The sequence below is a fragment of the Nicotiana tabacum genome, chromosome 22 (genome assembly GCF_000715075.1).
Source record: "Nicotiana tabacum cultivar K326 chromosome 22, ASM71507v2, whole genome shotgun sequence".
Lineage (NCBI taxonomy): Eukaryota > Viridiplantae > Streptophyta > Magnoliopsida > Solanales > Solanaceae > Nicotiana > Nicotiana tabacum.
The window spans coordinates 162930177-163074355 of NC_134101.1; the positions used below are offsets into that span (position 1 = coordinate 162930177).

Sequence of the window (144179 nt, forward strand, 5' to 3'; positions counted from 1 at the left end):
GAAATCGCCCTATGCAGATTTCGAAAGGCGTCTAATACGTTAATTTTTTATTTAATTTGAACCCTTTTTAACTACAATATCTTTTATGTTAATTTTTTAATATTTAGTATTTTAAATTAATAAAATTTTGCCTATTAAATTATTATTATTTCAAAATATGCATGAAGGTTTAATAACTAATTCTGTAAGAATCTCCCATATTGGCGATACATTACCACTTCATAATGTCCAATATCAAGAAAAAATAAAAGTAATATTAAATAGACTGCATAAAGAGTTGAAATTGAGAAAAAAAATCTCCATGATAATTTATTTATATTATTTGAACTGATTTTCTACTCAAATAATATTTTTTATTATTAAATATAAAGTAAGAACAGATCCAGTATTCAGTGTCTTCTTGTTTCATGTCGGAAACAAAGAAGAGCATCTAATAAAAGATGATTTTTGTTCTTCCTGAATACTTGGTGATCAATCCCAAATGGTAATAGTAGTGTATTTAATAAGAGAAATATTTTTAATAATAGAAATATTTCTATCGTTAGATTAAAACACAATTTTTGCAAATCACATGATAGAATTAAAAAGATATTTAGCTAGCAGAAATGAATATGTTGATCAACTTGTTTGCAACTAATTTTCAACATATGAAAATAAAGTGCAATCACAAAATAAGAGAAAAATATTTTTACTAATCAATTGTGAGTACAATTCTGTTTCTCCCTTGATTTTTCTCTCCTGATTATCTTCGTGATTCTAGGGCTGAAGCCGTGTATTTCTCGGATGCAGGATGATGCAGACCTCCTGGGGATGTATTTGATCTCCAGCTTCTTGAACTATTTGATTGTCAAGAAGTATCTGGCCATATTTTTGATCTCTTTGTAAATATCCCAAGAGTTTATGAAATTTTGAGACACCTCTTCAAGGGAATATGTATCCCTTTATATAGGTGTGAGTTAGGGTTTAGGGTAGAGTAACCTTCAAGAAACCCTAATAGATTCCTAGGATTTCAAGAGTCCTGTAGTATCGTTAATTTAGGATTTGGCTTGATCCCTTAAAATTTTGATGTCTACAAATGCCTCCTACTTCAAGGTTTGTCGGGGTGTAGGCTTGCCGAAAATTTAAGACGAGACTTGAAGTAGTTGACCATCGCAACAAATGGTTTTGAAACTTGGAGTGTTCGATTTACTAGAGGAAGAGATGAAGGGCAGGACAAGTCCCACTAGGTGTGCCAATTTGTTTGCAACAAATTTATTTATGATACAAAAATAAATTGCAACGACAATATAAATATGAAGAAACATAATTTTATTGATAAAATGATGCGGGTACAATTCTGTTTATTCCCTTGATTCTTCTCTCTAGATTTTTCTCCGTGATTCGAGGGCTTAACCAGCGTATTTCTCGAATGAAGGATGATGCGAACTTTCTTAGGATATATTTGATCTCCAGGAAAAGGAAGAACATCCGTTAATCACTTCGGTGGCTTTGAGAAAGACAATATTTGATGTCTTTGATCTCTTTATGAATATTCCATAAATTTTTATGGAATTTCGAGATGCTTTAAAAAGGAATATGTGGCCTCCTTTTATAGGTGTAGCTAGGGTTTTGGGTAGAGTACCCTCCAAGCTAGGACTTCAGGTAGAGTAGCCTCCAAGTTAGGGTTTCAGATAGAGTAGCCTCCAAGAAACCTCGATGGACTCTACTTGTAGTATCTTAAATTTAGAATCAAACCCAAATTTCATATAGATTTGATCCGATAAAATTTTGATGTCTACACAACTAAATAAAGGGGTGATTGCAAAATTTTATAGTAAAATAAAATATTTTTCTGTTTTTGACTCAGCAGAAAATGATACCAATAATTACTACCAAGAAGAATACTTAAATACTTTAATACCAATGGTCTCTACCATACATGTTTGTTGTCAAGTTTATTGTTTCTTACATATGTTAGTGTCACTGTATATATAATAGACTAAGTTAAAATTGATCCTCCATTGTATATATGTTGATTTTGAATAAAAATATGTATGAATACTATTGAAAAACTTAGATACGCCGAATAGTTTATGTGATAGCACACAAATGGTATATATAGAAGTTTTGACAATAACGTCATACATGCAAAAATTATGATACTGGTCAATGTGCTTCTAAGTATATTCTTATCCTAAAGTTCAACTTTCGTCTTTCGAAACTAAGGAATATCCTTTTAAATTTGTGTGAAAATAATTTTTAGTATTTTATGTTTTGCGAATATAATAAATAAAGCACAAGGACAAATATCTTAAATATTGGACTATATTTACCGCAATATGTTTTCTTGTATGAACAACTGTATGTTGCACTTTTAAGAGGGGTATCAAGATCGAAAACAAGAATTCTGATTAAGGCAGAGCAACCAAAGCATTAGGAAGAAAAGAAAAAAATATTGTCCACAAAGAAGTGTTCGCTAAGATACTTGTAGACTGGCCGTTTTGAGCTTTTGCAGTTTGCTCGCCAGTTCACGGGTATGAATAGCCCCATGTGATGTATTATGACTTATGCAAATCGTCGGTTTTGGTTTTCAGGATAATCGGAATGGATTTGGAAGAACAGTTCTCAGTTTGAAGCTTAAAATTTGAAAGGTTTGACCAAGTTTTGGCTTTTTAGTATTTGACCTCGGATTGAGATTTTTATGATTTGATTAGCTCCGTTAGGTAATTTTGGTCTTGGGAGCGCGTCGGAAATGTATTTTAGAGGTCCGTGGTAGATTTAGGCTTGAATTGATGAAATTAGAATTTTGGCACTTTCCGGTTGGTAGCGGAGATTTTGATAAAAGGGTCGGAATGAAATTTTGGAAATTGGAGTAGGACCATTGTGTCATTTGTGACGTGTTTATAAAATTTTAGGTCATTCGGACGAGGTTTGATAGACTTTTTGATCGAATTCAGAATTCGGAAGTTTTTGAAATTCTTAGGCTTGAATCCGTTGATGATTTGATGTTGGTTTGAGCATTCCGAAGGTTGGAACAAGTTTAAATGATGTTATGGGATATGTTGGCATGTTTGATTGAGGTCACGACGGCCTCGGGTGCGTTTCGGGTGGTTAACAGATCAATTTTTGGACTTTGGACTTGGCAGATTTTCTGGTGTTGTTGCAGAAAAAATTTTGTTCATCGCATTCGCGGTAGGGTCCCACATTCGCAAAGAGTAAATGGGGAAGCTGAGGAATTTGTTCTACACGTTCACGAGGAGGAGTATACAAACGTGGAGGTTGAGTAAAATGTTCTATGCGTTCCCGCTCAATGGGCCGCTTTCACGAAGGGTAGTGGCAGCTGGGGACCCCAGGTCCCTTTGGACTTTGTGTTCGCGAGTCGGGGAACGCGTTCGCGAAGGAGTGAGTTGGTAAAGCTTCGCGTTCGCGAAGCTGTGGACGTGTTCGCGAAGGGCATTTTTGGAGGCAGGCGAGATTAGCCTACGCGAACGCGAGAGGACCGCCGCGTTCGCGTAGAAGGAATAACTGGCCAGTCAGATTATATTCAAAAATCGAGGGTTTAAGTCCAATATCACAAAAACCATTAGAGAGATCGGGAGATGGTGAAATTTGAGGAGGTTTTCAGTGGAATAATTGAGGTAAGTATTCTTCACTCATATTTGATTTAATTCCATGATTTAGTCTTGAATTTCATCATTTAATTTGAGAAATTAGAGTAAAAATTAGGGAAAATGGAAGAAAAGTTTGAGAATTCTTTTGGGGATTTGAATGGGAATTGTGGTCGAATTTTGATGTATTTGATATGTATGAACTCCTGAGAGGATAAGGATTCTATTGATGTGATTTTTATTGGATTCCAAGACATGGGCCCGGCGGGTCGGGTTTGGTTAATTTCAGGATTTTTGATATAAATTGGTTATTTTCGAGTGTGCTTCGTTCAGTTAGCATAATTTGATGGTATAAATCTGTTTTTGGTTAGATTTGGAGCATCCGGAGGCCGATTCGAGGGGCAAAGGCATCGCGAGCTAGAGTTTGGACCGGATAGAGGTAAGTAATGATTGTAAATGTTATCCTGAGGGTATGAAACCCCGAATTTCACATCGTTGTGCTACTTTGAGGTGACACACACGCTAGATGACGAGCATGAGGTCGTGCACTGTTGGGTATTGTGACTTAGTCCGTCCCATATGACTGTTAAGTCGCGTATTTGATTAAAACTGGTTTGATATCATTGTGTTTTGGAAATTATTACTATGTTTTGGGCTGAATGCCATATTTGGGCCTCGTGCCAACTGTTTTAGACCCTTAGGGGATTTTTACTACTATTCTTCACTGTTTTGACTTCATATTGGTACTCAGTCATGCTGTATTGTGTTGTTTTCATAACTCAGCCATATTTACTCGTTTCTGATATTTTAAATGATATTTTGGGTTGAGCATCATGTTTTACTATCGCCCGAGTGGCTTGAGAGATTTCTGACTGAGTGAGGACGAGGGCCTGTGTTGTGAGGATATTATGGGATCGGGCTGCGCGCCGCAACAGTGTTGTACTAATTCATGATTTGGAGGCCAAGGGCCTGATTTGTTATGCCACGAGGTGGCTTGTCATGAGGCTGAGGGCCTGTTTGATTATGCCACGAGATGGTTTGTTATTGCGCTTGGGTTGTAGGAGCCCCTCTAGGAGTCTGTACACCCCCAGTGAGCGCGGGTACCCAATGTGAGTGATATGATATAGCCCGAGGGGCTGTTGTTGTTTCATATTGTTGCCCGAGGAGCTGTTCTTAATCCATGTTTTGCCCGAGGGGCGTTTCTTGATTCATGGTATGCCCGAGGGGTTGATTACGAGTGATTGTAAGGTAGCCCGAGGGGCTTGTTCTGTTGATATTATGCCCGAGGGGCGATTTATGGTGCATGTTTTGCCCGCGGAGCTGTTTACACTTTTATCATTTTTACTCACTATTTTATCACTCGTTTGAAACTATTGAAAATTATTTTAAAAGGTTTTACTGAAACTGAGCTTGATTTACGAAGTAAATGATTTCTGTACTGTTTTGGAAATGTACTGCATTGGCTGTAGCATTATGACGTGGTTTACGTGTTTTCTTACTGCTCAACTTTCATTTACTTTTATTACTTAATGAGTTGGCGTACTCACATTACTCCCTACACCTTGTGTGCAGATCCAGGTATTTCTGAACCCGGTAGCGGGTGTTGATTGCTTAGTGGCAGAGTCATCGGAGTTAGCAAGGTAGTTGCCCGGCGTTCGCAACCGTGCTCTCTCCCTCTTACCTTCCTTATTCTGATATAGTTTATTTTCAGACTTTTCGTTATATTCAGACCTTAGTAGATGCTCGTGACTTGTGATACCCCGATGTTGGGCTTGCGTATTTATTCCGCACTATTCATTTAGACTTACATTATAAGATATTTGATTAATTAAAGGCTCAAAAATGACTTTTTATTGATAAAAGGGTAATTCGGGAGTTGTGTCGGCTGGCCTAGTTTCACGATAGACATCATCACGACCGGGTCGGTTTTAGGGTCGTGACAATACTATCACATTATATACTCTTAAACTATAATACATAATTATCTAACTAACATGGCAAAATTGATTATTTGTGTAAGTATTGATGGTGTCCTTTTATTTTAAGTTCATGTATTATACTAATGTAATAATATTTTTCGGTATTTAGATGATTGTTGTATTATTATACATAAAATTCTTTCATTAATTAAATTGTATTGTTCCTTCATATAAATAAATGTTTAAATCATCATGTGCTATTATTAACGTACAACGCACATTCATAAATACTAGTTAATATATATAATATATGAATAATTGTGTATAATTAATGTATAATCTATGTAGACCGGTTAAAAAAGTAAATATTGAATCTGGCCGACTATTTATGTAACAATCCGGAAATATTAAAGGGATTGTTACCCAAATAGTCGCCAGAGAAGTAGTCTACAAAAACCATACGACTGCTTTTGAAATATAATTTTAGCGCATCTAGGATACCATTTTCGCAACGGTTAAATTCCACTTAGTCAGTGCAACTAATATTTAGAAATGTTCGTTTACTTGTTACACGCGGAGATTAACACGTTGATGAACTAATACTCTTGGTTGGAAATGTTAGCATAATCTAATAATTTATGTGCGTTCAATCGGTAATGGCTATTCTTTTACTAAACTAAATAAAAGCAGACGAATATACACAAGACCTATTGAGGATGCAATTAGTGCCGTTAAAATGGGCTTAGCCCCGGGGCAGCCCAATCCAACCCTCTACTTGAGTAGGGTCGGGTTACAATTTTTCGAGCCCATTTAAAATTATAGCTTATAAATCGGGGCGAACGGCACAAATAGCCACTAAAAGTTGTGGCTTTTATTTTAAAGCCACTGTTTTCAATGTATTTAGACTTTAGCCACTCCTTTTAAAAAACTTATACCTGACTGGACGAAAATACCCTTCTGGTATAACTTATACCTACGCTATCAACACAAGCAGCAGTTACACAAAGAGAAGAAGCGAGCAACAGCAGCAGCGGCGATCAACTGAGGACGAACCACCATTTCTCTTCCCGATTTCAAAAATTCAGCAATCTAATCCAAAAAAACAACATAGATAAACAGTAAGTTGTAATTTCATGTGTTTCTATCAATTTTTATTTCGCTATAGTTAGACTTTTTTAGATCTGTATTGATTTGATTATATATTAGATAAGAATTTGAATTTTTTTGAATTTCTGGATTGATAAATTTATAGACACCGCCTCCTATGATAATTCTGTATTGAATTTCTGGATTGTTAAGGACTAGCAGTCCTTAACTTTTAATTCCATGTTTAAATGTTAAAGGACAGACAGTCGTTAGCTTTTAATTTCTGGTTCAAAAGTTAAGGACTAGCAATCCTTAAGTTTTAATTCCATGTTTAAATGTTAAGGACTGACAGTCCTTAACTTTTAATTCCATGTTTAAATATTAAAGGACAGACAGTCCTTAGCTTTTAATTTCTGGTTCAAAAGTTAAGGACTAGAAATCCTTAAGTTTTAATTCCATGTTTAAATGTTAAGGACTGACAGTCCTTAACTTTTAATTCCATGTTTAAATATTAAAATACAGACAGTCCTTAGCTTTTAATTTCTGGTTCAAAAGTTAAGGACTAGCAATCCTTAAGTTTTAATTCCATGTTTAAATGTTAAGGACTGACAGTCCTTAACTTTTAATTCCATGTTTAAATGTTAAAGTACACACAGTCCTTAGCTTTTAATTTCTGGTTCAAAAGTTAAGGACTAACAATCCTTAAGTTTTAATTCCATGTTTAAATGTTAAGGACTGACAGTCCTTAACTTTTAATTCCATGTTTAAATATTAAAGTACAGACAGTCCTTAGCTTTTAATTTCTGGTCAAAAGTTAAGGACTAGCAATCCTTAAGTTTTAATTCCATGTTTAAATGTTAAGGACTGACAGTCCTTAACTTTTAATTCCATGTTTAAATATTAAAGGACAGACAGTCCTTAGCTTTTAATTTCTGGTTCAAAAGTTAAGGACTAGAAATCCTTAAGTTTTAATTTCATGTTTAAATGTTAAGGACTGACAGTCCTTAACTTTTAATTCCATGTTTAAATATTAAAGTACAGACAGTCCTTAGCTTTTAATTTCTGGTCAAAAGTTAAGGACTAGCAATCCTTAAGTTTTAATTCCATGTTTAAATGTTAAGGACTGACAATCCTTAACTTTTAATTCCATGTTTAAATGTTAAAGGACAGACAGTCCTTAGCTTTTAATTTCTGGTTCAAAAGTTAAGGACTGACAGTCCTTAACTTTTAATTCCATCTTTAAAAGTTAAGGACTGGCAGTCCTTAACTTTTAATTCCATGTTTAAATGTTAAGGACTTGTAGTCCTTAGCTTTTCATTTCTTGTTCAAAAGTTAAGGACTGACAGTCCTTAACTTTTAATTCCATGTTTAAATGTTAAAGGACAGACAGTCCTTAGCTTTTAATTTCTGGTTCAAAAGTTAAGGACTGACAGTCCTTAACTTTTAATTCCATCTTTAAAAGTTAAGGACTGGCAGTCCTTAACTTTTAATTCCATGTTTAAATGTTAAGGACTTGTAGTCCTTAGCTTTTCATTTCTTGTTCAAAAGTTAAGGACTGACAGTCCTTAACTTTTAATTCCATGTTTAAAACTTAAGGACTGACAGTCCTTAACTTTTAATTCCATGTTTAAAACTTAAGGACTGGCAGTCCTTAACATTTAATTCCATGTTTAAATGTTAAGGACTGACAGTTCAGTCCTTATCTTGGTCTTGCACTTACAGTACACCTGTTCTTAATTCTACAAGGATTGCTTTATAACGTATGTCCTTTGTTTCCCATTCTCTTGACTTGTAGGATGGAAACAATATGCATAATAGTTGCTTTTAATGGTAGATGGACTGAAGACTATAAATATCTTGATCATCAAACAAAGCTTTTCCTAGCACCTGAGTCAATTCAGTTTGAAGATTTCGTTAAACAGATTTTTGAGCTTATTGAATTGGATAGTGAAAAGTTTGAAATATTGATATTGGTTTGATATCAACCTTGGAACAAGCAAAGGAATGCTTGTATCCAAAGATTTAGATCTTCACACATGTATAGAGTTGCTAAAAACTCATTCACTCTTCAAGAGCTGTCGTTTCATAGTTGATATTTCGGAAAGAGTTTTTGCATCAACAAGCAATGAACATGGCAACACAAAAACTCAACATGACAATCAAGAGCGATGCCAACAGATAGTTGAAGTAGATATGGTTGAAGCTCAACCATTAAATGAAGAGGTGCATCAAACATTTGATTCTATTCAAGTAGAAGGACAAAGTATTATAGAGATTGACAACGAACAAGCTTTGGGTATTCAAGTCTTAGAGAGTGCACCGGTGATCGAAGTAGTTGCTGACAAAACCTGCACTCAAATAACTAAACGAAGATCAAATTTGAAACAAAAAGAATCCCCAACTACGATATTAAGAGAAAATGCTTCTTTGGATCAAATAAAAGTCGGATCAGTATTTGACAAGAAGAAGAGCATAATTAATTGTTTTTCTAATGTAGCAATCAAAGGACATTTTGAATTCAAAGTTGTTAGATCAATCTCAACAAGATATTCGTTGACATGCAATGATGAAAGGTGTCGTTGGTGTGTGCGTGCTTTCAGAATTAAAGACTCAACATTATTCAAGATAGTAAAGCTTGAGAAAAAGCATGACTGCTCTGTTAACACTAGGAAAGCAGATCAAAGGCATGCTACTCCAAAGTTGATTAGTGGTTACATTATCGATAATCTTCGGGACCCAAGATTTGAAGTTACACCAGCTTTTGTCATGGCAGAGATGCAAAAATTGCATGGACTAGACATTGTATATCACAATGCGTGGCATGCTATTCAACATGCTTCCGCTTTAATAAGAGGAAGTCCCGAAGAAAATTATGAATTATTGTGTTCATACTTGTATATGATGACAAGTAAAAACCCGGGAACTTATACTAACATAAAGATAGACGACAACAATAGGTAAACAATTTAGGACATGCTGTCTTTAGCCTTGTTAACTTTTGAGTTATAACCAGAAGTTGAGGACTGCCTATCCTTAAGTTTTGAACTTGTAATTAAAAGTTAAGGACTTCCAGTCCTTAAGTTTTGAACTTTGAAATAAAAGTTAAGGACAGCATGTCCTTAACTTTATAACTTGTAAATGTAAGTTAAGGACTGACTGTCCTAAACTTCGGGTATTTTAACCTTGTTTTATATTGTATTTTCAGGTTTCTTTATATGTTTTACGCACATGGATCATCGATAGCTGGTTGGAATCATTGTAGACCAGTGATTGCTATTGATGCGACTTTTTTGAAGTCAAAATATCGTGGTGTTTTAATGATTTCAGTTTCAAAAGATGCAAATAACCAAATTTTCCCATTAGCCTTTGGAATAGCAGAATCTGAAAACAACAATTCCTATGAGTGGTACTTTAGTCAGCTTCGCAATGCAATTGGGAGCCGTGAGAATTTGATTTTTTTATCAGACAGGCATCAAGCTATTGCAAATGGCATTGTAAAGGTATATCCTGAAAGCCATCATGGGATTTGCATCTATCATTTGGAGCAGAACCTAAAGCGAAGAAAGGTGAAAAGTGAGGTCATAAAAATTTTCCAAAGTGCTGCAAGAGTATACAAGCGTAAAGAATTTGACATATACATGTCAGATATTGCAAATGTAGATAAGAAAACTTATGACTACTTGATGGAAGAACCACCGGAAAGATAGGCACGTTCTTGTAGTTCACAACGAAGATATGACATGCTCACAACAAATATAGTTGAGTCGATAAATTCAGTGCTATTAGAAGCAAGGGAGCTGCCTATACTAAGAATGATGGATTTCATTCAAGTGAAGCTACAACATTGGTTTTATGAAAGAAGAAATAAAGCAGAAGGAACATTTTATGATGTTTCTTGTTGGGTAGAGGAGGAATTGAAGAACAAAATAGATTTAGCATTTACTTTGAACGTAAGTATTATGTTTTATGTTTATATTATGATTTTGACATTTTTTAACATAATGTACTCACTTATAATTTTTCAACATTGAAGGTCTTCCCTGTTGATTCATGGCGTTCTAGAGTTGAAGAAGAAGGAATAACTTTCTTGGTGGACTTAAACAAAAGAACATGTGATTGTTTTTAATTTCAACTTGATGAATTACCATGCATACATGCAATTGCAACTATCGAGAAGAGAAACATCAAGAAGTCTGACTTTTGTTCGCACTGGTACTTAAAGGAATCTTGGCTGAAAACATATGAAAGACAAATACATCTTGTAGGACATACTGATTCATGGATTGTACCAGAGAGTGTTAAGTCACAAATTGTTAAACCTCCAGATTTCAAAGTGCCACCAGGTAGAAAGCAAAAGAAAAGGCATATTCCTGCTACCGAGCCATCAAAAATAACATTCAAATGTGGTCGTTGCAGAAGAATTGGTCATAATAGAACAACTTGTATATATTCTCCGGCACTCCATCCATTTTCAAGAAAGCATAGAGAAGAGTAGAAATATACACTTATGTTTATCGACTCTTTTAAGTTTTTGTTATAGATTGTATTCATTATTATTCTAATTTGAGCGGATGCCTAGATTTTCAATATTTATATCTTGTTACCTTCTTTTAATTTCTTTTGAGTTCAACAATTAAAAGTTATTAACAGGAGTCTGTAAGTTCAACTTGCAATTTTGAAAACGTAATGACTGTCTGTCCTTAACTTTGAATTTCAAGTTCAAAAGTTAAGGACATGAGGTCCTTAAGTTATAGTTTCATGTTAAAATCTTAAGGACTGTCTGTCCTTAACTTTGAATTTTAAGTTCAAACGTTAAGGACATGAGGTCCTTAAGTTATAGTCCCATATTAAAAACGTAATGACTGTCTGTCCTTAACTTTGAATTTCAAGTTCAAAAGTTAAGGACATGAGGTCCTTAAGTTATAGTCTCATGTTAAAAACTTAAGGACTGTCTGTCCTTAACTTTAAATTTTAAGTTCAAACGTTAAGGACATGAGGTCCTTAAGTTATAGTCCCATATTAAAAACGTAATGACTGTCTGTCCTTAACTTTGAATTTCAAGTTCAAAAGTTAAGGACATGAGGTCCTTAAGTTATAGTCTCATGTTAAAAACTTAAGGACTGTCTGTCCTTAACTTTGAATTTTAAGTTCAAACGTTAAGGACATGAGGTCCTTAAGTTATAGTCCCATGTTAAAAACTTGAGGACTGTCTGTCCTTAACTTTGAATTTTAAGTTCAAACGTTAAGGACATGAGGTCCTTAAGTTATAGTCCCATATTAAAAACGTAATGACTGTCTGTCCTTAACTTTGAATTTCAAGTTCAAAAGTTAAGGACATGAGGTCCTTAAGTTATAGTCCCATGTTAAAAACTTAAGGACTGTCTATCCTTAACTTTGAATTTTAAGTTCAAACGTTAAGGACATGAGGTCCTTAAGTTATAGTCTCATGTTAAAAACTTGAGGATTGTTTGTCATTAACTTGAGGTCCTTAAGTTATAGTCCCATGTTTAAAACTTAAGGACTTTCGGTCCTTAACTTTGAATTTCAAGTTCAAAAGTTAAGGACATTTGGTCATTAACTTTGAATTTGAAGTTCACTTACACTTAGTCATGAACAAATACTAACAAACTCAATGGACAAATCAACAGTTGAGAGAAACAACGAAATAAATAACAAAATGCCTTGACATAACTTTTGAAATTGTAATTTTGCATAGCTGTTACAAAAAATTACGCTATGCCAACAAAACAAAATATAAGTGCCTTTTCACAAATTTACAGAATATTTCAGAACTATCCTAAACTGGCATAATTCAGATGTCACATTTACAGCAATTTTATACAAAAATAACACCACAATTTCTTTACAACTCCTTTGGACAGAATGTTTCATTTTCACTCTCATAATCATCACCAACATTTTCTGGTGGAGTATCATAACCAAAATTTCTTTTCCATTCACCATGTGCCCAAAGATTTGCAGCAAGTTCTTTTCGAAAATCTTTTATGTCTTCGGGTTGGAATTGCTGCACGTCCTTTCCAATCATCAGCAACTCGGCAAATTTGATCAGGAATGCACCACAATCAGTCCTAAGAGAAATGTAAGATATGCAGTGAATTAAACAATAAATCTTAAGTACATATAAATAATATAACAAATAATAACACGTACGATCCAGTTTGGTGTGGTGATCTTTGCCACTGTATATCAAATTTGTTGAAGACATTCCCAAAAGACTTGTGATTTTTGTCAAACTGTGAGAACTTTAGCAAATGGGGGATCATGCGTGCATACATTTGCATGTAGTTCATTCCTGCTTCATATGGCTCACTGTATATGGAATCATATACATCAATCTTTTTTTGATTCAAGTCCAATACTCCTAACAAAAAGTGTGTCACAGCCTCATCATCTTCTGAAGGAAGCCGGCATGGAAAAAAGATTTTGTCAACCTCAGTCCATGCAATTCCACATCTACGACTGTCCCCCCACACATATGGTGTCAGAAATAACTAATAATCACCAGCACACCAAAACTCATCACTAGCATCTTCACTGAAATCTTTATACACAAGTGCCATATAATTATCAAAAAGAACATCAGTAGTTGTGCATCGAAAAGGATGATCGCGAGGGTGGTAGCATTCCTTCTTTCTCATATAATAGAGAGCAATGTCAATATGCTTCATAAAAAGGCAAAAAATAAAACAAATCAATAACAAATCAGTCATAAAATAATGAAAAAATAACAAATTAATAATAGAAAAAATAAATGCCTTGTGAATTATCTAACCTTATCATCAAGAACAAATTTGCTATCTGAAAGCTCAAGGAAAAACATTTTGCTACTGATTTTTTGATGATACAATTTGTATGGTTTTTTCCTCAAACTATTATCATCAGCATATAAATCAATTTGTCCCCTGAAAATTTTGAAAATGTCAAGTTAGAATTTTGAAAACTTTAATCTATAACTTAAGGACCAAGTGTCCTTAGCTTTTGAATTTGATACTCAAACTTAAGGACTGCATGTCCTTATCTTATGAATTTTGAATTCAAACTTAAGGACAAGAAGTCCTTAAGTTTTAAACTTGAATCTATAAGTTAAGGACAGTTATCCTAAAATTAGTCTTGCAATCACAGATGTTAAGGATGTAGTGAAACACATTAAGAGACTTACTCTTTTTTGCGACCTCTCCTTTTCTCCTTGCCCAACCACACAATGAATTTCTTCACTAATTTTTCATCTTCTTTGGCATAATGAAATATACACCTACGAGTATAGGTTGATTTTATCCAACCTGAACTCTTCAGAGTATTTTGATTGTCTGCCTTGGAACTTACTGCTTTTCCTTCCATATCAAAAGGAGATTTCAACTGCCAGCTTAACTTCTTGTTCCTTTTACCTCGACCAAGTTCTTCTTCAACATTTCCTTCACCCTCCATAGTCAAAGTCGCATCAATGTCCATTTGTATACTTCGAGGAGTAGGAGTAAGAAGAGAAAATGACGGACCATCATAACCAATATTGTCTCTCTTTCTTTTCCTTGTATATTGGTTAAGATTGTCATCATTGGTGTCCTCTTTGTTTTCCTCTGCTGGCGACACTATATATATATATATATATATATATATATATATATATATATATATATATATATATATATATACATATTCATATTAGTTTTCTGCAACAGGTCAAATGAAGAGACAAAATTTCAATTGTACATATAATAATTAGGGCACAATCAGTACCTGTCTTCTCCGCAGTACCTTCTTGTGTTTTTTCAAGAGACAACTCAGCTAAAATATTGCGTGCAACATTTTCTTTTTCTTGCAATTCCACATTTTCTTTATCTTGCAGTTGTTCACCATGATCTTTAGATGCTTGTTGACAAGATTCTGCAAAAATATTTACAACAGCTAACATGTTAATAATCTTTAATTAAAACAAACATATATAAAATTAAAAAAGCACTGCCTAACCATTTGCAATATCCAAGATCATTCCAGCTACATCATCATCATCACATATTGCATCTATAGATTTGGAACCAATCTCACTTCTGCCTATGTCTTGAGATTGTAGTCCAGTTTTCTCTTGATACTGCACTCCAGCTTCTTTGCTTGCTGCTTCAAAAGATACAATATATAATGAAATAAAGATACAATATATAATGAAAATTTTATCTAACCTTGACTGGCACAAGTTTGAACTCCAAATTTTTCTTTGTATGACAGCGGTGTAGAGAGATCATACGTTCCTTCTAAGCATTTGCATACAATCTCGCTGACACTTGTCCCCAATGGACTTGTTAAATCCTCCTGTGATTGCAATCCACAAACTCTACAAATTTTCTCCGGCACTCCACAAACTTCTGCATGCACATGCATAGTTTATATGTATTAATCTATTGAATATACATTTCAACGAAAATAAAAATAAAAATCTATAACTAACCTTTCCCAATATCAGTAACATTTTCAGTTTCATCATCTAGATGTGCATCTCTAAATTCTCTTTCATACTGACCCTCTGCATGCACATCCATATAATCACGTTCAACACCACCTGCATCTTGGTTGAATATGCCAGTACGCTCAGTAGCACGACAATGATCATCAACTCCATATTTTCTAATTGGAACACTAGATTCTCTATCTGTGTTCATCTGATCAGCTTTCCCAAACATGTTCATCAAAGTATCAAGCTTTGATCCTAGAGTTTTCTTTAAATCCTGAGAAAGCAACTAAGTTACAAAGAGAAGAACATGTTTAAAACTTAAGGATAGGCTGTCCTTAAGTTTGAACTTAAAGTTCAAAACTTAAGGAAATACAATCCTTAAGTTTGAACTCCAAGTTCAAAAGTTAAGGACAAGAAGTCCTTAACTTTGAATTCCAAGTTCAAAACTTAAGGACATGATGTCCTTAAGTTTCATTTCAAAGTTCAAAAGTTAAGGACAAGAAGTCCTTATCTTTCAATTCCAAGTTCAAAATTTAAGGACACAAAATCCTAAAGTTGGACTAACTGAAATTACCTTGATTTCATTCTCAATCTTTTTTTTCTGATACATCAATTTTCTGATTAACTCTGGTAACTTCTGCTTGCAAATCCTTCTTAAAACTCTCTGATAATCTCTGAATCAAAAAACATAATATAAAAAGAAGGTGTTCGCAAGCAAGAAATAATCAAATAAAAAACTAATACTATTCAAAGGCAGAAACACATACTCTAACAATTTCCTTAAGTACGTCTTCGTCAAATTGTGTGGAAGAAGACCTTGAGCCTTGATCTTGTGAAACTGGCTGCTCCACACAAAGAGGCTGTGTATCTTCTTCTTCCACGGGAATAAAGGGTAACACCTCAATCAACTTAAACACCTATTATATAAGAAAAACTAAACATAAGTATACATAACTAAAACAAATAAACAAAAAAGAGATAGTAATTACATTAACTTACTTTTTTATTATGGAAATATTTTCTACAAAAAGCATCAAATTGTGGAGACTTCATTTCAGAATAACATAACATTCGAGGATAACCAACTTCTTTGAAGTTCACAAATTGTTTCTCTTGGAAAATAGGAAGTACTTCCATAATCCAGACACAAAACGCAAAAGGAAAGCCAACTAAAGTGTAGCTATCAATATCTTTTTCTTTCTCTTTCTCCTTCTGAACATCATTCTCATTTGATTTCAAGCAACTCTTCAATGATTTTAATAGCGTTTCATAAGCAAGAGAGACCCAGTTGAAGGAAGCGCAAAGTGCATCATCGTCCACAATTTTCATTATTTGCTCCGACACATTCCTATTTTTCCTCTTGCCCATCAAAACCGACTCAACAAAATAGAGTGTTGCCAACTTCAAAGCATCATCATCACTGCCAGCAAATGATGAAGTTGTACCATGTGGGCGACTAGAAATAAAACTATACAAATCAGCCAACTCAATTTTGTCCTTTCCAGGGAAATAGACTCTTAAAAGCCTATTCTCTTTCTCATTTAAACCTTTCATGTCAATCGATGAATAAGACTTCAAACCAATAGTAATATGGAATGCATCACGAGTAAACTTAATATCGCGGTCAAATACCTTGAAGGTCATCGAATCAGGTTCATTACTAACAATTTCAGAAAGCAATACACAGTGCATAAGTTTACCCGAGAACTTCACACTTTGTAATCTGAAGAAGTTGCCAAAAATATTTTCCCTCAATTTCTTCCATTGGCCATTCGACAGAAAACTTTTAATTGTTTCCTTATATTGAAAATCTCCTTTCCAATATACCAGAAAATTACGCCAATCGTCAAAATCAAAAAAATGATCGCCTTCCATTATAACACTAGAAAAGAAGGAAAAACAAACAAAGATTAGGACTTAACTTAAAATTTCAAGTTTAAAAGTTAAGCAAATACAATCCTTAACTTTAAATTTTAAGTGCAAACGTTAAAGAAATACAGTCCTTAACTTATACTTTCAACTTCCAAAGTTAAGGACACTTAGTCCTTAACTTCAAGTTTCATGTGCAAAAGTTAAGGACAATAAGTCCTTAACTTTAAATTGTAAATGCAAAGGTTAAGGAAATACAGTCCTTAACTTATACTTTCAACATCCAAAGTTAAGGACACTTAGTCCTTAACTTCAAGTTTCATGTGCAAAAGTTAAGGACAATCAGTCCTTAACTTTAAATTGTAAGTGCATAGGTTAAGGAAATACAGTCCTTAACATATACTTTCAACATCCAAAGTTAAGGACACTTTGTCCTTAACTTCAAGTTTCATGTGCAAAAGTTAAGGACAATCAGTCCTTAACTTTAAATTGTAAATGCAAAGGTTAAGGAAATACAGTCCTTAACTTATACTTTCAACATCCAAAGTTAAGGACACTTAGTCCTTAACTTCAAGTTTCATGTGCAAAAGTTAAGGACAATCAGTCCTTAACTTTAAATTGTAAGTGCATAGGTTAAGGAAATACAGTCCTTAACATATACTTTCAACATCCAAAGTTAAGGACACTTTGTCCTTAACTTCAAGTTTCATGTGCAAAAGTTAAGGACAATCAGTCCTTAACTTTAAATTGTAAATGCAAAGGTTAAGGAAATACAGTCCTTAACTTATACTTTCAACATCCAAAGTTAAGGACACTTAGTCCTTAACTTCAAGTTTCATGTGCAAAAGTTAAGGACAATCAGTCCTTAACTTTAAATTGTAAGTGCATAGGTTAAGGAAATACAGTCCTTAACATATACTTTCAACATCCAAAGTTAAGGACACTTTGTACTTAACTTCAAGTTTCATGTGCAAAAGTTAAGGACAATCAGTCCTTAACTTTGAATTCCAACTACAAAATTTAATGTCGTTTCTTCTTTACATTTAAAGAACACAGTTAACTGAAAATTCATAATTAGTAAGCTTATGAATTTCTACGACTATTTTTATGAAATATACCTACATAATCAAATATATTGAATCAACTTACAAATAAAGAAAAACGAAGATGACGGAGAAGATGACGGAGAAGATGAAGGACAGAAGATGACGGAGAAGATGAAGATGACGGAGAAGATGACGGAGAAGATGAAGATGAAGATGACGGAAGATGACGGAGAAGATGAAGGAATGAAATAAGGGTTTTCGTCGATTTTGGGATTATACAAGAAATAAAGAAAGGGTAATTATGTCTTTTCCCCCTTAGTAGTGTCTATTTTTGATAAGCATTTTAAATAGTGGATAAAAATTAAATACACCCTTATTTAGTGGCTACTACACGCCATTTTCACTATAAATCGACCTAAATCAGTCCACATATCGTTGTGGTTTGACCGAGGCTAGGCATGGGCCGGCCCGTAAGTTAAAAAAGAATAAGATTTAAATTTAAATATTTAATATTTATAAGAAAAAATATGTTATGAAACAATAAAAGAAGAAGAAGAGTATTGCATAGAAAAGTAGAGAGGGGAACTCTTATTAATTTGGGATGAATTACAATAGAATAGGACCCCTCTATTTATAGGGAAAGAGTGACTTAGCCACCAAGTAAAATCCCTAAAATCTCTCTGAAATATAGACATTCACGTTGAATAAAATTCTATTTATAACAAATACTAAGTTATCCCATTTCCCAACTGTCATGACCCAAGTTCTCCCTCTGTGAATTGTCGTGACGGCACATAGTCTCTACGACTAGGTAAGCCTAACATTTTGCGAAAAAAGAACGAAACATAAAATTTATCAACTAACAGGTAGATTTAAACAAGGAAATGAGATACCGCTCAGCATATACCATAATCTCTTTCGAAAAGTACATAAACTTTCCCAAAATCCGGAATGTCATAAGTCACAAGCTACAGAAAGAAACAATACTTCTATACTCCACAGTATAACAAAAGAAGAAAAATACAAGAAGTGTTTGACATGGGGAGGAGTAGATAGGGACTCTGAGGTTTGCGGACGCGACAGATAAATCTTGAAGTCTCTACAGCTGGCTCGCCTCACTAGTAATGCGGCTGATAAGCGGTACCTGGATCTGCACATGAAAAATATGTGCAGGGAAGGGCATGAATACACAACAACGGTACCTAGTAAGTGCCAAACTTAACCTCGATCGAGTAGTGACAAGATTAGGTCAGGGCCCTACTGGTGTAAATACAATTAAATAAGACAGAATAAACTATCGCAGTAAAAATAGATACGAAAATCTAACACGAATAGAATCAATGAAAGACAACAACTTAGAACACAGTGATAACAACAAGGGATCTCCCGAGATACCGTCGCATAGTCCCAAACTTAAATGTGCAGGAGGATCTCTCGAAATACCGTTCCATAGTCCTAAAGTAAATATACAGAACATGGGGATCTCCCAAAATATCGTTCTGTAGTCCCAAAGTAAATATGCAGTACTGGGGGATCTCTCGGAAGACCGTTCTGTATTTCCAAAGTAAATATGCAGCTCAACCAATAGAAATAACAGTTACAGCAAGAAAATCTACAGTTTAGACTAAATGCAAGTCAAGGAAAGCAGGAAATTTCACTAAACATGCTGCACAGAGTTCAAATAGGCAGTTAAAACACATAGGCATGTTATTCTAAACTAAACAGGATAGTTACATATGCTAGTGTAGTTCAAATAAGGAGAAACAAGTTATGACTTAGTGAAAAATGAAGTTTTACAACAATTAACCCGTGTACGTACTCGTCACCTCACGTACACGATGCTTATATATCAAAACAGTACCAAATCCTAAGGGGATTCCCCCCCCCCCCCACAAGGTTAGGCAAGCCACTTACCTTGAACCAAGCTCAATTCAATCCGTCACAATGCTCTTTTTACAAATATCCGATTCCGGATGGCCCAAATCTAGCCAAAACCAATTAGATACCATAAATATAACTACAAGAAACTAATCGCTATTAAAATCAAAGCTAAGATAAGAAATTGGAAAATCGCCCAAAAAGCCTTCCCGTGCCCATGTTTCAGAATCGGGTAAAAGTCACAAAATACGAACACTCATTCACTCACGAGTCTAACCATACTAAATTTACTCAAATTCGATACCAAAATCTCGACCAAAATTCCAAAATTTTGTCTAAGAACTCTTCTTAATTTTTTTTTTTAATTTTTCACCCCAAATTCGAAATTAAATGATAACATTAATGATAGATTAGTGGGATATAATCAAAATCAAGTTAAGAAACATTACCCAATTGATATCTCTGAAAATCCCTCAAAATCTCGTCCAAATCTGAGCTCCCAAAATCAAGTTTTGATAAAAATGGCAAGCCCTCGTTTTTGAAATGTTTAAGTACTGCCCAGTGATTCCTTCCTCGCGAACACGGAAAGTCCCTCGCATTTGCGAAACATAACTTGCCATGGCCTTGAATTTCTTTATCGCGAACGCGATGACCCTGTCATGAACGCAGAAGCAACTCAGCTCAACCCTACGCGAACGCGGAACCAACCTTGAAAACGCGTAGGCAAAAGGCCTGGGGACCCGGCAACCAAACTTTTTTACGCAAACGCGGGACCCTATTCGCAAACGCGTAGGCATATGACCTTTGAGCTTCGCGAATACAGGACGAATATCGCAAACGCAAAGCATTAAATTTCCACGTGCCCCAAATCCCTTACGAGAACGCGAGACTCCCCTCGCGAACGCGATGAAGGAAATCTCTGCAACCAAAAACCATAAAAAAATAACTACTTCCCTAAGTCCAAAAATGACCCGTTGAGCATCTGAAACACACCTGAGGCCACCGGACCTAAACCAAACATACAAACTAATCCTAAAGCACCATAGAAACTTAGTCGAGCCCTCAATTCACATCAAACAATGCTAAAATCACGAATCACCCTCCAATTCAAACTTAAAGAACTTGAAACTTCAAAATTCTACAACTGATGCCGAAACTTATCAAACCACGTCCGATTGACCCAAAATTTTGTACACAAGTCATAAACAACACTGCAGACCTACTCTAACTTTCGAAATTGGAATCCGACCCTGATATCAAATATTTCACTACCGATCCAAAACTCCAAAATTCGACTTTCGTCATTTCAAGCCTAAATGAGCTACGGACCTCCAAAACACAATCCAAACACGCCCCTAAGTCCAAAATTACCTGACGAAGCTAACAGAACCGACAGAACTCCATTCCGGAGTTATCTTCATACAGTTCTGACTAGGGTCCAAATTCTAAGACTTGAGACTCTATTTAGGGACTAAGTGCCCCAAAACGCTCCAAAAAACAAAATGAAACCTCTCGGCAAGTCACAATTTCAGAAATAGACACGGGGGAAGTAGTTAATAGGGGATCGGGCTCTAACTCTCAAAACGACCAGCCGGTCGTTACATCCTCCCCCTCTTAAAACAATCGTTCGTCCTCGAAGGAGCATAGAAACATACCTGAAGTGGTGAAAAAATGAGGATAACGGCTGCGCATATCCTGCTCGGTCTCCCAAGTCACCTGCTCAACCGGCTAACCCCGCCAATGAACCTTTACTGATGTAATGTTCTTTGACCTCAACTTTTGAATCTGCCTATCCAAAATAGCCACTGGCTCCTCAACATAGGATATATCCTTGTCCAATTAGACTGAGCTGAAATCCAACACATGAGATAGATCGCCGTGATACGTCCGGAGCATCGAAACATGAAATACCAGATGAACTCCTGCTAGGCTGGGAGGTAAGGCAAGCTCATACAACCTACCTAACTCGCCGCAACACCTCAAAAGGACCAATAAACTTTGAGCTCAACTTGTCCTTCTTTCCGAACCTCATAATGCCTTTCATAGGCGAAACCCGGAGCAAGACCCACTCTCCGACCATAAATGCCACATCGTGAACCTTCCAGTCTGCATAACTCTTCTGTGTGGACTGGGCCATGCGAAGTCTATCCTGAATCACTTTAACCTTCTCCAAGGCATCTCGAACTAGGTCTATACCCAATAACCTGGCCTCTCCCGGCTCGAACCAACTCATCTGGGACCGACACCGCCTATCATATAGAGCCTCATACGATGCCATCTGAATGCTGGTCTAGTAACTGATGTTGTAGGAAAACTCTGCAAGTGTCAAGAACTGATCACAAGAACCTCCAAACTCCATCACACATGCCCGGAACATATCCTTGAGAATCTGAAAGCGCTCGGACTGTCCATCCATTTGAGGGTGAAATGCTGTGCTCAACTCCACCAAGTACCCAACTCATGCTATACGGTTCTCCAGAACCGTGATATGAATTGCGTACCCCGGTCAGAGATGATAGATACCGCCACGCCATCAAGTCTGACAATCTCACAGATATAAACTCGAGCCAGCTTTTTGGAAGAATAGGTAGCCATTACAGGAAGGAAATGAGCTGACTTGGTCAGTCTATCCACAATCACCCAAGCTACATCAAATTTCCGCTGAGTCCGTGGGAGTCCAACAATGAAATCCATAGTGATCTGCTCTCATTTCCACTCCGGAATTTCTAACTTCTGAAGCAATCCACCCGGTCGCTGATGCTCATACTTCACCTGCTGTCAATTTAGATACCGAGCAACATACTCTACTATGTCCTTCTTCATCCTCCTCCACCAGTAATGCTGCCTCAAGTCCTGGTGCATCTTTGCGGCACCCGGATGAATAAAGTACCTATGAGCCTCCTGAAGAATCAACTCATGCAAACCATCTACATTAGGCACACATAGTCTGCCCTACATTCTCAATGCACCATCATCCCCAATAGTGACCTCCTTAGCATTATCGTGCAGGACCGTGTCCCTAAGGATAAGCAGATATGGGTCATTATACTGATGCTCCCTAATACGATCATAAAGAGAAGACTGAGAGACCACACAGGCCAATATTCGACTAGGCTCAGAAATATCCAATCTCACAAACTAGCTGGCTAAGTCCTGAACATCGAACGCCATGGGCCTCTCTACTGCTAGTAGATATGCTAAACTCCCTAAACTCTCTGCCCAACGACTCAAAGCATCGGCCACCAAATTGGCCTTCCCAGGTTGGTACAAAATGGTGATATCATAATCCTTAAGTAGCTCTTACCACCTCTTTTGACGCAAATTAAGATCCTTCTGCTTGAACAGATGCTGCAAACTCTGGTGATTAGTGTAGATCTCACAAGGGACACTGTACAAATAGTGCCTCCAAATCTTCAAAGCATGAACAATAGCTGCTAACTCAAGGTCGTGGACAGGATAGTTCTTTCCGTGCACCTTCAGTTATCTAGACGCGCAATCACCCTACGGTCCTGCATCAACACCGCACCGAGGCCAACTTGCGATGCATCATAATAAACTGTATAAGGCCCCGAACCTGAAGGCAATACCAATACTGGGGCTGTAGTAAAAACTGTCTTGAGATTCTGAAAGCTCTACTCCCACTCCTCTGTCCATCTGAACGGAGTACCCTTCTAGGTTAGCCTGGTCATAGGCACTACAATAGATGAGAATCCCTCAACAAACTAACGGTAATACCCTACCAAACCAAGGAAGCTCCGGATCTCTGTATCTAAGGACGGTCTAGGCCAACTCTGCACTACTTCCACCTTCTTCAGATCCATCTTGATCCCTTCACTCGATACCACACGGCCCAAGAATGCCATAGAATCTAACCAGAACTCACATTTAGAGAACTTTGCATATAACTTCTTTTCTCTCAAGGTCTGAAGCACTATCCTCAGGTGCTGCTCATGATCTTCCCGACTCAGGGAGTACACCAGAATGTCGTCAATAAAGAGAATGATAAATAAGTCAACATAAGGCCAAAATACACCGTGCATCAAATGTATAAAAGTTGCTGGGGCATTGGTCAGCCCAAATGACATCATAAGGAACTCGTAATAACCATACCGAGTCCTGAAAGCAATCTTCGGGATATCTGGCTCCCGAATCTTCAACTGATGATAACCTGAACATAAGTCAATCTTGGAAAACACCCTGGCACCCTATAACTGATCAAATAGGTCATCAATACGAGGCAAATGATACATGTTCTTCACTGTGACTTTGTTCAACTGGTGATAATAAATGTACATACGGATAGAACCATCCTTTTTCTTCACAAACAAGATATGAGCACCCCAAGGTAATACATTGGGCCGAATGAAACCCTTATCAAGTAGTTCCTGTAACTACTCCTTCAATTCCTTCAACTCAGGAGGGGCCATACGATAAGGAGGAATAGAGATGGGCTGAGTGTCCGACAACAAATCAATGCCAAAATCAATATCTTTGTCGGGCGACATACCCGGAAGATCAGCTGGAAATACATCAGGAAAATCCCTCACTACTGGGACTGAATCGACTATAGGGATATCAATACTGACATCTCTCACATAAGCTAGATACGTGTCACACCCCTTCTCAACCATTCCCTGAGCTTTAATAAATGAAATAACTCTGCTGGGAGTGTAATCTAAGGTGCCCCCCACTCTTATCACGGTAAACCTGGCATAGCTAGCATCACGGTCTTGGCGTGACAATCAAGAATAGCATAATGGGGTGACAACCAGTCCATGCCCAAGATGACATCAAATTCTACCATGCTGAGCAATAATAAGTTGGCTCTGGTCTCAAAACCACTAAGAGTAATCAAACACGACCGATACACGCGGTCCGCAATAAGAGAATCTTCCACATGAGTAGACGTATAAGAAGGGGAACTCAAAGAATTCGAGATACGCCCAAATGTGGGGCAAAATAATATGACACATAAGAATAAGTGGAGCCTGGATCGAATAGAACCGATGCATCTCTATGACAGACTGGAACAATACCTGTAATGATAGAATTGAAAGCAACGACCTCTGTACGAGCAGAAAGGGCATAGTATCTGGCCTGTCCTCCTCCTCTAGGGCGACCTCTACCTCCCCGACTTCTACCTCGAGCTGGCTGAGCAGGTGGGGTGGCAACTGGTGCCGTAATCATAGCCTGAGAATCCTGTGGAGCACGCTGTGGCTGAGAAGTCTATGGAGGTGCATCCCTACTAATCCTGGGGCAATCCCTCCCCATATGACGAGTGTCGCCACACTCAAAACAAGCTTTGGGAGGACGTAGCGGCTATGGGTGGCTCGAGCCAGGTCTGCTAGACTGACCGCTGAAAGCACCCCGTGTTGGAGGTGCACTAGATACTGGCGGTATAGCTCCCGAGGACTACGAGGAGCTAGAATACCACTGGCGGCTGGAAAAGCTGAATGGATGGGGCGACTCACATAGACCCTACTATGACGAACTGCAGCTGGGGCATGAGCAATAGAATAATGGCTAGACTCTCGAGACCTCTTGGCCTCTCTCTCTCCTCCCTATCCCGAGAAAGCATGCCCTCCACTCTCTTAGCAATACTCACCACCTGCTATTACAAGATATCCATCTTCAACTCCCGGGCCATGCTAGTCCTGATGTTGTGAATGAGTCCCTTAATAAACCGATGGACCATCTCTCGAACTGTAAAAGCCAAGGTCGGTGCATGTCTAGCCAAGTCACTGAAACGGACGGTATGCTCTAAAACAGTCATAAAACTATGGCGCAACTACTCAAACTCCACACGACATGTGTCCCTAAGACTCTGAGGGACATACTCTCTCAAAAATATGTTCGAGAACCGAGTCCGTGTAAGGGAAGCTACCTTAGCTGGACTGTCCAACTCATTAGTACGCCACCACTGATAGGCTGTTCCTCGAAGCTGAAAGACAGTGAAACAAACCCCACTCGACTTTGCTATGCCCGTAGTATGGAGGATGGGGTGGCGCTCCTCTAGAAATCCCTGAGCATCCTCTAATGCTAGACCACTGAATGTAGGAGGATCGTTCTTCTTGTACCTCTCAAGCCTACGCTGCTCCTCCTCTGAAACTACTACCCTACCCTCGGGCTGAGCTGGGGCTATATGTGGTATCGGTATAACCTCTAGAATCTGATCAACCTGAACCTGCTACTCTGGGGTGCAGGCTTCGGGTATTTGTGCTTCTCCCCCAACCTGAGATGTGGCTGGAGCAAGGAGAATCAACCCTGCCTGAGCTAGAATGTTGTACATGCTCATAAACTGTGCAATGGTCTCCAAAAGAGCTAGAGTAGTAGTAGTAGGCATCTTAGGTGCCTGTGCTCCGATTGGAACAACTGGTGTCTCCTCGGTAGCCGCTCACTCGGGTGCTCTGGCTTCACCATGGGGACATCCTCGGCCTCTACCTTGGGCCTGGCCTCGGGCAGCTCTAGCAGGGGGCGCGAGTTCCTGGTCATCTCCGGTTGTATGTGTCCTCACCATCTGTGAGAGAATAGAAGACAGAAGTTTAGAATTTCGAAGTCAGTAATCTCGAATGACAAGGAATCAAATGAAGTGGAATTTTCCTAATAGTTCCATAGCCTCCCGAAGATAAGTACAGACATCTTCGTACCAATCCATGAGACTCTAATAAACCAGCTTGTGACTCATGACTCCTATGAACCTAGAGCTCTGTTACCAACTTGTCATGATCTAAGTTCTCCCTCCGTGAACTGTCATGACGGCACCTAGTCTCTACGACTAGGTAATCCTAACATTTTGCGAAAAAAGGAACGAAACGTAAAAGTTATCAACTAACAGGTAAATTTAAACAAGGAAATGAGATGCCGCTAGACACATACAATAATCTCTTTCAAAAAGTACATAAACTCTCCCAAAACCCGGAATGTCATAAGTCACAAGTTACAGAAAGAAACAGTACTTCTACACTTCAGAGTCTAACAAAAGAAGAAAAATACAAGAAGTGTTTGACATGGGGGAGGAGTAGATAGGGACTCCGAGGTATGCGGACGTGGCAGATATACTTTGAATTCTCTACAGCTGGCTCGCCTCACTAGTAATGCGGTTGATAAGCGGTACCTAGATTTGCACACGAAAAACATATGCAAGGAAAGGTATGAATACACCACAACGGTACCTAGTAAATGCCAAGCCTAACCTCGGTCGAGTAGTAACGAGATCAGGTCAAGGCCCTACTAGTGTAAATATAATAAAATAAGATAGAATGAAATATCGTAGTAAAAGTAGGTACGGAAATCTAACAGGAATAGAATCAATGAAAGACAATAGCTTAGAACATAAGGATAACAACAGGGAATTTCCTGAGATACCATCTCGTAGTCCCAAAAAAAATATGCAGGGGGATCTCTCGGAATATCGTTCCGTAGTCCCAAACTAAATATGCAGTATAGGAGGATCTCCCAGAATACCGTTCTGCAGTCCCAAAGTAAATATGCAGCTTAACCAATAGAAATAACAGTTAAAGCAAGAAAACCTACAGTTTAGACTAAGTGCAAGTCAAGGAAAGCAGGAAATTTCACTAAACATGCTGCACAGAGTTCAAATAGTCAGTTAAAATACGTAGGTATGCTATTCTAAACTAAATAAGATAGTTATATATGCTAGTGTAGTTCAAATAAGGAGAAACAAGTTATGACTTAGTGAAAAATAGAGTGTTACAATAATTAGCCCGTGTACGTACTCGTCACCTTACGTACACGGCGTTCACATATCAAAACAATACCAAATCCTAAAGAGAGTTCCCCTATACAAGGTTAGGCAAGCCATTTACCTCGAATCAAGCTCAATTCAATCCGTCACAATGCTCTTTCCACGAATATCCAACTCCTGATGGCCTAAATCTATCCAAAACCAATTACATAACATAAATACAACTACAAGAAACTAATCTAGCAATTGAAATCAAAGCTAAGGCAAGAAATTGGATAATTGCCCAAAAAGCCTTCTCGGGCCCACGTATCAAAATCGGGTAAAAGTCACAAAATACAAGCACCCATTCACTCACGAGTCTAACCATACCAAATTTACTCAAATCCGATACCACAATCTCGATAAAAAATCTCAAAATTTGGTCTAAGAACTCTTCTCAAATTTTCTCGATTTTCACCCCCAAATTCGAAATTAAATGATAGAATTAATGATAGATTAGTGGGATATAACCAAAATCAAGTTAAGAATCATTACCCAATTGATATCTCTGAAAATCACTCAAAATCTCGTCCAAATCCGAGCTCCCAAACTCAAGTTTTGATAAAAATGGCCAATCCTCATTTTTGAAATGTTTAAGTACTACCCAGTGATTCATTCTTCGTGGACGCGGAAAGTCCCTCGCGTTCGCGAAGCACAACTTGCCTTGGCCTAGAATTTCTTCATCGCGAACGCGATGACCCTATCACGAACGCGGAAGTCACTCAGCTCAACCCTACGCGAACGTGGAACCGACCTCGCGAATGCGTAGGCAAAATGCTTGGGGACCTAGCAACCAAACTCTTTTATGTGAATGGAGACCCTCTTCGCGAATGCGTAGGCATATGACCTCAGAGCTTCGCGAACGCGGGACCAACATAGCAAATGTGAAGAATTAAATTTCCACCTGCCCCAGATGCCTTACGTGAACGCAAGATTCCCCTCGTGAACGCGATGAAGGAAATCTCTGCAACAAAAAGCCAGAAAAATCTGTTACTTCCCTAAGTCAAAAAATGACCAGTTGAGCAACCGAAACACACCCGAAGCTCCCGGGACCTCAACCAAATATACCATCCAATCCTAAAATACCATATAAACTTAGCCGAGCCCTCAATTCACATCAAACAATGCTAAAATCACGAATCACCCTCCAATTCAACTTAAAGGACTTGAAACTTCAAATTCTACAACCGATGCCAAAACCTATCAAACCACGTCCGATTGACCTCAAATTTTGCACACAAGTCATAAACAACACTGCAGACCTACTCTAACTTCCGGAATCGAAATCTGACCTCGATATCAAAATTCTACTACCGGTCCAAAACTCCAAAATTCGACTTTCGCCATTTTAAGCCTAAATGAGCTATGGACCTCCAAAACACAATTCGGACACTCCCCTAAGTCCAAAATTACCTAACGGGGCTAACGGAACTGACAGAACTCCATTCCTGAGTCATCTTCATACAGTTCCGACTGCGGTCTAAATTCTAAGACTTAAGCCTCCGTTTAGGGACTAAGTGTCCCAAAACGCTCCAAAAACCAAAACGAAACCTCCCGGCAAGTCACAATAGTATAAATAGATACGGGGGAAGCAGTAATAAGAGATCGAGGCTCTAACTCTCAAAACGACCGGCCAGGTCGTTACACCAATCCTATGTCCAAAGTTAATTGCAAATGTAGTTCCAAACACTCTGTATTACTCTAGCAACATAGATTATAAATTAATCATGTATGACTATATTTGTAAGATCAAGGAAAAATTAGACTTTTGACATTTCTGTAGTATGATAAAATTAGTTATTCTTTTACTTAATTAATAACGAAATAGAAAAGTTTTAAGTGGTAAATAATAATTCTTTTTTTTTTAAAAAAAAATATTATTATTGATCATTTTGGATAATATATTATTAACAATTTAGCTGCTCTTCGGTATGGGAAAAGATCAATTTTCAACACCCACAAAAATATTAACGACACTAGCAAATTTCATGAATTTTAGAATTTATATGCACTACTATGATAAAATCAACAAATTATCTTAAACAAAAATTAAAATATCTAATCATATAAAGTTACTGGAGCAGTCAATGAACTAAAGGAAGTTGAAACGAAAAGTACAAAAAAATTATTCATCTAACATTAAAAAAAAGGTAGAAATATAGAGAAATTGTAATTTAATTTACGAGATTTCCTGTCAAATATCAAGTTTCTTATATGGCTACATGCAAACAAAAGTTATTCACATAATTATGGGACTATGTCGTGTAGAAATCCTTAAAGATTTGAAAAAAAAGAAGGAAAAATTGTCCTAGCCCGTGACGCTCTTAGGATTGGATTGGGTTGATCATTTTAAATCCCATCCAGATAGCGGGTTGTCCTGTCCTAGCCCACCAAATTCAAGGGCCCGAGAGGTTTAGGTTGGATTGGGTTGGACTGGCCCTTTGATGGGTTTAGATGTAATTAGAGTTCACTTATTAATTAGGGATCTTTTATACAATTGTCGGTCGAATTTATTGTTTACTTTTTCTAGCTAGTATACATAAATTATACAATAATTATATACGATTGTACACATATTATACATGAACTATACATATATTATACATTCATCAACTATTTTAAGCTTAAACGCTTAGATAGACGGCTATTTAAATTAATTTTTCTGTTAATGAAGGTGATTTATACAATATGGAATTGGACATCTATAACACTGAATAGTGTAGGCCTTAACTCATAGGCCCATAATATATGACACTAGAGTTATGCTAATTTATTTGATTTGGGTTAAGTTATCCTGCTACATCTTCGTTTTTAGCTGGGTTCTCTCTATGGTCATCTGAATTTATAAAGTATAATAAAGTATATATTCCGCAATCTACCCATTGAGAGTTTTAGGTTGTGAATTGGATTACACAGATGCAAGTTGATTCAACAACAACCATTTTTCTGGGAATTTAACTTAATTTATTGATCATTACATATAATTTAATTAAGACTAAACCGGGTACTTGAAATGCTAAATGTACTTCTTATGGTCCTGCTTCTTTTCCAAAAAATAATATTTGAACTATCTTTGCCGCTATGAACTACAGATGGATACAAAAGATAACATATATACGAAAAAAAAAATATTTTTCCCTATTTGAGGAAATACGATTTTCTAATGAATGGGATTGAATGGAACTCTTTTCCCTTATTGTGCCCCCGCTAAAACGCAGAGGAATTCTCTTTGCGCGAGATAGGATTCCTCATCGAGCAAGTTTAGAATACTGTGGACACACTTCGCATCCTTCACAAATGCTCCAAAATCAGCAGAGAAGAATCAAATATTTCAGGTTTGTCTTCTTGGTAAAATGGTATCTCAGATTCATGCAATCAATAGTTTATACATAAATAGTTCTTACCTGAGACTAAGCTTATGACAGCATTTAAAGGAATAAAAGCCTACAGCAGCATTGAGTGCAAGCATGTTGTTTACCCTTAAAAAAACGGATAACAATTAAACTTATAAGTAGTTTTAAGGATATGTGATTTCACTTTGCACAAAATGATAAATAATTAATGACAGAAATTATAGTAAAATAAAATAAACCAATGTGATGAACAATTATGACCAACTGAACAAACTATTGAAAGTATGAACCAGACAAGAGAGCTTGCAGAGATGAAAATGTGATATATTGCTTTGATATACGTGAATGTAAGGTGATTACAAATGGTTAAGACCCTCTTTATATAGTAGAGGAATTCTATTTACGGTATAATTCTAATTACAGAAGAAAATCCCATTGTGAACACCTAATTTTTGCCCTACATGAAAATAACTCTTAAAAATAAATCAAAAATAATTTTTAAGGAATTTTAGAAGTTTTTCTTTATTTAGTTACATTTCATGTATTTTTAATATTTTAAAATTATAGAAAAATGATAAAAAATATCACGTTTGAATTTCATGTCATCTTAGGTCCAATTTACATGTAGGAATTATTTTTATTAAGAAAAATCACAAAAAATGGTCATTTTTACATATATAGCTTTTAGTCTTTGGAAAGTAGTGTTTTTATTTAGTTTTAAGTTAATTAGTTGTTTTAATAGATAAATAATTTTAATTTTTACAAATTAGATTGATTTAGGATTTTATTAGATTTTAAAATCAAAGAAAAAGAAAAATGAAAAAAAAGGATTTTGATTTAGTCTTCCTACCCCAAAGTTAATTAGCCCAAATTCATGACCCAAATCCTTTCAAGCCCAAAACATTGAGCTCATACCCATTTTCCATTTGACCTAACCTAATTCCTACCCCTATAAAATAATGCTAACTCCTAAAATTAAAAAAAAAAAAAGACCTAGACTTGAACTCTAAAAAAGAAAATGGCGCAACAGCTAAGAAAAGGACCTACACAAAAGCAAAAAGAAGGCAGCCATTTCTTGAAAGAAAAAGACTCAATCTCCATTTTTTCCTAATTCCTAAAAGTGATGAGAAACAGAAGGAAAAGGGAACAAAAAAGAGCATGGAAACGAGATAGAAAAGAAGCAAAAAACGGAAAGAATAGATTTGGGGAAGGCATAAAAAAAAATGAAAAAAGCTTCATAGCAAAAGCTGAGAATCGACCATTAAAATATCTCACTCAAGCTCCATAGCTCCCCTATCCATAAACCTCATCCTTTGTCCCTTTTCTCCACCAAAGTTTAGCTTCTTTCTGCTCTGAAGTACTATGAAAAATCAGTCTGGAAAACACCCCAAACCACCTCCGAAACTGCTGGAGCTTGATCGATTTTTTTGAGTCGGGTTCGAGTTCGGCGCGACAAGTGGGTCTCGCTAGAGCTTTGATTGATCGCCTGAGGTTTCCGCGATTCGAAAGGCTCCGTCTGAAAGATGTCCGACAATTGAGCTGCTATAATTTAAAGTTCACAATCGTCAATAAAGGTCCCATTCTTTCATGCTCTATCTCTTTACTTTGCTCTTATCTAATGCTGGAATTAAGTTGGAACACTGTTTCATATTTAGTGATAATGTATTGATTATATATATATATATATTTTACGGGGCTCATAATTTGTTTTCGCATCTTTGGTGTTTCTTTAACGCCTAAAGCTATGAACCTTTCTGTTTTGACAATCCAACTTAGGTTGTATGTATATTATATTGATAAGAAATGCATTACTCTACTTGGATGAATTAATGTGTGCTTAAGATAGATGTTGTTTAATGCCAAGATTGTCATCATGCACGAAAGATTAATGTTGTTTGCTAATGATGCGGGAATCATATTTGAGCAATGTACAAAATGAAGATGTGAATGGGATTTGATGCTGATTCTTTTCCAATTAAATTTTATAGATTTGGTGCTTGTTTAAGTTGAACCATGTCGGGCCCAATTGATAAGAGCTATAGGTATCCCAATCCCATTAGGCGCATTTAACCGGCCCATTTACACCCTTCTCCACGAATAACTCCATAAGTCATGACCCCACAACAATCTCAAAGTAGTTCAAAAAAAAATAACTCATGAACATCGTAGCTTGCTTTAGGCGCGATTAATAAATCATTGTGACTATGGGTACGGTTCCCGTGACATAGTTATGTTAACTATTCCCCAAAATCGGGTGTGCATTTCATGTAACCCGATCATAACAACTTCAAGTATTAATAAAATAAACATGTCGCGAATCGCAGGTGCATTTCATGTAGCGTGATTTACGGTGTGTCCCAAAACAACAAGTGTACGATAATCGTAACTTGTTCAAGAAATAATTCCATAAATCCTAAAGGCGGTTTAAAATAGTTAAAAGCGGTTATAAAGTTAAAAAAAATGCACAATAGGTTTAAAATGTGTAGTAAATCAGATAATAGGCCAATTGATAATAGTTAAAACGACTGTGCTAGAATCACGGAACTCGGGAATGCCTAACACCTTCTTCCAGGTTAACAGAATTCCTTACTTAGAATTTCTGGTTCACAGACTTTTAAATAAAGTCGATTTCCTCGAGTTGGGATTTTAAAATAAATCGGTGACTTGGGACACCAAATAAATTATTCCATGTGGCGAATCTGAAAAATAAATAAATAATCTCATTTCGAATAATGTCACTTTAATTGGAAAAACTCCCTATAGGCCCTCGGGTGTAAAAAGGAGGTGTGACAGCTCTGACGACTCTACTGGGGATAAAAAACCCAGAACTTTTGGTTCAGGGTTCAAGAATTCGAGCTTAGAATAACTGTTATAGTTGGTTTTATTTATTATCTGATTTTATATGTTTGAGCCTAATATGCTAAATGCCGCTTTTTATCGCTTTGATATTGTTTGGACTGTATATAAATTGTTACGAAACCTTCTTCTCTCTAAGTCTTCTAAATCATCTGGGAAGTGTGCACCTCGTGTGACTTTTTTTCTGTTAGAGTCATTATCCCAATTTTAGAACGAGGTTCGGACAAGTTGCAAAGTCGGTGAAGCTTCTGTATTCCCGGCACGCTGCCCCCCCCTCGGCTCGAGCTGTTCGCTCGGGTAAGCCAAGTTTAGAACAATACTCCTAGGCTTTTAAACCTAGAATAATATAGCCTCATGCCGGATCCCTAGTAGGTATGTTTGTTTGCATCACGTGCATCTGACTTTGGAGACTCAACACAGGGGTTGGGTCCATCTGGGACTGGTGTACCCAAATTAAAAAGACCATCCTGATGCATTTTACGCGGGTCTGATTCTCACCGGATATGAGATACGTATGCAAACCTCATCGGTTCCGATCCCAATTTTCAAAAAATCCAAAAATATTTTCCCTTAGTTCCTTCTTTAGAAATCTTTCCTTAGAAAATTCAAAAAAAATGAAGAAGTTTTTAAACTCAAAAAAAAAAAAGTTTCTTTCTTTCTTAAGTCTTTCATATGGAAAAAAAGAAATAAAATAAAAAATCAATCAAAAATCAAAATCCAAAATATGAGTTTTCTTTATTTTGAAGTATTTTTCCCAAAAATTCAAAAAAAAGAATTAAAAAAAAATCTTTTCCTTGTTTAAAAATGCCTTTCTTTCAAAAAAAATTGAAAAAATTGAAATCCAAAAATATTTTCGCTTTTCTTTAGAAGTGCTTTCGTAAATAAATAAAAACTCAGAAATCCAAAATATTTTCTTAAAAGTCTCTCTTTCGAAAATTAAGAGACAACATCCAAAATCCAAAAATATTTTCTTTCTTCTTTAGAAAAATAGAAAACAAATAAAAATTCAAACAAAATATTTTCTTCTTACTTTTAAAATTCCTAAAGTTCCAATCAAAAGCAAATAAATTTTTAGAAGTCTTTCTTTCAAAAACCAAACAAAAATCAAAATTAAAAAATCAAAAAAAAAATTCTTTGATCTTAAAGCTTTCTTGGTCTGAGTTTTTTAAAAAGTAAATAAAAAAGTTAGTTTATTTACTCCATTTTCGATCTTCCCGAACTACGCAAGATCTGATTCATGCGGCGTCATGATACGTAGGCAACCCCATCGGATTCGATCATAGCCATAAATAAATTAAGTGAAAAATAAACTGAAAAAAAAGAAGAAAAAAACTGAGTGAAAAAAAGGGGAAAGAAAAGAGTGAAAAGAAGAGAGTGAAAAAAATAAAAGAGTGACAAAAACAAAAAAGAAAAGAGAGTGCCAAAAAATAAAAATAAAATCAAGAGTGATTAAAAAGAAGCAGATATAAAAGAAAAGAGATATTGAGTGAAAAAGAGAGTTAGTTAAGGCCGAGATGAAACATGCAACCGTTCAAACACATGGTAGAAACGTTTAACTATTTAGGTGCATTGCATCCAAACGTGCGATTTCCTATCTGTTAAGCGTCTCAAAACTAACAAGGTTGTTGGGTGTGCAAATTAGCCAGATTTTGGTGGTTGGTTTTGTTGGTAGTCTAGCCTCCCCTCCTTCACAAGATCCAAAGGCACAGATGGCCTCTGCAAGCAATCTACCAATCATCGGTCCTGAGAATAGCTCGACATCGGCTATTCTGCAACTAGAATCAGCAGCTACTGAAGAGAATAAGATGTTACGTCGCCACATATTGGAAATGTGGGACGCTTGGTCTAATGGCGGGGAACCGCCAAGTGTTATCCCTGGGTTCCCTGAGTTGATTCCCATGTTAGGCGAGGTTACCAACGCCCCTGTGCCCAACCTGCCCATCCTATGCGGGCACCCTCCAATGCCCTCCAATGATCCTGTCATGCCTTCTGTGGTTCGCCCCCAGGAACCTACTTTAACGGCACCACCTCCAATGTTCATCTTTCAGGGTCCACAACTTCAACCAGAAATAATATATGTGACCCCGTACTCCTTCACTCAACCTCCGCAATATGATATCTCGGTGGAGCAAGAAAAGCTGGTTAAAAATCTCGAGTAAGAGGAAATGGCTGTGAAGATGAAGAGCCTGGAACAAAGCCTGAAAAACATGCAAGGTCTGAGTGGTCAAATGTAACAGCCCAGCTCGCTAGTGATATTGTCCGCTCTGGGCCTAGGCCCTCACAGATTTAAAATGCGTCACTAGGGTCTAAGGATTGTTAACTTATATACACAACATCCCTCTTGTGTTTTGCCGATGTGGGACTCTGTCTAAAGCCTGAGGTGTTACATACACCCCCTCTTATGGACTCAGCGTCCTCGCTGAGGTTTGCCCCACTGCATGGGATTTGCCTAGACTCAGCACTGAGGTTTGCCTCGCCTAACCGGGATTTGCCTAGACTCAGTTAAACTCTGACCCACCATCGGCATGGCTGACACAAACTTTGATACCATCTGTAATGACCTAGGTCCACACTGTGCATATATTGTCCGCTTTGGGTCCCACCCTCACGGTTTTGTTCTCCCCAGTCCCACTGGGGAAAAGGCCTATGCACATGTAAGTCCAAGTCTAACTAATATAGCCAACTTCCCATCAAAAGTTGGCTCAAGATGCCTCATACTCTGACCTCTGTATGTTTCCCCATGTCCACTTCCCAGCTTGCTTCAAGATTCCAAAATTTGAAAAGTACGACGGGCACGGAGACCCGGTCGCTCATCTGAAACGATATTGTAATCAGTTGAGGGGTGCTGGTAGAAAAGATGAGCTGTTAATGGCCTATTCTGGGGATAACCTCACCGAAATTGCTTCTGAGTGGTATACTGATAAAGAAATTACTCATTCGCACGTGTGGGACGATATGGCCCGAGATTTTGTCCACCAGTTCCAGTATAATGTGGACATCGCTCCCGACAGAAACTCCTTGTCCAATTTGAAAAAGAAAACCGCGGAATGCTTCCGTGAATATGCTGTCAAATGGCGGGAGCAAGCTGCCAGGGTAAAGCCTCAAATGGACGAAATTGAATTGATCACAGTCTTTCTACAGTCCCAAGAGGTGGACTACTTCCAGAAAATGATGTTCGGTATGGGAAGCCGTTTGCTGAGGCTATCAAAATTGGGGAGATGGTAGAAAGTGGGCTAAAACGGGTCGAATCGTGAGTCATGTTGTTTTTAAAGCCACATCACCAGATGTTCAAAATGGTTTAGAGGATTTGATAAATGGAAACGAGAGAGAAGAAGGAGCCATGATGGTTTCCATCTCGAGAGGGGCTCGCAGGTCATTCAGCCAATCATATATGCTTCATGAGTTCCCTTAACACTATTATCCCCTTCAAGATATTGCTTATGCCGTGGCACCGCCTCCCTATGCGGTGGTGAACGCGCAACCTTACCCGCAGCCACAACATTATCCACAAAATCGAGCTCCTCATCCCAGAAATGCCCATCCTTACCAAGCTCCATATAATCCTCAACCAAATAATCCCCAATACAATCCTCGCCCAAGAGAGCTTTTCAGAAAGAATCAATTCATCCATATTGGTGAATCGTAAACAAGCTTGTTTCAAAAGTTAATCAGGCTAAATCTATTGTAGCCAGTCGCCCCGAACCAGACACCACCCCGAGTCCCTCTCGCACCGAGCTGATGCTAGATGTCAATACCACTCTGGAGCAGTGGGACACAGTACGGATGACTGTTGGACCCTCAAAAGGGCAGTTGAAGATTTGATTGAAGCTGAAAGAATTGTTTTTCGGGATGAAGAAGCTCCTAATATGACGAACAATCTGTTGCCTGCCCACAACATAGGGCCAATGGTCGGAATGATTTGTGAAGATGAGGAATTTGATCCGGCACTGAAGGCCATTGCCGAGACAGAAGAAAAGCCGAATGACGGTCGCCAAGCCTGAAAGCTCTAAATCAGATGGGAGTCTCGGTAGCCAGTCTTGCTATCTTTTCTGCATCCGTATTATCTCAGGGTATCATCCAGATGTTTTACTTTATTGCCTTACTTTCCGATGTTAACCCTTTTATCTTTAGTAATTCAAAAAAAAATTAAAAATCAAAAATCAAATGAAATTAATATTTCATTGTCCAAGAATGTCTCTTTTCTTAATCTTGTCATTTTTCTCATTCTTTTTTTAGTTCTGTTAAATGCAGATTTCAATAATATGACATGCTTACGGACTTCATGCTCAGATCCTAAAACGATGTCAGACTTCGAAATAATAAATCAAGAATTAGATCGCAATGAGGATAAGTTTAATGAAATAAAACAAAGAGTTGGAATAACTGAAGGAAAATTGGTTCCCGGATTGGAAAGGTCCATACATTGCAACAAGAGTACTGCCAAAAGAGTGCGTTGTACATGGGATACATTGAAGGAAATGTTCCTAAAATAACTGTCAATGCAAATGCATTCAAAAGGTACTATGTTGGATCCTCCATATAGTACTAATATTCTCCGGTTGGGATGACGAAGGCTTTCATTCTCGCTACCCAAACTCTATCAACCCTTTGCAAACCCTTTGAGCCGACTCCCATTCTCTGATTACCCTATTTGGAACCTGAAAGTGTTATTGAAAAAAGAAATGAAAAAAGAAAAAAAAAGAAGAAAAAGAAAAAAAATACAAAAAAAGTGGAAGAAAAGACAAAGAAAATGAAATGAAAAAAAATGATGAAAAAAAGAGAGAAGAAAAGGAAAGGAAAAAGAAAGAGAACAAAACAAAACAGAAAAACAAAAGAAAAATCAAAAACAAAGTTTCCCTGAACTACGTTCGACTTGATTCCGAAAGGATACGTAGGCAGCCTCTCTCTGGGATTCAGTCACACCAAAATAAAAATCCAAATTCCCCCAAAAGTGAAACTAGGGTAAATGTTATAATGGTTTGGTGATGGTTTCGCCCGAAAGGTTCCAAAGTTATAACTCAATCCCAAATCCTTTTTACCCCAAAACCCTGTTTAAGTCCTTCTGATCAATCGACAAAGAGGTTCGAAATGGGAGGATCGAGTTACTTGGATCTGATACAAAAAAATGAAAGAAATAAAATGAGAGAATCTTATTGGTGAAAACCCACACGGGCACCGTAAGGCGATGGTAAGCACAGAAATGAAATGAGAGAGTCTTATTGGTGAAAACCCACACGGGCACCGTAAGGCGATGGTAAACAGAGAAATTAAAAATGAGAAAGTCTTGTTAGTGAAAACTCGCAAAGAGCACTATAAGGTGATGGCGAGAAGAGAAATAAGAGAGGTCAGCTCGTGAAAACCCACAATGGGCGCCCCTGATCGAAAAGAGGATCTTCACAGCCATCGGCATTGATAGAGTCATGGCAAGGTTTCTCGATTTTGAGGCACAAGTTGTGATAAATTTCTGAGAGTCGGACGGTTTACACAGATCATGCATCTAATCCAAAAGGCATGTCGTGTTTATTGAAGTCCGTATGTACTCCAGATAAGTCCTTCTTTCCTTTCCCCGAAAGGGACACTTTTTGTTTTAAACTCATTCTCCATTCCATTGTTTGTTTTCTTTGAATCCCTTTCGGTCTAACTCTGTTCCAAAACTGAGGCAAAGAAGAGATAACAAGACTGATTTACAGGGCTTTCGTTTGATACAAGCTAATATGCAAAAAGGCACCCAGCCTCGTCAGGGTGCATCAAGTCGACTTTGACCGGCCATGGTAGCTGATGTTTTGAAATTGAAAACTCTTGGAAGGAGAAAATCAAATTGAAGTGCCTATAAAGGCAAATGAAGGTGAAAAGGTTGAGTCCCACGTGGCTAACCGTCTCGGCAAAGATTTTGAAAAGCCAAGGTACCCCAAATGCTTTAAAATTGAAGTTGGAAGAGAGAAGCCAGAAATGAAAGGCCTATAAAGGCGAAATAAAGTTGGAAAAGGTTAAGTCCCACATGACTAGCCGTTGCGACAAAGTATGAGGAGAAAAAAGTTCCCCAATGCTCCGAAGTTAAAAAAAAAAGAGAAAAAGAAAAGGCAACAAGTCAGCAAGGAAAGGCCCACAAAGGCGAAATAAAGTTGAAAGCTGAAGTCCCACGTGACCAACCGTCATGGCAAAGTCAGGAAAAGCCAGAGTTTTCTTCAAGGTCGGAAATGCATTCGGTATTCAAAAAACAACCAGTTGTAGATGAAATAGGCCGAGATCAAGTGGTTGAAATAATCAAGGCCACAAAACCAACCACCATTTCAAACTGACAATTTTTTCTTTGTTGAAAAAAAAAAACACAGGTGCAATCCAGAAGCAACCTTGCAAGAAGCAGGTGCTGCCAAGAAGAAACTGTGCAAGGGCTAGAAATAGCGTTGCAGCAACAACCCAAAAAGGGAAGTCTCCTCCAAAATTCTTTCCCACATTTACTCATTCGATGATAAAAATGAAAAAAAAGAGAAGAAAAATGATGGAAATGAAAAAAGAGAAGAAGAAAAATTCAAAACCATAGTAGTATAGGGTATCCACTCCCTAGTCGCTTTTCCAACATAGGGTCTCCACTCCCTAGTTGATTTAATTTTAGACATGGGGTCTCCACTCCCTAGTCGCTTTTTCAAAATAGGTTCTCCACTTCCTAGTTGATTTTATTTTAGACATAGGGTCTCCACTCCCCAGTCGATTTTTCCAACATAGGGTCTCCCCTCCCTAGTTGATTTTATTTTTGACATAGGGTCTCCACTCCCTAGTCGTTTTTCCAACATAGGGTCTCCACTCCCTAGTTGAAGTTATTTTAGACATAGAGTCTCCACTCTCTAGTCGCTTTTCCAACATAGGGTCTCCACTCCTTAGTTGATTTTATTTTAGACATAGGGTCTCCACTCCTTAGTTGACTTTATTTTAAACATAGGGTCTCCACTCCCAAGTCGCCTTTCCAACATAGGATCTCCACTCCCTAGTTGAAGTTATTTTTGACATAGGGTCTCCACTCCCTAGTCGCTTTTCCCACACAGGGTCTTCACTCCCTAGTTGATTTTATTTTTAGATATAAGGTCTCCACCCCTAGTCTGCTTTTCCAACATATGCTCTCCATTCCCTAGTTGAAGTTATTTAGACATAGGGTCTCGACTCTCTAGTTTACTTTTCCAATATAGGGTCTCCACTCCCTAGTTGATTTTATTTTAGACATAGGGTCTTCACTCCCTAGTCGCTTTTCCAACATAGGGTCTTCACTTCCAAGTTGATTTTATTTTAGGCATATGGTCTCCACTCTCTCGTCTACTTTTCCAACATAGGGTCTCCACTCCCTAGTTGATTTTATTTTAGACATAGGGTCTCCACTCCCTAGTCTGCTTTTCCAACATTGGGTCTCTACTCCCTAGTTGAAGTTATTTTTGACATAGGGTCTCCACTCCCTAGTTCCTTTTCCAACATAGCATCTCCACTCCCTAGTTGAAGTTATTTTAGACATAGGGTCTCCACTCCCTAGTCTGCTTTTCCAACATAGGGTCTCCACTCCCTACTTGATTTTATTTTTAGATATAGGGTCTCCACTCCCTAGTCTGCTTTTCCAACATAGGGTCTCCACCCCCTAGTTGATTTTATTTTTAGATGTAGGGTCTCCACTCCCTAGTCTCTTTTCCAACATAGGGTCTTCACTCCCTAGTTGAAGTTATTTTAGACATAGGGTCTCCACTCCCTAGTCTGCTTTTCCAACATAGGGTCTCCACTCCCTAGTCATTTTTCCAACATAGGGTCTCTACTCCCTAGCTGATTTTATTTTAGGCATAGGGTCTCCACTCCCTAGTCGGCTTTTCCAACATAGGGTCTCCACTCCCTAGTTGATTTTATTTTAGGCATAAGGTCTCCACTCCTTAGTCTACTTTTCCAACATAGGGTCTCCACTCCTAATTGATTTTATTTTAGGCATAGGGTCTCCACTCCCTAGTTGAAGCTATTTTAGACATAGGGTCTCCACTCCCTAATCACTTTTCCAACATATGGTATCCACTCCCTAGTTGATTTTAATTTAGGCATAGGGTCTCCACTCCCTAGTCCCTTTTTCCCAAGGATACACAATCCTGATTTTATTGCTTTTAATAAAGAAATAGTTTATATTTTTGTTACAAAAAACTTATAAAATTTTCTTAGTGAAAACTGGGGCAGAAAAATTTCGTTTGTTTGTTTGTTTAGGTGTCTGAGCAGGTTATACCTCGAGACACAGGGTTCGAGACGACCAAAAGATGAAGTCATAATCCAGAATAAAAGAAAAGAAGAAAAAGAAAAAAAGTGAACTCTAAGTGCAGAAGCGGAGAAAAGATGCGGACTGCCCAAGATATGATTGAATTCACAAGCTTTGCATGTCCCACCTTGATCCGAAGAGCTAAAGAAAAATGAACCAGCGTTCGCAGCTAACGAGCATTAAGATTCAGATAAGAGTCTGCAGGAAAAACCAGCCAAGACTCAAGATCAAGCTTCAGAAGATTTATAGATAGGAATCATATAACTCGTAGCTGATAGGTTTAGTTAGTCTTTTTCATTTTTGATTTTGATGTAATAACAGGATCGCGGACTGGAGCCTCGACAGAACCTCACTCGACTCTTGAACTCATCACTCCATCATCCTTCCAGAACTACCCGACCTGATTCCTTTATAGCTAAGGATATGTAGGCAACTTACGAAGCAAGGTTCGGTCAAACCTTTTCAAAATGCTGCCAAATGGAGTTTCAAACGGGAAAAAATTACTCGTAATTGCTCACTTTATCTTTGCCCAAAAACTCTTCATGTTTTCGAGCAAAGATGGGCAGCTGTGACCACCTAATTTTTGCCATACATGAAAATAACTCCTAAAAATAAACCAAAAATAATTTTTAAAGGATTTTAGAAGTTTTTCTTTATTTAGTTACATTTCATGCATTTTTAATATTTTAAAATTATAACAAAAATGATAAAAAAATATCACATTTGAATTTCATGTCTTCTTAGGTCCAATTTGTATGTAGGAATTATTTTTATTAAGAAAAATCACAAAATGGTCATTTTTACATATTTAGCTTTTAGTCTTTGGAAAGTAGTACTTTTATTTAGTTTTAAGTTAATTAGTTGTTTTAATAGATAAATAATTTTATTTTTACAAATTAGATTGATTTAGGATTTATTAGATTTTAAAATCAAAGAAAAAAAATAAAAAAATAAATTTTGATTTAGTCTTCCTACCCCAAAGTTAATTAGCCCAAATTCATAACCCAAATCCCTTCATGCCCAAAACATTGAGCTCATACCCATTTCTCATTTGACCTAACATAATTCCTACCCATATAAAATAATGCTAACTCCTAAAGTTAAAAAAAAAAACTAGACTTGAACTCTAAAAAAGAAAATGGCGCAACAGCTAAGAAAAGGACCTACACAAAAGCAAAAAGACGGCAGTCATTTCTTGAAAGAAAAAGATTCAATCTCCATTTTTTCCTAATTCCTAAAAGTGATGAGAAACAGAAGGAAAAGGGAACAAAAAAGAGCATGGAAACGAGATAGAAAAGAAGCAAAAAACAGAAAGAATAGATCTGGGGGAGGCATAAGAAAATGAAAAAAGCTTCATAGCAAAAGCTGAGAATCGGCCATTAAAATATCTCACTCAAGCTCCATAGCTCCCCTATCCATAAACCTCATCTTTTCTCCCTTTTCTCCACCAAAGTTTAGCATCTTTCTGCTCTGAAGTACTGTGAAATATCAGTCCGGAAAACACCCCAAACCACCTCCGAAACTGCTGGAGCTTGATCGATTTTCTTGAGTCAGGTTCGAGTTCGGTGCGACAAGTGGGTCTCGCTAGAGCTTTGATTGATCGCCTGAGGTTTCCGCAATTCGAAAGGCTCCGTCTGAAAGCTGTCCAACAATTGAGTTGCTGTAATTTAAAGTTCACAGTCGTCAATAAAGGTCCCATTCTTTCATGCTCTATCTCTTTACTTTGCTCTTATCTAATGCTGGAATTAAGTTGGAACACTGTTTCATATTTAGTGATAATGTATTGATTATATATATATATATATTTTACGGGGCTCATAATTTGTTTTCGCATCTTTGGTGTTTCTTTAACGCCTAAAGCTATGAACCTTTCTGTTTTGACAATCCAACTTAGGTTGTATGTATATTATATTTATAAGAAATGCATTACTCCACTTGGATGAATAATTGTGTGCTTAAGATAGATGTTGTTTAATGCCGAGATTGTCATCATGCATGAAAGATTAATGTTGTTTGCTAATGATGCGGGAATCATATTTGAGCAATGTACAAAATGAAGATGTGAATGGGATTTGATGCTGGTTCTTTTCCAATTAAATTTTATAGATTTGGTGCTCGGTTAAGGTGAACCATGTCGGGCCCAATTGATAAGAGCTATAGGTATCCCAATCCTAGTAGGCGCATTTAACCGGCCCATTTACACCCTTCTCCACGAATAATTCCATATGTCATGACCCCACAACAATCTCAAAGTAGTTCAAAGAAAATAACTCATGAACATCGTAGCTTGTTTTAGGCGCGATTAATAAATCATCGTGACTATGGGTACGGTTCCTGTGACATAGTTATGATACCTAATTCCCAAAATCGGGTGTGCATTTCATGTAACCCGATCATAACAACTTCAAATATTAATAATATAAATATATCGCAAATCGCGGGTGCATTTCATGTAGCGTGATTTGCGGTGTGTCCCAAAACAATAAGTGTACGACAATCATAATTTGTTCAAGAAATAATTCCATAAATCCTAACGGCGGTTTAAAATAATTAAAAGCGGTTATAAAGTTAAAAAAAATGCACAATAAGTTTAAAATGTGTAGTAAATCAGATAATAGGCCAATTGATAATAGTTAAAGCGACCGTGCTAGAACCACAGAACCCGGGAATGCCTAACACCTTCTCCCGAGTTAACAAAATTCCTTACTTAGAATTTTTGGTTCGCAGACTTTTAAATAAAATGGATTTCCTTGATTTGGAATTTTAAAATAAATCGGTGACTTGGGACGAAAAATAAATTATTCCAAGTGGCGACTCTGAAAAATAAATAAATAATCTTATTTCGAATAATGCCACTTTAATTGGAAAAACTCCCTATATACCTTCGGGTGTAAAAAGGAGGTGCGACACCCATGATTAGCTAAACAACCACCCTTGATTTGATTTGTTCCTAGATTTTGGCCTTTGTCCTCGACCAGTCACGAATATCTCGCATTTCCATTATTATACTGTCTTCGGTCTTGCTCGATGTCTATCCCGTTCGATCTCGATCATTACTGGTCTCAATCTCGACAAGTACCTACCTTATATTCGCATCCGGTCTGATAAAATCGGATAGGCCCGATTTTAACCGTATACAGATAGTCCCCTCGTTTCTTGGAGTGTAATGACAAGAAACTAAGTGAGTCTTTGAATTTACCCTCGGTTAAGCATCGTGATGTAAGAGGTAGAGGTGATCGAATCGTCCCATCGTTTCAGTTACCGGTCGGCCACTACCAGTATTGAACTGTCGTCTTCAACCTTTAAATGCATCTTTCTTCATCTTTTAAACTTTACTTTCAATCTTTTCTGCTCTAATCTTCAAAGCTCTCTGCGTTCTTCAAGCTTCATTGCTAACCTCCTTTAAAAACACCAAATACCCTAATCCCCGTTCTTCCTTGTTCACAAAAAATGGCCAAAACATATAAAACTGTTCCGCAAAAGAAAAGCTTCCTCGTCCCAACCGGCCGGCGAACAACCAATGACAGATCCACGTGCTGAAGAAATAGTTTCCGGGGGTGTGTCCTTGATGATGACTTCAAGGTCAAAAAGACCCCTTCGGTTCCAGGCTGATGCGAGCCCATGTTGAGGTACATATGCACGATTACCGGTGACCAACTCGACCAAGTCAAAAATTACTACAACTGGGTCGACAAGCACGTGGTAGTACCCTCGCCTGAGGAGTCAATCACTACTTACGTGGAAGAGTTTCTAAGTGTTTCTACTTACCTTTTTACATTGGGTCCCTTGGACTCGGTCATCGTGGACTTCTGCAAGAAATATAAAGTCACCCTTGGCCAAATACACCCCTCCTTCTGGAGGATAGTGATATTGCTCCCTTTTTTGTTAACCAAGTAGACGAGATTCCTTTCACCCTCGACCATCTCATACGATTATATAGCCCCCGACTTTATCGAGGGGGGCTAAATAAACTTCAACGTCGGGCCTCCAAGGAGGCTTTCTCGAGCATAGATGAAGACAAAGACCATGGCTGGATGGGCCGATTTGTCTGAGTGAAGACTCCGGACCTGATCCCGGCCGAAAATATACCATTTTTGGAGATATGGAATATGAGGCGTAAGTATAACTCCCCTTTTAACTTCTACTTTATTAGATTCATTTTTTCATCCTTTCTTATTGGCGTTTTATTTGATGCAGCCGTTGCTTGGATGCCGAGTGCGATTCCCCAGCTCGAGAACTAGGTCAGGAGCTTAGTGTCGAAATTGACACACAGTGAGTACACATGGCGCGAACTGACAAGAGGCCGATGGGAGAATCAAAACCACGGTAAGTTTTTGTATAACTCGATAACTTTGACCACTTCCCCAATTTCTTCTTGATCTCATTTATCCTTCTTTTGCAGGTCTGGGGAAGGGCGTACCGATGAGGCCCCATCTAATGATGATGAAAACTTTCCCCAACCATCTGCTCCGAAATAGAAGAAAGAGCGGAAAAAGAGAGAGGCACAGAAAAAGAGAGAGGCTTCGAGCTCCACGAAGCTGGACGAACAAAATCCCAAAAAGAGGCAGACCCACAAGGGGAATGTCATCCCTGTAACGATGGACTCAGTCCTCAGGCTACGAGACGAGCCAGAAGAGGATGAACAAAAAGAAGAAAATGAAGACGATTTTAGGCTGGTAGCCCATTCACGAGCTAGCACGGGGGCTCGGAAAGCTTTGGAACCAGTCCCCGATGAGGTCGAGGAGGAGGCATCGGCCCAAGTCCCCGAGCGGAAAGGAACCGAATTTTGCCTTGGGGCAAAGAGGCCATTGAAGAGGCGATGGATGCCGGCGCAGAAACCGAGCTTGAGAGTTGTCACATGTTGAAACCTGATTTCGCGAGAAAAAGGGGCGCGACAACGACCAATGGTTGCCTCGTTAAAAACCTTGCCGGAAAACCCTTTTTGGGACAAAACCAATCTAAGGGAAAAAAAGTGCAACGCGTGCCTACAGACCTAAATTCTTCATGCCGAGGAGTCCATTATTATCTCTAGTCGATCACCTACAGGAGTTAGTTTAAAATATAAATGAAAATGGAGAAGGTCGTACCTTAGCAGTAGTACCGTTTTAAGTGCGATATGTTCCAATTGTTTGGTAGTTGTTTGCCGTTCATTGTACCGATCTTGTAGGACCCTTTTCTGATAATTTTAAAAATCTGGTACGGTCCTTCCCAATTTGGACCCAGCTTCCCTTCATTTGGATTTCGAGTTTTGAGGGTGACATTTCTTAGCACCAAGTCTTCGATGGTAAAATGTCGAAGATTGGCTCTTCGATTGTAGTACCTTTCGATCTGCTGTTTTTGAGCGGCCAATCGGATGAGGGCAGCTTCGCGTCTTTCGTCTAACAATTCTAAACTCGTATTCATGGCCTCGTTATTAGACTCTTCTATTGCGTATCGAAACCTGATGCTGGTGTTACAACCCATATTCACGTACGTTAGTTCATACCGTAAGTTAGTCAACATAAATCCGAGAAGAGATTATCTTTGAGATGATAAAAAGTTAATCATATTGGTCTTAAATGATACAAGGGTGTATAAGGGGGGTTAACAAGTATTAGAAGTTAAACGAATCAAGGATGTTGCAACCCGTATTTTCGGGTAAACCTAGAGGTTCTTAATATACTCAAGAGGTCATGTTTTAAGGTATTTGAATCATACAATATCCTTATCATAAGTCTTGAAATCAAACGAGTTATGAAACAAAAGTCGTCAAAAGTTGTCGCAACTTAGGTTAATAATTTTACTTAAACTTTAGGTCAAATGTTACTAAGATTTTCTCCCCATTTACTGGTAATTATAGGGTGATCTACCCACAAAATTGAAGATCTATGAGTCTAGTTTCCAACACATTAAACCGCTCATCTATACGATCTCGAAGTAAAGAGATATTTGCATTTTCGCAAGACTGCGCCAAGCACCTCTCTATGGGGCCCACATAGAATATATATATATATATATATATATATATATATATATATATATATATATATATATATATAAGAGGACTCAACCCAGTTTTAAGTCATTTTTTTCAGTGTATTCCGACCTTAGAATTCTAAAAACATCCCCTCAAGTTTCTCTCATGATCCAAGACCCAAACAAAGGGCAAACAACACAAATCAAGTGTCGGGAATCCCGTGGTGCTAGTACGTTTCTTGTTCTTCTTGTTGTTGCTCATTTTTGTGTTGTTCTAGATCGTGTGGAAGGTGGTTTTAAGTGGTTTATGTTCTGTAAATGCTCCCTCAAGTTTTTAATATCAACCCTAGGTGATTTCAAGTCTTCTAAAGTGATTCTAGTGCCGAAAACCCCTAATTGATTGCTAGTTTCGCTTCCTTGTTCTTGTGACAACATTGGAGGGATATTTCGTGGAAAATTAAGGTCAAATTGGAGTTTTTCTTTTATATTTAAAGGTAAGGAACCTCTTACTATACATGTATTTAAGATTATCCAAGTTGCGGCTAAGTCGTTGAAGCTAGAACTTATGAAATATATATCGAAAGGCTTGGTAGTTGTGTTGTTGGTTGGTGGACTATTTTGGGAGGCTCAATATGATTATTATTGATGTTATTTGGGATATTTGGTGATTGTTTTGACTTGTGGGAAGTCATATAAATAGGGGAGGTGCTGTCCGTTTCCTCGTAAATTAGGTTGTGGTAGATACATAATAGTTACGACACCTAAACGATAACAATAGTGTCATTTCTCTTATTGTAGACTAAAGAGTCGTGAAATTTGCATAGCTTGAGGTTGGGCAGTATATACAAGATATGTGAGGCTATCCCTTTCCTTCTTTTGCACGACTCCGATTGTACATAACGTAAGAACGAGCTTCCAACGATACTCTACTCTTAGAAGCTAGCAGTACTTACATTGTTTCCCTTCTTATATCGCGATTGATGCTGATGTTGCTTCTCTTATCCTTATGTTATCAATGTTGTTGGTACTTACTGATTCTTATATGTTTCATGATGAAGAGTTAGTCCTAATAATGTGTATAGAGGATGCTGACCTTAGGCCAATCCAAAATGTTCAGAATATTATTTCAATGAGTCTAGCATGCATTATATATATGTATCTATTTTTCTCTATGAGCCGCGCTATAGACGGATGGGTATGGCACCTATTGCGCAACCACTGATAAGTTAGGTTTTACCGAGCTCCACGTGGTCGGGTCCAATTCTACCGAGCTTTATAATGGCCATGTACATTTTTACCTAGCCTATTACGACTGGGTACGACATGATGATGATGCCCACAGAGGTGTATGTTTTAAAAGTTTATGTATATATATGTATGTATCATGCATTTCATGTTAGTAGCCCTTAGAGGTACCCAGATGTTACAGGTTGTATAATCTCTATCCCTATTTACATTACTGCTCGTACTTATGCTTTCCTGCCTTACATACTCAGTACTTTATTCGTACTGACGTCCTTTTTATTGTGGACGCTACATGTCGTGCTGTAGATCCTGATAGACTGGTAGACGTAGCTCCCCCACCATAGTAGGCTGCCCAGTTCAGTGGTTATTGGCGAGATCCCTTCTCCGGACTTGCCATGGTCTTGGTATGCATTTTTGTTATTGATATTATGGGTATGTCGGGGCCCTGTTCCGGCAATGTTACAACACTTATGTTCCTTTAGAGGCTCATAGATAGGTGTCAACTCATGTATAGTTTGGTATGCCTTGTCAGCTGATTTTTGTTGTATAGTTTTTCATGAGAACGTGGTAGGTCGTACCTTATATACAGTTTCTTGGTTGTCTAGCCATCCCATGTTATGTATGTTCATGCTATTATCTTTCATTGTTTGTTGTTCATGATCCATGTCTACCATTTACATTGATCACGTTGGCCCTTAAAGATAATAAGGAAGGTTAGATAAAATGTACGTTGGTTCTTAGCAAATATGGCCCGGGTGCTAGTATTGACCCTCTAGTCTGGGTCATGACAAACTTGGTATCAGAGCAAGTCTGTCCTAGGGGTTGTCTATGAGCCGTGTCTAGTAGAGTCTTGATTATGGATGTGAAGTGCGCCACATTTATAATCAGGAGGCTACATGACATCTAGGGTGGTTACCTTCTTCCTGAATTTAGATCGTGCATAGAGTTGAGTCGTAAGTGTTCGTCTCTAATATTCACCTTGTTTTCTTTCAGTGATGCCTTTGACTAGGAAGCAAATGATTAGTAGACGACTTGATACAGCTGCGGGAGAGGGTACCAGTCAGGTGCCCCAAGCCAGAGCATGCCAAAGTAAGGCTCAGAGTGAAATATCGTCTCATACCTCATCAACTCTGTCTCCTCTAAAGGATATTAAGAGGCACCTAGCACCACCAGTTCCTCCGTCTGGCACTACAGACCAGGATATGTAGAATGCGGTGCAGTTGTTGACTAGCTTGGTAGCTGCTCATGCTCAGTGGCAGAATACCAGTGCTGTTGATAAAACGGTTAGTATGAGAGTTCATGATTTTATTAATCTAGACCTTCCAATGTTTACCGGATCAGACCCCAAGGAGGACCCGCAGACTTTTATTGATCAGGTTCATCGTACACTGTGGGTTATGCATGCTAGTGATACAGAGGCAGTAGAGTTGGCTTCTTATCGGCTATGGGATTTAGCGGTTTTCTGGTATGATAGTTCGGAGAGATCAAGGGTCCGAACGCTCCTCCATCTGTACGGAAGGAATTTTCTAAGGCCTTTCTTCATCACTACTTGCCAGTTGAGATACGACGAGCTAGAGCTGATAAGTTCTTGAACCTTCGACAAGGTAATATGAGTGTGCGAGAGTATAGTATGCAATTTGATTCTTTAGCAAGGTATGCTCCCCATATGGTGGCCGAGATGAGTGATAGGGTGCATTTGTTCGTGAACAGATTGGGACCACATCTGATAAATGAGTGCACGATAGCCTCCTTGGTGGAGGGCATGGATATTTCCCATATTTAGGCTTATGCCTAGACCCTAGAGGATCGTAAGAGCCAGCAAAGGACAGATAGGGAGCAGGATAGGGGCCAACATAATAGGGCGAGATTTGCAGGGTATTCTAATAACTTCAGAGGCAGTGTCAGGCCCCAGTCTTCTAGGAGTTTGACACCACCTGTAACTAGTGCTCCTCCACAGTTTTAGAGGCCTCATGTGATCGATTTACCTATTCTGGTCCAGGTTAGAGTTCCCGAGCATCAGGCTTGCCATATCATAGGAAAACTAGTCAGACGAGACCCCCAATGCCACGTTGTGATCAATGCGGCAAGGCCCACTTTGGACTGTGCCGTCGAGGTTCTGATGCGTGCTATTCTTGCGGACAACCTGGACATATGATGCAGGATTGTCCTAACAAAGAAGGTGGTGGTATGGCTTAGCCGACTGGATCTATGTCTAGTTCTTCCTCATCAGTCTGACCTCTATCACGGGGTTTTAAGCAGTAGACAGATCGTGGTAGAGGTAGAGGTGCAGTGCCGAGTTCGAGTGGTGCTCAAAATCGAATCTATGCTTTAGTAGGTTGACAAGATCTCAAGTTGTCTCCGGATGTTATTACAGGTATATTGTCTGTGTTTTCTTACGATGTATATGCGCTGATTGATCTGGGATCTACATTATCATATGTTACACCTTTTGTGGCTAATAAGTTTGGCGTCGAACCTGAATTGATAAGTAAACCACGTGCGGTATCTACTCCGATAGGAGATTCTATGATTGCTAGAAGGGTATATAGAGGTTGCACAATGATGATTTGTAGTCGTCAAACCTCGGCAAATTTATTTGAGTTAGAAATGGTTGATTTTGATGTGATAATGGGAATGGACTGGTTAGCCTCATGCTATGCAAATGTTGACTGTCGTACGAAGATGGTTAGGTTTCAGTTTCCTGGTGAACCTATCATTGAATAGAAAGGGAACATTGCTACGCCAAAAGGTAGGTTTATTTCCTAAGGCTAGGAAGATGATCTCAAAAGGTTACATTTATCATCTTGTTCGTGTTAGGGATGCGGAGGCAAAGCCTCCTACTCTACAATCAATCCCTGTGGTCAATGAATTTCCAGATGTTTTCTCAGATGAACTCCCAGGCCTTCCTTCTAAAAGGGAGATTGAGTTTAGCATTGGTGTTGCCTGACACTCAACTAATCTCTATCCCTCCATATAGGATGGCCCCGACAGAGTTGCGAGAGTTGAAGGCACAGTTGAAGGACTTGCTGGATAAGGGCTTCATTAGGCCTAACACTTCACCTTAGGGTGGGCCAGTTTTGTTCGTACAGAAGAAAGGCGGGTCGTTAAGGATGTGTATCGATTATCGACATTTGAATAAGTTTACTATAAAGAACAAGTATCCACTTCTAAGGATTGACTTACGTTCAAGGTATCATCAGGTGAGGAATAGGGAGAAGGATATTCCAAAAATGGTCTTTCGGACAAGATATGGGCACTTTGAGTTCTTGGTGATGTCGTTCGGGCTAACAAATTCCCCAGAAGCTTTTATGGATCTTATGAATAGTGTATTCAGGACCTATTTTGATGTGTTCATGATCGTATTCATTGATGACATTATGGTGTATTCTCGTTCGAAGCGAAACATGCGGGCCACTTGCGGATAATATTACCGACGCTTCAGGATCATAAGTTATATGCTAAGCTCTTCAAATGTGAATTCTGGCTGAACTCAGTAGCATTCCTTGGCCATGTAATATCTGACGAGGGTATTAGTGTCGACACTTAGAAGATCGATGCAGTAAAGAATTGGCCGAGACCTACAACACCATGAGAAGTCCGTAGCTTCCTAGGGCTAACAGGTTATTATATGCAATTTGTAGAAGGGATTTTCCTCTATATCAGCACCATTGACTAAGTTAACACAGAAAGCTACTAAGTTCCAGTGGTCTGACACTTGTGAACAAAGTTTTCAGGAGCTAAAGAATCGATTGACATCTGTGCGAGTGCTCACTCTTCCAGAAGGAACAAAAGGCTATGTGGTATATTGTAATGCCTCAGGTATAGGTTTGGGGTGCGTATTGATGCAATGTGGGAAGGTGATTGCTTATGCATCAAGATAATTGAAGAAGCATGAAAAGAATTACTCGACCCATGATTTGGAATTGGCTACAGTAATATATGCTTTGACGATGGCGACACTACTTATACGACATCCATGTTAACATCTACACAGATCACAAGAGTTTACAATGCATCTTCAAGCAGAAGGAGTTGAATTTGAGGCTGCGTAGGTGGCTTGAATTACTGAAAGATTATGATGTCGAGATATTGTACAATCCCAGTAAAGCCAATATTGTGACAGACGCTCTCAGTCGTAAGTCAATGGGAAGCTTAGTACACATTGAGGCAGGTAGACAAGGGTTGACTAAAGAGCTTCATTAGCTAGCCAATATGATAATCAGATTGTTAGACTCTGATGACGGAGGTGTTACTGTACATAATACATCGGAATCATCTTTGGTAGCCAAAGTAAAAGCACAGCAATATGAAGATCCTATCTTAGTAAGATTGAGAGAGAGCATTCAACAGTGTAAAATTACGGCTTCTGAGATCGGAGGAGATGGGGAACTAAGATACCATAGCCAATTATGTGTGCATAATATGGCAGGGTTGCGAGAGAAGATTATGAATGAGATTCATCAATCCCCACATTCCATCCATCCTGGCTTGACAAAGATGTATCATGATGTCAATGAGCAGTATTGGTGGGATAATATGAGGAAATCTATTGCAGAATTTGTAGCCCAGTGTCCTAATTGTCAATAAGTAAAGATCGAACATCAGAAACCAGGTGGATTGCTTCAGAATATAGAGATTCCGACCTAGAAATGGGAGGTGATTAATATAGATTTCATTATTGGATTACCTTGCTCTTATCATAAGTTTGACTCCATCTGGGTGATAGTTGATCGACTTACAAAATGTGCCCGTATTTTTCTAGTTAAAACAACTTACACAATTGAAGATTATGTGAAGTTGTATATCAAGGAGATTGTTAGGCTTCATGATGTTCCGGTATCTATTATATCAGACCGAGGAGATCAATTTTCATCTAACTTTTGGAGGTCTTTTCAGAAGTGTTTAGGCACACAAGTGAATCTCAGCACTGCATTCTATCCGCAAACTGACGGACAGGCTGAACGTACCATTCAGACACTTGAAGATATGCTACGAGCATGTGTCCTAGATTTCAAGGGGAATTGGGATGATCATCTACCACTCACAGAATTTTCCTACAATAATAGCTACCATTCTAGTATTAAAATGGCTCCGTACGAGGCACTGTACGAGAGAAGATGTAGATCACCAGTTGGATGGTTTGAAGTCGGTAAAATAGAATTATATGGCCCAGATTTGATTTACCAAGCCATTGAGAAGGTGAAAATGATACAAGAACGACTGAGGATGGCGCAAAGCAGGCAAAAGTCTTATTCTGAAGTACGATGTCGTGATCTGGAGTTTGATGTTGGTGATTGGGTTTTCCTGAGGATATTGCCGATGAAGGGTGTTATGCTTTTTGGGAAGAAGGGTAAGCTGAGTTCGCGGTATATCGGTCCATATAAAATTCTTCGACGAATTGGACAGGTTGCTTATGAGTTAGAATTACCATCCGAATTGGAATTTGTCCACCCGGTATTCCATATATCTATATTGAGGAAATGTATTGGAGACCCTTCTCGAGTCGTCCCTATTAAAGATGTACAAGTTACAGGGGATCTATCATATGAAGAAGTGTCAGTGGCTATATTAGATCGACAAGTCCGCAAGTTGAGAACAAAAGATGTAGCTTCAATCAAAGTATTGTGAAGGAACAAGAATATGGAAGAAATGACATGGGAAGCAGAAGAGGAGATAAGGTCTAAATACCCTTACCTATTCCAGAATGAAGATAACGAGGATGCCAGGGGAATGAAGGACGCATTAGAAGGTGAAACAACTCTATAAGGTAAGCAATAGCTTGAGAATACTCTTCCTTAATACAAAATGGTGATATGCAGATAATATACATATCTGTAATGCTTTGTGCAGCCTTATGAGGCAATACGTTGGGTTTAACATCTTGCGAGTTTGGCTAGTGTCCATTTCGTAGGAGAAACTTGGCCAAAAATTTCCGTTGAAATCCACGATGAGTTAGACTCCCCATAAACCCTTACATTCGAGGACGAATGTTCCTAGGGGGGAGGGTGTCGTAAGTTAGTCAACATAAATCCTAGAAGAGATTATCTTTGAGATGATAAAAAGTTAATCCTATTGGTATTAAATGATACAAGGGTGTATAAGGGGGGTTAACAAGTACTAGAAGTTAAACGAATCAAGGATGTTGCAACTCGTATTTTTGAGTAAACCTAGAGGTGCTTAATATAATCAATAGGTCATGTTATAAGGTATTTGAATCATATAATTTCCGTACCATAATTCTTGAAATCAAACGAGTTATGAAACAACAGTCGTCAAAAGTTGTCGCAACTTAGGTTCATAATTTTACTTAAACTTTAGGTCAACTGTTACTAAGCTTTTCTCCCAAATTATTGGTAATTATAGGGTGATCTACCCATAAAATTGAATATCTATGAGTCTAGTTTCCAACGCATTAAACCATTCGTCCATACAATCTTGGAGTAAAGAGATATTCACATTTTCGCAAGACTACGCCAAACACCTCTCTATGGGGCCCGCATAGGCGATTTTAGACATATGGATATATAAAAAAGAGGCCTCAACCCTGTTTTAAGTCATTTTTTCAGTGTATTAAGACCTTAGAACCCTAAAAACATCCTCTCAAGTTTCTCTCATGATCCAGGACCCAAACAAAAGGAAAACAACACAAATCAAGTGTCGGAAATCCCGTGGCGCTAGTAAGTTTCTTGTTCTTCTTGTTGTTGCTCATTTTTGTGTTGTTCCAGTTTGTGTGGGAGGTGGTTTTAAGTGGTTTATGTTCTGTAAATACTCCCTCAAGTTTTTAATATCAACCCTAGGTGATTTCAAGTCTTCTAAAGTGATTCTAGTGCCAAATACCCCTAATTGATTGCTAGTTTCGCTTCCTTGTTCTTGTGGCAGCATTAGAGAGATATTTTGTGGTAAATTAAGGTCAAATTGGAGTTTTTCTTTCTTTTTAAAGGTAAGGAACCTCTTACCCTACATGTATTTAAGATTATCCAAGTTGCGGCTAAGTCGTTGAAGCTAGAACTTGTGAACTATATATCGAAAGGCTTAGTAGTATTGTTATTGGTTGGTGGACCATTTTGAGAGGCTCAATATGATTATTATTGATGTTGTTTGTGCTTTTTGTTGATTTTTTTGACATGTGGGAAGTCATACAAATAGGGGAGGTGCTGTCCGTTTCCTCGTAAAATAGGTTGTGGTAGATACATAATAGTTACGACGCCTAAACGATAACGATAATGTCATTTCTCTTATTGTAGACTAAGGAGTCATGAAATTTTCATAGCTTGAAGTTGGGAAGTATATACAAGGTATGTGAGGCTATCTCTTTCCTTCTTTTGCACGACTCCGATTGTACATAATGTAATGAACGAGCTTCCAACGATACTCTACTCTTAGAAGCTAGTAGTACTTACATTGTTTACCCTCTTATGGAGTGATTGATGTTGATGTTGCTTCTCTTATTCTTATGTTATAAATGTTGTTGGTACTTCCTGATTCTTATAAGATTCATGATGAAGAGTTAGTCCTAATAACGTGTACAGAGGATGCCGACCTTACATCACTCCGAAAGGTTCAGAATATTATTCCAATAAGTCTAGCATGCATTATATATATGTATCTATTTTACTCTACCGAGCTGCGCGATAGATGGTTGGGTACGGAACCTATTGTGCAACCATAGATCATTTGGGTTTTACCGAGCTCCACGTGGCCGGGTACGATTCTATCGAGCCTTATGATGGCCGGGTACATTTTTTACCGAGCCTATTATGGTCGGGTAGGACATGATGATGATGATGCCCATAGAGGCATATGTTTTAAAATTTTATGTATACATATATATATGTATACATACATATATATATATATACACACACACACATATATATATATATATGTATCTATCATACATTTCATGTCAGTAGCCCTCAGAGGTACCCAGATGTTACAGGTTGTATATTCTCTATCCCTGTTTACATTACTGCTCGTACTTATGCTTTCCTGCCTTACATACTCAGTACTTTATTCGTACTGATGTCCTTTTTATTTGTGGATGCTGCATGTCGTGCTGTAGGTCTTGATAGACATATAGATGCAGCTCGCTCACCACAGTAGGCTGCCCAGTTTAGCGGTTATTGACGAGATCCCTTCTCTGGACTTGCCGTGGTCTTGGTATGCATTTTTTATAGATATTATGGGTATGTCAGGACCCTGTTCCGGTAATGTTGCAGCACTTATGTTCCTTTAGAGGCTCATAGACATGTGTCAACTCATGTATAGTTTGGTATGCCTTGTCGGCTAATTTCTGTTGTATAGTCTTTCATGGTAGCGTGGTAGCTCGTACCTTATATATAGTTTCTTGGTTGTCTAGTCATCCCATGTTATGTATGTTCATGCCATTATCTTTCATTGTTGGTTGTTCATGCTCCATGTATACAATTTACATCGTTCTCGTCGGCCCTTAAAGATAATAAGGAAGGTTTGATAAAATGTACATTGGCGCTCGGCAACTATGGCCCGGGTGCTAGTCATGACCCTCCAGTCTGGGTCGTGACAGCTGGGTTCCCCGACTTCGACAAGGATTAAAGCTTCGGTGCCATAGACTAATGAGAATGGTGTTGCTATGGTACTGGAATTCGACATTGTGCGGTACGCCCATAGAACCTCGGGCAATATCTGTTTCCACTTTCTTTTGGAATCAGTCAATCTCTTCTTAAGGTTTTGAACGATGGTTTTGTTGGTCAATTTGGCCTATCCGTTTCGCTGGGATGATAAGGTGTCAATAGGATTCTTTTGATCTTGTGATCCTCAAAAAATTTAGTTATTTTGCTGCCGATGAATTACTTTCCATTATCGCACACGATCTCGGAGGGCATCCCAAATCTACATATGATGTAATCCCATGTGAAGTCTATGACTTTTTTTCTTTGAATTTCTCGAAAGCCTGTACTTCAACCCACTTAGAAAAATAATCAGTCATAAATAAAATAAACTGAGATTTACCTGGGGTCGATGGAAGGGGGCAGACGATGTCCATTACCCTCCATGAACGACCATGGGGATAAGACCGAGTAAAGATGCTCCCCGGGATGGAAAATCATCAGCGCATACCTTTGACATTTGTCGCACTTTTAGACGAACTCTCTTGTACCCTTTTCCATATCAGCCCAATAATATCCCGCTCTCATAACTTTGTGAACTAGTGATTCGGCACTGGAGTGGTTCCCACAAGTGCCTTCGTGAATCTCCCGTAGGATGTAGTCGGTGTGCTCTGGTCCCAAACATATCGCCAATGGCCCATCGAACATCCTCCTGAATAGCTTCTATCCTCGGCCAAAGGGAACCATGCTGCCTTTGTGCGCAGAGCTCTCGACTCCTTTGGATTCGATGGGAAATTTCCATTCTTTAAGTACTCTATGTACTTATTTTTCCAATCCCAAGTCAAACTTGTTGAGTTTGTTTTAGCATGGCCTTCTTTGATTACTGACCTCAAGAGTTATACGACAGTCCCCGAGTGAAGTTCGTCAACTTCAACCGATGACCCCAAGTTTGCAAGGGCATCAACCTCGCTGTTCTTCTCCCGAGGTATGTGTTATAAGATCCATTCTTTAAATCGATGCAAAATTACCTACAGCTTGTCCAAGTACCTCTACAGTCATTATTCTCGAACTTCGAAAGTTCTGTTGACATGGTTTACCACAAGTGGGGAATCACATTTGGCCTCGATGAACTCTGCTCCCAAATGTTTAGCTAGCTCGAGACCTACAATCATGGCCTCATACTCGGCCTCATTGTTAGTTAACTTAGAAGTTTTGATAGATTGTCTAATTACGTCACCCGTGGGTGGCTTTAGAATGATGCCCAGCCCGAACCCTTTCACATTCGAAGCGCAGTCTATGAAAAGGGTCCACACCTTCGATATTGTATCTGATTTAAATAATAGTTCCTTTTCAACCTCGGGCACGAGGCTGGCGTGAAAAGTCATCCACGAAGTCTTCCAAGATTTAAGACTTGATGGTCGTTCGGGGTTAATATTCGATATCGTTCCCGCTAATCTCGACGACCCATTGGACCAGTCAACCTGAAACTTCGGGTTTTTGCAAAATATTGTGAAGGGGATAGGTAGTTACAATACAAATGAGGTGACAGTGGAAATATGGTTTTAATTTCCTAAAGGCACTTATTAAAGCAAGCACTAATTTTTCTAAGTGTGGGTATCGAGTATCGGCCTCACCTAAGGTCCTACTAACATAGTAAACAAGGAATTGCGTACCTTGCTCTTCTAGAACTAGGACCCCACTTACCACTATTTCTAAGACTACTAAGTATAAGTAGAGTTGCTCGTCCACTTTTGGGGTGTAAAGTAGTGGAGGGCTCGACAGGTATCGTTTTAGTTCTTCCAAGGCCTGCTGACATCCCGGGGTTCATGCGAAATTGTTCTTCTTCTTAAGCAGCAAGAAGAATCGTTGAATCCAATCTGAGGACCTCGAAAAGAATCACCCCAGGGCGGCTATGCACGCGGTTAGCCTCTGCACAACCTTTACATTATCTACGACCTTGATATCCTTGATAGCTTTGATTTTATTGGGGTTGATCTCGATCCCCCGGTTGGACAACATAAAGCAGAGAAACTTGTCCGAGCCGACCCCGAATGCGCATTTTTCTGGGTTGAGCTTCATGTTGTATTTTCTTAATATGTCGAAAGTCTCCTACAAATGTTTCAAATGGTCCTCTTGCTCACATGGACTTAAATAACATGTCATCAATATAAACTTCCATTTATTTTCCTATTTGTTCTTCGAACATTCGATTTACTAGGTGTTGATAAGTTGCACCAACATTTTTTAGTCCGAACGGCATTACGTTGTAACAATAGGTGCCGTACTTAGTGATAAACGAGGTCTTTTCCTAATCCTCCAATTTCATTTGTATTTGATTGTACCCGGAGTAGGCATCGAGAAAACTGAAAATCTTGTGGCCGACCGTGCCATCGATCATGTGATTGATATTTGGCAAAGGAAAACAATCCTTGGGGTAGGCCTTGTTCAAGTCGTTATGGTCTATGCATATTATAAGTTTATTTCCCTTCTTAGGGACCACCACTACGTTTGCTAACCATTCGGGATATTTTACTTCCCGAATGGACCCTATTTTGAGTACTCGAGTTGCGGGCACAATTTGATCTTGTAGGCCAAGCTGTTCTAAGACCCTCGATCGAATAATGTTGATCGAGCTACCTGGATCAACCAAAACACGTTTATCTTAAATTTTATTTATAAGTACAAATATTACTAGTGCATCATTATGAGGTTATTCGATTCCTTCCGCATCCTCATCGTTGAAAGACAAGGTCTATTTCGGTAAGTAGTCCCGTGTTCGTTTTCCCCTTATGATCGTCACCTTGGTGCGCTTAAATACCGGTCCTTAGGGAATGTCGACCCCTCCAACGATCATGTGAATCACATGTTGTGGCTCCTCTTGCTCGTTCTGCCTATTTGAATCTCTGTTTTTGAAGTGGTTCTTGGAACGCTCACTTAAGAATTCTCGAAGGTGACCCTCGTTGAACAATCGGGCTACTTCCTCCCTTAGATACCTGCAATCTTCTGTTTTATGGCCATGGGTACAATAGTACTTATATATTTGGTTTGGATTTCTCTGGGCTGGATCGGTCTGCATAGGTCGAGGCCACTTGGTATCTTTGATACATCCAATGGCTAATACTATGGCGAAGCATCCACGCTGAAGTTTTATTCCGACAATCGAGGTGATTCTTTGGTCGCGACATCCTTATCGAAACCACTTTTGCTCATGAGCCCTCTGGAGCTCTATCCCCGATCATTCCTTCTGTCATTCCGAACGAGGTTGCGCCCAGGCCCATTATTTCTCTGGTCTCTACCGTATGGCTGGTATCGGTCTTTGTTCGACTGTAGTTCTCGGTCGACGCCCCTTTTAACTCTGTCCACGAGCCTATTAGGATAAATCGAACTGATCAAAGCCCCAGTTGATCATCCTCGACCCTGATCTTTGACTGATACCGATTATGTACATTGGCCCAAATAACGACTGGATATTCAATCAAATTCTGTTTTAATTAGTGTAAAGCTACGAAACTTCGAGCGTTGAGACCTTGAGTAAAAGCTTGAATTGCCCAATCATCGGTGACCGGTTGCAAATCCATTCGCTCCATTTGGAATCGAGATACGAATTCCCTGAGCATTTCGTTGTCCTTCTATCTTACCTTGAAGACGTCCGACTTTCTAGTAGCAGTATTAATGGCTCCGGCGTATGCCTTTATGAAAGCATCTGCAAGCATATCAAAATAATCTATAGAGTTAGGTGGTAAGTTATGGTACCATATCATAGCACCCTTTGATAGAGTCTCCTCGAATTTCTTCAGCACCACGAATTCAATCTCGTCATCTTTCAAGTCATTTCCCTTGAAGGCACACGTATATGAGGTGACATGTTCATTTGGATCCATCATCCTGTTATACCTCGGAATCTCGGACATACGGAACTTCTTTGGGATTGACTTCAGAGCCGCACTCGGGGGTAAAGGCTTTTAGACAAACTATTTGGAATCAAGTCCCTTCAATAATGGTGGTGCCCCCGGGATTTGACCGACCCTAGAGTTATAAATTTCCACTTTCTTATAATTTTCCTCGATCTTTTTCCCCCTATCTCGATTCACTTTGTCAGTTCCTCGAGCATTTTTACGAAAGTAGGATTGGTCTCTGATTCTCCTCCATTCGATCTCTTCACCACCAATTCGGCTCTATTAGCAATTTCTTGTGATGGATCGAGCTCGATCATGCTCGGTGCACGGTTCTGATTTTGGAGTTGTGCTATTGCGGCTTGCTGGGTCTGCAACATTTTGAATTTCATTCGAAGGCTAATCCCGCCTTCTTTTCTGCCCTATGTATTCTAATCAGCTGTTCGATCATCCCTTTGGAAGCTATTTTCAAGATCGACACCCAAATTTTGATTAATGGCAATATAGGAACTGACGTCAATTGGATCCATAGCCGGAGCTCCATCGGGGTTGACTGGAGGTACTCCATTCCCTGGGGTGGCTATGTTATCGTTCTCTCTATGGAGACCAAGGCCATCATTTGTGTGTGCGGGTGCTACTTGAGAGTTTGACATGTTGATCCTGGAATCAAAGACACTTCAAAGAACAAGCGTAAAATTATGTGTGTTACGAAAATTGTACAAGGCAATCACTATTATCCTTAGCCCCGCGGTGGGCACGAAACTATTTATCCTTACAAACGGATAACAATTAAACTTATAAGTGGTTTTAAGGATATGTGATTTCACTTGGAACTAAATGATAAATATAAGAATTAATGACAAAAATTATAGTAAAATAAAGCAAACCAATGTGATGAACAATTATGGCCGTCGGGCAGATTACCCTCGGACCAACTGAACAAACTATTGAAAGTGAGAACTGCACAATAGAGCTTGCAAAAGATGAAAATATGATATATTTCTTTGATATGCGTGAATGTAAGGTGATTACAAATGGTTAAGACACTCTTTATATAGTAGAGGAATCCTATTTATGATATAATTTTAATTACAGAAGGAAATCCCATGTTTAGATAAACAATTGCCCTTGATTTGTTCTGTACCAAAATTTCTGCCATTATTCTCGACCAGTCACAGATATCTTGCCTTTCCGTGATTATGCTATCTTCGGCCTTGCTCGATGTCTATACCGTTCGATCTCGATCATTACTGGTCTCGATCTCGACATATACCTCGAACCCCGAACTCGGTACCTTATCCTCGTATCTCGGTCTGATATGCCATGAGACTGATCCCCGATCCATCCCCCTAGTCTTATTTAATCAGTAAAATCGTGTGGGCCTAGTTTTAATCGTATACACATATAATGTAAGCCAATCTATTGCATGCAGAAATCTCGATCTTACAATGAAATCCTTTGAATACTGTAAATGGAATATATATATATAAGAGTGTCTTGAGCTTGATAGTTGTATTGGTCAAAATCTGACCGTCGCGACCAAGCTGACCGACGTCCCGCCTAAGTAACCGATCAGCGAAAGTTTTTATATCCCACTCTATATATCCTCCTTGACATCCGGCGAGTCGGTAAGAGAGGCGTCTAAAAGCATGACTAAGACACATTGGAGGCAAGAGGACGTCGAGCCGAGTAAAGGACAAAGGTGCCACGACTATATATAGTCAGGGAAAGATTTCAACAAAGGAGGCTGCTCCTGCTGCCTCTCTAAAAAGTCAAAAATAGCTCTCTTCTAGGATTCTTGAGAGAGAAAATGAATCTATAGAAAAACATGTAAAGTAGTCTCATCATCGATTGATGGGAGACACAATATTGAATCTCAATAAGATCATTTACATTCCCCTCATCCTTCGTATGATCCATACTGTTAGTTCTTTGATCTGGAATTTATTATGTCTAACTAAGATTTACCCCTTCATCTTTGATTGATTTGTTCCGAAGGATTTCGATATCTTTTGAGTCAAACAATTTGGCACCGTCTGTGGGGATTTCTTTGTAAAATTTCCTAGTCTCTCCTAGATCAAAGACAAGAAATACAATCACTCACCAAAAGGAGCGCGAAGGGAAAATCCAACCCACACGAGACAAAGGAGCAGCGCAACAGGGGAAGGAGAGCCGAGCAAAATTATCAAGCTTAGAAACCTTCGCCCCATCTACCATCAATACGCCAAACAAGGCGAACGATTTTACCAATCAGTTCTCTCCCATCGGACCACCGGACGGGGGCAAGAAAAGTTTCATTCTAACTCACCTCCTAATCTCTGCTCAAGTAGGAACACAACGGCCGCGCAGGCGAACGAATAAAGAAACACCTCAATTAAAGAACGAAAAACCACTGCAAAACAACTGTGATATCTCCCACCAGCGATACCTTCGAGCTGCATGACATGGGCCAGACAAGGGAACTACAATCCGTGCACAGAGCGAACCTAAGCAAAATAGCAATGTTCCACATTCTCCAACGTTGCACCCTCCGTTGCGACCAATGCCAAACGAACTGGGACTCTCCCAGAAGATATCTGGCTCTCCAAAAACTGGGACTGACGATGGGTTACTATTTCGATAAGATCGAAATAAAACCCTTTATGTCCAGGGGCCTTCGCCAAAAAGAGAAGAGTTCAACCTCGATCGAACGATGACGGGTTACTATTTCGATAAGTTCGAAATAACACCCTTTAAGGCTAGGTGCCTTTTCCAAAAAAAGAAGAGTTCGACCTCGATCGAACGACGATGGGTTACTATTTCAATAAGTTCAAAATAACACCCTTTAAGGCCAGGGGCCTTCGCCAGAAAGAAGAGTTCGTCCTCGATCAAATGACGATAGGTTACTATTTCGATAAGTTCGAAATAACACCTTTTAAGGCCAGGGGCTTCGCCAAAAAGAAGAGTTCGACCTCGATCGAGCCACGAAGGGTCACTATTTTGATAAGTTCGAAATAACACCCTTTAAGGCCAAGGGCCTTCGCCAAAAAGAAGGGTTTGACCTCGATCGAACGACGACAGGTTACTATTTCGATAAGTTTGAAATAACACCCTTTAAGGCCAGGGGCCTTCGCCAAAAAAAGAGTTCAACCTCGATCGAACGATGACGGGTTACTATTTCGATAAGTTCAAATTAATACCCTTTAAGTCCAGGGCCTGTGCCAAAAAAAAAAAAAGAGTTCGACCTCGATTGAACGACGACGGGTTACTATATTGATAAGTTCAAAATAACACTCTTTAAGGACAGGGGCCTTCGCCAAAAAGAAGAGTTCGACCTGGATCGAACGATGATGGGTTACTATTTGGATAAGTTCGAAATAACACCCTTTAAGGCCAGGGGCCTTCACTAAAAAGAAGAGTTCGACCTCGATCGAACGACGACGGGTTACTATTTCGATAAGGTCGAAATAACACCCTTTAAGGCTAGGTGCCTTCGCAAAAAAAAAAAAGAAGAGCTCGACCTCGATCGAACAACGACGGGTCACTATTTCGATAAGTACGAACTAATACCCTTTAAGGCCAGGGGCCTTTGCCAAAAAAAGAAGATTTCGACCTCGATCGCACGACGACGAGTTACTATTTCAATAAGTTGAAAATAACACCCTTTAAGGCCAGAGACCTTCGCCAAAAAGAAGAGTTCGAACTCGATCGAACGACGACGGGTTACTTTTTCAATAAGTTCAAAATAACACCCTTTAAAGTCAGGGTCCTTCTCCAAAAAGAAGAGTTTGACCTAGATCGAGCGACGATGGGTTACTATTTCGATAAGTTCGAAATAACACCCTTTAAGGCCAGGGGCCTTCGCCAAAAAAAAAAGAAGAGTTCGACCTCGATCGAACGACGACGGGTTACTATTTTGATAAGTTAGAAATAACACCCTTTAAGGCCAGGGACCTTCGCCTAATAGAAGAGTTCGACCTTCATCGAACAACGATGGGTTGCTATTTCGATAAGTTCAAACTAACACCCTTTAAGGCCAGGTGCTTTCGCCAAAAAAAGAAGAGTTCGACCTCGATCGAATGACGGCGGGTTACTATTTTGATAAGTTCGAAATAACACCCTTTAAGGCCAGGGGCCTTCGCCACAAAGAAGAGTTCGACCTCGATCGAACGACAACGGGTTACTATTTCGATAAGTTCGAAATAACACCCTTTAAGGCAAGGTGCCTTCGCCAAAAGAGAAAAGTTCGATCTCGATCGAACAACGACGGGTTACTATTTCGATAAGTTCGAAATAACACCCTTTAAGGCCAGGGGACTTCGCCAAAAAGAAAAGTTCGACCTCGATCGAACGACGACGGGTTACTATTTCGATAAGTTCAAAATAACACCCTTTAAGGCCAGGGGCCTTCGCCAAAAAGAGAAAAGTTCGACCTCGATCCAACGATGAAAGGTTACTATTTCGATAAGTTCGAAATAACACCCTTTAAGGCTAGGGGCCTTCACCAAAAAGTGAAGAGTTCGACTCTATCGAATGATGACGGGTTACTATTTCGATAAGTTCGAAATAACACCCTTTAAGGACAAGTGCCTCCGCCAATAAAAGAAGATTTCGACCTCGATCGAATAATGACGAGGCACTATTTTGATTAGGTTGAAATACTTCTAAGGCCAAAAACCATTAGAAGGAAAAAGAAACTGGGACTCGCCATACAGGCGTCTATCTCGCACCAAAAGCCATAAACAGATGGAATAAAGGTGAAGTACAAGGCAAATTACGAAGAAAAGACTCTCCTTTATACAAAGTCATTGTGCAGACTACCGCTGCTTACATATGGCCCAAGCTAAATATAGATAGAAAAAACTACAACGACAATCAACAAACAACTGAAAGTAAGAATAGGCAAGGATAACATTCTTCATTCGGCGTCATCCCCATCACCATCACCATCTCCAAGAAGCCTGCCATTACCATCATCCGCATCCCCATTAGCTTCAGGCGTCGCCGCATCATACCCACAATTGATGCGAGCCTCCCGCTCTTTAACTCGCGCTTCTTCATAGGCAGCCTCAGTCACAATACCCTCCTCCCATAAACTCTTATATATATCCCATGGGCTTCGGCATAAACCCAAAGCTCGTGTATATGGGGGAACGGCAGTGGAGGAAGACTCAATCTGCATCAATAGTTGCTCATTTTCTACCTCCAGTGCTGCGACCCGGTCTTCCAGAACCGATGCCTCTTGATCGACCTCGCTGATGCGCTCCTCGAGCCTTGCCTCCATGAGGGTAGTTTTCGCTCTCTCCGACTCTTGTTCGGATTGAAAGACACTAATGATGTTCTCCAGGGCCGCCGCCCTCGCCGAATCCTCTGACCAAGCACTCTTGATGCTCTCCAACCCAGCAACCTTGTTCTCCAGCGCGGTCAATTTCCCCATCCATTCAACGCTCATCGCCTCGACCTTGGTCAGGTTCTGATCCATCTCCAACTACATCGACCTCAACCTCTCCTGCAAATGCTTATATTCTGTGGCGACTTCCTTGCCCATCTCGAGCTCCTCATCCTTAATTCGAAGTTGCTCCTCGGGCGCACTTTTGCTGCAGATAGCTTGCATCAACTCCTGGTCCCTTTTCTCCAATTCCTCACTAAGAGCTCGATTACCGGGGTTTGTCCTCAGCCGCTCATGAATCTCGCGACACCTGTTGCGGTAACGACGATACTTCTCCAACATATTCAAGAAAATCTTGGCCCGAATGTTGGCCCTGCGAATGCTTTCTACCTCTACCATATACGTCTGAAAAATGCAAAGACGGGGTTAGACTAGTATTTTCAGGAATGGCAAAGAAAGAAAAACGAAAGTAAAATACAACGTACCCTTAAGCCCATAATGGCCACCTTGTCCATCAAATCAGTATCAGGAATAGACCGAAGGGACTCATTTTCGGCTGTGGAGCATAGTAGGCTGAATTGCAGCACCAGATCCTCCCTTTCCCTAAGAGATTGACGCCGGAAGGGATCTGAAGAATATGGGCCGAGCCCCCCGCATGAACCACTGAGTGAGTAAGGCCCTCTTCAAACATCCTAACATCATCAGGGTCCAGGTCCAACTCAGATTCGTAGTCGTCGACCACCACGCCTTTTCCTCTTTCCACAGTTGAAGAGGAAGCACGAACCACTGCAGAAGATGAGGGTACATCCGAAATCATAACAGCGGCCCAAGAAGTCTGATTCTCCACCACGACAGGTTGTTGTTCACCGACAACGGCAGGAATTTCTAATTGAGCCGAGGCAACGACAGGAATTTCCGATTGGTCACAAACACCGACAACTCCGGCGGCTGGTCCCGTCCCTATGGGGGGAGCCACGACAACACCCTCTCCAGAGCCCGTCATGGGAGAGTCGTCCAGATGAATTACTATTGGGGCGCAGTCTCAAACTCTACTCTTAGTCTCTTCGACGGCCCCTCTTCTTCCCCAGTAGACGGCGATTCACCCGTTAGGCGAACAACACCGGTCATGACCTCATCCTGAGAAGTGTCCCTCGTAGGAGTAACCAAGGCCGCAAACTCAACTAAAGCAGCCCTCAATGAAGGTTAGACAATGGGTACCACGATAGGGTGAGTAGATGAAGCCGGCTGACGAAAAGCTAATGGAGGGGCCCTTGCTCTCAGCACTCTCCCTGACATCGACAAACGACACATAAGAAGCTAAGCAAAAAGAGAGAACATCAGACAGAAACGTCGTCTCACCTGTAAGGGGCCTGTGTCCGAACCATTCATAAAAGGTCGACCATGTGTGAATCCCCATAGTATCGGGAAGGATGACACCCACCCATTCAGGAATACCTTCGAAAGGAGAAGGGGGCAATCTCTCAGTTGCAAAGACATGGTAAAGTTTAGTACCATAACAGAAAATAGTCGGGCATTTCACCGACTAAAAATACGAAAACTTACGCGCAAAGTTCCACTACTCACGGAATCCCATCTAGTCCTCCACAATGTGCTCAGTCCGCACATAAAAATAATTCTTGTAGAAACGACGGTTGGTCCTGTCGTCCATCTTTACCACCAGACTCCTTGACCCCCGAGGACGCATGTGAATCATCGAACCATGAATAAGTTGAGGAGCAAAGATGCTGAGCATATGGTCCAAAGTGACCTCGCGACCAGTGAGTTTCGCGTACTTAAGCAGCATAACAAATAACTTGTACAAATACGGCAAAGGTTGGGCGGGGCATACCTCATAAAAATGGCAAAATTCCACCACCAACATAGGAATAGGGAGTGTATACCCTATAAGAATGGGGTAGGCGTAGAGCATGCAGTACCTGGGGTGGTCGAAATGAACTATGTCGTTCCCCACTGCCGGCCGCATATCAATGTAATTGGGGATTCCCCACCTTTCTTTCAACTTTGCAATGTCTCTTTCTCTTATAATGGATGGGACAGGTTCCGGTTCCACCCCGGTGCGAACATTGAAGTTGGTCGCCTCTCTCCCAAGGCGAGGCAAGATTTCAATCACCGATGGGACCTCCTCATCTTCAACCGTATCTACCCCCGGCGGCCTGAGCAGCATTTTCTGGTACTGGATTAGCGGTAGAGAGATTGTCGCGAGAATAATCACTAGCCATTTTTATCAGAAAACACGCCTAAAGAAATAACAGAAAGAAGAGATGAAAGTTTTCAGTGAACAAGGGGGCACACAGAAATTCGAGGTATCAGAAAGAAAGTATATTTGAAGGATTCTCCTAAGTGAAAGATAAAGAAGTGTGTCAATCGAATGACAAGCTCCCTCTATTTATAAGAGACATAAATCCCCCGAGCACGAAACCTAAGAGTCGCCAATCGAATCTGATAGGGCACGAAACGTTTTAGTTCCCCAGGAATGTGTGTAATAATGGCAATAACCACGAAACAACGCTTCGATACCAAACGATGTTTCGGTTCCGAAACTGTCGCAATGATCAATGGGAGTCGACAGAAAGTCGCCACTCCGCCAAAAACCCATAAAATTTAACTAAGGAACGAAGAATCGTAAGTTAGATTTCTCTCGAATTCATAACAATCATGATCCGTTTGCCGATCCCGACAGAGGACGACCCCGACAGACAGAGGGACTAACTATATTGGTCAAAATCTGACCGTTGCAACCAAGCTGACCGACGTCCCGCCTAAGTAACCGGGCAGCGAAAGTTAATATAGCCCACTCTATATCTCCTCCCTGACATCCGAAGAGTCGGTAAGAGCTGCGTCTAAAAGCACGACTAAGACATATTGGAGGCAAGCAGGATTTCGAACCGAGCAAAGGGCAAGGGTGCCACGACTATATATAGTCAGGGAAAGCTTTCAACAAAGGGGGCTGCTCCTGCTGCCTCTCTAAAAAAAGCCAAAAATAGCTCTCTTCTAGGATTCTTGAGAGAGAAGAATGAATCTCTAGAAAAATATGTAAAGTAGTCTCCTCGTCGATTGATGGAGACACAATATTGAATCCCAATAAGATCATTTACATTCCCTCATCCTTCGTATGATCCATACTATTAGTTCTTTGATCTGGAATTTATTATGTCTGACTAAGATTTACCCCTTCATCTTTGATTGATTTGTTTTCCAAAGGATTTCGATATCTTTTGAGTCAAACAATAGCTACTCATTAACTCGGCATCAAAAATTAGTTTTGATAGATACTCATTAACTCGGCATCAAACATTTCTCATTAACTATGTCCATGGTTATTGATGATACCCTTAGTTTCAGTAAACTCAGTCTGTTATCGCGAGTGCTCTTAATTATCCTAGACTAATTTCTTCATCCAAGTGTATCTGTTATCAGCTAGGAAATTTGAAGGAATAGATGCAACTACAAATTTGAAGGAACTACTCTGTCAACACACATATAGAATCATTAATCAAGTTATTTGGTTGATTACTCTGATGTTAAATTGTCAGTTTCCGTCACTGAAAGACGACGCATAATGGACTGAGATATGTGAGAACGATATCTCAGTGGGACTTACAGTAACGATAAAGCTGAAATTATGGCACCTTTACTGGGGCTACAGTGGTGTATCGACAATTGATAAAAAAACTTGATGGTGGAAAGTGATTCCTTATTACTAGCATATTTGGCCATGCTTCTGAAAGTCATCTTATTTTGAAAAGTACTTTTTTCAAAAGTGGCTAATCAATTTTGAAAAGTACTTTTGAGCATCAATTAGTGTTTGATCAAATTTTTATAAAAGTTCTTTTAAGTGTATTTTTCTCAAAAATACTTTTCAAAAAAGTATTTTAGGGGAGAAGCTATTTTTTTCTGCATTTCAAAAACTGATTCTGCTGCTACTCAAAATACTTTTTTCCTTCTAAAAGTTTGGTCAAATATCTTAACTTTAGAAGAAAAAAATCATTTTTGGCCAAGAAAAAGCACCATCAAAGTGGCAACTAATTGTTAGCATGATCGACCAATAAGGCCAGCAAAATTGGGCAGCTTAAAAAATCTATTCAGTTGATAAAGCAGGTATTGGCTCAAGAAATTTTCAAGTAATTGTGCATTGCTATAGAGAGGCAAACTTCATAGCTGATAGTTTTTTTGCTAATACAGGAGTAGTTGTAAAACAAGAGATGTATCATGCAAGCTATATCATTACCTAGGAATGTTAAAGATTTAACGAAGAATGAATAAAGGGGCTATGTACTTTTCAAAATCAAAACAAAAAATGGTCGTTATTGGTACTCACATATCTAACCACTCGAACAACTTGTAACATAAAATGATGATTCAAATTATCCCTCTTCTTATACTATGGGACTTATGGAGGAGTAGTTGTGCTTGTAAATATGGTGATCAAAAGAAGTTTTTGTATAGTAGAATGGTTCATCAAATCCTTTGGAATTTGAGTACAACTCTACGATTAGCCTTTATAAGATGTGATTTGGCAATGCCTAGGCTCAAACTCTCCGAAATTGTAGATAATTTAAAACCAATCTCAACCTGGAAGAAAGTTGTCTAAGAGAAGCCTCTTCATGGATTGGTAAAAATAAATACCGATGGAAGTTACATTTAGGAAACTGAGAAAGCAGGAATAGGAGGCATAGTCAGGGGATAAGGATGGAGAGTTCATCATGGTATTCTCCTTACCTGTCATATGCAACAACAACAATGAAGTTGAAGCCATGGTATATAAGTATGGGGCTGAATGGTGTTGGCAAAATGGTTACACAAATTTCATCCTTGAACTAGACTCCTTGATAATTAAGAATATGCTCACCAATCACTGTTGAATTTGATAAGATTAATGTGAACTAGTATGAACATTTGAAGCCTCCTTTTTGGATGAAATTGGTAGATGCATTTTTCATGCATTTACATTGCATGATCACATTTAATATGATGTCATGCATGACATTATTAAGGCAATTTTCCTTCTATAAATATCAAGGGTTTTGTTCATTTATAAATATTTCTCTCTTGCCTTCTTATCTCCTAAGGCATTTGAATCTTCTTTCTCTTTTGTAGTATTTCACTTGTATTTTTGGAGTGAAATTAATTTTGAGTTGATTGTGTCCGAGGACTAGGCAAAAATCAAATTTTGCCGAACCTCGTTAATTTTTGGTGTTCCATTTATTATTGTCTCATTTATTATTTATTAGCCACCTTTAGATATAATAATTATGATTTAATCACTCTCAATATATTCGGCTTCCAACAATTAGTATCAGAGCCAAGGTTTTATCTGAGTATGCTCTATGGTTGCAGAATAGTCTTAGCTTTCACATCAGAAAAGAATTACTTTGGTGTTCTGTACCGTCAACAAGTAAATAGTATCTGTATCAAAAATGGGAGATAATAAAAATGAAGAGTCCACTTTGGGTGTCAGTAATACGTCATTGACATCTTCTCTTATGACAAGAGTTAGGTCAAATGAGCATTGTTTTTGTTGAAATTTTTGACGGGACAGGACATTTCGGGATGTGGCAAGCTGAGGTTCTTAATATTCTTTTTCAACAAGGGCTAGATATTGCCATAGAAGAAAAGAAACCAGACAATATCGGAGAAGGAGATTGGAAAATTATCAATCGCATTACTTGTGGTACCATTCGATCTTACCTCGCAAGAGAACAGAAGTATCCATACACAAAAGAAACTTCTGCAAGTAAATTGTGAAATGTATTGGAGAATAAATTCTTGAAGAAAAACAGTCAAAATAAACTTTACATGAAAAAAAAGACTGTTACGCTTCACATATGTTCCTGGTTCTACAATGAATGATCATATCACCAACTTTAATAAGTTGGCAATAGATTTGCAGAATATGGACATGACTTTTAGTGATGGGGATATGACCTTAATGTTATTAAGTTCACTTCCCGATGAGTACGAGCACCTCGAAACTACTCTACTTCATGGGAATGATGACATCTCTCAAAGAAGTTTGTTCTGCCTTGTACAACTATGAACAAAGAAAGAGAGAAAAATAAAAGAGTGGAAAAGGAGAAGTATTGGTCGTGAGAGGTTGTTCTCAAAATCATATGAGAGTGAAGAAAGGAAGATCTAAGTCAAGATCTAGACCCAACAAAGATGAATGCGCCTTTTGCCGAGAAAAGAGGAACTGGAAGAAAGACTGTCCAATATTGAAAAATAAGGCCAAACCTAACAATGAGAAGACTGTCATGGATTCAAATGTAGATGATTGTGATGACTCTGATTTCTCACTAGTTACAACTGAGCAATTCAAACCATCTGACATATGGCTGATGGATTCAGCTTATAACTATCATATATGTCCCAACACGGACTGATTTGTTGATTTTCAAGAAGGAGAATGTGGAGTTATTCACGCTGCAAATAACAATCCTCTTACCGCATATGGTATTGGTTCAATCTGATAATGGAACTATGATGGATTGATCAGAACATTAATAGATGTTCGATACGTACCGGAATTGAAGAAAAATCTCATTTCTATAAGAGCCCTAGAGTCAAAGGGGCTCAAAGTCGTTGCAGAAAATGGGGTAATAAGAATATGCTCTGGTGCACTAGTGGTAATGAAGGGAATCGGCGAAATAATAACATGTACCACTATCACGGTAGTATAGTTATCGGGACAACAACAATGACATCCAGTGATGACAAGGAGGCAGAAGCAACCAAGCCATGTGCTTGGGATATGGTGGATGAAAATCCTTGAAAATTTTATCAGATCAAGGATGGTTAAAAGGAGTAAAGATATGTAATTTGGAGTTTTGTGAGCATTGTGTCAAGGGGAAATAGACAAGGGTTAAATTTGGAACAACCATCCATAATACTAAAGGTATTTTGGATTATGTTCACTCTAATGTTTGGGGTGATTCTGAAACACCTTCATTAGGTGGGAAACACTAATTTGTAACCTTTATTGATGACTTTTCCCAAAGAGTATGAGTGTATATAATGAAAACCAAAAATGAGGTACATGGAATTTTTCTTAAATGGAAGGCGATGATAGAGACTCAAACATGCAGAAAGAAAAATTGTATCCGCATAGATAACAGTGGAGAATACAAAAATGATCTTTACAATAAGATTTGTTAAGATGATGGTATTTTGAAACATTTCACCGTTAGAAATACACCACAACAGAATGAGTGGCAGAACGCATGAAGCGGACTTTGCTGGAGAAGGTTCGGTGTATGTTTTCCAATACTGGCTTGGGCAAAGAATTTTGGGCTGAGGAAATAACACATGCATGCCACCTCATTAATCATCTATCATCTGCCGCTATTGGAGGCAAGACACCATTTGAAAAATGGTATGAAAACCTGCTGAAGATTATAATTTTTTGCATGTATTTGGCTCAATTGCATACTATCATGTAAAAGAGTCAAAATTGGATCCGAGAGAAAATAAAGCAATATTTATAGGGATTACTTCTGGAGTCAAAGGATACCACTTATGGTGTCCAGAGACAAGGAAAATTATATTCATCAGAGATGTTACCTTTTATGAATCTTCTATAACGGATAATAAGGTGACAGTTGAAGATGTCAAACAAAATGATGGTGCTTCAAAGCAGGTGGAGTTTGAGGAAAAATTAATTTTCCCAACACAGAGAGAAAATGAGGAAACAATAGAAGATTTTCCTCTGGAAATAGAGCCTAGAAGGGGAGATTCCAACCCAGGAACCTCAATAACAACTTGAATCAATAGCAACCAACAAGCCAAAAAGACCAATAAAGAAACCTGTTTGTCTCATAGAGACGATAACTTTTGGGGCCTCAATTGTAGCTGATGGTGTTCCTACCAATTATAAAGACGCAGTCCAAAGTTCAAAAGAAGATAAGTGGAGGATTGCCATGAATGAAGAAATGCAGTCCCTTCATCAGAATCGCACATGGAAATTGGCCAATCTCCCGAAGGGAAAAAAACAATTGGGTGCAAATGGGTATTTGCAAAGAAAGAAGGATTTCCTAACCAAGAAGATGTTCGCTACAAAGCAAGATTGGTGGCCAAAGGATACACTCAAAAGGAGAGAATTGATTATAATGAGGTATTTTCTCCAGTCATGAAATATTCCTCCATTAGAGTTTTGTTGGCTTTGGTAGCACAGTTGAATTTTGAACTAGTTCAGTTAGATGTAAAAACTATATTTTTACATGGAGACTTGGAAGGAGAAATCTATATGACTCAGCCAGAAGGATTCAAATTTGTTGGAAAGGAAAATGTGGTGTGCAAACTTGAAAAATTGTTGTACGTATTGAAATAATCTCCTAGACAATGGTATAAACGATTTAACAAGTTTATGTTGTGGCAGAAGTACAGAAAAACAAATACAATCATTGTGTGTATTTGCACAAGCTTGAATACGGAACCTTCATATATCTTCTCCTATACATTGATGATATGTTGATAGTTTCCAAAAGTCAAGAGAAAATTGAAAAGTTGCAGATTCAACTAAGAGTTTGAGATGAAGGATCTGGGTGAGGCGAAAAAAATTCTTGTCATGGAGATAAAAAGAGATAGACATTCAAAGAAACTCTATCTATCTCAAAAAGAATACTTGAAGAGAGTGATAGATCGATTTGGCATGAATGAGAACACGAAGTCGGTTAACACTCCTCTTGCTCCTCACTTTAAGCTTAGAGCTGCTATGTCACCGAAGAATGAAGTTGAACGAGAGTATATGTCAAGAGTGCCATATGCGAATGCCGTTGGTAGCTTGACGTATGCAATGGTTTGCACAAGACCTGATATTTCACATGCTATCAGAGTTGTAAACAAGTATATACACATGATCTAGGAAAGGAACATTGGCAAGATGTGAAATGGATTCTACGGTATATTCGTAATACTGTAGATGTTGGATTGATTTTTGAGCAGGAAGATAGTCGGTATTTGGTTGGATATTGTGATTCAGATTATGCAGGTGATTTGGACAAGTGTAGATCAACTACTGGTTATGTTTTCACATTTGCAAATGCACCAATTAGTTGTAAGTCTGCTTTGCAGTCAACAATTACTTTTTCTACTATTGAGGCAGAGTACATTGCAATTACGGAGGCTGTAAATGAGACAATTTGGCTTCAAGGGTTGCTTGAAGAGCTTGGTATTGGTCAAGAAAATATCACACTATTTTGTGATAGTCAGAGTGCTATCCAGTTAGGAAAGAACCAAGTTTATCATGCAAGGACGAAGCACATTGATGTTCGATATCACTTTGTACGAGATATTATAGAAGAAGGTGGAGTCATGATGCAGAAAATTCGGACTACAAACAACCATGCCGATATGCTAAAAAAACTAGTGACTACGATCAAGTTTCAACATTGTTTGAACTTGATTGACATTGTTGAACTTTGAATATTGAAGTTGAAGATACAATCAAAAATTATCACAGAGAAAAAATTTAAAAAGTGGAATCTTGCCAAGGTGAAAATTTGTTGAATTTGACAAGATTAATGTGAACTAGTGTGAACATTTGAAGCCTCCTTTTTGGAAGAAATTGGTAGATGAATTTTTTCATGCATTTACATTGCATGATCACACTTAATATGATTTCATGCATGACATTATTAAGGCAATCTCCCTTCTATAAATAGCAAGGGTTTTGTTCATTTGTAAATATCTCTCACTTACCTTCTTATCTCCTAAGGCATTTGAATCTTCTTTCTCTCTTGTAGTATTTCACTTGTATTTTTGGAGTGAATTAAATTTTGAGTTGATTGTGTCCGTGGACTAGACAAAAATCAAATTTTGCCAAACCTCGTTAATTTCTGGTGTTCCTTTTATTATTATCTTATTTACTATTTATTAGCTACCTTTAGATATAGTAGTTGTGATTTAATCACTCTCTATATATTCGGCTTCCGCAACAATCACAACAACATGAGCAATGCCATACTAAAGGACATAATTGAGGAAACGACACTGATTTTAAGCAAAGCAAATGCTAAGACTAATCATTGCTACAAGGAAGCTAATCGAGTAGCTGATCGATTATCCAAAAATGCATCTGCCAAGGGAGAATCTTCTATATCTTTTGCCTTTCAGAACATTCCTAGAGAGGCAAAGGGCTTCTTTCATCTAGAAAGGTGGCAATTGCCCAGCTTTAGAATTAGATATGATAAGGCAAATTCCAATGTTAGTTAATTGTTCATTTATATGGACTGGAAGGCTAAAGTTTAACTTCTTAGTCCAATTTTTTGAAAGGTTGAACCTATTCAATACTTGATGTAACAGAGGTCAAACCTAGCCCCCTCCTTTTGTTATCTTTTGCGATGCAATGAAAGCACATCCAATCTCTAAAGGTTGGGATTAAATAAAAAAACAACTTGTAACATGAGAGACGAGTCTTCTTTCATATATTTCAAACTCTGCAGATATATCTTTTTGTACATGTGTCACACCTCCTTTTTACCCACCCGAGGGGGTACATAAGAGAGTTTTTCCACTTTAAGTTACATTATTCAAAATGAGATTATTTATTCAATTCAGAGTCGCCACTTGGGATAGTTTATTTGGTGTCCCAAGTCACCGGTTTATTTTTAAATCCCAGATTGAGGAAAAATCGACTTTCCTTTTGAATCTGCAAACCAGAAATTCTAAATAAGGAATTCTATTAACCCGGGAGAAGGTGTTAGGCATTCCCGGGTTCCATGGTTTTAGCACGGTCGCTTAGCAATTACTATTTAGCTTCAATTGTCTAATTACTTATTTTAGGACCTATGTGCATTTACCTTTTAACCGCTTTTAATAACTTGTACATACATGAAGGCAGAAAAAAACAGCATTAAAATATCAAATAGGTTAGAAGGCCAGGGAATGAAGCTTAGCAGTGACGAACTAACACAAACAACACCAGAGACAGTTGCAGCTTAATGAACCCAGCAACGACTAAAAGCGAAAGCCGACTTCCAAATCCAGACAAGATGAAAATCAAGTAGCAGAAAAGAAACAAAGCTAGAAAACACCCTCTTTATCCAAAACACAACTCAAGGATTGCACATAATAGCCTACGCAACTCGGACAGAATTATGACATAAAAAAAACAGATTTTTTTTGTATAGAACAAATAGGGGAATCATAGAGGTATAGACATACCTAGCTTGCAAGAAAATAACCAAAATGACTAATCAATGATGGGGATGAAGTCCAGCAACAATAGTGAACGAATCAGCAGCAGAGACAGGGATCGACAAGCTTAAACCACATCAACACTGGAATTTCGGACCTCAAACTCAAAACCAACTTGAACTTCATACCGATCTTCCTTTGATAACCAGAAATCAAGAGAAATAAATAAACACTAAATAGATTCTGTTTGAACGATTTTTGTTAGAAATATCTCTTGAAATGAAGCAAACTCGACTGAAGAGATTGGAATCAAACCATTGTGCTCTTTGTTTTTTTTTGTATGTTTTCTGGAAAAAAAGGAAGAAGAAAGTCTGAAGAAGTGACAACTAAAAAAACCTAGAAATTTCGACTAAGTTTTCTGAAGTTTTATCCGATTTTTTCTTCTTCTTCTTCTGGCACATAGAACTTACCTCATATATATAGCTTTTAAAAATCTCCAAAAATCTGCCCAAATCCGAAAAATCCTTCAAATTCTTGAACAATTTTTGGGACAAATGGAGGGCGTGTATTGATTCACAGGCTCCCATTTATCCAACAAATCGTCCTTTTTGTACCAAATCCGCAGTTTTGAGGGAATAATCGTACTCCTCTCTGACAAATCTGTTAGGAAATAGAGGTGACGTGGAGAGGGGGACCGTTTTGAGTGAGTGAGCTCGAAACTCAGGCGAGTTAAAGCCAAGCTCAGTGAAGAAGAAGAACGGTAGCGCCGCTTCTCTGATTTCTCTTAGGGTTAGGGAATTTAGGGAAATATTATAAGGAGGGTTTTATTTTAAGAAGAATGGGGCGGGTCGATTAATGGGTCAATCCGATTTCTTGGACTGGGTCGAACCGGTGGGGAAAGGGTTCTTTGGGATGAAGGTGTTAATGTTTGGGGCTGGTTTAAGGGAAAATATTTGGGCCGAATTTGGGATGGCCCAATTTCACCAAATGAACTCTTCTTCCAATTCTTCTTAATTATAATTCCCTTTTATTTTTCCCCTTTTTAATTAAAAATCCTAAATCATCTAAAAATGTAAAATTGAAGTAATTAACTAATTATAAAAATTATAAACATTACTTAAATCTATATTAAAAGTGGAAAATCAATAAACTAAAAATAAAAGACAAAAAATGTAAAATGGGCTATTTTTTGTGATTTTCAAATTTTATAAAACAAATAATTACTGATTACCTAAATGCAATGCATGATATTTTTGGTATTTTTCATGATTTAAATAAAAATTAAACAAGCAAGAAAAATGTAAACAATTAATAAAAATCTACAAAAATTCCTAAAAATGGCAAATAATTAATAAAAAAAATTATTTTCTTAGATTTTGTAGGAGTATTTCATGTATGGCAAAAATCATGTGCTCACAGCTGCCCCTCTTTGGTTGGAGACACGAAGGGTTTTCGGGCAAAGATAAAATGAGCAATTTATGAAAGATTTTTGCCCGTTTGAAATTCCATGAGAAGCATTTTTTAAGGAGTCTGACCGAACCTTGCTTCAGAGGTTGCCTACATATCCTTGGCTATAAAGGAATCAGGTCAGTGTAGTTCTAGAAGTTTTGGTAGCTGGGACTACCGGGAAGCTGCGATTTCACTACTGTTACTGTTGTTTCTACTTGCTGAGCTCCTTATTACACCAGAAATGGAAAATAAATAGCTAAGCTAGCTAAATCTATCAACTACGAGTTACAAGATTTCTATCTATAAATCTTTTGAAGCTTGATCTTGAGTCTTGACTGGTTCTCGCTGCAGACTCCGATCTGAATCTTGATGCTCGTCAGCTGTAGGTGCTGGTTCTTTCTTCAGCTTTGGATCAAGGCGAGACATGCGAAGCTTGTGACTTCAATCATATCTTGAGCAGTTCGCATCTTTCTTTGCTTCAGCACTCTGAGTTCACTTCTTTTTTGTTCTTTTCTTCTTTTCTTTATTCTGAATTGAGACTCATTCTTTTGGTCATCTCGAATCCTGTGCCTCGAGGTCAAACATGCTCAGACACCAAAATAAACCAACGAACAAAATTTTCTGCCCCAGTTTTCACTAGGCAAATTTCGTGACTTAATTTTAACTAAAATCTAGAGAGTTTTTTTTGAAAGCTATAAAATAAAGATTGTGTGTCTTTAGGAGGAAGAGATTAGGGAATGGGGCCCTATATCTAAAATCTCAACTAGAGATTGGAGCCCTATGTTGGCAAAAGGCGACTAGGGGATGGAGACCCTATGTCTAAGATTCCAACTAGGGAATGTAGCCCTAATGTTGGCAAAAAAGGCAACTAGGGAATGGAGGCCCCACGTCTCAAAACCTCAACTCAGGAATTGGAGCCCTAATGTTGGCAATAGGCGACTAGGGAATGGAGGCCCTATGTCTAAAATCTCAACTCGGGGATTTGAGCCCTAATGTTGGCTAAAAAGGCGACTAGGGAATGGAGGCGCTATTTCTAAAAATTCTCAACTTAGGGGTTGGAGCCCTAATGTTGGCAAAACAGGCGACTAGGGAATGAAGGCCCTATGTCTAAAAATCTCAACTCAGGGATTGGAGCCCTAATGTTGGCAAAAAGGCGACTAGGGAATGGAGGCCTTATGTCTAAAAAATCTCAACTCAGGGATTGGAGCCCTAATGTTTGCAAAAGGCGACTAGGGAATGGAGGCCATATGCCTAAAAATCTCAACTCAAGGATTGGAGCCCTAATGTTGGCAAAAGGCGACTAGGGAATGGAGGTCCTGTCGCACCTCTTTTTTACCGCGCCCGCCGGGCGCGTGGGGGAGTTTTCTCCAATTGAAGGACAGTCGAAACGAGATTTATTTAATTATTTCAGAGTCGCCACCTGGGAATTTTAAGGCGTCCCAAGTCACCAATTTTAATCCCTGAATCGAGGAGAATATGACTCTGTTTATTATTCTGCGAACCAGAAATCCTGAGTAAGGAATTCTGTTAATCCGGAAGAAGGTGTTAGGCATTTCCGAATTCCGTGGTTCTAGCACGGTCTCTTAACTGTTTTTATTATTGGCTTAATTATCTTGATTTTACTAAATACGTTTTTATTGCATGATTTTACTACCGCTTTTTTACTTATTGTTTACAATTATATGGACGAATTACGCGTACGTATATTCGTATTATATACTTTTTATAATTACCGGGGATCATGCCACGCGTACGTGTACACAATAAAATTGTCCATGTTATAGTTTTTATAAAAAATATATGTTCGAAATTTAAAATAAAATCAGGAACATCATCACCCTTTTTATTTAAATAATGAACTGCACACCTCGGGTTATATGAAATTATTTTAACATCCTTGAAAAAATCCTTTTCTTAAATATTCGCTCGAAATTGCGCGTACGCATAATACGAATTTGCTTTTTTTAAAAAAATAATCAGGGTATGCGAACGCATCCCTAATTGCGTAAAATTTTTGTAATAATATTATGGATTTTCCACAAAATTGTTTATTATATCTACACATTTTTTATATGAAATTCCTGTAAAATTCATATTTTAGGGGATGCCTTTAAATTCTTAAAAGAATTCACAATTTATTAAGTATTGCCCGTTGACTATAATTTCCGAGTATTAATTATGTTCATCCCAAGACTAATCAAATTCAAAGTAAAATAAGAACATGATTAATACTATTCTTCACAAATACAACATATACATATACCAAAGGATGAATGCCATATGAAACTCACAAAAATAATTTATGAAGGGAAGAAGTATTTTTGAACAATTTTTATTTATTTTAATTAGTGCAAATTCTACTTTTATTTACCATTGATATAAAGTGTTGCGATTTGTTCTTATACATATCACCTCATTCTCACATGCTTGTTTTTGATCCAGAATTATAATTGCTCAGTTTATTTATAACGATAAACAATCAAATTGATGAGAAAAGAGTTATTATTCAAATTGATTCAATTTGAATTGTATTACATACAACATAGTTGTACGCCTAAACATTCATAATATTCTTAACATTATGACGAGCTATACCAACTCACTTTACTCATATGATTATACCTGTCATCATACCATATAATAACTTATATCAATCTAAACAAAATCATATTTGTTACAAGATATACTACTAATGTAACTTCTTAATATTTCCATTCTACTTTACATTTAGCTAATGGTATTATGGGATGTAATCAATGGCCCATTTTTATGCCTTACTCCCTGTTTTGACAATTCACATATACCTATACCAATGAGATTTCGGAATGGCTAACATTATTACAAAGCTTTATATGAATTTCAAAATAAGACAATTAACTCATAGCTATCAAATTGAATTCACTACTAGTTAACTAACATGAAACAAAAAAATGAAATTTAAACTAATGACCTTGGACAATTGGAAACAGAATTGCAATTTAGGCTTCATGTATTTGTCATGTTGAATCTCTTTTCAACATAAAATTCAAAAGATAAGTACCTGGAAATGAAGGTAGAAGAAGTAAATTTCAGCAGTAGCAGCAGTAACAAAATACTGGCAGAATATCAGTATTTCCACAGATTTGAAGAATAACAAGACCCGAGAAACCCAGATTCACAAGAGTAAAGCTTCTTAAAGAACTTCAGATTTTAAAACCAAATAGTATCAGTACACAGACCCGGACAGATTCCAAAAAGAACAACAAAGTTTCGGATTTTTTCTTTTCTTTTCGATTTTTTCTGTTTCAGCTTCACTGTGTGTGTGTGTGTGTGTGTGTGTGCGAATACTTTCTTTTCTATTTCTTTTTCTAAAAGAGCTCCTAAATCAGATTTCTTCTCCTTTCAAAATCAGATTTTTTTTTTCTTCTTAAAATCTTTCTGTTTTAAAATCTGCCTCTATCAGATTTTTCTCTTTCAAAATGTGCCCTCAAATCTGATTTTTTTTTTCTTTCAAAAAAATCTCTCTTATCAGATTTTTCTCTTTCAAAATCTGCCCTTAAATCAATCCCAATCCCCCTCTATTTATACAGGGCTGTCCTGTACCCTTCTAGTGCTGCCTGGACCCTTTTCTCCTTTTAAAAATCAGAAAGTTTTCCATTAAAACTGCTTTTGAATACTTTAAATCCAAGTGCTCTTATCCTGATTTTTCAGCAGCCCATTACCCTTTGTTTCCCATTAGTATCTTAAATTATAGCCAACCAACATTCCACTTTAAGTCCACTATTCTATCACATTACCCTCACTATTCTGTCCCAAAAAATGTCCCAGATTTCCCACTGTAATTACTGTTATTACTGCCTTAAATTCAGAATCTAACAATACAGATTTTAAAATCTGTTTAAGCAGCTATAACCAATCCTAAAGTTTTAGCCTGAATCCTAACTAAGAATGTAACCTTCTAACACAATTACATCTAATCAACATTTGTAAAATCACACTGAATTTCAGAACTAACATCATAACAACATATTACTGAAATTATTATAACAATTCAGACTGGACTTAACATTGAACCAAGATCAAACACACACAGGAGCATTGTCAATATACTGACAATGCCCTGTTCAGAAAACAATACATACACATCATACATTTGAATTTACTGATTTGTAAACAAACATGATTTAATTGACGAGTATTAATCAGTTGATTATTTACAACATTTGTCCATAATCAGTTTAAAACAATAGAAGCAGATTGTTTCAATCAGCATTACCATGAATTCTATAACTAATCGACGAACTTAATCGAGTTGATTACTTACATTGTGAATAATCACAACCAACAGAAACAGTTTCATATTTTGATCATATAGACGGGCATGAGACAAAGATGACATAATTAATCAAAACAAAATATGAAAAATTAACAAGTTATTAAAACAAACGAAAATAGATACAGAATACACAAACAGAAATAGAAAAGTACCTCTGAATTTTAATCAGACTCGAACTCAACTTGGCTTCAGATTTTGTTTGAAATCAAACAGACCTTAGTCGAAGTATTTTCCACTGAAAATACTTCGACTAAGGTCGATTAAACCTCAATCTTTATTCAATCTGGACAGAATCCAAAAGTCTGGTATTTTTAGGGTTCTTGAAAATTCGATTTGGGACTTAACCATTTCTGGTCAGATTCGAGGAGAACCAAATACGACACAAGGGTGAGGGAAGCCTAGGGGTTATTTGGTGTCACTTTGGAACAGGTCTGGGTAAGTTCTTGTTTGGTCCGAATCTTCAAAAGAAGATTCGAAGAGTTCTGAGAGGATTCGAACCAAACAAACAACAGATCTATACTTAGGGTGGTTAGGGGAAGCTATGGTGTTATTTTGGAAGCCATTGGAAAGGTTGGAGTTTTCAGACCCACCTTCGATTTAGTATTCGAAGAGTTGGGGTCTGATTCGAAGGAAACTAAGGTCAGATCTGTGTAGAGGATGTTCAGGGGGTTCTAGGGTGTTATTTTGGTGACCGGCGGCGTTGTTGCCGCCGGGTTTCAGGCGGTGGGATCCTAGGGCGGCTAGGGTTAGGGGTGAGTTTCGGAAGGGACGATGAACAGTGGAGAGGGGGGGTTTAGTTAGGGGGCCGGGGTAAGGATTTGGGATTATATAGGGGAATGGTGGATTGATATTGTCCGTTGGATTAAGCAGGATGGACGGCTAAGATCTATTCACTTAACCAAACGACGTCGTTTGGTTTAAGTTATGGGGACATGTTGAACCGGCTATTAGATCGGGTAAGGGTCTCGGGTTAGGGTGATGAAATCTTGGCCGTTGGATGGCTTTGATCCAACGGTCTTGATAAAATGTGACCAATCGTCGTCGTTTGGTCTTGGTTTTGAATTGGACCGGACAGGCTGTTTGGATTGGGCTGTGGGGGGTAATTTGATTTGGGCCTGGATTTTAATCCAGGTCCGATTTTTATTTTACAACTTATTATTATTTTTTTATTCTATTTTATTATTTATCATTAAAAAATCCTAACAAAAATTATAAAACAATTTTTTAACCTTACACAAAATATTAATCACTTCATAACAACTATTCAACATACAGATAAAACATTAATCACATAGTGGAATATAAAAAATAGAACAAAAATGCATATTTTGGTGATTTTATTTAAATTATCTTTCAAATACATAATTAAATCCTATATGCATGCAACATGTACTTTATTTTAATTTTCATTTTATTATGACAAAGTAAACATTTACGGACATAACACAAATATTTAACACCACGCAAATTCAAGAATTACACAGTAAAAGAAATTTATTTTATTTTTTTTTGATTTATTTTGGAGTAGTTTTCGTAAGGCAAAAATTACGTGCTCACAGGTCCTATGTCTCAAAATCTAAACTCAGGGATTGGAGCCCTAATGTTGGGAACAGGTGACTAGGGAATGGATGTCCTATGTCTAAAATTTCAACTCAGGGATTGGTGCCCTAATGTTGGCAAAAAAGGCGACTAGGGAATAGAGGCCCTATGTCTAAAAATTCTCAACTTAGGGGTTGGATCCCTAATGTTGGCAGCAGGCGACTAGGGAATGGAGGCCCTATGTCTAAAAAATCTCAAGTCAGGGACTGCAGCCCTAATGTTGGCAAAAGACGACTAGGGAATGGAGGCCATATGTCTAAAAATCTCAACTTAGGGATTGGAGCCCTAATGTTGGCAAAAGGCGACTAGGGAATGGAGGCCCTATGTCTAAAAAATCTCAACTCAGGGATTGGGACCCTAATGTTGGCAAAAAGCAACTAGGGAATGGAGGCCTTATGTCTAAAAAATCTCAACTCAGGGATTAGAGCCCTAATGTTGGCAAAAGGCGTAAAAGATTGAGATTGGGAATTCTAAATTACCTTTTTTGTTTGAATTTTCTTATTATCTCTTTTTTTTTTCATTTCATTTCATTTTTTTAGTAAAAATGCAGGAAAGAATTTGGAAGAGACTTCCCTTTTGTATTGATTATTGCTGCAAAGTTGTTTCTAGCACTTGCGCATTTCTTTTCCTTTTTGGTTGCACCTGCTTCTTGCACGGTTGCTTTAGATTGTACCTGTTTCAATTTTTTCAAACAAAGAACAATTGTTAGTTTGAAACGGTGGTTGGTTTTGTGGCCTTGATCGTTTTTGATCACTTGATCTCGGCCCAACTCTTTTGGTAAGAACCTCTGCTACTTGCTGGCTTTTTTGAAGATTGATCTCTCTCCTAAAACCAAGGAACTCAACTTTCCAAATTTTCCGGATGACAATTCAACGGTGTGGGGCTTTGGCCTTTTCACCTTATTCTGCCTCTAGGGGCTTTTGACTGTGGATTTCTTTTCATTTTCAATAACTCTGATTTCAGAGCATTGGCCATCAAAGCTAGTCGGGATCGACTTGATGCATCTGCTGAGGCTGGGTACTTTTCTTTGGACTTGGTTTTTATTAAGTAGAACCCTGTAAAACCAATCTTGCAACCTTTTATTTTTATTAGTTTCAGAACAAAATTAGACCGAAAGGGATTCAAAAAAGGTAAACAAAAGACAAGAAAGTGAATTTAAGGAGAAATATCCTTTTCGGGAAGGAAAGAAGGACTTATCTGGGGTGCATGCAGACTTCAATAGACATGACATGCTTCTTGTACTGGATACCTGATCTGCACAACTATCCGACTTCTCATAAACCCATTGTGACCCGTGTTATAAAACCGAGAAACCTTGCCCAGATTTCTTTCAATACCAATGGTGGTGAGGGGTTTCTTCTTTTCGATCAATGGTGCCCTTTGCGGGTTTTCACCAATCGACTTCTCTCATTTCTCTTCTTACCATCGACTTATAGCGCTCTGTTATGAGTTTTCACTAACAAGACTCTCTCATTTTCAATTTCTCTGCTCACCATTGCCTTAAAGTGCCCATAGGTTTTCACCAATAAGACTCTCTCATTTTAATTCTCTCATCTTGATTGCATCGAATCCAAATAACTGCGTTCTCTGATTTTGAAAACCTTTTGCCTATTGGTCGGAAGTACTTGAACAAGGTTTGGGTAAAAAGAATTGGATCGAATTACAACTTTGGAGCCGTTCAGGCGGGATCATCGCCGAACCATTATAACATCTGCCCCAGTTTCATTTTGGGGGGAAATTAAATTTTTGTTTTGGTGTGACTAAACCCCAGAGAGAGGCTGCCTACGTATCCTTTCGGAATCAAGTCGAACGTAGTTCAGGAAAACATTTTATTTATCAAACATCTTCGAGTTCCAAAGAGGGTAATGAAAGAAAGATAACCAGCTCGAAAGGTTAGCAAAGGATTGGAGTGTTTGGGGTAGCGAGAATGAAAGCCTTCGTCATCCCAATCGGATAATACCATTGCTGCAGAAAGACTAAACATAGTACCTTTTGACCGCATCTGCGTTCACAGCTGCTTCGGGATCATTTCCTTCAATATCTCCCAGGTACAATGCCCCTCTTGGCAATATCTTTCTGATGATGTATGGGCCTTTCCAGTTAGGAGAAAATTTTCCTTTTGCTTCCTGATGATGGGGGAAGAATACGCCTTAAAACGAGTTTCCCCACTTTAAAATTTCTAGGCCGCACTTTCTTGTTGTAGGCACGGGCCATTCTTTGTTGGTATAACTACCCGTGGCAGACCGCGGCCATTTGCTTTTCATCGATCAGGGTTAACTGTTCCAGCGGGTTTTGACCCACTCACTGTCTTTAATTTCAGCTTCAACAGTGATCTGGAGAGAAGGGATTTCAACTTCCGCGGGTATTACGGCTTCAGTTCCATAAACCAAAAGGTACGGGGTTGCTTCGACCGATGTGCGGACTATAGTGCGATACCCCAACAATGCAAAAGGCAACTTTTCATGCCACTGCCTGGAACTTTGAATCATCTTTCTCAAAAAAAAAATTTGATGTTCTTGTTTGCTGCTTCGACGGCACCATTGGCTTTAGGACGATAGGGAGTAGAGTTCCGATGCGTTATCTTAATTGTTCACATATCTCCCCCACCAAGTGACTATTCAAACTTGTGGCATTATCCGTAATGATAGTTACAGGAACCCCGAAATGACAGATGAGGTTGGAATGCATGAAGTCTACCACAACTTTCTTGGTGATAGATTTGAGAGTAATTGCTTCAACCCACTTTGTGAAGTAGTCAATAACGACCAATATGAATCTATGTCCATTTAAAGCTTTCGGCTCAATTGGCCCAATGATGTTCATGCCCCAAGCAACAAATGGCCAAGGTGCTGATATAGGATGCAGTTCTATAGGCGGCGCATGAATCAAATCATCGTGCACCTAGCATTGATGACATTTTCGGACGAAACTGAAGCAGTCCTTTTCCATAGTCATCCAGTAATAACCTACTCGAAGGATTTTCTTTGCCAAAACATACCCGTTCATGTGGGGTCCGCACACTTCTGCGTGCACTTCATACATGATTCTTCCGGCCTCTTCGGCGTCAACACATCTTAACAAGTTGAGGTCCGGAGTTCTTTTGTACAGAACATCACCGCTCAAGAAGAAACCACTTGTGTGTTGCCTAAGGGTTCTCTTTTGGTCACTACTAGCTTGCTCGGGGTATTCTTTAGTTTTCAGAAACCTTTTGATGTCATAATACAATGGGTGAATATTTGGTTCTGCCTCAACCGTATTACAGTAACCGTGCCTTTCCCGGATTTGGATTTCCAATGGATCAATGTGGGCATTGCCTGGGTATGGTAGCATCGAGGCTAAAGTAGCAAGTGCATCAGCTAGCTCATTGTGACAACGAGGGATGTACCTGAACTCTACTGACTTGAACCGCCCGCTGAGATCCTCCACTTGTTGTCTATAAGGAATAAGCTTGACATCTTGGGTCTCCCATTCTCTCTAAGTTTGTCGGATAATCAGATCTGAATCTCCCATGATTAACAATTCTTTGACATCTTGGTCGATTGCCATGTTCATACCCATAATGCAGAGCTTCATACTCGGCAGTGTTGTTTATGTAGAAAAACCGAAGCCGGGCTGTGGCTGGATAATGCTGACCAGTGGGTGAGATCAAGATTGCCCCAATTCCAACACCTTTTGCGTTCACCGCTCCATCGAAGAACATTTTCCAAGCATTGGTGTCCTCGGATATTGCCTCAACTGAATTTACCTCTTCATCAGGGAAGTAGGTGCTCAAAGGTTGGTATTCATCATCAACTGGGTTTTCAGCAAGTGATCTGCTAATGCTTGGGCTTTCATTGCCGTGCGAGTGACGTAGACTATGTCAAATTCAGTGAGCAGGATCTGCCACTTTCCTAACCTCCCAGTGGCCATTGGTTTCTGGAATATGTACTTTAAAGGGCCCAACCTGGTAATGAGGTAGGTGGTGTAGGCCAACAAGTAATGCATCAGCTTCTGAGCAACCCAAGTTAAAGCGCAACAAGTTCTTTCCAACAAGGTATATTTGGCCTCATAGCTTGTGAACTTTTTGCTTAAATAGTAGATTGCTTGTTCTTTCCTCCCGGTCACGTCATGTTGTCTGAGGACACAACAAAAAGAGTTTTCCAAGACTGTCAAATACAGGAACAGAGGCCTTCCTGGCTCAAGTGGGACCAAAGCTGGAGGATTCGACAGATATTCTTTGATTTTCTCAAAAGCTTCTTGGCAATCGTCTGTCCATTTAATTGTTGCATCTTTCTTTAACAGTTTGAAAATGGGTTCACATGTAGACGTCAACTGGGCAATGAATCGGCTGATGTAGTTTAATCTTCCAAGCAAACTCATAACATCTTTCTTGGTTCTTGGAGGAGGCAGATCTCGAATGGACTTTATCTTTGTTAGGTCTAACTCGATGCCCCTTCGACTGACTATGAATCCCAAAAGTTTGCCAGATGGAACCCCAAATGCACATTTGGCTGGATTTAGCTTCAGATCATATTTACGCAGTCGCTCAAGGAATTTTTTCAAATCCCGAACATGGTCATCCTGGGTCTTGGACTTGATGATCACATTGTCCACATACACCTCTATATATTTAGTGCATCATATCATGAAAAATGGTGGTCATGGATCTCATGTAGGTTGCCCCGGCATTCTTTATACCAAAAGGCATGACCCTGTAGCAATAGGTTCCCCAAGGTATTGTAAACACTGTCTTCGCTGCATATTCCTCGTCCATTAAGACCTGATGATACCCAGCATAACAATCCACAAAAGACTGTATCTCGTGTTTGGCACAGTTGTCAACGAGGATGTGGATGTTTGGCAAAGGGAAGTTGTCCTTAGGACTTGCTTTGTTCAGATCTCTGTAATCCACACACACTCGGGTTTTCCCATCTTTCTTTGGCACTAGAACTACATTGGCTAACCAAGTGGTGTATCGAACCACTCGGATCACCTCCGCTTTCAACTGTTTTGTGACCTCTTCTTTAATCTTGTCGCTGATATCAGTTTTAAACTTTTTTTGCTTTTGCTGAACAGGGGGATAATCTGGGTAAGTTGGCAACTTATGAACCACCAAATCAACACTTAGTCCTGGCATGTCATCATATGACCAAGAAAACAAATCTTTGAACTCAAACAAAAGTTGGACCAAAGCATCCCTAGTTCTTTCATCTGTGTGAATGCTTATCATGGTCTCTTGGGCCTCTTCTGAATTACCCAAATTTACCGGCTCAGTATCATTTAAGTTTGGCTTAGGTTTATTCTCCAATTGCTCCAATTCTCGATTTATTTCCCTAAAAGCCTCTTCTTCATCATATTTTGGTTCTTGGTTCATTATTTCACAGTTAGACAACGTGTTTGAATCTGGGCATGAAGTACGCAAGCATGTCATGTTATTTAAAGCCGCATTATTAGAACTGAACGGTGAAATATTGATTTCATTTTATTGAATTTGAGGATAGCAGGGTTTACATTGGAAATTAAAAGACAGGAAACTAAAGAAAACATCCGAGTTACACCTTGGAATAACTCATGATGCAGAAAAAGTGGCAGGACTGGACTACCGGGACTCCTGCCTAATTGGGAAAAGAGTAGCCTTCCAATTTTGCAGTTTGGCACTGGGTCCCATGTATAGCACCTCAGCGGTGCTTGAGCCTTCCCCTTGTTGGACAATGTGGGTTTCATATAGCATCTACCTCATAGCCCCTCATATTTCTTCAATTTCCTCAGCCGTAAAAGCTTCATCTCCCTCTTCCTCATTGTATTTAGGCCTGACAAATGTTCTATAAAGATGCGAAACCGGCTGAGGCAAAACCCAACCATCGTTCTTTCTTTCATCTTCCCATTTTACATTAGCTCGCGTGGGTTGGAAACCTACCCCAAAGAACCTTTTACTTGCAGTCAGGGTGATAGGTTCAGCGATCCCTTGTAATGATTTCCCGAGCCCCTTCCCGGGTTTGTAGCCAAGTCTAATCATTTCTTTGGCCACCATAATTGATGCATTTGAAAGAAAGGGTTGGGGGCAAGGGTTTCCCTCTTCACACTGGTCCGCGACCACAATTTCGAAAGCCTGTTAGACTATATGTTCACTTCTTTCTCTATCTTCAAGACAAGGGACTGATGGGTCCCGATAAAGCGATTGCTCATCTTCCCCGTGAACTATAATCTCCTGATCTCCATGTTTGAACTTCACCATCTGGTGGAGAGTAGAAGGCACAGCCCGTGCTGGGTGAATCCATGGCCTTCCCAAGAGGAAGTTGTAGGAAGTATCCATGTCCAAAACCTGGAAAGTCACTTCAAAGTCCATCGCGGCCGATAGTCAGGATCAGATCAATCTCGCCTATTGTATCTCTCTTTATGCCGTCAAAAGCACGCACACAGACATTGTTGGGTCGGATTTTCTTGGTATCGATTTCCATACGTTGCAGAGTTGAGAGTGGGCAAATATCTACCCCAGAACCACCATCAAGCATGACCCTTTTCACATAATGCCCTTCGCATTTGACTGTCAGATGAAGGGCTTTGTTGTGTGCGGCCCCTTCCGGGGGCAGATCACTCTTGCTGAAAGAGATTTGATTGATTGCAAAAAACCTTTATGTCATCCTTTCCAATTGTTTTACAGTAGTTTCAATAGGCACATATGCTTCGTTGAGAGTTTTGATCAACACTTTTTGATGTTCAGTTGAGTTCATCAGCAGAGACAAAAGAGAGACTTGAGTAGGAGACTTTCGAAGTTGGTCGATTATCTCGTAGTCTGCCATTTTCATTTTCTGGAAAAATGCCTCTACTTCTTCAGCACTTATTGGCTTCTTAGATGGGAAACACTTTTTTCGTGGCATTATTCATTTCCTCCAAATTGAAGTACTTCTCAACCGGGCTATTTTCCTGAATTTCTCCCGAGATTTCTTTGCCCTTGTAAGCTACTACCGCTTTGTTATAGTTCCATGGAACGACAGTTGGATCTGTCATAGGCCTTTATGACGCGTGGCCAATAACCACGGGCTCATCCATCCTTGGTGGATTTACTGCCCCCGCACCACGTAGGTCCCCTTGGGCACATACATTGTAGCTCCCTTGTTTAACTCAAACCTCCTAGGAGGACTCAGTGACATCTGTTCTTTCTTGCCGCCTCGAGGAACATAGAGAACGACATCTTTGGAGGGTGTTGCCCCAGTTTCAACTTCAACTTTCTTTTCCGTATTCCAAGGGATGGTTTTGCTTTTCTTCTCTCCCTTGTATTGTTTTGTGACAGCCCTTGGCTTCTTTTCCACATCAGCTATAGTAATGATAGCTTTTAGAGCTGAATCAAACTCTTTGTATTCACAAATCATTCCAATAATCAGCCTGTTGTTGTGAGCCGGTAATGGATTGTTGGTTACATTAGGAACGTCCTCGTCTTTTAGCACGATTCTCTTTTGTTCTATCAGGTTCTCCACAGCCCTCTTCAGGGTCCAACAATCATCTGTATCATGCCCTTATGCCCCTGAATGGTAGGCGCATCGAGTACCAGCTCTATAAGCGGGCGATGTTGGATTCTGCCTGGTTTGGGGAACAGGCTGCAACAAACCCATCTGAACAAGTTTAGGGAACAAGCTGGAATAGGATTCACCGATGGGTGTGAAGTTTGTCCTCTTGGGTGGTTCACGGGCGTGGAAGTTGTTTTGTGGAGGTCGGGGTTGTAGTGAGCTTGGTAAGGAGGTTGATTTCTGGGAAATGGAGCTCTGTTTTGATTAAATTGTTATTCTGGCCTGACGTAGGGTTTGGCGTTCATTACTGCGTATGATTGAGGAGCCATATCGTAGGCCACATCCTGGTGGGGGTAGTAATGTTGTGGGGTTCTTTCAGATAAAAGAGGTCTGTGTGGACGGGATCTTCTTGTACTTCAAGTGGCCATTGCTGCTTCTTCTTTCTTCTTTCGGTTGGCCACACCTCCAGACCTGCCTTGGATTGCTTGGGAGGTCGCCCTTATAGTATACTGACTTAAGATTCGCCTTGTTTTCAACCCATTTTCAACCATTTCAACGATTTTTATGGCTTCGGCAAATGGCTTACCCATCACAGACATCATGTTTTGAAAATAATCAGTCTCTTGGGCCTGAAGAAAGACCGTGACCATTTTAATTTCATCCATGGGAGGCTTTACCCTGGAGGCTTGCTCATGCCACTTGACAGCATATTCTCGGAATCTTTCCAAGGATTTCTTCTTTAGATTTGTCAATGAGTTCCTGTCAGGGGCAATGTCGATATTGTTCTGAAACTGCTTGACAAAGTGCCGAGCCAGGTCATCCTAGATATGACAACGGGATATATCTTGGTCCATATACCATTCATAAGCAATGCCGACCAAACTCTCTCCAAAGTAGGCCATGATGAGCTCTTCTTTTCCACCTGCTCCCCGCAACTGGTTGCAATATCTTTTGAGATGGGCAATGGGACCCCCGTGCCCGTCATATTTCTCAAACTTCGGGGTTTTAAATCCCAATGGTAGATGCACGTGAGGGAACATATACAAGTCGGCATAAGATATACTTTTCTGTCCACTCAGACCCTGTATGTTTTTTAGACTCTGCTCCATGTTTCTCATCTTTTTGTCAATTTCCTCTTGCTCAAGGGTTTTTGCGGTTTTCTCTTGTCCTGCGGTGAACTCATACCGGGGCGGCTGTGGGTAAGGAACAGTAGTAAATTGAGTAGGTTCTGGTGGGAAGGATGGCGTTTGATAGGTAAAAGATGATGGGTCAAAGCTAGGCCTAGGCAGTGTAGGTTGTGTCGTAGCTGAGCAAGGTGGCGCAACGAATATATTTGAGGCCGCACCTGACATCAACACTCGAGGGCGAGCCTCAGAAGGTGTTCCAACACAGTGGGCCGAGATGGTAGTATATTCCAGTGGGGTATTGGGGTGACTGATCGGGACGTTGGAGGTCCCACTTGCCCTAGGAAAAAGCTCAGGAAACCCAGGGATCACACTTGGTGGTTCTCTTCCATTGGCCCAGGCATCCCACATTTCCATTTGCGGAGACGCAGAATTCTGTTTTCCTCGGCAGTTGCCGATTCTGAAGTTGGGATGCCCGAGCTCGGACTATCATCCACAATAGGAATCGTTGGCAGAGGAATTTACGATGACATTTCAATGCTTCCTTTCTATCTCGTGAAGTATGGTCCTCGGCAGTTGCCGATTCTGAAGTTGGGATGCCCGAGCTCGGACTATCATCCACAATAGGAATCGTTGGCAGAGGAATTTACGATGACATTTCAATGCTTCCTTTCTATCTCGTGAAGTATGGATGTGAAGCCAGACTACCAAAAAACCAACCACCTTACTATAGAACTTGGACTTAACAGTAGACAACAAACCGGTCAGTTTGAAGCAAATAACACATAAGTAATTGCACGTTGGAGTGTGATACACCTATACAGTTAAATGTGTTTCTGCATGTTTCGCAATGGTGGCATGTTTCATCCCGGTTTTGCTTACTTTCCCCCAGTTTTTTCCACTTTGGATTTTTGCACTTCTATCTCCTTTTTCACTCTTTTCTTTCCTCTTTTTTCCTTGCTTTTTTTTTCATTTTTCTTTTGAATTTTCTTTGGCTCTCTTTTCTCTATTTTTGGGTTTTTCTATCGGTTCTTTCTTTTCACATCCCTCTCTTATTTGAGTTATTTACAAAAACATGACCGGATCCGATGAGGATTGCCTATGTATCACAACGCTGCGTGAAACAGATCATCATGTAGTTCAAGAAGTAAATGCGACAAATAAAGGAACAATTTTTTTTGGTTTTTTTTTTCAAATTTTCATTAATACAACTTCTACTTTACTGAATTACAAAAGACTCGAAACATACTTTTTCTAGGAAAAACTTCAAATAGACTCAAGACATACTTTCTCTAGGAATTTAAAACCCCAAATAGACTCGAAATATGCTTTTAAAAATGAAAATACATACTCGAAAAAAGAAAAAAAATACAATCAAGAAAACATCAGTGCCTTCAACCATGTCCTAGGAACACCAACTGGTCTTGCAGCGGGCCTACGTGCCATGTCATCTTGGAGCCGATAGAGATCCTCCATTATCTGGCGGACAAAGATCATTACAGTGGCGAAGAACATCGATCTGGTCATATCCTCACACGCGCTGCATTTCATTGTGATGTAGTCAGCAATCCTTCTGACCCTTTTTCTTATGATGCTCTTTTCTTGCAACAAACGCCCAATCTGCTGGGATCTAGCCTCTAAGACCTGGGTGGCAGTGTGATTTTGTTCTTGCAAGTGTTGTAGGTCCCCTTCCAACCGTGCCATCAAGGCGTAATAATGTTCTCTCTCGGCTTTAAAATTTTTGGCTTGTTTAGCCATTTTAATTTCGAGGTTGCTAATCTCCTTTTCCCAACCTGTGACCCTTCTTTCATATCTTTCTTTCATCTGTTGAACAAAAACTGCACGCCCCTCTGCATTTTTATCCAGCCTTGTTCGTACTTTTGCTAGCTTAGACTCAGATTTCTGCAAGTCATCTTCATAGTCACGCACCTTTTGGGTAAGGTTGTAAATGAGCCTTTCATCTTTCCTGCTTCTGCCCGGATTCTTGGCTGCTATTCTCAGCTGTCGAACCTGGACTCTAAGAGCTTCATTTTCTTGAACCAATCTTTTCCTCTCACCCTCGGCCTCTTGTGCCTGTAAATCATTGTTGAAGGTGACATTTCTCAACTCTTCTCGCAAAGCATGAATGCTGGCTTGATATTTCTTTTCCTTTTCCCCCCAGGCTAACCTTTCCTGAATTTTGTCATCAAAGGCTTGAACATGGGATCTTTTGGCAGGCCTCTCAGGTTCGGGCTCCGGCTCTACCTCATTGTTCGCATAGAAGCTCCTTTCAAACTAAGCAGCATAATTGGGATCAACTTCGCCCTTAACCGGGTCTGCTGCCTGGGTGTCACTTTTTAGATACCGACAATAATTCCAGTCCCTTTGAACTAAAGCCTTGGGTATCGTTGCTTCTGGGTGTAATTCAATGACTTAGGTGCTTAGATCTGCCTCTTCGGGTATCACCTGATATCTTCCCAGTTGTCTTAGAACTCTTTGTGGTGCATATGGTTGTATAATCCTCACTCCCATCATCATCAAGTAGCCCTTTGAAGCGGTCATGTATATGATTTCTGTTACCGGGAGCCATCCTATGGTCCATTCAATTTGATTTGCTCTCAATTTTCTCAAATTGGAAACCCAAGCTTCAAACCATTCTGGCGGTTTGTAGTCTTCCACTCTTTCCTCATACTTTTTGATGAAATTGGTCTCGTCCGAAGCATATCTCATGAACTTAGGATGACGGCAAAGGTGTTCGATCATCCACATTTGAAGAAGAACATTGCAACCTTCAAAAAATTGAGCCCCAGATTTGCATAGGGTTAAAGCCCGGTAAATGTTCGCCAGCACTAATGGGACAAGTGTATGATCTTTTTTGTCGACAAGGACCTGTGCGATTCTGGCCATATGAATGTCTATTGTGCCCTCCGCATTCGGAAAGACCATGACCCCTAGAAATGCCACGATGAAGGCAAACCTACGATGAATTTGCCATATGTTCTTGCCTTGTTTGTTACTCAACCCCTTTTCATGTGTTTCAAACCCGGCTGAGTGCCCGAACCTAAAATATAGGAAGTAGAAAGAGCAACACCCTTTGCTCGCGTGGGCCTTGTTCATTTGTTTGCTGATATTCAGAAGATCGAAGAATTTGTGCACCGAGGGAGCCCTGGGGAATATGAGTTGCTGCTTTCTTAAGTCTTGACCGAAATCAATATACCCGGTTATTTCTTCCAGAGTAGGTGTGAGCTCAAAATTCGAGAAACGGAACACATTGTGAACGGGATCCCAGAAGGCTACCAAAGCTTTAATTAAATCCTCCTGGGATTTGATGTGCATGATGTGTACTAGGGAACCCAATTGTTCTTTCACCCATTCTCGGCCATCATCATCTAAATCATCCCACCACCTGCGAAGCTGCAACCGAGACCGTTCTATGACAGATTGCGATGAGTCCTAGACAGTATTCATTTGTACCTACGGAGGGTTAAGGTTAGGGTTGACTCTTGTGGACTCTTTTTGCAAAACAAGTTTTTCTTAAGAAAATCAACGGACAAGGACCCCTTTTATTGCTATGTTAGCAAAAATGGTCGTTTTTACCAACGTGGCCCCTTCACAATTTCAAACGAATTTTTAGGCACGGGGGTAAGTATTTAATTGGAAAAGACACATTTTAAACAGACTTGCCTGTTCCTCCCGAAAATAGCCTTTCGACAATTGGAATGTAATCTAAGGCTACTCCGGTAAGAAACGACTTAAAATACAACCAAAGCTAGGTCGGCTTATTGTTTTGACCAAAGCCCTGAAACACCCTTTATTTTATTATTTATAAAAATGAGGCCGAACCTTATGTGAGTTGCCTACGTATCCCATATCCTGTGAGAATCAGACCTGCGTAGTTCGGTCAATTTTGACATAAAAACATGATATTTGACTCACTCTTTTGAAATACATTTTCTCTTTTTTTCCTTCTTTTTTCAAAAATTTGGCAGAGGTTCGAGATATTTTCAAATACCGGAATTTAGAAATCGAGTAAATTCTCTATCCTACCTCACTCTTGATTTTTCTCTTTATTAACCGGTCAACATGCAAGCCGAAATAAATAAATAGTCTCATAGCACGTAGGATGCATCAAGTTTAACTTCTTAGTCCAATTTTTTGAAAGGTTGAACCTATTCAATACTTGACGTAACAGAGGTCAGGCCTAGCCCTCTCCTTTTGTTATCTTTTGCGATGGAATGAAAGCACATCCAATCTCTAAAGGTTGGGATTAAATAAAAAACAACTTATAAAATGAGAGACGAGTCTTCTTTCATATATTCCAAACTCTGCAGATTTATCTTTTTTGTACATGTGTTACACCTCCTTTTTACCCACCCGAGGGGGTACATAAGGGAGTTTTTCCACTTTAAGTGACATTATTCGAAATGGAATTATTTATTCAATTAAGAGTTGCCACTTGGGATAGTTTATTTGGTGTCCCAAGTCACCGGTTTATTTTTAAATCCCAGATCGAGGAAAAATCGACTTTCCTTTTGAAGTCTGCGAACCAAAAATTCTAAGTAAGGAATTATGTTAACCCGGGAGAAGGTGTTAGGCATTCCCGGGTTTCGTGGTTCTAGCACGGTCGCTTAGAAATTACTATTTGGCTTCAATTGTCTAATTACTTATTTTAGGACCTATGTGCATTTACCTTTTAACCACTTTTAATAACTTGATTTATTCAAAAATTAAAGAATTGAGTTACGCGTACGTATACTCTTTTCTTTTGACGCGTCAAAATCATGTCACGCGAACGTGTCCATGATTAATAATGCTTTTGTTGATTTATTAAGAAAGTTTGGTTGAAGTTGTGTGAACGCATCCCTCGAGTCTTTTAAGTATTTAATTTGCAATTATATTACGCGAACGTATATATAGTCGCAATACTAATCTAAATCGGGCCTAAAGCAAACTACGAAAGTTCAAGGCAATTTTTATACTAATATTTTTATTTGTTTATATGAGGGCCAAAAATTAAAGGATTTTATTTGTATATGGCACACCCCAAATTATTTTAAGAAGAAATAGTTCTTGATCTAAATTTGTGAGGGCCATGTGTGATTTTAACAAAAGATGGCACACCTCCAATTATTTTTAAAAGGTTTGCTAATTGCATACATGCTTGGGGTTGGTGTGTTTACCCTTTAATCATTTTAGAAAAGGGAGTTGGGCCAGCAGTGGCCCATTAAGGTTCATATCAATCGAGCCCAGATTCGTAGACTCTGGAGGTCCAGTTACTAATACCAAATTCACACAAGGTTAAAACAATAAGAAAAAATGAATATAGCTCATGATTGTCACGTGATTGCAACAAATTAACAATTGACAATTGAAATTACAAGGTTTACTTTTGGCTTACAATTAGATAGCTACCAAACTACTCTCATAAATCATTTGACCATTGGCAGTAGCTAAACATCCAAACACAAATGAGATTAGTCTAAATGTTGTGCAATTTCTTAGTTTAATTACAGAATAATTTCAATTTGAACTGAAATAATCAAAGCGATATATTTTATTAGTTTACCACTGTAAGCATTTTGAATATGAATCACCAATTTTTGGAGAATAAATCATCACTCCAGATACAATGGACTAATCATGAGATAATTTAAGCATGAAAGAACCTGTAAGCTAAACTAGTGACACATCCATAGTAATGGGCTTAAACAATGACATTGGGTAATTGCATAAATCAGGAGATAGTTTCAATTACATCATTTAACTCAAATAAACAATCAGAGAACTAGAAAGCTTGTACCAAACAAGATTTGCAGTCGAATCTGATGATGGAATTTAACACTATCATAGCATAAAACAATTCAAGTTTCCATTTATAAGTGCAATAGAGTACTACAAGTAAGTTTGTACATACATGAAGGCAGGAAAAAAAACAGCAATTAAAATACCAAATAAGGTTAGAAGGCCAGGGAATGAAGCTTAGCAGTGACGAGCTAACACAAACAACACCAGAACAATTGCAGCTTAATGGACCCAGCAACGACTAAAAGCGAAAGCCGACTTTCAAATCCAGACAAGATGAAAACCAAGTAGCAGAAAAGAAACAAAGCTAGAAAACACTCTATTTATCCAAAACACAACTCAACAATTGCACTAATAGCCTACGCAACTCGGACAGAATTATGACATGAAAACAGATTTTTTTTGAATAGAACAAACAGGGAAAACATAGAGGTATAGACATACCTAGCTTGCAAGAAAATAACCAAAATGACTAATCAATGATGGGGATGAAGTCCAGCAACAATAGTGAACGAATCAGCAGCAGAGACAGGGATCGACAAGCTTAAACCACATCAACACTGGAATTTCGGACCTCAAACTCAAAACCAACTTGAACTTCATACCGATCTTCCTTTGAAAACCAAAATCAAGAGAAAGAAATAAACACTGAATAGATTCTGTTTGAACGATTTTTGTTTGAAATTTCTCTTGAAATGAAGTAAACTCGACTGAAGAGATTGGACTCAAACCATTGTGCTCTTTGTTTTTTTTTTGTATGTTTTCTGGAAAAAAAAGGAAGAAGAAAGTTTGAAGAAGTGACAACTAAAAAAAACCTAGAAATTTCGACTAAGTTTTCTGAAGTTTTATCCGATTTTTTCTGATTTCTTCTTCTTCTTCTTCTTCTTCTTCTTCTAGCACATAGAACTTACCTCATATATATAGCTTTCAGAAATGTCCAAAAATCTGCCCAAATTTGAAAAATCCTTCAAATTCTTGAACAATTTTTGTAGGCGTGGATTGATTCACAGGCTCCCATTCATCCAATAAATCGTTCTTTTTGTACAAAAATCCGCAGTTTTGAGGGAATAATCGTACTCCTCTCTGACAAATCTGTTGGGAAATAGAGGTGACGTGGAGAGGGGGACCGACTTGAATGAGCTCGCTCGAAACTCAGGCGAGTTGAAGCCAAGCTCAGTGAAGAAGAAGCACAGTAGCACCGCTTCTCTGATTTCTCTTAGGGTTAGGGAGTTTGGGGAAATATTATAAGGAGGGTTTTATATTAAGAAGAACAGGGCGGGTTGATTAATGGGTCAATCCGATTTCTTGGACTGGGTCGAACCGGTGGGGAAAGGGTTCTTTGGGCTGAAGGTGTTAATGTTTGGGGTTGGTTTAAGGGAAAATATTTGGGCCGAATTTGGGGATGGCCCAATTTCACCAAATGAACTCTTCTTCCAATTCTTCTTAATTATAATTCCCTTTTCTTTTCCTCCTTTTTAATTAAAAATCCTAAATCATCTAAAAATGTGAAATTGAAGTAATTAACTAATTATAAAAATTATAAACATTACTTAAATCTATATTAAAAGTAAAAAATCAATAAACTAAAAATAAAAGACAAAAAATGTAAAATGAGTTATTTTTTGTGATTTTCAAATTTTATAAAATAAATAATTACTGATTAATTCTAAAAGTGTAAAAACAAATCCTATCATGATATTTTTTGTATTTTTTATGATTTAAATAAAAATTAAACAAGCAAGAAAAATGTAAACAATTAATAAAAATGGCAAATAATTAATAAAAAAATTTATTTTCTTAAATTTTGTAGGAGTATTTCATGTATGGCAAAAATCACGTGCTCACAATACATGAATAAATTCTCTCATTCTTCATATCATATTGGAGGCTAAGGTCTATGTCATTTTTTGTGTATTTTTTCGGGTGGTATTATAGACAGGTAAGGGTTGATGCGTAACCCCCTCCACCACAAGTCAGCATAGTAATGGATTTAATAAAAGAAAATCTAAGTAATTGAATTCTTTTAACTTAAAGTCAGATTTCTTTATTTTTCAATTAAATGGAGAATAGGACTTGTGGAGACTACAATGTGCTTGAGGAATAAATGCATCTTTTCACGAAAGAATAATTGTTCAACTGTTCAATAAATGTTTATTTTTAGTTTGTCAATAACCGTACGTACTTTATACAAAATATGTTGAAGCTTAAAATTTAAGCACTACTTCAAATTATGGGTGAACGTACGATCTAATTGAATATTAAAAATCTTATTTGACCTTAATTTTTTATATAGGACAACAAAGTACGTCGTAAAATTCAATTCTTGTCCGTGTAGAAACACCGTAGACAGAAAATGTTAAACTTTTGAGAAACTTAAAGTTTCCATTATCAGCCATTTCACAAAAAGTATGGCTTTAATTTCTTTACAGCCCCCAGCCAATTAGTACCCCATTTTGAGGAAACATGACAAGAAAGAAAAAGAGAGAAAAAACACAGTTGGTAGGCTAATTAAGAGCCTACAGCTATGTTTTTTTTCCATACAATAAGTTAAAGCCATATAGCTTTGGCATTGATGAGCATTTCTTTAAGAGAACCATCAACATGAAGGGAAATAACATCCTTAGCTGAACCAACAAACTGTCCACCAATGAAAATAGCTGGAACACATGGATTACAACCTAAGCTTCTCAAAGCCACTGCCATTTCTATTCCTCTTGAATCTTTGTCCAATTCATGAACAGCTGGGCTTGCTCCAATTTCATAGAATAGTGCTTTTATGCTATGACACATGCAACACGAGCTCTTTGTGAATATTACTGCTGCCCTCTTTGATGCCAACTCTCTAATCTTATCCATTATTAGTATCGTAAATCTTAAGATGAGTTCAACGAGAACAGAAAAAATCTCGTGTAGAACAGAAGGGAGTATTGCAAGTCTAAATGATGCTAGTGTTGTAAGCTTTAGTGATGTTTGAGGTTTCATATCTTAGGTTATTTATAGGGATTCTTGATAGATAGGGATTACATTGTTTATCCAGAAAAGGCGGGGAAAAAGATTATGAAGCTAAAAATGAAAGGAGAAAATTCCTTAAAGATATTTCTTCTTATAAAGGAATCAAATATTTAAGTATGGAGAACTTAACAAAATAAAATATTAAAAAAAGTGTGAGCATTTTGATAATGTTCTTGATTTTGACCACTTATATAGTTATATGCTATGAACAAGTTGATGAACAGAGCCGCCCATAACGATAATACCAGAGACTCCTGCAATGTCCGTACAGCTATAATAACATTGTTTAGAATTACTGTACGAGGGATTTAAAAGGTAAAGATTTTATTCCTTCTATAGCTGATAAATTCTTATAATTAATTGAAAAACTTTCGGTGATAAACTACTAAATCTAGTATAATAGAGTATTCAACTATTTCAAGAATAATGATGTGTAAAGAGTCTAAAAAGAATACTACTGTATCATTAGATATAGAAGAATGTCGAATAAAATAAAACTATGCCTTACACATATAATTATACAATGCATGCGCAGAGGCGGATTCAGAGGCTTATGGGTTCCTACCGTAATTTCAAATTAATATGCAATAATAATTGGGTTCACAGTTAGATATTTACAAATATTTAGTGATTTTTTTAATATAAATACAGAGTTTACGCAAGAGTTACTGGGTTCCCGAAAACCCGTATTACATGCTCTACATCCGCCCCTGTGCATGCGTACGTAGGAGAATATCATCAATAAAACTTGGGTCTGAAGAATTTTTTCTTGTGAACAAGGGAGCAATGTCGTCACACAAGTTCAGCCACTAGATTCAAGATGTAAAAAGTTATAATATTCCTCATTCCTCTAAATATGTTTAGTAGATAAAGTCAATTTCTATGGAATCAAAGCAGCTAATAATTTGAAATGTAGATTCCTCACTTTATCCAAAAGGAGATTTTCATGTTGCAGAGTAAAGGGGTGATTTTCTGGGCAGTTACAAGTGTGCTCGTTTTGTAGTGGTTATTATTGGAGGATCTACAGCTGATGTGTGAAAGATAAGAACTTATCCTATTTGTTCTCACCTTTAATTTGCTTATCTACGAGATTCATCAAACCAAGATTCCTTTTTCGCCGAAATAATGGTTCTCCATAGCGGAACCAAGCCGTTTGTATCAGAATAAGTTGTTGTCTCTTTATATATGAAATTCGGTAATTATCACATCACGTACTAACTTTTAGATTTAGTTAGGCCTAAAATTTATTTTTAATTGAATTGCATGATCAGAGGGCGTAGCTACATTCAATGAAAGAGGTTCAATTGAATCCGATCAGTCGGAAAACTATAATGTGCCTATGTTGTAAAAATTAACTATACTGCGCATATGGCAGGCACTCTTCTAACATTATATATGTGCGTTTTTTTCTACTTGTTTCATTAGTAGTTATCTTAGCTCTGAAGGAAACATGGGATCGGTGTTAGTACATAAATCAAAAAACCAAAAAAGAAAGAAACAAGAAGAATCTCCTAGTGATAAATATGCATCTTTGCTTCCACTTTTATCTGCAAAAAGAGATGCTGTTTACCCAGAAAAGAATCTGGGCTGCAAACTGAGGAAAGTTCTTCATAAGCTTATGGCAGCAATATTGCAATTTGCATGCAGCCTGTAGGCATATTGGCTTAATTCTCTATCCTTTTCTAAAATTTGTTAAGTTTCCCATGACTTATGTATGTACATAGTAAATGATTAAGATGTGAATACATGATTATAAATCACTTTTTATCATTTCTCATTGGTACTCACATTGGGCCCGACTAGTTTGGATTCGCGTGGTATAAGACCCATTAATTAAAGGTAGAAGTGCTCAATATAAGGATTTTTTTTCATTCCCGAGCCACGAATCTGCGAGATCTCTGATTAAGGGTGAAGAAATCATATTCATCTGACCACAACCCTTGATAGTAATTTTAAATCACTTAATGAGGAGTAACATAAGACTCACTATTTTTGTGGTAATCAGTATTGATGACGCCCAATCCTACACCTCTAAAGAAAGCGTAGTACGGTCGTTAGCAGTAATAAACCCAACAAAGGACGGGATCCCACAAGGAGCAGGTGTGTGTTAGAGTGTACAAATACGTGCAAACTCGATGATTTTAAATGTAATCTTCAAACAAAGAGTGGTTGTTCAATTATGTCTACCATTACTACAAAGTTTAACTAAGGAATTCTATCGAACACATAGAGTGTAAATAAGATAATGTGTTTTCTAATAAAGAGAAGGACTGAGGTTGCAACCTCAATATAGCATAATTAGTTCATGTGTGTCTTTAATCTTGCGTAAATACTTTGGATTAGTGATTATGATCCAATTGATAGCTACTAACCAGATTTTTCCAACTCTAGCAAGCTTTTCCTTAAGAAGTTCTTCCAAACCCAAAGAACTTCAATAAATCTCAATTGATAATGACCCAAGTAAAAGCCTCCCTATTCCTAGTTCGCTTTCATTATTCAAGCTTTATTAATTTCTTAATAAGCTTAAATCCTTGCTATTTGTTAATTACCCAATCTAATTTCCACCTTTTCAAGTAAGAAATAGATAATAAAGGATTCAATCTAGTGTTTTCAACCACCAAAATTAATATTAAAGCATGTAAGCAAGTAGATAATCACAATCCAAGTAATAACAAGCAAGATGATTAAACACCCACTCATATTAATGCCATAAGAGTTACAACCAGTTATAGAACTTAGCTACTCGTGCTAGAAATAGAAAACAAGAGATGAAATAAGAACATAAGCATAATTAAAGATTAAAGTTATAAGAAAATTCAAACAAAAGTGTTGTTGATCTCCCAATCTTTCCCAAAATAGCTCAAAAACTGCTATGGAGTACAAGAGAATGAAAGATGACCTAAGAATTGTAGCTAAAAATCTATTTGTAGTCGTCTAAAAGTTATGACAAAAATGCTCCTCGGATGATTGCGTAGCTACACAAGAAGCGATGCGTATCTACCCACAACTTCAAATACGTAGCTTGGATTCAGGTATCTTCTGTAGGACATTAGCGGACCTACGCACCACGCGTAAGCAAAAACAGAAGTTACCCAGGTTGTTGCGTCCAGCCCTCTTCATGTGCAGCTTGTTTGCCCGCGTAGGTCCTGAGCTACAACTTCATATCTTCAATATTTTGTTGACACTTGATGTAGATTCTTCTTGTTTATTGTCTTCCATCTTTGACACAAATATTATTTAATAGCTGACGATACAAATCAAGATTATTTCCTTTCTGGTGTGGAAGATCAGACTAAGCTGCAACCACAGAGCATACTCAGACAGAACCTTGACTCAGTTACCAAGATAAATCTTTTCTGATGTGGAAGATCAGACTATGCTGCAACCACAGAGCATACTTAGACAGTACCTTGGCTCTGATACCAATTGTTGCGGAAGCCAAATGTATATAGTGTGAATAAGTCACAACTACTATACCAAAAATTATGACAGCCACCAAATAATAAATAAGACAATAAAACAATAATAAAGGGAACACCAGAATTTACGAGGTTCGGCTAATTTTGCCTACTCCTCGGACACAACCAATATTTTATTTCACTCCAAAAATACAAGTGAAATAATACTAAAGAGAGAAGATACAAATGCCTTAAACAGATGAGAAGGCAAATGAGAGGTGTATTTCAATCCTAAACATTAGGCCTTCTTTTATAGGGGAAAAATCCCCCCAAACTTAACTCCCAACCAATGTGGGACTTTGGCATTTTGCCAAACTTCAACAAATCTCCACCTTGGCAAAATTCCACATTTTCAATTCTCTCTCAATAACAAATTTTGGTTGTGTCTTTATCTTCAATCTTCAGTGTTCAACAATGTTGATCAAATCCAAACAATGTTGAAACTTGACCGCAGTCACCACCTTTGTCAGCATATCAGCAGGATTCTCTGTAGTATGAATTTTCTTCACCGTGACTCCACCTTCTTCTATGATTTCTCGTACGAAATGATACCGAACATCAATGTGCTTCGTCCTTGCATGATAAACTTGGTTCTTCGCTAATTGAATAGCACTTTGACTATCACAAAAAATTGTGATACCTTTTTGTTCAACACCAAGCTCCTTTAGCAATCCTTGAAGCCAAATTGCCTCTTTCACAGCATCTGTAATAGCCATGTACTCTGCCTCTGTTGTAGACAAAGCAACTGTTGACTGCAAAGTAGACTTCCAACTAACTGGTGCCTTTGCAAAAGTAAACACATAACCAGTAGTTGATCTTCGTTTGTCCATATCACCCGCAAAATCTGAGTCACAATATCCAACTACAAACTGATTGTCTTCCTGCTCAAAAACTAACCCGACATCTACAGTATTATGAATATACCGTAGAATCCACTTCACAGCTTGCCAATGCTCCTTCCCTGGATTGTGCATATATCTGCTAATAACTCCAACAGCTTGTGAAATGTCAGGCCTTGTGCAAACCATTGCATACATCAAGCTACCAACAGCATTTGCGTATGGTACCTTTGACATATACTCTCGTTCAGCTTCATCCATTGGCGACATAGTAGTACTTAGCTTAAAATGGGAAGCAAGTGGAGTACTAACTGGCTTAGTCTTGTCATCTATGCCAAAACGTTGAAGTACTCTCTTCAAATATTCCTTTTGAGATAAACAGAGTTTCTTTGAACGTCTATCTCTAATTATCTCCATGCCAAGAATTTTCTTTGCCTCACCCAAATCCTTCATCTCGAACTCCTTCTTCAGTTGAATCTTCAACTTATCAATTTCTTCCGAATTCTTGGAAGCTATCAACATATCATCAACATATAGGAGAAGATATACAAAGGAACCATCTTTAAGCTTGTGCAAATACACACAATGATCGTATTTGCTTCTCTTGTACCCTTGCTGCAACATAAACTCGTCAAATCGCTTGTACCATTGTCTAGAAGATTGTTTCAATCCGTACAACGATTTTTCAAGTTTGCACACCACATTTTCTTTTCCAGCAACTTTGAATCCTTCTGGCTGAGTCATGTAGATTTCCTCCTCCAAGTTTCCATGTAAAAATGCAGTTTTTACATCCATCTGAACTAGTTCCAAATCCAATTGTGCTACCAAAGCCAACATAATTCTAATGGAGGAATGTTTTACAACTGGAGAAAACACTTCATTGTAATCAATTCCCTCCTTTTGAGCATATCCTTTGGCCACCAATCTTGCTTTGTAGCGAACATCTACTTGGTTAGGAAATCCTTCCTTCTTTGCAAATACCCATTTGCACCCAATTGCTTTCTTTCCCTTCGGGAGATTGGCCAATCTCCATGTATGATTCTGATGAAGGGACTGTATCTCATCATTCATGGCAATCCTCCACTTATCTTCTTCTGAACTTTGAACAGCGTCTTTATAAGTAGTAGGAACATCATCAGCTACAATTGAGGTTGCACAAGCAACCGTCTCTATGAGACGAACAGGTTTCGTTATTGTTCTTTTTGGCCTGCTGGTTGCTATTGATTCAAGTTGTTGTTGAGATTCCTGAGTTGGAATCTCCTCTACTGGCTCTCCTTCCAGAGGGTAATCTTCATTTGTTTCCTCCTCTGCTTCTTGTGTAGGAAAAATAAATTTTCCCTCAAACTCCACCTGCTTAGAAGCACCTTCATTTTGTTTGGTATCTTCTGTTACCTTATTTACCATAGCAAATTCATCAAAGGTAACATCTCTGCTGAATATTACTTTCTTTGTCATAGGACACCATAAGCGATATCCTTTGACTCCAGAAGTAATTCCCATAAAAATAGCCTTCTTTGCCCTTGGATCCAATTTTGACTCTGTCACATGATAATATGCAGTTGAGCCAAACACGTGCAAAGAGTTATAATCTACAACAGGTTTTCCGTACCATTTTTCAAATGGTGTTTTGCCATCAATAGCAGCAGATGGTAGACGATTAATGAGGTGGCATGCATATGTAATTGTCTCAGCCCAAAATTCTTTGCCCAAGCCAGCATTGGACAACATACACCGTACCTTCTCCAGCAAGGTCCGGTTCATACGTTCTGCCACTCCATTCTGTTGTGGTGTATGTCTAACAGTGAAGTGTCGGACGATGCCATCATTTTCACAGACCTTATTGAAATGATCATTTTTGTATTCACCTCCATTGTCTGTGCGAATACACTTGATCCTCCTGCCTGTTTGATTCTCCACCATCGTCTTCCATTTGAGAAAAATTCCCAGCACTTCATCTTTGTTTTTCATTGTATACACCCACACTCTTCGAGAAAAGTCATCAACAAAGGTTACAAAATAGTGCTTCCCACCCAATGAAGGTGTTTTGGAAGGACCCCAAACATCAGAGTGTACATAATCCAAAATGCCTTTAGTATTATGGATCGCTGTACCAAATTTAACCCTTGTCTGTTTCCCTTTGACACAATGCTCACAAAACTCCATGTTGCAAGCCTTTACTCCTTTTAACAATCCTTGATCTGATAGAGTTTTCAAGGATTTTCCTCCAGCATGTCCCAAGCGCATGTGCCATAGCTTGGTTGCTTCTGCCTCTTTGTCGTCACTGGATGTTACTGTCGCTGTCCCAATAACTGTACTGCCACGATAGCGGTACATATTATTATTCTTCCGATTAGCCTTCATTACCACTAGTGCACCGGAGCATACTCTCATCACTCCATTTTCTGCAATGATTTTGAACCCTTTTGATTCTAGGGCTCCCACAGAGATGAGATTCTTCTTCAAATCCGGTACATATCGAACATCTATCAATGTTCTGATCATTCCATCATGGTTCCTTAATCGTATTGAACCAATGCCATATGAGGTAAGAGGGCTGTTATCCGCTGTGTGGATGACTCCATATTCTCCTTCTTGAAATTCCATGAACCAGTCCCTGTTGGGACACATATGATAGCTACAAGCCGAGTCCATCAACCATATGTCTGATGATGTTGATGACTCTGTTGTAACTAATGAGAAGTCTGAATCATCACAATCAGCTACATTTGAATCCATAATAGCCTTTCCATTGTTATGTTTGGCCTTATTCTTCAACTTCGGACAGTCTTTCTTCCAGTGCCCTTTTTCTCGACAAAAGGCACATTCATCTTTACTGGGTCTGGATCTTGACTTGGATCTTCCCTTCTTTGTCCTCGTTTGATTTTGAGGACGACCCCTCACAAACAGTGCTTCTCCTTCTCCGCCCTTCTGTTTTTCTCGCTTTCTTTGTTCATAGCTGTACAAAGCTGAACAAACTTCTCTGAGAGAAATTTCGTCATTTCCATGGAGTAGAGTAGTTTCAATGTGCTCGTACTCATCAGGAAGTGACGCCAACAACATTAAGGCCAAGTCACCATCATCATAAGTTGTATCCATATTTTGCAAATCTGTGACCAACTTATTGAAACTGGTGATATGTTCATTCATCGTGGTACTAGGAACATAGGTGAAGTGAAACAGTCTCTTCTTCATGTACAATTTATTTTGACTATTTTTCTTCAAAAATTTATCCTCCAGTGCTTTCCATAATTTACTTGCAGAAGTTTCCTTTGTGTATGGATATTTCTGCTCTCTAGCAAGGTAGGATCGAATGGTACCGCAAGCAACACGGTTGATAATTCTCCAATCTTCTTCTCCAATAACATCTGGTTTCTTTTCTTCAATGGCCAGATCTAGCCCTTGTTGAAAAAGGACATCTAGAACCTCGCCTTGCCACATCCCAAAATGTCCGGACCCGTCAAAAATTTCTACCGCAAATTTCGCATTTGACACAATTCTTGTCATAAGCGAAGATGCCAATGATGACGTATTGTTGACACTTGATGTAGATTCTTCTTGTTTATTGTCCCCCATATTTGACACAAATATTATTTAATAGCTGACGACACAAATCAAGATTATTTCCTTTCTGATGTAGAAGATCAGACTAAGCTGCAACTACAGAGCATACACAGACAGAACCTTGACTCAGTTACCAAGATAAATCTTTTCTGATGTGGAAGATCAGACTATGCTGCAACCACAGAGCATACTTAGACAGTACCTTGGCTCTGATACCAATTGTTGTGGAAGCCAAATGTATATAGTGTGAATAAGTCACAACTACTATACCAAAAATTATGACAGCCACCAAATAATAAATAAGACAATAAAACAATAATAAAGGGAACACCAGAATTTACGAGGTTCGGCTAATTTTGCCTACTCCTCGGACACAACCAATATTTTATTTCACTCCAAAAATACAAGTGAAATAATACTAAAGAGAGAAGATACAAATGCCTTAAACAGATGAGAAGGCAAATGAGAGGTGTATTTCAATCCTAAACATTAGGCCTTCTTTTATAGGGGAAAAATCCCCCCCAAACTTAACTCCCAACCAATGTGGGACTTTGGCATTTTGCCAAACTTCAACAGTTGTCCTCCTTACATTTTGTTGGATATATTATTATAGAGGGTATGCATGGATTCTTGCCAAACCTCCCGCCACAACAGATCATTATAACTTAGGTGATGTGATTAATTAAAAAAATCGAAGTATTGAATTCTTTTATACTAAAAGTTTACTTTCGTAAATTTTCAATTAAATAGAGAGCTGGACTTGTGGGGACTATAATGTGTTTGAGGGATAGATCCATCTACCATGAAAAGTTAAATGCTCAACTGTTCAATAAATGTTTACTTTTAGCTTGTAGATATTGAACTAAACCGTATTTTAAACATATGTTGAAGCTTAAAAATTAAGCACTATTTGAAATGGTTAAACGTACGATCTAATTGAATATTAAAATCTTATTTGACCTTAGTTTTTTAAATTGGACAATAAAGTCCATCGTAAAGTTCAATTCTTGTCCGAATAAATACAGCATAGATAGAAAATGTTAAACTTCCAAGAAGCTTAAGTTTCCATTCTCAGCCATTTTCACAAAAAGAATGGCTTTAATTTCTTTACAGCCCCCAGTCAAGTACCCCCTTTTGAGGAAACAAGACAAGAAAGAAAAAAAGAGAAAAGGAAAAAAAAAATAAAAAATGGTAGGCTAATTAAGAGCCTACAGCTATGTTTTTTTTTTCATACAAGTTAAAGCCATATAGCTTTGGCATTGATGAGCATTTCCTTGAGAGAACATCAACATGAAGGGAAATAACATCCTTTGCTGAACCAACAAACTGTCCACCAATGAAAATAGCAGGAACACATGGATTACAACCTAAGCTTCTCAAAGCCAGTGCCATTTCAATTCCTCTTGAATCTTGGTCCAATTCATGAACAGCTGAGCTTGCTCCAATTTCATAGAATAGTGCTTTTATGCTATGACACATGCAACATGAGCTCTTTGTGAATATTACTGCTGCCCTCTTTGATGCCAACACTCTAATCTTTTCCATTAGTATCGTAAGTCTTAAGATGAGCTCAACGAGAATAGGAAAAAAATTCTCGTGTAGAGCAGAAAGGAGTATTGCAAGTCTATATGATGCTAGTGTTTTAAGCTTTAGTGATGTTTGAGGTTTCATATCTTGAGTTATTTATAGGGATTCTTGATAGATATGGATTACATTATTTATCCAGAAAAGGGAAAAATAACAAGATTATTACTGAAGCTAAAAAAAAGAAGAAGAAAATTCCTTAAAGATATTTTCTTCTGATAAAGGAATCAAATATTTTAGTATGGGGAACTTAACAAAATTTTGTACGGGTAAAATCGGGGATAAAGTTACCCCGATTTTTCGATAAAGAAACGAGAGAAAAGCACGATCTGACATGGCCTTAAGTAAAGCCGAGGGATTCCACGAGTCATAGCCCAGGGAGGACGAATGATGCACCCGGGACCGAATACGGCCGAGCATTGGCCCCGAGCAGAGTGAAGAACCGAGACTAAGGGAAGAGACGGTTAGACAAGATAAGCAAGGGGCCAGAATATCCGACCTCAACCGGATATTGCGACTCAAATCTCGCCCGATATCAACTGCGTATCAATGTTTACTGGAAGAAAAAGATATTTTACCTTATTTAGACTTGTACTAGAATTGAAACTCCTCTACTATATAAAGGGAGGAACCTTTTATTTTGAACACCACAGCTGGACGCATATCAAAGCAAAAAATTTAACTTTCATTCTTTAGCTATTGTTTAAAGTGTTCTTCAGCTGCTTGTTTGTTGAGTTGCAACCGAACCCATTTCTAGAGGAGCCTCAGCACGTTATCAACATGATAAATGGGGGAGTAGATGTCTCACAAGGGCCAATGATAAAGGGCACTAAAGTTTCTATCACAAGAGGAAAATGCACTCGGGACTACATCCCGGAGGGGTCCATCTTGTTTAGTGACGAGGACACCGAGGACATCATTCAACACAATGATGCACTGGTAATAACGTACTTATTAATAAATCTCAAGTTAAGCATGTGTTGATTGATCCAGGTAGCTCGGCCAACATCATCCGATGAAGGGTCGTAGAACAATTAAGATTATTGGACTAAATCGTACTAGCAGTACGAGTATTGAACGAGTTCAATATGGTGTGCGAGACGACAACAGGTGAAATAAATCTACCAGTAACACTGTTAGGACCACCCAAGAAATGAAATTTTATGTGATTCAGAGGGATATGAGATACAATGCCTTGTTAGGGAGGCCATGGGTCCACAGCATGAGAGCGGTGCCTTCGACCCTACATCAAGCATTGAAGTTTTCCACCCCGGGGGGGATCACAACGGTCTACGGAGGTCAACCGGTCACAAAGGAGATGTTCGCTATCGAGGAAGTGATCCTGATGCCCGTGTCACAATATCAAAAGGTAGGTGTCTGGCAGAAGAGGAATAAACCAAATAGCAATTAGCGACCCCGACCCTGACTAGGCTGGGGAAATAGGGGGAACACATGGAAAACGAGGAGGATGATTGCGGTGTCACGAGATCCTTTATAGCACCCGAGCAAACCGACACCACCAAATCGACAATCGAGGAATTGGAGCGGGTCATACTGATCAAGTACCTACTGGATAGAAAGGTATACCTGGGCACATGGTTAATTCCCGAGCTCAGGAAAAAACTTATTAATTTCCTTAAAGCTAATGCCAATTGTTTTAGCTGGTCCCACTTAGACTTGACAGGGATCCCACCCGAGGTGACAACTCACAAATTAAGTTTGGATCCAAAATTCCACCCAGTCAAACAGAAGAGGAGAATGCATTCCGAGATCAAACACACATTCATCAAAGATGGGATATCTAAACTTTTAAATATAGGTTCCATTCGGGAAGTTAAGTACCCGGATTGGATAGCTAACGTAGTGGTTGTGCCTAAAAAGGAAACAAACTTAGAATGTGTGTAGATTATAAGGACCTAAACAAGGAATGTCTAAAGGATTCATTTTCTTTGCCTAACATCGACCGAAAGATCAATGCAACTGTCGGACACGAGATGTTGAGTTCTCTCAATGCCTATTCTGCGTACAACTAAATACGGATGGACCCGGGTGACCGACAAAAGACTTTTTTTTATAACAAAGTTCGAAACTTATTGTTACAACGTGATACCGTTTGGGTTAAAAAATGATGGTGCCACGTATCAACGCCTAGTTAACTGGATGATCGAAGAACAAATAGGCAAATCAATAGAGGTTTATATTGACGGTATGTTAATTAAGTACTTGCGAGAAGAGGACCATTTGAAGCATTTGTAGGAAACCTTCGAAAAACTAAGGAAATACAACATGAAGCTGAATTCGGAGAAGTCTGCCTTTGGGTTCGGCTCGGGCAAGTTCCTCGATTTTATGGTATCCAACCGGGTAATAGAGATCAACCCGGACAAGATAAAAGTCATAGAAGATATCACCGTAGTTGACAACGTCAAGGTAATACAAAGATTGACCGGGCAGATAGCCGCATTGGGCCGGTTTATTTCGAGGTCATCTGACAAAAGTCACCGATTATTTTCATTACTGAAGAAGAAGAACGACTTCTCTTAGACCCCGAAATGTCAGCAGGATTTAGAAGAACTCAAATGATACCTATCAAGCCCTCATTTGCTTCACACCCCTAAGGAGAACGAGTAGTTATACCTCTATTTGGCAGTCTCCGAGGTAGCAGTAAGTGGTGTCGTGGTCCAGGAAGAGGAAGGTACGCATTTTCCTATCTATTATGTTAGTAGAACCCTAGGCGATGCCAAAATAAGCTATCCTCACTTAGAAAATTTAGCACTCGCCTTACTAAGCGCATCTAGGAAATTAAAACTATATTTTCAGTGTCACCCCATATGTGTCGTGACCTCGTACCCGTTAAGTAATGTTATGCATAAACCGGAGCTCTCGGGCTAATTGGCCAAATGGGTCGTAGAGGTTAGCGGGTACGATATTGAGTACAAACCCCGAACTGCTATAAAATCTCAAATTTTGGCAGACTTCGTGGCCGACATTACGTCTTCCTTGATCCCCGAGGTCGAGAAAGAATTACTGGTCGCCTCGGGGACTAATGTTGATACCCAATTTTTTTCTGTATATTTTTAATATGCAAAATACTCTCAAAATAGCATGTATGTGCATATATAAGTATGTCCCAAGGTTTTATTATTTTTCTCTTAATTGTTAAAGATTTTTAAATCAATTTATTGCCCTATTTTATCAGGAAAAACCCAGTAATTATCCCCAAAATTATCATTTTGGGTGGTTAATTTATTGGATTCTGATATTTATATTAAAAATATCTAGGATAATTTTTACATATTTTTTACAAATTTATTTAATATTTTTAAAGCTAAATTGCATATAATTGCAATATTGGCCTCTTTCAAGATTTAATTGTAATTATATTTATAAAATCAACTCCAGTATTTTTAATTTGATAATTATGTATTATTAATTATTTTAGTATCTTTAATTTATTTCCAAAAATTATTTTACTATTTGTTATAAAATAAATAAGGGAAAAATGGCTATTTAAGTGTTAGCCCATTTGCATTTCAATTTTAGCCAGATTTGACACCCCAATTAAACCCAAGTTCAAATCCAATTACCCAGACCAAATCCTGAATCTACCCGACCCACGACCCTTTTAAAATAACCCGCCCGGATTCCCCTTCAATCCAGGTCGTTGATCAAAATGATTAACGGCCACCCTTAACCCCTTCCTTTTTAACCCGACCTAACCCCTAAATCTAATCATTTCTGTTTTGTAGCCACCCTTGAATCCCCCCGCCCTTTTCTCCCAGTTATCTCTCAAGCTCCCCTCAAACCCTAGCTACCTCCCTTCGCTTCCACCCTAAAATCACCGGAATCCATGGCTTCCAAGGCCACTGAAGTCCTATACCGGCCTCCTATAACTCCTACACGCCTGGTTACTACAGTTTCAAGGCCTGAACCTGAAGAAGCTTGGCCCGGACTTTGTTCGATTCGAGTTCTATGGCCGTCTCCGACCTTGCTCTGGCCAGCCATGGCTATTCGAGCCTGATCTCGACTTCTCCTGCTTAGATCAGTGACTTTCCAAGCCTTTCTCACCATCTGGGTTCTTCTGAAACCCTAACTTTTGAGGTTCTTCTGATTTCTTAGGTTTGTTCTAGATCCGTGTTTTCCCTAAACTTTCAAACGCTTTCTCAAAGTTTCTTTCAAAACTCTGCTTTCAAAACCTTTATCTTTTCCGATTTAGGGTTTTGGCAAGATATTTAGAAGTCTTTCTGATCTTTAGCATGTTCTACTATGTTTCTCATGTTGTTCGTCTACTATGTTTCTTATGTTGATTCTTCTACTGTGTTTCTTTATGTTAAAGTCTTAAGTTCTTTCTTAGGGTTTCTGATTTTATTTTCTTTGTTGATATTTTTGCATGATTCTCTTGTCTTTCACCTCTACACTCGATTAATGGCAAAAACCCTAAGATTTGGGGTTCATTCGAGTTCTGATATTATTTGCTATGTGATTTGTTTGTTCCTCATCTCCGAACTTGTTTGGTTTCAAAACCCTAATTTCTTTTGACCTATTTGAGTTTCTGAAGTTATTTCATCTGTTGCATGACTGAATTTCAAAATCTTTTGTTTCTTTATATGATTTTGAATCCCTGCTAAACTCTTCTAAGGTCTTTCTACTGGACCATTTGCATGCTATTTGACACTCTCTCCCTTCTCCATTGCTGAGTTACTGAAACTGACCTATGTGACTACCATGTTCCTATAGTCCAGTACTTACTGATTTTGCAATTGCATGACACTTTTCTTTGTCCTAAATTCAACCTCACATGCCTAATACTTGTGTGCTCTTTATATATGCTGAGCTTCTCCTGTAAAATGACTTTCAATTTTTGACTGATTTCAGACCTCCTTGTGTAAGTCTGATTGATTCTTTCCTTGTTTTACTAATTTCCCTGTTTCTTGGTTTGATTTGAAAACTTTTCTTAGCCTTTCTGACTTGGTTTATTCATGAACCAGTAATTTTAAATCTCTGACTCCTTGATTTACTATATACTGATTGATTCTTACCTTATTTGTTTAACCGTGTATTTCAAAGATCCTTCCCTTAATTAAACTCCTGTGTATTTACCCCTAATTGCCTATTTTTCACAAGATGCTTATTTGATCTCTTTCCTTAAATGATTTCTGTTCATTACCGTTTAAGTTTGAAATCCTTAATTAAAGGAAGTTCTTCTACCGATTGATTTTAATTGGTACATGGTTATTTTCTTACCTTATTCTCTACCTGTTTTCAAACTATAAATACCATGCTCTTTCATTGACACAAACACACGAACACTCTTAGTTTTCTGAACTCACACTCACATTCAAAAAGCACTCTCTCTCTTGTTACTTGTACTGTGGCCTGTTTTCTTTCAAGTACTGCTACAGTTGTATATTGCTCCTTTGAAGCTGGTATGTCCTGATTAAGGTTTTCAACAACCACAACAATGTGTTTATTTAATACCTTCACTTGCATGTCTGCCTATTGCTTATGTTTACTTCGGAATTTACTTTAGCATGTTGTAATTTCCTTCCTATTATGAATCCCAAACCCCCTACCCTAATGTGTTTGATGCTAATGGTTTGTTTGAGGCATGACAGTATTAAGTATTATTGTCTATGACTCAAACTTGATTCCCCTGGAATCATAACCTCCATGTCACTATCATATGTTGTGTATTCTTGTTGATTTGTAAGCATAACAACACTCTCTATTGTTGTGCATGCCCAGAATTAGCTAAATATCTAAGCACATGGACTCTTTGCAACTTCCCTATTCCCCTGAACCCCTTTTGTGTACTTGTTTGTAGTTGTTTCCCTCTCCTTCACCCCTTTAGAACTCTGTTCCTCACTTGCACTCTCTCTTAGACTTTAAGTTTTGCCCCCTCTTGTGAGCCTTGCCTTGGGACCCCTTGAGCTCCCTCTGAACTTGGACACTTGAGGGTTGGCCCTTCCACACAGCACTTATCTCCATTCTGATAATGCAATTTGGGTGTTAGCGTTGCCCGGAGTCCCATTGAGGCTCTTAGGGAACTTTGACACACTCAGATTGGAGAAAGGCTTTGGATCAATGGTCTTTGAGTTGGGTCTATCATGTAACTCAGAGAGGAAGTCAAAATCAGGATTCCTCTAGTTGTACTTTTTTTTACTTTTCCTGATGTAATTTTATTTATTTTGGTTTGTAATAATTTGTAATAAATATTTGGGGCTGGTTAGTGAAAAGGGGCGGGTAACTATGTATGCAAAGGGTAGAAATCATGACTATAGGACTACTATATTTTTACATATTTAACTTCACTTAGAAATCATGTCTATAGGATTTTGCATATTCAAACTTCACTTAGAAATCATGTCTATAAGGCTTCTACATTTTGACGTTACGTCTACAAGGTCTTAAAATTAGTAACGCCTAGAAAGCATGCCTATAGAAGTTTCTAATAAAAAATCTGATTCGCCTCACTCAGTGTTAGATATAAAACCAGTAGTAATGGCTGCTATCGTTTGCAGAACTTGTAATCAATTCGTTTAAATTCTGCCTCTCTCTTTCAATAATCTGAGTCCCTCACTTAGCAAGTTTAACGAGTATGCATTCAAACAGTTCATTTCGAGCCTTACTGTTTCATTGCTTTCTGAATCCAGTAGATACCATGCTTATAGGATCATTGTCCAACACTTAGGCAAGCCCTAGGGTAATAAATATAAACTGAATCTGCTTCTGTTAATAATTACAACCAGCAGGCAGGCCTGATTCAGACTTCTTATCTGAGTTATGTGATAAGCTGAAACTGTCTCAACAATTTCCTCTCACTCGTCTTTAGTACCTTTTAAATCAGACCTAAACAATATGTGTAAGTCATGCTAATTACGTGTTTCTTTGTTTAAGGAGGTATATCTGAGCCTCTGCTTGTTATATACTTTCCCCAATTTGCAATACGTGTTTTGTATGTCGCCTTAGAGTTTTTTCCTTTGAAAATACAAATAAGCCTAATATACCTCCCTTTTTAGGATTAGTAGCCCTAAATGCCTCCGGGACTGATAGGATTAGGACGGGTAATATCATGAATAAGTAAACGAGACCAATCCGCGCTTTAAATACCTTAACGGGATGGGAATAGTAGATATGGATATTATGACCACGCGATAATGTCACGTGTAGCCCCTCATTGAGGAGTGATTATCGGGCATTGTGTGGGGTGATCCATATTGTTAATAAACTTAGGACCCCTTTCCCTTATTTCTTTATTTCTTTTATCATTTCAACTCCTTCTTTTAAAAAAATCAGCTTTCTTTGCTCTTCCAAACTTTGTTTATTTGCAAACCATTATATGAAAACCCCTCTTATTTGAGCCATATTTGTCTACATGTTAATTGCACTCCAAATTCATAATAATTGTTTGGCCAGGAATCACACTAGTGGATTCTGAGGTGTTCCTAACACCTTCCCCCTAGAATAATTTCAAGCCCTTACCCTAAGCTCTGGTTATTCAAAATCAAACTCTTTTGGTGTCCTAATGCACCCTAATCATTAGGTGGCGACTCTTCAAACGCAAACCCAATTCCCAAAAGGAATGAGTTGTCCCTCTAAATGTCATGAACCCGATTCCGCGACTCTGCTGGGGATTTTTATGCTTTTACCATTTCAGACTATTATTGTGAATTTATGCTTCTTTTTGCGCAATTATCTGTTTATTTCTTTCAAGCATTCAATTTTCTTTTCGATTTCAAAACTGACTTGTCTTTTTGTTTCTTTATTACTTTCCTTTACTGCTTTGTGAAAAAACGTGACAGCCTGCTTTAATTGTTGCATAAATATGCTCAACATCATATTCCACTCGTGCCAAACAAAATACCATGGCAACGCTTATAATGAGTGGTTGCGCTCTTCCGATATTGTCACCCCTAAATCCGAAAAAGGTGTATTTGCGGTAAAACCAGTCGATCAACGGTGTAGTCGACGGTTCCGTGCCTTTCCCCCTTGAGTTGTCCGCTCAAGGGTACCAGTCTAAAACCCCATAAAAACCTTACTCTGTTTAACTGTGCATGCATCATGGTCAAACCTAGCCGAGCCAGTTATGTTGTCCGCATAATGACTCTTTAAGATAGCCTTGTCCAAAGTACATTGGGTTTCCCTAAAACCCAAACGGACATCATCACGTTCTGTGCATTTATTTGGAGAACTAGATGCGTTTATGCTAATTGTTGATATTAAATAGTCAAGTCTGGTGGGGGTAAGGGCCTAACCCTTTTGTCTTGTAGAAATATGAGGCATGAAGTCCCCAGATTCGGCATGGTCACCAACATCCACCCAAAATTGCTAAGTTGGTGGGAGGATCTTCACTCTAGTGATCAAACCCTTGTCCGTAAATATCTGGGCAACCTACCTTCTCTCCTGAAAATCCAACCCGACAACAAGATCATAGAAGCTGCCACTTTATACTAGGATTGTGAGAGGTTCGTGTTTCGCTTCGGGGACATTGAAATGACGCATTGCTAGAAGAAATAAGAGGATTGGCCGGTATACTATGGGAAACACTAGGATTGTTAATTCCTGAGAACCGCAAGGGCAGGGGTTTTCTCAAAATGATGGGTCTGAAAAGAATCCAGAACTAACATGTCTGAAGGAATCTTATATCCCCTTCGACTATTTGTATGAGAGGTACGGTCACAGCAAGTCCTACCGTACCTATCCTAACGAATTTGCCATCACATCATTAGGGCATATTCACTGAAGGGTCTTTGTATTTATGTTTTATTTCCTGGGGTTGATAGTATTTCCAATGAAGAAAGCAAGGATCCATACCAGGCTGGCTATGGTAGCTGAAACTATGATGGAGGGCATTGGTGGGAAACCTTTCAACATTGTGCCCATGATTATTGTGGAGATATACCCAGCCTTGGAGAAGTGTCAACGAGGAGCCAAACACTTCAAGGGCTGCAATTTGCTACTTCAGCTCTGGCTCATGGAGCATCTCCAAAGGGGTGAATACCGACAAGAAATTCAGCGAAGAGACTGGGACGATCATATTGCTTTCCATCATCCGAAGTGAATGAACTATATGCCCAACATGTTCGCCCAGCCAGAAGATGCTAGAGGATGGGTAGAGTTATTTGATAACCTTACCGAGGACCGGGTACAATGGATGTTTGAATGGTTCCCTACTGAGGAGTTCATCGCCTGATCTAGGGATGCGCCTTTTCTGATATTAATCGGTCTGAGAGGAACCTACCCTTATGTCCCTCTCCGAGTTATGAGACAGGCTGGTAGGAAGCAGGTTATACCAAGGGTCGACAAGATGAGTCACTTCTGGGCTGACTTCCAAGTTGATGACAGTCCTTATAAGTGTCAAGCTCAGCATATGTGGCATTGCAAGATCATCATGGGAAGAGATACTATCGAGCCAGACAGATACCACGCTGGTTGCGCTCCCTACTATTCAGGCTGGTTAGAATCTAATCACGATGGTCTGGGCCAGCCAGGACTTGCTAGGGGCCACAGGATCATAGATGAAAGGGCCGAAGCGTAGGTCAAATACAATAAACTATGCAAGAGGATCTGGGAATGTAAAAGCGAGCACCGTGAGATACAAGAAGCCAACCAAAAGCTGATCGAGGAGTGGAAAGACATGGCTGTCAGTGCCAACAAGCGACTGGGGTACTTGGAGCGGAGCATAGTAGAGCTGGAAAGGAAATTTCTCAAAAGAATTGAGGATTGCCAGAATGCTGAGGGAAATGAGGGTGGACATCTAGCAAGACCCTACCTATTGTTGGGACTTCGCGAGTTGGGAAAGTTGTTCGACAGAGCCAAAGATGCCGAGTCTGGGGAAGGTCCTTCTGGGATCAAGTAGATAGGAATTTACTTTTTCGTTTTATGAATGAAATAAGGCCAACGGCCACTAGTGATATTCTATTTCATTTAGTGTCGATTTGGGATTCGTCTACTTTTTATCAATAAAATGAGGCATTTAGCATTCTAAGATCTCCAAATTAACTTGTCGCTAGGCCTACCTCGGGCACAAAGAGGTTCCCAAATAGGACACGATTTACATTCTTGCACTATGTGTTTAAATATCGCAATATTTTCTTATAATCCTCACTAACTTGTTACCTTTTTGTTTTTACTTTTTGTTTATTTATTCCCCTTCCCCAAAGGTTAGTTCGTGCACTCTAGCAACATCATCTTATTCCACGAGATCTAGGGGGCCTCCACACACTCCTCCTCTTAGTCCTGTCAAAAACAAGAACAAAGGAAAGATGGAAGATGTGAACAACTCCAGAAAGGAAAACTCAACTAAACGGGTAGAGGTCGCTCATGGTCATGGTACTCTGGCTCCTAAGGAAAGTGCATCTCAGCTTGAACAAAAACTGCTGAAATTCCAAAAAGAACTTGATCAAGTTCGGAATCTGGCGAATCTGTCATTTTCCCTCACCACTCCCAATGTCAACGTCCCAAATGCTCAGAACCCCACACCTCCACAAAATATCCCAAAGCCACAAAACCATCCCGCTCCTCACCACCACTGCAATACCTTCCATACTTCCAACAATACTCCGCTGCTCATCCCAGAACCCTTGAACTCCACAAATGACCACTTTCACAGCCATCTCAACACCCCCATCTATGTGGAGACCAGGCCACACTCCACCCAACCCATCTCAAGCACACCCGAGTCTGATGATAAAGACTCGCTCATCAGGAACCTGGCTGAAGAACTTAAGAAACTAACTAGCCGAATTCAAGGCGTCAAAGGAAGCAAGGGAATTGAGGGTTTAAACTATAAAGATCTTTGCATACAACTAGATGTTGAGCTTCCGAAAGGGTACAAACCTCTGAAGTTTGAGATGTTTGATGGTACAGGTGATCCGAGGGTCCATTTGAGAACATACTGTGACAAGCTAGTTGGAGTAGGGAAAGACGAAAGGATCTACATGAAGCTTTTCATGAGGAGTCTGAAAGGAGATGCTCTATCTTGGTACATTAGCCAAGACCCGAAGAAATGGTCAAACTGGGTGAGTATGGTGTCCGATTTCATGGATAGGTTCAGGTTCAACACAGAAAATGCGCCAGATGTGTTCTACATTCAGAACCTAAAGAAGAAGCCCACAGAAACATTCCACGAGTATGCTACTCGCTGGAGATCCAAAGCTGCTAAAGTCAGACCTAGGAAGAACAGATGAACAAATTCTTCGTCCAGGCTCAGGACCCGCAGTATTACGAGCGGCTAATGTTGATCGAAAACCATAAATTTTCTGACATCATCAATCTAGGTGAGAGGATCGAAGAGGACATCAAAAACGGTATGGTCACGAACTTTGAGGCCTTGCAAGCTACAAACAAGGCCTTACAGTCTGGTGGTGCGTCTAAGAAAAAAGATGTAGGGGCCGTAATGGTTGCACAGAGAACCAAATCTCCCATCAAATACCAAACCTATCTGATGCCTCCACTCACATATCAGCCTATACCAAATTACCAAACACCCTAACCCTCTTACCAAACTCCACCACCCACTTATCAATTACCTCCAGCTCTCACATATCAGCCTACTTCACCCAGATACTCCCAACCCACACCTGTTTACCAAGCCTACAGTGCTCAACCATCCCACTATCAATCACCCCCTACACGCCAAAACTTCCCTAGACCTCGACCAAATTTTGACCGCAAACCTCATAAACAGTATATAGCCATTGCCGAACCCATTGACCAGTTATACGAGAGACTCAAAGCCGCTGGTTATGTCACCCCCATACCTGACATAACCCCTGAGAACCCTTCTCAATGGGTCAATCCTAAACAAATCATGTGCATACCATTTCGGCATGAAGGGACACACCATCGACGAATGTTGTTCTCTGAAAGACAAGATCCAGGCTCTGATTGACAACAAAATTATTGTGGTAAAGGAACCTGCTCCAAATGTCCGCAATAACCCTCTGCCAGACCATAAGGGTGGAGGCGTTCGCATGATCGAAATAGAGGATGATTAGGATCTCGAGGGGTCGATTAGGTTGATCACGGAAGGTGATGATCCAAAGAAACCAATAGTTACTCTTAACCCAATCATAGTCCAGATTCAGCCATATGGGGACGCTGAGGTAAACATGTCTGTGCCACTTGAGTTTGAAGCAACTGCAAAGACACCAACACCAATTGAGGTCGAATTCGTGACTCCAGCAAATGCACCTCTACCATTTGAAGTTGCAGTTTTACCTCCCAAAGCACATGCTCCATTCAGAGTGAAGATGTCCACGCCGATCCCAGTGGCGATGTTGGCCATAACACCATTCCATACCAAGGCTATACCATGGGACTATACAACTGAGGCAAGGAGGAAGGGCAAGGTTAGGTTCGAGGAAACTATTGTCGCACAGGGTATGACGAGGAACGGTAGGGTCTATACCCCAGAACACCTAGCTGAGTCAAGCAAGCACGCCTCCAATTGGTCGCCCATCATTGAGACAGGTCTAGACGATCTTTGGAGAAAGATACAGGCTAAAGAATACTCGGTCATCGACCAGTTGAACAAAACATCGTCGCAAATCTCCATACTTGCTTTGCTACAAAATTTTGAGGCACACAAGAATGCTTTGTTGAGGGTGCTAAGTGAAGCATACGTGCCAAGCAACATTACTGGTGGAGAAATGGCTAACATGGTCGGATAGGTATTGGAGAGTCACAAAATTACTTTTTATGAGGATGAGCTACCGCCTGAAGGGTTGGGGCACAACAAAGCACTGCACATCACTGTGCAATGCGAGGATTACTTTATCATCAGGATCCTGATTGATGGGGGTTACAGCCTCAACATTTTTCCGCTGGTAACGCTCAAGAAGTTGGGTAAGGGACTGCACGAGATAAATTATGGAGACATCAACGTGAAAGCCTTCAACGGTTCCCAAAGGTCCACTATTGTGGAAATTAGTCTGTGTTTGCAAATGGGGCCAACTTGGTTCGATGTCGATTTCCAAGTGATAGACGTGTCGGCATCTTACAATCTACTGTTGGGACGGCCATAGATACATGCCGCTGGGGCTGTAGCATCAACACTGCATCATGTAGTAAAGTTTGAATGGAACCACCAGGAAGTGATCATTCACGGTGTCGGTAGCAAACCCATATACAGTCGCCAGACCATTCCGTCAATCGAAGGGAGAAAGAATCTAGGTGGAGAGACTTACCATCACATTGAACGAGTGAATGTTGTTGACAAACACAAATGGTGGGACAACAAGATCAAGAGTATACTGCATTGGTGTGGGTACAAACCTGGCAAAGAGCTTGGTAAGAATATCCAAGGAATCGCTAAGCCTATAAAACTCAAGAAACATGGCACCACTTTCGGTCTGGGATATGAGTACACCTGGGAGAAATTCAACAGCTAGGCGCCACCATGGTGTGGTCCTTACTATCCCTAGAGCAACCTATACCACATTTGGAGCAGACTTTCCAACCGGCCAATATTATTTATGGGCCAGAAGAAGAGGAAACATTGGCAGCGGTGAAGAATTTGTTCTTAGAAGACAGTCATATGGACTGCTGTGTCATTCTCGAGGTGGAGGGGGAGGAAGGCCCTTCCATACAAGCCGTAAGTAGAGGGTCTCGCCTTAATAACTGGACCATCAGGACAACCAGAGCCCGACGAGCCTCGGGGTAGCAAGGCTAAAATAAGCACTGTTTTGATTTACTAAAAGATTGTTATTTTCTCTCTCGCATGTTTTCAATTCCCGCAATAAGATCTTCAATGTTCAAAACAACAACAACATCCCAGTATAATCCCACCAGTGGGGTCTGGGGAGGGTAATATGTACGCAGACCTTTCCCCTACCCCGAGGGGCAGAGAGGCTATTTCCAGGAGATCCTCGGCTCAAGAAAGCGACAAGAGATGATATATTAGTACTATCAATAGACTCATAATAAAATAACATAACATAACATAAAATAAAATAACAGCAATATAAGAAATATAGGAAGTACGAAAAAAATGGAAGATATAATAATATCCAGCAGATAAAGTCCTGCATCAGTAGCTGACCAGTAGCATCCTAAGACTAACTCCTAACTGTCTAGTCTCACTCTAGTGCGCTGTAGAAATACTCACAACTTCCCCTAGCCTACAACATTAATGCACGACCTCCACACTTCCCTGTCAAGGGCCATGTCCTCAGTAATCCTAAGTCGCGCCATGTCCTGCCTGATCACCTCTCTCCAATACTTCTTAGGTCTCCCTCTACCTCTCCTCGTGCCCACCACAGCCAGTCGTTCACACCTCCTCACCGGTGTCGTAGTGCTCCTCCTCTAAATGTGCCCGAACCATCTGAGTCTTGCTTCCCGCATCTTATCCTCCATGGGGGACATGCCCACCTTCTCTCGAATATCTTCATTCCTAATTTTATCCATCCTTGTATGCCCGCACATCCACCTCAACATCCTCATCTTTGCTACTTTCATCTTCTAGATGTATGAGTTCTTAACCGGCCAACACTTGGTCCCATACAACATGGCAGGCCTAACCACTGCTATATAAAACTTACCTTTTAGTAACGTTGGCACTTTCATGTCACACAGGACTCACGACGTTAACCTCCACTTCATCCACCCAACCCCTATACGGTGTGTGACATCCTTGTCGATCTCCCCAATCCCCTGAATAACTGACCCGAGGTACTTGAAACTACTCCTCTTAGGAATGACTTAAGAGTCAAGTCTCACTTCCACTCCTGCTTCCGTCGGCTCGGCCCCAAATTTGCACTCGAGGTATTCCGTCTTCGTCCTGCTTAACCTGAAGCCTTTAGAATCAAGGGTATGTCTCCAAACCTCTAGCCTCTCGTTGACGCCGCCTCATGTCTCATCAATTAGAACTATGTCATCAGTAAATAGTCAATGTTCAAAACAATTATGCAATTTATCAAAGCATTCTGACTTTTCTTATGAATCAACACTTATTGCTATTATTTTCTCTCATTACTTCACTTATACAACATTATTATTACTTATCTTGATGAACCAATGGCTGTGACAAGCAACGAGACAACGCAACAAACGGACACAAATTCAGAGGAAGATGAAATACCAGAAGAGGTTGTTAAGGAAGTTGAGAATTTTGAGAATAGACCTAAGTCCAACCTGGACGAGACCGAGATTGTTAACCTGGGAAATGCAGAGAACGTCAAAGAAACGAGAATCAATGTCCACTTATCGCCACCAGAAAAGAAGGAATACACAGAATTTGTAAGGGAATATGAAGACATATTCGCTTGGTCGTATGATGACATGAATGGTCTAAGTACATCTATTGTGGCTCACAAACTGCCAACAGATCCAACATGTCCGCCGGTAAAGCAAAAGCTCAGAAAGTTTAAGCCTGACATGAGTCTGAAAATCAAGGAAGAAGTCACTAAGCAAGTCAAAGCCAAGGTTCTCATGGTAGTAGAATACCTAACATGGTTAGCCAACATTGTGCCAATACCAAAGAAGGACGAAAAGGTCAGAGTCTGTGTCGACTACCAGGATCTCAACCGGGCCAGTCCAAAAGACGACTTCCCTTGCCAAACATACACATCCTGATCGACAATTGCACCAAGCATAAATTGCAGTCATTTGTGGATTGTTTCGCTGGGTATCATCAGATATGGATAGATGAAGAAGATGCTGAGAAAATGGCTTTCATTACGCCATGGGGAATGTACTGTTACAAGATGATGTCGTTGGGCCTGAAGAATGCAGGGGCCACCTACATGAGGGCCATGACTACCATCTTTCACGATATAATACACAAGGAGATAGAGGTGTACATAGATGATGTTATTATCAAGTCCAAGAAAGCCACTGACCACATGGAAGATTTGAGGAAGTTCTTCAACAGATTACGAAGGTACAACCTGAAACTGAATCCCGCGAAGTGTGCATTTGGGGTTCCTGCCGGAAAACTACTTGAGTTTATTGTGAGTCGCCGAGGAATAGAATTGGATCCATCAAAGGTCAAAGCTATTCAAGAATTGCCACCGCCAAAGAACATGAAGGACGTGATGAGTTTCTTGGGAAGACTTAACTACATCAGCCGGTTCATAGCACAATCTACAGTTATCTGTAAACTGATCTTTAAGATGTTGAAGAAGGACGCCGCTACCAAATGGACTGATGATTTCCAAAAAACTTTCGACAGAATCAAGGAATACCTGTCAAGACCACCAGTCTTAGTTCCGCCTGAGCCAGGTAGACCCTTATTACTCTACCTTGTAGTATTGGATGGAGCATTCGGTTGTGTTCTGGGGCAGCATGATGAAATGGGGAGGAAGGAGCAGGTCATTTATTACCTCAGTAAGAAGTTCACCCCGTACGAGGCCCAGTATTCTCTGTTAGAGCGCACCTGCTGTGCTTTGACTTGGGTAGCTCAGAAGTTGAGGCACTACTTTTGTGCCTATACTACATATCTCAAATCAAGGATGGATTCTTTAAAGTACATCTTCCAGAAGCCCATGCCCACTGGAAAGCTAGCTAAGTGGCAAATCCTGTTGAGTGAATTCGACATTGTCTACGTGACTCAGAAAGTAATCAAGGGTCAGGCATTGGCAGATCACCTTGCTGAAAATCCCGTAGATGGAGAATACGAACACCTGAAAATGTATTTTCCTGACGAAGAGGTGTCATTCATGGGAGAAGACATTGCGGAATCCTATGATGGTTGGAGATTATTTTTTGATGGAGCAGCAAATTTCAAAGGAGCTAGCATAGGAGCAGTCCTAGTATCAGAAACTTGTCAGCATTATCTGGTGTCTGCCAAACTCAGCTTCACGTGCACCAACAATATGGCCGAGTACGAAGCCTGCATCTTAGGGCTCAAAATGGCTATTGACATGAATATTCAAGAGTTGCTAGTGATCGGAGATTCGAACCTACTTATACATCAGGTCCAAGAAGAATGGGCAACCAAGAACTCCAAGATACTCTTGTATCTGCATTATGTACATGAATTGAGAAAGAGGTTCATAAAGACAGAATTCCAACATGTTCCCAGGGTCCAGAATGAATTCGTCGATGTATTGGCTACCCTATCATCCATGATACAACATCCAGATAAGAACTTCATGGATCCCATTCCGGTAAAGATTCATGATTAGCTAGCTTATTGTGCTCATGTTGAGGAAGAAGCAGACGAAAAACCTTGGTTTCATGATATCAAGGAATATTTGACGAAAGGAGAATACCCAGAACTTTAAAATCCTACTCAGAAACGCACCCTTCGGAGGTTGTCCAACAATGTCTTTCACAACGGAGGGATCCTGTATAGGAAGACTCCTGATTTAGGGATACTAAGGTGTGTCGATGCAAAGGAAGCATCCAGGCTACTAGAGGAAATTCACGCGGGGACCTGTGATCCGCATATGAATGGCTTCGTCTTAGCAAAGAAGATACTCCGAGCTGATTACTTTTTGATGACTATGGAAACAGACTGCATCTAGTATGTCCCGAAATGTCACTACTGCCAAATACATGCAGACATGATAAAGGTGCCTCCAAATGAGCTTAATGCAATGAGCTCACCATGGCCCTTCGCTGCTTGGGGAATGGATATTATCGGACCAATCGAACCTGCCGCTTCCAATAGGCACAGGTTTATCCTAGTAGCAATTGACTATTTTACCAAATGGGTCGAAGCATCATCTTACAGAGCAGTAACTAAGAAAGTAGTGGCAGACTTTGTTCGCGACCGCATCGTTTGTCGATTCGGGATACCGGAGTCAATCATCACTGATAATGGTTCCAACCTCAACAGTGACTTGATGAAAGCCATGTGTGAAACCTTCAAGATCAGACACAATAATTCGACAGCCTACAGACCTCAGATGAACGGAGCAGTAGAAGCCATTAATAAGAATATCAAGAACATGTTGAGGAAAATGATAGAGAAGCATAAATAGTGGCACGAGAAGTTATCATTTGCTTTACTGGGATATCGCACCACAGTCTGCACATCAACCGGGGCAACCCCCTATATGCTGGTTTACGGTACAGAGGCAGTCATTCCCGCTGAAGTGGAAATTCCCTCCCTAAGGATTATACAGGAAGTTGAGCTCAATGATGCAGAGTGGGTGAAGAGTCGTTACGAGCAGCTGGCTCTTATCGATGGAAAGAGAATGAATGCAGTTTGCCATGGTCAACTTTATCAGAACAGAATGTCCCGAGCCTTCAACAAAAAAGTCAAGCCGAGACAGTTCACACCGGGGCAGCTAGTGTTAAAGAAAATTTTTCCGCATCAAGATGAAGCCAAGGGTAAATTCTCTCCCAACTGGTAGGGTCCATACATGGTTCACCGGGTTCTGACAGGAGGAGCCCTCATACTCGCAGAAATAGATGAAGAAGTCTGGCCGAAGCCGATCAATTCAGATGCAGTCAAGCGTTACTATGTGTAATCTTTATGCTTTCCTCATATGATGTAATTTGAACTACGCCTGACCTGATTCTCGTTTAAGAAGGGATACGTAGGCAGCCCTATGGGTTCGGTCACAATTCAATTAAACTTTTATTTGCCCCGCAATTGTAAACTGGGGCAGAATTTTGAGGATGACCCTCAAAATTCCGAAGTTAATTTCAGCCAATCATCACTAGCAGCAGTTGAAAACATCAATGCATTAAACTGGGGTAGAATTTTGAGGAAGACCCTCAAAATTCCATAACAAGAAGGGTTGAAATGTCTTGAACCACGTCGCAGTCGTTGGTTCATCTAAAGAAAACTATTCTTAGTTATGTATTTATGTATGCCTTTACTAAATCATGCATGCTTATTGCCAAAATTGCCTTGTTTAGCAACGCTACCCCAATAATACATACAGTATCACCAGATCAAAGCCGAGCAGGTCAAGCACAGCCATCGAGGATACGAACTAACTTTCCCCCTTTACAAAACTCACGATTTTTCTTTGGATACAGGCACTTGAGTTGCAAAATCATCAAATATACTATACACTCACGAGACTCACATTGCTCAGAAATATAACTCTCAGAATCGTTGCACTTACTCACAGCTGCTATCCACACACAGTGTCCCCAACAGACACAGTATCCCCAACAGTTGCAATATCGCAATCCGCTATCAGCTAAGAAAATTATATTATCATTTGCCCTCTTACTTCTTGCATAAGGCTACCATTCTATCTTCCGAGGTTAAGCTCTACCTCCATTTGCATTTTTGCATTGCATAAGACTACCATTCTGCCTTCCAAGGTTAAGCTCTATCTCCATCCACATTTCTTGCATTGCATAAGGATACCATTCTGCCTTCCGATACTAAGCTCTGTCTCCATCTACATTCTTGCATTGCATAAGGCTACCATTCTACCTTCCGAGACTAAGCTCTATCTCCATCTGCATTCTTGCATTGCATAAGGCTACCATTCTGCCTTTCGAGGTTGAGCTCTACTTCCATCTGCATTTCTTGCATTGTAAGGCTATCATTCTACCTTCCGAGGTTAAGCTCTACCTCCATCTGCATTTCTGCAATTCATAAGGCTACCATTCTGCCTTCCAAGGTTAAGCTCTACCTCCATTTGCATTGGCTGAAAGATCGCCACCTTATTTACATTCGCATCAGCTGAAAGATTGTCACATTATTTATATTTGCATCGGCTGAAAGATCGCCACCTTATTTACATTTGCATTGGCTGAAAGATCACCATCTTATTTACGTTTGCATCGGCTGAAAGATCGCCACCTTATTTACATGTACACGGCTGAAAGATCGCCACCTTATTTACATTGCATTGGCTGAAAGATCGCCACCTACTGCATTGCATAAGCTAAAAGATCGCCATACACTGCATCTCATGGGCTGAAAGATCGCCAAATTATCCGAAGGCATCATTGTTCGGAGGCACCATTCTCATTGCCCGAGAACACCATTTCATAGCCTGAGGACCCCTTTTATCTTTTTCATATCATTATTCAAAGGCATCATAGTTCGGAGGCATCATTCTCATAGCTCGAGAGCATCATTTCATGGCCTGCGAATCCTTTATTATACGCTTCATGGCCCATGACTTCATGGTCTAAGGACGTCATCCTAACCGTCCAAAGACAACTTTCATGGTCCAACAGAAATTTGCATCATGTTTAAATTTACGCACAATATATGCTTGTATCGCTTACTTGCAGTTAAACCAGCAAGAAACGGCCGTCTCGTCAGGGGTGATCCCGCTCCAGTTCCCGCAGCCTTGTCAGGTTTCAAACCATTCACCCCAACCTGAATATTGCGTCCGTTCTTGAAAAGTCTCTATCGGCATATTCCGCCGACGGATCCCAATCTACATACGGCCTGATTCCTGTAAAAATAAGGATATGAAGGTAGATCGAAAACCAGATTATGGCCTAAGTCTCCTTGAACCATTTCGTTCGGTCAAAATTGGCTATCATATCTTTACCCGACAACTCTTTCATCCTTCCCGGGTAAAGAGGGGCAACTGTTGATCCCCAATTTTTTCATGTATATTTTTAATATGCAAAATACTCTCAAAAAGCATGTATATGCATATATAAGTAGGTCCCAAGGTTTTTTTATTTTTCTCTTAATTGTTAAAGATTTTTAAATCAATTTATTTCCCTATTTACAGTAATTATCCTCAAAATTATTATTTTGGGTGATTCATTTATTGGATTCTCATATTTATATTAAAATATAGTTAGCATAATATTTTCATATTTTTACAAATTTATTTAGTATTTTTAAAGCTAAATTGCATATAATTGCAATATTGGCCTCTTTCAAGATTTAATTGTAATTATATCTATAAAATCAACTCCTGTATTTTTAATTTGATAATTATGTATTACTAATCATTTTAGTACCTTTAATTTATTTTCAGAAATTATTTTACTAATTTTTATAAAATAAATAAGGGAAAATGGCTATTTAAATGTTAGACCATTTGCATTTCAATTTTAGCCAGATTTGACACCCCAATTAAACCCGATTTCAAATCCAATTACCCAACCCAAATCCTGAATCTACCCGACCCACGACTCTTTCAAAATAACCCGCCTGGATTCCCCTTCAATCCAGGTCGTTGATCAAAATGATCAACGGCCACCCTTAACCCCTTCCTTTTTTAACCCGACCTAACCCCTAAACCTAATCATTTCCCTTCTGTAGCCACCCTTTAATCCCCCCTTTCTCTCAGTTCTCTCTCAAGCTCCCCTTAAACCCTAACCGCCTCCCTCCGCTTCCACGCTAAAATCACCGGAATCCATGGCTTCCAAGGCCACTGAACTCCTATACCAGCCTCCTATTACTCCTACATGACTGGTTACTATAGTTTCAAGGCCTGACCCTGAATAATCTTGGCCCAGAATTTGTTCGATTTGAGTTCTATGGCCGTCTCCGACCTTGCTCCGGCCAGCCATGGCTATTCGAGCCTGATCTCGACTTCTCCTTCTTAGATCAATGACTTTCCAAGCCTTTCTCACCATCTGGGTTCTTCTGAAACCCTAACTTTTGAGGTTCTTCTGATTTCTTTAGATATGTTCTAGATCCGTGTTTTCCCTAAACTTTCAAACGCTTTCTCAAAGTTTCTTTCAAAACTCTGCTTTCAAAACCTTTATCTTTTCCGATTTAGGGTTTTGGCAAGATATTTAGAAGTCTCTCTGATCTTTAGCATGTTCTACTGTGTTTCTTATGTTGTTCTTGTACTGTGTTTCTTTATGTTAAAGTCTTAAGTTCTTTCTTAGGGTTTCTGATTTTATTTTCTTTATTGATATTTTTGCTTGATTCTCTTATCTTTCACCTCTACACTCGATTGATGGCAAAAACCCTAAGATTTGGGGTTCATTTGAGTTCTGATATTATTTGCTATGTGATTTGTTTGTTCCTCATCTCTAAACTTGTTTGGTTTCAAAACCCAAATTTCTTTGGACCTATTTGAGTTTCTGATGTTTTTTCATCTGTTGCTCGGCTGAATTTCAAAATCTTTTGTTTCTTTATATGATTCTGAATCCCTGCTAAACTATGCTAAGGTCTTTCTACTGGACCCTTTGCATGCTATTTGATACTCTCTCCCTTCTCCATTGCTGAGTTACTGAAACTGACCTATGTGCCTACCATGTTCCTATAGTCCACTACTTACTGATTTTGCAATTGCATGACATTTTTCTGTGTCCAAAATTCAACCTTGCATGCGTAATACTTGTGTGCTCTTTATATATGCTGAGCTTCTCCTCTAAAATGACTTTCAATTTTTGATTGATTTCAGACCTCCTTGTGTAAGTCTGATTGATTCTTTCCTTGTTTTACTAATTTCCCTGTTTCTTGGTTTGATTTGAAAATTTTCCTTAGCCTTTCTGACTTGGTTTATTCATGAACCAGTAATTTCAAATCTCTGACTCCTTGATTTACTATGTACTGATTGATTCTTACCTTATTTGTTTAACCGTGTATTTCAAAGATCCTTCTCTTAATTAAACTCCTATGTATTTGCCCCTAATTGTCTACTTTGCAAAAGATGTTTATTTGATCTCTTTCCTTAAATGGTTTCTGTTCATTACCGTTTAAGTTTGAACTCCTTAATTAAAGAAAGTTCTTCTACTGATTGATTTTAATTGGTACATGGTTATTTTCTTGCCTTATTTTCTGCCTATTTTCAAACTATAAATACCATGCTCTTTCATTGACACAAACACACGAACACTCTTAGTTTTCTGAACTCACACTCACATTCAAAAAGCACTCTCTCTTGTTACTTGTACTGTGGCCTGTTTTCTTTCAAGTACTGCTACAGTTGTATATTGCTCCTTTGAAGCTGGTATGTCCTGATTAAGGTTTTCAACAACCACAACAATGTGTTTATTTAATACCTTCACTTGCATGTCTGCCTATTTCTTATGTTTAGTTCGGAATTTACTTTAGCAAGCTGTAATTTTCTTCCTATTATGAATCCCAAACCCCCTACCCTAATGTGTTTAATGCTAATGGTTTGTTTGAGGCATGACATTATTAAGTATTATTGTCCATGGCTCAAACTTGATTCCCCTGGAATCATAACCTCCATGTCACTATTATATGTTGTGTATTCTTGTTGATTTGTAAGCATAACAGCACTCTCTATTGCTGTGCATGCCCAGAATTAGCTAAATGTCTAAGCACATGGACTCTTTGCAACTTCCCTATTCCCCTAAACCCTTTTTGTATACTTGTTTGTAGTTGTTTCCCTCTCCTTCACCCCTTTAGAACTTTGTTCCTCACTTGCACTCTCTCTTAGACTTTATATTTTGCCCCCTCTTGTGAGCCTTGCCTTGGGACCCCTTGAGCTCCCTCTGACCTTGAACACTTGAGGGTTGGCCCTTCCACACTGCACTTATCCCCATTCTGATAATGTAATTTGGGTGTTAGCGTTGCCCGGAGTCCCATTGAGGCTCTTAGGGAACTTTGACACACTCAGATTGGAGAAAGGCTTTGGATCAATGGTCTTTGAGTTGGGTCTATCATATAACTCAGAGAGGAAGTCATAATCATGCTTCCTCTAGTTGTACATTTTTTTACTTTTCCTGATGTAATTTTATTTATTCTGGTTTGTAATAATTTGTAATAAACATTTGGAGCTGGTTAGTGAAAAAGGGTGGGTAACTATGTATGCAAAGGGTAGAAATCATAGGACTACTATATTTCTCCATATTTAACTTCACTTAGAAATCATGTCTATAGGATTTTGCATATTCAAACTTCACTTAGAAATCATGTCTATAAGGCTTCTGCATTTCGATGCTACGTCTACAAGGTCTTAAAATCAATAACGCCTAGAAAGCATGCCTATAGGAGTTTCTAATAAAAATCTGATTTGCCTCACTCAGTGTTAGATATAAAACCAGTAGTAATGGCTGCTATCGTTTGCAGAACTTGTAATCAATTCGTTTAAATTCTGCCTCTCTCTTTCAATAATCTGAGTCCCTCACTTAGCAAGTTTAACGAGTTTGCATTCAAATAGTTTATTTCGAGCCTTACTATTTCATTGCTTTCTGAATTCAGTAGATACCATGCTTATAGGATCCTTGTCCAACATTTAGGCAAGCCTTAGGGTAATAAATATAAACTGAATCTACTTTTGTTAATAATTACAACCAGTAGGCAGGCCTGATTCGGACATCTTATCTGAGTTATGTGATAAGCTAAAATTGTCTCAACAATTTCCTCTCACTCGTCTTTAATACCTTTTACATCATACCTAAACAGTATGTGTAAGTCATGCTAATTACGTGTTTCTTTGTTTAAGGAGGTATATTTGAGCCTCTGCTTGTTATATGCTTTCCCCAATTTGCAATACGTGTTTTGTATGTCGCCTTAGAGTTTTTTCCTTTGAAACTACAAATAAGCCTAATATCCATCCCTTTTAGGATTAGTAGTCCTAATGCCTCCGGGACTGATAGGATTTGGACGGGTAATATCATGCAATAAGTAAACGAGACCAATCTGCGCTTTAAATACCTTAACGGGGTGGGAAGGGTAGATATGGATATGATGACCATGCGATAATGTCATGTGTAGCCCCTTATTGAGGAGTGATTATCGGGTATTGTGTGGGGTGATCCATATTGTTAATAAACCTAGGACCCATTTCCCTTATTTCTTTATTTCTTTTATCATTTCAACTCCTTCTTTTAAAAAAAATCAGCTTTCTTTGCTCTTCTAAACTTTGTTTATTTGCAAACCATTATATGAAACCCCCTCTTATTTGAGCCCTATTTGCCTACATGTTAATTGCAACCAAATTCACAATAATTGTCTAGTCGGAAACCACACTAATGGATTCTGAGGGGTGCCTAACACCTTCCCCTTGGAATAATTTCAAGCCCTTACCCTAATCTCTGGTTATTCAAAATCAAACTCTTTTGGTGTCCTAATGCACCCTAATAATTAGGTGGCGACTCTTCAAGTTCAAACCCAATTCCTAAAATGAATGAGTTGTCCCTCCAAATGTTACGAACCTGATTGTGCGATGAAAAAGGGGGTGCGACAACTAACTCGGGGGTTTAGACCCTACTCACGGAAGGTGCTTCTAATGCGAAAGGGTCCGGGCTAGGAATCATAATAAAACCGCTTACGCGTAACGTAATAAGGCATTCTATTAGAACTGTAAAATTGACTAACAATGAAGTCGAATATGAGGCTACGATTGCAGATCTAGAACTGGCTAAGAGCCTGGGGGCTGAGGTGATCGAAGCCAAGTGTGACTCCCTCGTTGTCGTTAACCAAGTTAACAGAACATTTAAAGTAAAAGCGGATTGGATGAGGATACACTTGGATAAGTTGCAAGTGACATTACACCAATTCAAGGAATGGACACTACATTATGTACCCTGGGATCAAAATAACAAGGTCGTTGCGTTAGCTAATCTAGGGTCGTCAGTCGACTCCGATGAATTCAATTCTAGAGCAATGGTGCAATTAATGAACTCGGTGATAGAGGAAGTCCATGCCGAGGTAAACTAAACAAGATTAACTTGGGATTGTAGGAACAAATACATAGACTACCTTCAAAAGGGGAAGCTACCATCAAATCCCAAAGAATTGAGAGGCCTACGTACTAAGGCTGCCAGATTCTGCTTGGTTGGTGGAAATCTATATCGAAGATCGTTTTTTGGACCGTTAGCAAGGTGCTTGGGTCTGGGGGAGACCGACTACGTGATGAGGTAAATGCACGAGGTTACTTGTGGGAACCATTCGGGAGCAGATTCCTTGGTTCGAAAATTTATCAGAGTCGGTTATTACTGGAACGAGATGGAAAAAGATGCAAAAGACTTCGTTTAAAAGTGTAACGAATGTCAGAGGCACATGCGGTGATCTATCAACTGGGCGAGATGCTTCATTTGATCCTTTCTCACTAGCCATTAATGAAATGGGGAATGGATTTCACCGGTTGTCGTGGGCACCCGACAAAGTACAGTACATCTTACTTATGACCGATTATGTCTCCAAGTGGGTCGAAGCACAAGCGTTCGAGAAAGTTAGAGTAAAGGTCATTGACTTTATTTGGGATCATATAATATGTTGGTTCGGGATACCAACCGAGATCATGTGTGACAACGAGAGTAGTTCATCGGCGGGAAGATTAATAAGTTTATTGAAGATCACAAAAATCAAAAAAATTATCGATGCCCTACCACCCAAGTGGGAAAGGTCAAGTGGAATCATAAAACAAAATTATACTCCAGAACCTGAAGAAGAGATTGACCGACTCAAAAGGGAAATGGAAAGAAATTTTGCCCGAGGTCGTATGCGCATATCGAACGACTTTGAAGCCTAGCACCGGTGAAACACCATTCTCTATTGTCTACAGCGTGGAAGCTCTAATTCTGGTAGAGGCAGGAGAGCCAAGCCTAAGGTTCCAATACGCTACAGATACGTCAAATGACAAGGCCATGGCCATGAGCTTAGACTTATCGGATGAGAGGCGAGAAGCAGACCTAGTTCGGTTAGCAGCCCAAAAACAACGAATGTGGAGACATTACAACCGAAGGGCAAACTTTCGACACTTCCAAGTCGGGGACTTGATAATAAAGAGAGTTACACTATATAGCAGGAACACGAATGACGGGAATTCTAGGCCCGAACTAGAAAAGACCATACAGAGTCACCGATATAACCGGGAAAGGCTCGTACCAGCTCGAATCGGAAATGGGGTACAACTATCCAACAATTGGAATGTGGCACACTTAAAGTGATACTACTGCTAAGGTATGAACACAATCTTCTTTGTGGATTATTACGCTTTGAATTAACCCGTGCAGGTACTCAGTCAAAATCAAATCTAAGGATTATGTCTGAAACCACGTGTTGCACTTTTTTTCCTTGGACCGATTTTTTCCTGAAGTGCATTTTACGGCAAGATTTTTAACGAGGCAACAGTAAAATGTGCTACCTTAGTTTTAAAGACCGACTTGAGGCCGGGAACTGCGGATCACCCGTATTAGACCAATAGTATTCGAGCCCTCGCAAATTCAGTCTCGAATACTAAGGGGCCATCACATCTTAAGTCCAGGTCCTGAATTTGGAAATTTAGAAGGCATTTTTTATTTGATATTGAAAGACAATGCTTAAATATTAGGATTAATTGTAAAGGTTAGAGAGTCATAAAAACCATGCATGTGTAGCTCATTCTCACCATGGCAGATAACATTTGTATCTACGATTATTTACACTATGTTCAAAGTAATAAAAGAAGTTTGTCTTCTATGTTTTATCCGTTCACATTTGCACCAGCAATATTATCGTTATGTTACTTATAAGGAATATTGGGTTAAAACCCCTTAAGCCTATGGGCCTCCCCGAACCTAGGACTGCTACCCGACAATAAGATCGGGGAATTCGGGCTACCAAACTCTGGAGGCACTGAGCCTACTAGGCATGGCCCAAACATGAAAGGCTACGGCCAACTTAAACGGCTCGGAGTCGTCCGAGTCCGTACATAAAAAATAATGTCCTTACAGATTTTTTAATCTATAAAAGATTACCTAAGACCCGGCCATGAAAAGAGCCACCTTCGGTAAAGAATAATCGTGTTCGGTTAAAATATTCAAATATTTTAACAAGGATTTCATTTTTTATCGGGTCCTCCGAAGTCAAAGCAACTCAGAAATTGTTACTTAAGCCCAGCCTAATCCGGACTTTGGGGGAACGAACAGTCTAAACTATGTCAAATTCTATTCTAAGGCAACAATGGCACATTTTAAAAACTAAAATACAAGTTATAAGTCTTGAACATAAGCAAATACTGAAAAGTAAAGGACACAATATATAGCCGAAGAGAAAATCTATATATATATATATACCCCAAAACATTTTTATAGAGGTGTCATGAAACGGCCCCAAAATACAAAATATGTAGCTACAAAGAAAAAAAGAAAATAAACTAAGATATTTCCTGTCTAGCCCTCTTCGGATCCCGACTCGTTGCCCGAACCATCAAGCTGGTATCTCGCTCTGGCCTCAACTTTGAGCCTCTTTGCCTCCTCGATCTCGGCTGCTACATCAACTCCCCAGGCTTGGATCTCCCTGAGGGTCTCTCTCCGAGATAGCCATTTCACATATTCAGCCTTCATTATTACACGGGCCTCAGCTACCTCCACATCGTTCTATACTGGACAGCATGTCCTGGACTTCGGAGGCCTCATTTGAAGTCGCCTCCAACTTGGACTTCGGCGCAGTATATTCTTGGCCAAGAGTGTTCCGTCACTAACATCCGAGTTATGTTGCACTCGGAGCTCCTTATTTATCCGAGACTATTTCTCTCGTTCATTAACAGTCGTGTTAAGTTGTGACCAGAGCTCCTTCTTTATTTGAGACCATTTATCGGATTTTCCCCCATCACTTGGTGCTAATCTTTGGTCAATGCCAAATACTCCTTGGTGGCATCGTGCTCCGAGGCGAAGAGATCTTTTTTACTCCTCGGCTCCTCGACTGAGGCTTTGACCTCGTTCATTTCGATCCTAAGCTGGTCAATTAGGTTTATTTTTTCTTGGACCTGCGATGTTGTGGCATTAGTAGTTGTGCTTAGCCTCTCGTTATTAATCTCAAACACCCTTAACTTTTCAACCAGGAGGGCATGTTGTCGTTTCACCTTCGAGGCCTCATTTTGAGCTCTTTCTAGCTCAACTTAGAGGACGGAGTGGTCCCTAAAAACCTTATCTTTTTGCTCTGAAATAACTTTGTACATTTCATTTTTCCGTACCTACCCTTTGAGCTCGAACTCAAGGTGGCTCACCTCCATCCGGGATCGGTGAAAGCTCTCATGATGAAGCACCGAAGCCTAAGGCATGAAAAATGTCAAAATTGTTAAAGTACGCTAAGGCAAAATGGACTCTTTAAAGATGTGAGGGGAAGAAAACATACCCTATTCAGCGCCTGCTATGCCTCGTTGAAGAGGCTCAACGCGTCCACCTCGTTGGTCTTTGCTTGGTCCTCATTGATCACCAAGGAGCGAAGGTAGCTAGCCACACCAACCGGCCCAGATAGAATCCTGGTATCCCCCAGTACGATCAACACGACTGTCTTCTTGCGTTCAAGGTCTGCACTCGGGGCGGGGAATTTCTTTAAAAGTTTGGGCTTGATCTCGGCCCGCCTGACCCAAGCAGCACGTCCTTTCTCGAAATCTCCAAGTAGTCAAAACTGGAGTAGTCCTCCAGCGCACTGACATCCATACCTTAAAAAAATAGGTTAAAGGCCTTATCTGCAACCCGTGATGCCTCGGACGGCTTTTCTTTAACGGCTTGGGCCTCAGTAAAAAGAGACTCTAGGTGAGACGGTGACTCCAGAATGTCATTGATGTTGGCAGCTTCTCTCGCCATCGGAGTAACTTCTCGAGAGGCAGTAGCCGTAGGCTTTTCCTCGAGCTCCCGAATTGAAGAGGGTTTGGCCTTATGGTCGCCTCCCTCCGGTGCTTGTCGCTCTTCTACAGCGACGGGCGACTCATGGGAAAAAAACTCCATACATTATCTTCAGGATAGTCCCTAAGCCGGTAAAAAGAATCAGAGTCCGGAACCCTGTCCCCAGTACTCTTCTTGGTAATCTTTCGGACCCTAACTGCAATCCTCTTTTTCTTGGCCTTGGTGGGAGCGTCCGAGGGGTCAGGGGACCTTTTCTTCTTTCTTGTTTTCTCCTCCTTCTTCGGGAAAGCCTTGACGGTAGGTTGTATCGAGGTATAAAGTTTTGAAGATGGGGACAGGCCTCGTCCTTGTCCACTGTCCGAACCTCGGTCGTCTTGGGCAAACTTGTGAAAGGAAGAAAGGGACTTAGTAAAAATGACAGTTGAATGAAAAGGAAATTCAATCGGGAGAAGGACACTCACAATTGGAACGAGCCTCCCATTTGCCTTTTGAAAGTTTACGTCACTCACGCTCGGAGTATGTCAATTATTTACAGATCCCCTCGACCCACTCCTTGAAAAGGGGGACTGCATTGGGGATTCGGGTAACTGTTGTACAATGGGAAAGATGGGTGATGAGAAAAAGGAATAAATTCAAAGAATTATTTTAACAACTTAAGTAGGGATTAACTTACATGTTGAGTTCCAATTCTCAAAGAACGGTAGAAAATTGGAGGGAATGAGATCTTCGGTCTTTACCCAAACAAATCTCCCCTACCAGCCTCGATCCCTATCTTCGTCGATGCTCGTTAAGGTAGCCTTATTTGCCCGTCATACAAGCTTGATTAACCCATCTCGAAAGACTCAGGGGTTGTAGATGTAGAGCAGATGGTCAATAGTGAACTGGGGCTCCTCCGTATTATTGACAAAGTGTAACGAACCGGCCAGTTGTTTTGAGAGTTATAGCCCCTTTCCCACATTTACTTATCATTTTGTGCTTTAAAATTTTTATATGACTTAGCGGGTTAGTCGGTTCGGGTCCGGAGGGATTTCGGAATGAATTGAGACACTTAGTCTCAAAGTTGGAAGCTTAAGTTGAAAATGTTAACCGGAAGTTGAATTATATGTAAACGACTCTAGAACAGAGTATTGATGATTGTGTTAGCTACATTGGATGATTTTAGACTTAGGAACATGTTCGAATTGTGATTTGGAGGTTCGTAGTTGAATTAGGCTTGAAATGGCGAAAGTTGAATTTTTGGGAAGGTTGACCAGGAGTGGACTTTTTGATATCGGGGTTGGATTATGATTCCGAAAGTGGGAGTAGGTCCGTGGTGTCATTTGTTAATTGTGTGAAAAATTTGAGGTCAATCGGACGTGATTTGATAGGTTTCGACATCGTTTGTAGAAGTTGGAATTTCCTTAGTTCATTATGCTTGAATTGGGTTGTGATTCATGTTTTGGATGTTATTTGAAGTGATTTGATGGATCGACTATGTTCGTGTCATGTTTAGGACTTCTTATTATGTTTGGTTGAGGTACCGAGGGCCTCTGGTAGATTTCGGGTGGTTAATGGATCATGGTTGGAACTTAGAGAATTGCTGAAGTTGGAAGCTGCTGGTGTAATCGCATATGCAGAATTTTTATCGCAGGTGCGAGCTCGCAGAAGCAAGGAGTGGAGCGCAGAAATGGCCTTGGGTAAGGTGTGAGCAGAGGTCGGACGTACGAAGGATTTGTCGCACCTACCTGGCCGCAGATGTGGCATAAGGACCGCAAAAGTGGAAATTTGAAAGGCGGTTGGCTTCGCAGAAACGGAAGTGTGCTCGTAGAAACGAGTCTGCAGGAGCGGAATGTTTATCCGCAGGAGCGGATTGTTTGGTCACACCTGCGAAGCCGCAGGTGCGGGTAAGTTGTTGCAGGTGCGAGAAAGCCTGGACAGAATATAAACATTGGGTTCCGAGAGTTTTATCATTTCTTGACTTTGCAAACTCGGATTTGGGTGATTTTTGAGAGGGATTTCGAAGGGATTCTTGAGGTAAGTCACTTGCGGTTAAATTTATTCAACAATTATGTTTCCCCATTGATTTTCTCACCCAGTTGGTGTGTTTTTGAGGTGTATTTTAGGGCTTTGAGGCTAGGGATTTAGAGAGTTGATTTGGGGGATTTGGGTGACGACTTGGTGTCGGATTTTGATAAGTTTGGTATGGTTAGACTCGTGATTGAATGAGCTTTCAGGTTTGGTGACTTTTTTCGGATTTCAAGATGTGGGCTCGGGGGCCGGCTTTGAGCCGATTTTGGGTTTTAATTAATAACTTCGTATTTTCTAGTGAAATTGATTCATTTAGCCTGTGTTG

General features: G+C 39.2%; 3 protein-coding genes and 1 long non-coding RNA gene across 7 annotated transcripts; all 4 read right to left on the minus strand.

Annotated features, from left to right (window-relative positions):
• Nucleotides 1-43241: 43241 nt before the first annotated feature.
• On the minus strand, nucleotides 43242-79061 carry LOC107827629 (uncharacterized). Of its 4 annotated transcripts, none has more exons than XR_012705517.1 (3): nucleotides 78299-79061; nucleotides 61613-63101; nucleotides 43242-43731 (listed from the first exon to the last, which is right to left on the minus strand). XR_012705517.1 is itself a non-coding variant. In XM_075245026.1 (2 exons), exon 1 carries the CDS (start codon nucleotides 67211-67213, stop codon nucleotides 66650-66652), a length of 564 nt encoding a protein of 187 aa, XP_075101127.1. In that variant the 5' UTR covers nucleotides 67214-75779; the 3' UTR covers nucleotides 43242-43731; nucleotides 61613-66649. The 4 variants fall into 4 exon arrangements, 1 of the variants encoding a protein (XP_075101127.1); XR_012705516.1 differs by having other exon boundaries at nucleotides 61613-63134; XR_001657569.2 differs by lacking the exon at nucleotides 61613-63101.
• A 20856-nt stretch (nucleotides 79062-99917) lies between these two features.
• Nucleotides 99918-101247, minus strand: LOC107827630 (uncharacterized). The gene is made up of 2 exons (XR_001657570.2): nucleotides 100935-101247; nucleotides 99918-100636 (listed from the first exon to the last, which is right to left on the minus strand). It is a non-coding gene; the product is annotated as an uncharacterized LOC107827630 (long non-coding RNA).
• Nucleotides 101248-102570: 1323 nt separating this feature from the next.
• Nucleotides 102571-103005, minus strand: LOC107827631 (glutaredoxin-C11-like). Its single transcript, XM_016654804.2, has one exon. It carries the CDS (start codon nucleotides 103003-103005, stop codon nucleotides 102571-102573), a length of 435 nt encoding a protein of 144 aa, XP_016510290.2.
• Nucleotides 103006-111933: 8928 nt separating this feature from the next.
• On the minus strand, nucleotides 111934-112438 carry LOC107827632 (glutaredoxin-C11-like). Its single transcript, XM_075243222.1, has 2 exons — nucleotides 112128-112438; nucleotides 111934-112024 (listed from the first exon to the last, which is right to left on the minus strand). The coding sequence occupies exons 1-2, from the start codon at nucleotides 112436-112438 to the stop codon at nucleotides 111934-111936; spliced, it is 402 nt and encodes a 133-aa protein (XP_075099323.1).
• Nucleotides 112439-144179: the final 31741 nt, after the last annotated feature.

What these genes read in the sequence shown, in the direction of transcription:
- LOC107827629 (XM_075245026.1), bottom strand. Translation starts at nt 67,213, where the DNA reads ATGGATCAGAACCTGACCAAGGTCGAGGCGATGAGCGTTGAATGGATG.
- LOC107827631 (XM_016654804.2), bottom strand. Translation starts at nt 103,005, where the DNA reads ATGAAACCTCAAACATCACTAAAGCTTACAACACTAGCATCATTTAGA.
- LOC107827632 (XM_075243222.1), bottom strand. Translation starts at nt 112,438, where the DNA reads ATGGAAAAGATTAGAGTGTTGGCATCAAAGAGGGCAGCAGTAATATTC. An exon ending in AAGCTATATGGCTTTAACTT is followed by an intron (nt 112,025 to 112,127) that starts GTATGAAAAAAA and finishes TTTCCTCAAAAG; the next exon opens with GGGGTACTTGACTGGGGGCT.